Source organism: Gavia stellata, chromosome 6, assembly GCF_030936135.1.
Source record: "Gavia stellata isolate bGavSte3 chromosome 6, bGavSte3.hap2, whole genome shotgun sequence".
Lineage (NCBI taxonomy): Eukaryota > Metazoa > Chordata > Aves > Gaviiformes > Gaviidae > Gavia > Gavia stellata.
The window spans coordinates 18,933,648-19,077,826 of NC_082599.1; the positions used below are offsets into that span (position 1 = coordinate 18,933,648).

General features: G+C 39.6%; 1 protein-coding gene across 2 annotated transcripts; it reads right to left on the reverse strand.

Moving 5' to 3' along the window:
- Positions 1 to 687: 687 nt before the first annotated feature.
- Positions 688 to 119,937, reverse strand: MYO3A (myosin IIIA). 2 transcript variants are annotated; one of them, XM_059818685.1, is made up of 36 exons: positions 119,770 to 119,937; positions 115,906 to 116,040; positions 94,251 to 94,355; positions 93,391 to 93,490; positions 77,459 to 77,535; positions 76,016 to 76,161; positions 74,251 to 74,316; positions 73,681 to 73,836; positions 61,723 to 61,822; positions 59,300 to 59,416; positions 58,058 to 58,162; positions 57,890 to 57,973; positions 56,912 to 57,114; positions 54,495 to 54,593; positions 54,277 to 54,391; positions 49,600 to 49,726; positions 48,392 to 48,602; positions 46,195 to 46,342; positions 36,684 to 36,837; positions 35,533 to 35,621; positions 33,673 to 33,802; positions 30,362 to 30,441; positions 30,185 to 30,226; positions 29,654 to 29,731; positions 27,302 to 27,507; positions 25,099 to 25,210; positions 23,412 to 23,574; positions 22,670 to 22,756; positions 19,510 to 19,633; positions 18,446 to 18,581; positions 17,603 to 18,388; positions 16,772 to 16,910; positions 7,118 to 7,227; positions 4,536 to 4,576; positions 2,661 to 2,801; positions 688 to 802 (listed from the first exon to the last, which is right to left on the reverse strand). In XM_059818685.1, the coding sequence occupies exons 1-36, from the start codon at positions 119,935 to 119,937 to the stop codon at positions 688 to 690; spliced, it is 4,995 nt and encodes a 1,664-aa protein (XP_059674668.1). The 2 variants fall into 2 exon arrangements, with proteins under 2 accessions (XP_059674668.1, XP_059674667.1); XM_059818684.1 differs by lacking the exon at positions 30,185 to 30,226 and adding an exon at positions 33,382 to 33,552 and having other exon boundaries at positions 17,603 to 18,581.
- Positions 119,938 to 144,179: the final 24,242 nt, after the last annotated feature.

Sequence of the window (144,179 nt, forward strand, 5' to 3'; positions counted from 1 at the left end):
ACTTCCCATAAATGGACATCTCCAACATAAAGATTATACACACAGTATTGACCTTTAAAACTGGCTACTAGCTTTACAGTAAAGTCAATAATGAAGTAAACTGCCATAATATGCTGTCCAATTAATCATTTAGATTTGCTTCATTAGAGGGACACTTGCCTTATACAGTTCATCACAAAATTTAGGTATAGTAAACCTAAAATGAGCAGAAATTCCCCTATGGTGTTCTTGTAAATTTTTTTTCCTGTAAAACAATTTATTAGAAACAGTAACTAAGGGTGTCTGAAGGTACGTATGGGAATTTGAAAGCTTAACTAGGGAACTATAAACTAAATGATCTATTTTAATTGGATGAGACTGATAAAATGCAAAAAAGAAAGAAATATGCATTGAGGGAAGTAAACTAGATTTAAGCTGCTTAATGTCTAATAATTTTAAGATGTAGCAGTGGTATCCGAAAGAAAGCTGATTTTTATATTAGTTTTTTTTAAAGTATATGATACTCAACTGACGGCGTCCCTTCGCAACGGTGTTGGGCTGTAAACCACTGCAATTCATATTCACACGAACACACACGTAAACCTGAAACATTGGAGATTTAAAAAAAAAAAAGGAAGCACATGGTATAAAATGATAAAAAAGATTATGCTAATAAAAGCCAAATGGCAGCAGGAACAGCAGCAGCAGCTAGAACTGCTGGATAAGGCGCCGGCGCTGTGAGGTCTTCCGCAGCAGTCGTCTGTAGTCATAGGGATTATCTTCAGTTTTACACTCTTCCAGGGGGCTTTCTGCAACCCTCGACCTAGGGATTAAGTACAGAAGTGTTTTAGAAATTAAAGTCAAAACATTTACCTTGGCAAACGCTCCTAATCGACTGCTTAACCTCCACCCGCGGGTGGGGGGGGGATAAAAGGAGAAAGAAAAAAAATCAGCTGACTGCTAGGCCTCTTCCTGTGCTGCATAAAGCAGGCACCTTGGAACAAGCATGTTATATATTAAGAGCAGGTGAACACAGAAGAACAACATGTTCTTCTACGAAGGGGACATAATAAAAGGACACAAAAACGTTGAGAACATGGGGGTGCTTTGCAGTAGCATTTGCCTGGTGGTTACTGAACCAGATTTTCAGTTGGCGTAAATTTATTTGCTCTGTTTTTAACCTGCCTGTGGAGCTCACTGCAAGTGTCCGTCTCATTTTGTTTTTTTTTTCTTTTTCAGATGGCAAGCTGCCTTTTGGAAGCCACCTCTGACAGGCTGGAATGGTGACCTGGCACCAGGTGTTACCATGGAGCAAGATTAAAAATAAAACTCAGTTATTTAAAAAGTATATTATTCTGAAATAACTACAAAAAATTGTAGTGTTCTACGTTAAGTGTACCCCACCACAGGTCCTACACCCGCGTCAAAGGTAAACTGCCAAATAAAAAATATTCCGTATTCACTTCTGTAGATTGAAATGCCTGTATTGTCCTTAGATCCAAGTGACCCCATTCAAGAGATACTGAAGTGCAGAAGTGTTTATTAATTGCATTCATCTGCCCTCAGAGGTAGCAGTATAAATTTCAAAGTTACACAGATTTTTTTCACTGTAGCTAATTAGGATGCAATCAGAGTAGCACACAGTAAAAGGTAAGAAATCCCTTTTAGTGAGCTCAGTGGCAATATTCTCATTCATCTAAACCAGACTTCAGGGTGAAAGATGTAGTGTAATTAACAACCCTAGAAATACAACATTTTCCAAGGGATGTAAACACTGTGATAATTCCCTGATATTATTTTTAATTCCACGCCTTCACAACACTTTTCTAAAACTATTTTAGATCCCACCTGAAAAATGGAAAAAAAAAAACCCCAAAAACGTAAGGGGCACAAAACTTTCTAAAACATTTTCTCTATTAGTATGGATATCTTTTCAAATTCAGCAATCATCCCAGACTTAGTGTTTTCCTTAAGCCTTTGACCTAGATATTTTCCAAGTTTTTCTTACATATGTGAAGACACAAGAGGATACAAATATATCAAAATATATAAATACGTGTTTGCACGTGCACTGTGTGTGGGTGCATTGGCAGGAGTGAGAACATGAATTTCCTTAGCCCAGCAGAGGCCACCCTCTGTGAAGTCTATGTGGGAAGAGAGGAGGTAGAGCAAACTCTCCCTTTGGGGTTTTCCTCCTGACTGTTCACCTTGGTGGGGTCCACCACAGGCTGTAAACACATACGCTGCTACAGGACAGCAAGAAAAGGAGGCAGTCAGGCTGGTGAAAGTCATCTGCAGAAAGCAGGCAGAAAGTTTGGCGCACATCCACCCTATTTAAAACCTAACTGATCAGAAATACAATTTTTAGGTTCTGCTTTAGTACAATCTGATTTTAGATCAGAGATTTACAGCAGGATGCCTGTCCATCTCATCTGGCACTTGGGAAGCCAAAAACTAGCAGGCAGGCTGAACAGCAATCACACTAGCATTTGTCCCTGGTGCATAAAGATGGGAAATTTTCAGCTATACATTTTACAAGTTAATTTGGCAAGATTCCATGGATAAAAAAAATAGATTTTTGTCTAAGTTGAAGTGTATCTTTCTTTTTATGAATCTTTTTAATATCTCCACACAAGGACATACAACATTAATTTTTCCTATTATTATTTTGTATGAATTACCGCTCAGTAGCTCTTAAAATTGAAGTCCTGCGCTCAGCTGGGTGTCTCTTCTTTCTTGTGGTAGAACTGCTGTCCTTTGAGGTGGAATCAGTAGATGAAATTTCTTGGTAGTAGATATCTAAATCTAGCACTTTGCTCAGACTGTCAATAAATAAGTACACTAAGTTAACAGTTTCACTTTTCAATATTATATTCAACATTCAAAAATAAGGCAACCAAATATCATTATTAGTTGTGTTTATGTGTTGAGGATCTAAGGAAAAATATATATAAGCACAAGAAATCAGTCTCTGAAATGTGACTACTGTACAGTGCAGATATTGAGAATTTTGAAATGCTAAATACTTTCAGATGTTCATAAAGCAGACCTATATGACTGAAATTGTTTGGGTTTGCCATTATACTCAATGGAGAGGCATTTTTATGGTATAATTAATCTATCTGACCTATTTTAGATATCTCTTTGAGGATCATTTTCCTAAAGATGACTATTTTTTTTCTCTGAGTACAAGAATGTCTAAAGCAACTAGTTCAGATATCAGTGTCAATAATGCAGATGTCTCTTATTTTGTTAGATGAATGCTATCCAGGGTATCATAAGTACAGAAAAAATCAATCCCAACATCCAGTTTAGAATGGCTAGGGGAAGAATAATATCCTAAAAGCAACCTGAAAAAAGAAGCTCAGAATTCAATTCTCACATTGGTAGAAACTAGAAATAACTCATTGATTTCAGTTGCTATGTTCTACTAATACTGAGTTGGCACATGAAAGAAGATGCAGTCATAGAACTGGTTAACTAGATTTAAGATTTAAATGAAACCTAACTGAGGCCAAATAAGAGAAAACACTAGATTTGGATTTTTTTTTTTTTTGGCTAAACAGGAGACAACAATAGGTGTGAAATTTTTTCAGGATCCAAATGACAGCAGCAGAAGAGCTGTAACAGACTAGACATGGGGGACATGGACATTAAGTGAATCCTTTAAGCAGTGGCATAATCAAGCGCAATTTAAACTGTGGTTGAATGAAGCTAGATGCTGTGAGCACATATTATGTGCATACAATGTCATGTAACTTCCTTTAAGATACATATTTTAGGTACGGAGTTTGTATTCTGCAACCTCAGCCGAGGATAGTGCTAAGAGCCCGTTCATCTTGCATCTATGACCAGGCTACCATAGCACGTGTGCTATAGTACCATAGCAATGGCACTGGGGAGCAGCTAAAAAGATTAAGTATAGAAACACAAATAAAATAAAGCTATGAAGTATGTCAGGAGCTGTGAACCAGGTCTACAGCACACGTAAGGATCTAAGATACAGAGGGCAGAACATATCTATTGCCTTCTTTATTTCTGCAAAGATCCATCAAAAGAGGTTAGTTACACTGTGAAGAAAAGATTTCTGGTTGAAATTTCAAGAGCTATTCTTCTTTACCTGTTATTAATAATTATTGTTTTATTTTTTATGATCTATTTCCAAACAGTCATATATTTTTATGAGAGAATTTTAACAGTCTTTGTATTTTTGCTGACAAAAAAGAACTGATTGCTCATTTCCTTTGACTGGAATTTTAAGCACCTTCAATTATTTTCTGTGTCAGAACTATCTTTGATGTGGACCTTATCTTAACTTATTATTATGCTTGTGTTGCCATGGTAAAGGGCCATGCTGTAGTAAAACTCAACGACTGAATGCTGTAATGGATTTTTGTTGTTGAGAATTGCGTATTTTAACTTTGTATACAATGCCCTTCCTATGAATCACCAAATTACCATGCTTTTTTTAATGCTTTATTCTTCTGGTTGAAGTACAGCTAAGAACTATTTCTAAAGTACTAAAATGACAATAGTGAGATAATGGAAAAAATTACCTTTCTTTTCTCGGTTTCCGTTTTTCATCTTGTATTGATTTCTAAGAAAATACAAAGTAGTTAAAAAATACTAAAAGGAAAGCTTATGCAAAGATACAATTCATCAATACGTTAGGTAGGAGAGTGTTGCACATTTTTTGTTAAAAGAAAATATAGAGAATCTAATTTGCTAAGCAAGCACCCCACAAAAATCTCTTTTCAGAATCTTTGAGACTGAGAATCGGATTAGCACTGCTACTCCCAAATTTCAGTTGCCATACTGTGAAAAAAAGCTAAAGTAATTGCAAACGGAACAAAAAAGGAGATGTAAAGCTTTCAAATATCTATAGTTGTTTTAATGAAGTTGACAACACTATCTCACTGAGGCAAATTTACTGTGATGCCCTGAGAATTTCCATGAATACAGGCATCGCAGTGGGAGCAGGCGTAATCCTCTTCTCATTAATGTCTATGCAGTGTGTCACAGGTTTTAGTAGAATAAAATGGGCATTTAAAAAGCAGTATACTAGATGGCAAAAGCACCTTTAGGATACAAAACCTCCAGAAATGCAGAAGACAGAGATTTATAGGGAATGTGAAAAATTTCTTGTCTCTTATAGATTTCTGTCCCTACATCCAAAACAATGCTATGTTGCAGCATCTAATGCATCGCACTTCAAAAGCAGTATTTTTAAGTGCAGATGGTCTTAATTTTGGTCTTAATTGTGTTTCTTCCAAATGAGGGAAAACTTACTAGAATTTAGTGAATTGTACCACTGTAAAGTCACTGAGAACGAGAAATCCTGATGGACAGACACTTCTTATGCAGATAAATGCACAAGACACATAATTTCAAAATGATAGGCTTATCTAAAGAAATAAATCCCAAAATAAACTTTTAGTGCCTTGTATGAACAATAGGCTATTGTCAGACTTCATTTATACCTGTGCACCACTTTAGCTCATTTGATATGCAAGGAGATGAATGAGAACGGAAGGTGTCTAATTAATGTCTGTAACATGATGTGAGAGAAATATCTGTTTTTGCGGAGGACAGAGGAAATTTTTCAAAAAATGCACTCATATTGTGTGCCTTTGCTTTCAGGTGATCTGGGCTTGATAATCATCTGTGAATACCTGCAGGTCACAGAGATTTTTAGTAAGGTAGAAAATTCACGATATCTGGAAAAGCTGGCTATCTTCAAGTTAGAGGTCAGTGACTTGCCCAAGGTCTAAGAATTTAAGAACTAGTAGGTCCCCTTTTTAAGCTTCAGTGTAGTAGCTATTTATGGTAAACCTTTCCCTTACCAGTGAACTTAATGTCAGGAAGACAGGCTTCTCTTTTTCACACCTTCTTGAAAAATACAACTAATTGAAAATAATATTGATTGAGACCTTGAAAAACAGCTGCTAAAAATTCATGTAAAAATTCTATGGCTTTACTGCAGTTTTTGTTTGCACTGATGTGATGTCTGTTTTCTGATAGGGAACCGGCCATGTAACAAATCACCTTTCAGAAAAGATTGTATTCCTGACTGTATAGCCTTGGCTTTCTAAATACGTATTTACTTCAGAATTAACCTTCTCCTCAGAAATTTCCTAATACAGAATTCAGTGGCATGTCTTTCATTTCAGTTCTTTATCTCACCAAACTTGCTTTCACAAAGCAAATCTTATTCTTACATGCCAATTTATTTTTAAGAATACAGTTTCTTTTCAGAATATCACTGTTCCAAAGCTGTGTTATTTCAAAGCCGCCATAATAAAACATAACCGTATTTGTCTTTTTTGGTATGCCAGACACAACTCTCCCTAAAGGCCCTGGTGACACCTTCTGTTGAAAGGAGAAGCAATTGCTACGGTTAGTTTATTAGCTGGGCTCTCACCGGCTGTTAAAATAGGTCACTAAGATACAGGCACCTCGAGCAAATGAGTTTAATTGCTTTTTTTGTTGGAACTGCTTTCTGAGCTGCTTTTACATTTTCTCTCTTTCTGCTTACTTTCTTGCCTTTTTTTCTATATTTAAGGGCACTGAAGTCAAGAGTGGAAAGCAGCCCTTGGTGGCTGAACTTGGACCAAAGGCTATATATAGAGACACTCAAATCCATTAGTCTCCTGAGCTGCCTGTATTTGCCAATTCCTTCATAATCACAATCTGACACATTGGTAAAGGAAGTTACAGTGTGCATACTAATACAGCCTATTTTAATATTTGTGCTCTCTGCAAGATCAAGCAGTAATTTAGATGCTCAAAATAGCTCTCTGAACGAACCTGCTTCTCTCCCATAACTTACAAAGAAACTACAGAGACTGGGCATTTAATTTGGGTATTGAAAGTGCAAATGCTGCTTATGCATGTAATGAATGTACATATGTTTAGGTACAAAAGTAAGAATTGGCCTGACCTAGGGCCCCAGTCAGGGTAACTCTGAACCTCAATTTCAAGTCTAGTTTGAAAGTTTGAAGTCTAGTTTGTGCCTCCTTTCAGCAGGGCACAGCTTTTACGCTGCATTAGAAAGGAATATAGGGATTTGGGCAATTAGATAGAAAGTTTAGTGGGAATTATCTGGCAGTTTTAGCCCACAAGAGCTTGCTAAACTCACATGTATTAGAGTGTAGTAGGTGGAGTCTTCTGGATTATTTAATGTCTTGGGCTTCCGCGGTCGCCTTGGGGGTCTCTGCATTGGGCGAGAGTCTTCTACTTTGGCCGCAACTGTGAAAAAGCAGGAGATAGAAATGATTATTTCTTCATGGTATGGGAGGCTTTTACAAAAACAGGAGAGAATTTCACCAAAGAGAGCAAAAAAATCCACATAGCCACTTTTACTGCTTGCCCTAACTCAAGAAAGCAACTGTTTTTGGCATTTCCTCTCCACACTGGAAAGGAGAATGGGTTTATCCATTTGAGTCCTGACTACCCACATGGACACATGCCACGTAATGAATGTCAGGCTGGAACAGCCCAGCGTTCTGCTTGGCACAGGCTTCTCCTTCTGAAAAGGGCCGATGTTCCACATTCAGAAAACGGCTCTGAAGGGTAACGAACACTGGAAGGCTACCATCTTGTAAGAGGGACCTGGGCAGCAGGGATTGTATTTTTCCAGACTTACATCAATCATTAAGGTGCTGAATGAAGGAACTAGTGTTAGACCTGTGATTCAGAGCTTAGTCCTCTATGTTATCATGGTGTAGATTCCCCCCATTTTTAACACAAAATGGAACTACTGTCCCCTGGCAGTCTCCAAACCCAGAGTTAGACACTGACTTGTGGGTTACATTGGCTGGCACATGGGGAAATAGAAAAATGTCTTGGATATTTGCTTGTTAAAAATCTGTATGCAATTCTGACAGTGCTAAGATACAGGGCTGCTAAGGGTTCATAGGCTGTTTGTCATAGAGCCAACATAGAATTCAGAGTTTCTAATGCCTTATTCTCGGAAACCACAGAACTGACTCTGGGGGGCTGAGGGACCACAAATGTACAGCATGGTGAGCATGAACACTTTACATTTGGCTTCAGCTGTAAGAAAAGTAAATGGGGGCTACAGCAATTCCTTCATGATGAAGGAGGAGGGGGTTGCACAGCAGCAGAACACCGACGATAGAGATAGGTCATAGGAATACATTCAGGGTGATGGTCTAGGCATGGTGAACCATGTGTCCAGGTATATTGCATTATCCAGTGAGGTTTTATATTGTCCTTGTCCCATCACAGAAGTATTCAGAGGACAGTCCATGAGAAAAAAATCTCCTTACTCATAAATTAATATAGCATGAGGGTGGAATAAGGATCTAGCTCCCAATGAATTACTGAAGTGTGTTCTGCTGATCTAATCCTCTTTCAAATGAAGCGACTTTAACTCCATAACCCAGAGGTGCTAACTACATGTGATTGAGTCTTAGACGGAAGAATGTATTTTGTTCTCTAATGACCATCAGAAACCCTTTTACGATAAAAATAAAACCTCTCCCATGTACATCAGACATCTTTTTAATTAAGGAGGTAGCACAATCATTTAAAATGAGAAACGATCTGTAATACATCAGTGTTGACTCCTGCAAAATTAGCTGTGTAAGTTTTTTGTTATGTGTGATAAATAAGGCTTGTAAAGGTCATGGATATGCAGAGGAGCCAGAACAAATAATGTTAATTTAAACTGTAGTTGGATAATGATTACATTTATTGTTTTAGTTTCTTATCTGAAATGCAGACTGCTTCTCACGTAATGAATGAACAAGTATCTTTTAACATTTTGCACTTAAGAGAACAATGGTGTTTTTCTAAGCCGGAGTACAGATAATTTATGTTAAACAATGAAATTCAGATGCAATAAATTCATTTCAGTAACTTGTATTAAATATAAATTGCAGTCTTTGATTTGAATAGGTATAGCAGGCCCGACTGTGCTCTTATGTAGGCTGTTGTTACCCTGCTGCATTTCAGATGGGCCACCTGGAGTTATCTGAGTTTCCATTTGTGAGAGAGTTGAGACATATCTTCCCTGTCTTATTTTTAAACACAACAGGAGCCTAAACTGGAAACAATACCTTAAAAAAAACCCCTTAAAATTCATTGTAGTTGAATAGAAACACCTAACCCTTTTGTCTGCAGGACATTTTCAAAAATGGTGTCAAAGATCATGACTGCATGAAAATCTGGAAAAAGAAAATTAAGCCAAATTGAGGGCTTTAGGAAAATCCCAAGGAAAAGGCTCTCATAATACCTAAAGATTTTTTATTGTCCCCTAAGAATTCATCACTATGTATGCTGTTATGTTATTTATCACTGTCAAACACATAAAGCATTATCGTATTCTAGATTACAATTATTCCAACTGAAATTACTTGTATACTTCTTGTGTATGTGCTATGCAAAGAAGACTCCTCTTACATTCAAAACCCATCATTTTGACAATGATAAGGGTTTCAGTAAAAAATAGCATTTCATCTTGGCTAGTGTGTTGTACATATGTATGAGTTATGCAAAAGAATTGAGGGGACAGAAATACCATGTTGGGGCAGGCAGCCTTCTAAGCTTGGACCTCCATTGTTCCTTTTTAAAATTACATAGAAGGCTGAAAATGCGATTCTGAGTTTTGTCTCCAAATTACACAGTAAATAAAAAATAGTTTGATGGGTTTAGCTTTCTTTGTTTCACCAGAAAGTGAACCTGTGATTTCCTTCTGCACTTAGATTTGTGTGTTCATTGCTGCTGAAGTTCAGCTGATGTGGTCATTGCTTGTATTGGTTAATTCACTGCACAAAGTAAAATTTGCTTTTTATTAGTTTCTGATAATTCCAGAAATCATTTACTTAGTAGAGTTAAAGGTGGAAGGCAAATTAAATACCCAAACCTGATAAATGGTGAGTTTGATGCACTTGTTTTCCAGATGGCCTATACCTTTCTGCAGTAGGCAATGAAGCAGAAAGAAGGAGTAAAATCATTCACTTATTAATAGATCAATTATGTTGCTTCTAGAGTCCATTATAAAGAAAGGTTTTTATTGAAGCCCAGTCTCTCCATAGTAAAATATCTTATAGCCTATTTTTCCTTAAGACCAAGTATCTCTAGCAAGACCTGGCCATGTCCTTTATATGAAAAAGGAAAACTGATGCTTTCTATCTAACAAACGTTTAAAGACATACATTACAACATTGATATGAAAACCATTCACAACAGTAGCTGTCAAAGCACTTTGGAAATGTCAGGTTGGTGCTATCATCCCTATCCTACTAGCAAGGTAAATGAGATGCACAAAGCAAGACACACCGAGACTTGCTTAAGGTTATGTCCCAGTTAGTCATTAGCACAGCTAAGGAGCTGGGCTGAAGGACTGTGCTGAGACTGCTGGCTCGGCAGCCAGCCCATCTCCTGCAGTTATATCTACATGAACAGGTGCTGTCAGTGCTGCGACACATTCACATGCCTTAGAAGCAAATGCGTACGAGAAATTAGAAACAAAACCATTTGATGCTACATAGTCGTTCCTTTATAAAGGTTTTACCAACAGGAAGGCAAGCTGAACAAGTTGAAAGGGAGAAGGATTTTCCTCAAACTGCTTAAGTGCACGCAGCCAGTACTCAATTAGTCATAAGAAAGAGGTTTTGCTCTCGTGACATGGATGCTTCTGAACCTCAACAGCTAATGTCAGCCATGCTGCAACCCATGCCCAGGAAGTTAAATCCCTCTCCTGCCCAAACCTAAAGCAGACTGTCAAAGCATACATTTGATCAAGCCATGATGGAAAGTTTAATAAAAGTTAAGCTCACTCGCCAATGAAATTTAGGACCAGCTCATTTAATGTATGTGTATCCTGAACACCACCACAAACTACAGAAACTGTGGAGAGTTGCACATATTTGAAACATTTGAGTATGAGCAAGAAATGCTTGAATAAAGATGAGTCAGTATCAACAGCCCTTTAGGCTGAACTGTGTCTGCACATTCTGACATGCAACGATAAGCTTGGAAGACAACAATCTCAAGGAATCAACATCCATGGATGCTAATGTAAATTAATGTATGACTTACAACAGATCTTATACTGAAGACTGGAGAAATAGTGTGGTTACAGCTGTGATAAGCATCTAAGTGATGAAAGGTCTCTATTTATTAGGCCACCTAGAGAAACAGATAAACCCATCTTCAGGTCATTTAAGAGAAATGTTACATGTTTGATTCAGCGCTGTTCCACATCTTACAGGGACAGGAAATACAAAGCCAGGCTCAGAATAAAGCAGGAATTAAAACAAGACTAAGAGCAGTAATTGTATGGGTTTTGTAGAGGGGCTTGGAAGTAATCAGAAAAATGCAGATATAGCAAGCGGAATTCCAGGACTTGGTAATGAGACGTGAACAGCTATTACTGCTTACAACACTTATGAGCATACCTTTTTACTGTCCTAACTGTAAACAGTATGAGGATGTAATTACTCAAGTTTGGGATTTGCACATAGAAAAACACTGTTCTTTAACATTCTGGTCAGTAATTTTTAGACATTGTTTATTCATGGGATGTTTACCATAGCCCGATTTGGAAATTGTGCTTGATGGGTGCAAATTCTTAGCAATCTGGAAAAGACACAGGGATTATTCTGGCACAGACCTAGAACTAGGAACTGCAAGAGACCAAGAACTTTCCGACTGTATCCAGCAGGAGTTGAGAGTGTTTCATCTCTTGTGCCTAACTCCTGCTAGCCCCACTGAGGGAAGCAGTTTCAGTCTCTGGCTGACACTAATACTCTCATTTCTGAAAGTATGGTGACCTGGACTTATTGCTGTTTAAGAAGGGTTGTTTAAGGCAAATGGCTGTACTCCACTTCCATGACCTCCCAAATCTTATGGTCTGCCATTGATCTAACTCCCAACACAGATCTTGTACATCCTGGCTGCATGGTGTCCAAAGGGCCACTCCAGTAGCTGAGAGTGACCAGACAGCAGAAGCACTTGACTACCCTGCTTTTCTCCAGTCCCACGCCTCAGTGCTCCCTGGCTGGCCACTCACTTGCAAAGAAGAAAGACCAGCCAGCGAATACTGCTCTGCTCACGCACTGCTACACGGGCTCCCTTTTCCTTGCAAAGGCTGCCCATGAAACCTCCGTTAATAGTGCTGCAGCTGCCTACAGCAGGAGGAATCCTGGATGAAAATCCTGCCTGTCTCACTGCTTCATGTACTTGAAAAGGTCCTCCGCTGCACCAGAGTTCCTTGTGCCATGTGAATTTCATTCTAAATATAGAAAATTCTCTTCCTGAGATTTCATACTTGAATGTCATTTAATACTTCCAAGGATGGGTGCCATGATTCATCTGGAGAAAAAAAAATATTGCTCCCATAATGATCAAATTCCCCTCACTTCAGGCTCTGACCTCAAAAAACTTGACAGTGGCCTTTGTGCATCTATTCTGACACCGCAGTAACCCAAGGCTCACTAGGAGTCCAAAGGTGCAGTCCTGGGATGCAGCCATTATGTTTATCTGAAAGCATTTAGCAAGCAAATATAACCTACTCATAAATTTAAGCCACAGGAAATACTGTTTATTCCAGGAACCTTGTGCAGCTTGCTTTATGCATTTTTATAAATACGAAGAAATTCACTTAAGAACAACTTAACCCTGTGGACTTAAGACTCATTTAACCTTTTTGCTCATATGTTCTTTAAACTGCAGGCTTTGCATTTTTATTAAGCAGTTTTGAAAATCTGAACATTTGTAACAGTACACCATCCAGTTGCCCCACAGTTCCTCCCCTTCTGTGGGTAGCAATGTAATAGAATATTTTATCAGAGGGGCCGGTAACTTCTCAAAATGAACAATGGCCACCTACCCACAGATGAAGGCAGACAACTATTCCTATCATAGCATACAGCTATAAAATACAATTCACGTGTTATAACTGTAAAATGACATATAAAACTAGTGAAGCTGAGGAAGATGTGTAAATAAATGTAAATGACCAAAGTAATTACAAATAGGTAAATACTACATGATATAAAGAACATCTAAAGCTCAACAATCATTGCCTTCATAAGGGTAGGACAGCAAAGGTAGCCCTAGAGGGAAACCTGCAGTAAAAGCATATCCTTCTGTGAATGTGTGTATATAATTGTACTGTAACATATAATGTAGGCAAGAAGACAGGAGGACTCCTCCCTGTTTAATAAACAGTGGATCACTCACCACATCTACCTGCGTCACTTTAGCATGACAGTCTGCAGTACATTACCTCAAGTCTTTGTTTTATGTAGTTATCCTACTATATTGCATACAGGAAGAAAGTATGATATCCAGAATGCTGGTAATTCCTGTGTTGTAGACAGTACAACCTAAATGAACTGAACACAGGCATATTTTTACTCAGGTATTCTCTACATCTAGTTAGATCATGCTTAATATAATAAACATCTACTTAAGACAACACAGCTTTGTGATGGAGCTCTGTAATGCTTAGGCTCCAACTGGCTCACAGGCAAGCTGGGGAATTACTGCAGTGTATTCCGTTCCTTCAGTACCCTGTGCATTGATCAGCTGGAAAGGAAACAGTTTTCCTGTCGTGTCATTATGTTTGAATGTAGAAAAAGAAAGTTCACATTCCACACCAAGAAAGGTCTTTCAGTGGACTGGTTAGCAGTTATAAATATGGCTGTGGGGATGTGAGAAATCAGGGCTCGGGTCCCTGCTGCCATCCCTCTGTAACCTAGGTGAGTGGCTGAGCCTGGCGCCCAGTGTTAAACTGTGTTGCAGAGAGTGAAACTTCACATCGTGGCTGGGAAGGGTGGCAGAACACAGTCTTTGACTAGAGCCCAGCTAGCCTCCCTTCTCGCTTTTTTAAAGTTCCACATCTGGCAAAAGTCATCTTCATTTCATGTATCACGAGTAGCCACACAAGTTGTACGAGGTACTTGGGTCAATAACAGAACATATCAAACACAAACTGCGGCAGCCAAACTCAGACCAGCTGGGCAAGAAGGGCCAAGGAGCCAGACCCAGCTCAAAGTGTAAAGCCTGTTGTATCAAGCTGGTTACAGAAAGATTGGGAACAAGAGTTCTAATAAGAACTGGATGAGGACTGGTTTTGGGCTGGTTTGACTTAGTGGAGTGGACCATTCAGTGAGTGACTAGCTGGACAGCAGTAAACAGGGTGGAAGGGTTAGTTTGGTTTGAGATAGAAGGGGCCAACTCATGCTTTACAATGTTTAAGGGCAGATATCAGCAGGTAGGACAACTTCAGCTGGCCTGTGCTTTAGTGGCACATTTCTCTGTAATGAGTTCAGTCATAGCTTCTTAGTCAAATAGCACCCACTATTTCATTTTAAATGCATTCTCCTTTGAAAAAAGTAACTTTCTTCTGAGCTTTGTACTCACCTTGTCTACATGACAACTTCCAGTGATTTAATGAAAACCAAAGCATGTGTCCACCATAGTTATTTTGAAAAAAAAAATTTTGCAAAATTTCTGCATAAGCCATCTTGAAATGAGCATGCTTTGACTACAAAGTATATTTTAATCTATACGAATATGAGCATTCAGGACTGTCTTTTTCATGTTTCCTACTGTTATAAAGTTATGATTGCTATTGCTGACATTTTTGCAAAAGGCAATTTGTCAAAATAGCAAACATTCAATTTTTGCATCCATAGGAGAGAAAAAGGGGGACTTGTAAGTCATCAGAATTTCCCTAAAGAATTTGCCTGGTGCACAAAAGAGCTAAGTGCTGTCATGTCACACATACAGACATTTGTCGGGAGAAAACATAAAGAAAATAAATCCTCCTTTTATTAAGACCACACAACAGTAGCATGTAAAAAAATCTTATTTCCTTCTATTTATTAAAATGAGGTCTCTTGTGCAACTCAACAACTGTTTCAGTGTTGTCTTAAAAAGCATTTTGACTTGGTTCAAAGAAATGTATGACATTTTTCATGTTGCTGTTCAAAAGTATACAACGCAGCACTTTCACACACTTTACCATTGGAAAACTCCTATATTATGACACCACAGAGGTTTAAAGCAGTGGGACATTTTCAGAGATAAAGGGAAGTGAAGTGGCTGACTGGTCACCACTTTAAGCAGGGTTGCATGCAGAGGTGACAAACTGTGGCCTGCTTTTGCCTCCTGTAGAGCTACTTAAATTTATAGCAATGTGAAGGGTAGACTTTGCTCCATTTTGCGCATGGCATGAATGTACTGATACACTTTTACCTGGTCCACTTGTGTAAGTAATGAGAACTTTAACTGATAAAACAGGGATTTGTGTATTCCCTTTCCCTTTATCTACCTCTCTTCTCTAGCTTCTGTAGGAAAATGTGTAGGAACCAAGAGTTATTTTCCAAAGCACGCATTTTTAATTCCGCAGGTTTATCTTGTCAAAAATCAGCAATATTTAATAGAGAACTCACTACAAACCCGTTAATGACAATCACAAACATCGCTCCGTCTTTAATGAAGGATCGTGGCACTTGGTTTTCCATTTCACATTTGTTTTCTTTTGCAGACTTTGGTCTTGGAAACAGCCTGAACTACAGAGATTATCCACCAGCAGCGATTTTACAATTAGAGGTTTAGCTTTTGTAAACACCAAACCCTCATTTTAGCAGCTTGCCCATTTGAGAGGACTGCAAAGTGGGGGTGAAGTACTTTTAGGAGCTCTTCAATGTAGCCGTGGTAACAGAAAGAAGTTTCAGCATACACGACAACTGAATCCACAATGTTATAGTGAAAATAGTACAATTAGCTCTGGGCAGCAAGAGACAGTCCTGGATCTGATCCCAGCTGTGCAGAGGTGAGCAGAGGTCTTCCCCAGAGGCAGTGCAGTGGCACAGGCTGGCACAAGCCCCCCTGCCCACCTAGTCATCTGCTGCATTTGCCTTCATCTTCCTCCATATCTGCGGCCCAAGACACAGGCTGAGGAAATCCCCTGTTACATCTATTCCAACTGAAGAAGTTTGAGCAGCTCAGCCAGCTTTTGTAGACCTCTCCATGGGGCACAGGTCTTAATGATCTGCATGCTCCGAATCCCATGTCTTCCAGCTTTATTTTCACAGTACTCCTCCCCACTGCCCCTAACCTGCTCCAAGTGTGCTTGCATTTTGGGAACCCTCACTGCCCATGTTAACGGAATATAAATAACTTTGGAGTGTATTTTCAGAGGTAATATCCTTTTAAGTGTGTGAGTTAAACAGATGCCAATTATTAATAAAACTTTACTTGTAATTTTCAGGACATACCCACCAACATGGGCAGGAGTTACAAGTTTTGATAGCCTCAGTTGCATTTGTGGATAGCTAAAACTTTACTCAGCATAAATGTGACAAGCTTTGGTAAATTGTTTGACATAGTACCTAAAATAATTTTGTTTTTAAAACATAGTCCCATATCTTACCAGTAGCACACACAGTTGACCAACATATAAGTAAAAAAGAGCCAATGAGGAATTTTTACCAAATAAGAGTATTTCTAGAGATGCTATGTCTAGGTCTTACAATGTTACATTTACCAACCTTAAGCAGCACTGAAACAAAATATCAAGAAAAATGGTAAATACCTAAATCACAACCAAGCTTGGATATTTCTCTGGAAACTATGTTGCAGACATGCACTGATACGGCGCTTAGTACAAAAATGAACAGCCTGAGTTATATAAGAAGCCAGAGCTAACTCATCTACTAGTTCCCTGGCCTTTAAAAACATGACTAGGAGTTGCTTCTTGACAGTCCTGTTTACAAATGAAAATTCTGCTAACAGTAAGGTTCAACATTACCTGACTGACAAACGTGAGAAGAAAGTCGGCCATTAGCTTGCTTATCTTTGGACAGCATCACGGGTCTCAGCTGATGTGACAATATCATTTCATTCAATTTTTGCTGCAATGCTAAGTAGTCTTCAGATAATTTTGATATCTGAAAAATATAACACAGGATTTTACATTATTATATAAATAAGTATATATGTTTCTAGGTAATCAAAGGTAAAATAAGGGACTAGAGAATGAATTTAAAAGGTATTGCTCCACCTACTGCAATGTAGTCCCCTGCCACACTTACCTCCCCGCCCCCCTTAAAAAAAAAGAAAAAAAAATGAAAAAAAAGACACTGTAGCCCAGTCCTGCAGCTACTTCATATTGGTTCACATATGTGAGCAGATGGTGCCTTGCTGATGCAAAATAGCTTCTACAGCTGTAGGCATACTTCTTTGCACATGTGTGAGTCCCTGACATTGACACAGCAACTTTTAGTTTCATTTACATAGACATTTCACAAGTTTACTGAATTAAGGGCCTTGCCTGGTAAGCGCACATTTCAACAAAGGCAAAGCTTCTGCATTTAACCTAAACCGGGTTGAAACTAACATAACTTTTTGCCAGTGCTCCAACTTTGTCTTTCCCTCCTTCCTGAAAATGGTATTTTCTCTTGCGGCCCAAAATACACATTTTTACAGAACACTCATTACAAAATCTCAGTCTCAGTTTAGAGAGTAAAACCTTGGTGCCACTGAAGCCAGTAAAATAACTTTGCCATTCTGTCATTGCTCAGAGTATACTGAGATTGCTCAGAGTATTATGCTCAACATATGAAGCTTATAAGCTTCTTACCTGCCGCGAAAAGGCTGCCAAATCACAAGCCTCTTTCTCTGAGTCTCCCTTCAGTGTCTTAGAGTCTTCAGCCTCCGTACTGGTGCTTTCCCTATCTTTTGCTGTTTGGGGAGCATTATTTTGAACATGTACTGCTTCTGCTGGCTCCTTTATAGTTTTCTCGTGACTTTTGCAAGGTAGTTTCCCTTCTTTTCTGAGTTGTCCCCTCCTTCTGTAACCCCGGTAGCTGCTCTGAATAACCACTGCTGCCTTCTCTTTGTCTTCTGAACTTTGTTTTTCTGCCTCAACTTGCTTCCATGGGCCTCTTAGTGACTCTTTTCTTGTAACTCCTTTACATCCTGTAGGCATCCCTGCTTCATGTTTCAGGTAGTTTCTTTCCACATCCCTGTCAGCCCTGGGCTGGACCACAGCAGATTCTTGATTTTGCCCATATGCACTGAGCATGTCTTGATTATCTTGCTCTTGCTGGGGACCAGGTTCAGCTGTGATCTTGACAGAAGATTTGCTGGACAGCTCTTCCAAAGAGGCCTGTTCTTCACCTTCACCAACATGTTCTACTGCAGAGTTCTGCTTCACAGAAGCTCCCTCTCCTTCAGTAGATGTTTTCTGTTGCTCCTGTAAATTCCTTGTGTCACTGTACCCAGAGCACTTGCTGTCAGTAACAGCATCAGCTTCATCTTGAGTCTCCTCGTTTGCTGCTCCTTCCAGTGTATCATCTTGAGCTGGCTGCAGTTGAGCTTCAAGGTACTCCACAGCAGATAATTCTTCCTCTACTATTTTTTTGTGCTGTTCCTTTATTTTTTCACAGACTGTGTAGCCACTGTAATGGCTCTGAACGATGACAGCTGCTTCTTCTTCCGTTTTAGGAAGGGTACTCTTCACTCCTGTTGGACTTTCCTCATTATCTTGAAGTTCTTTGTTCTTCTCCTTTTCGCTAATGGATGCTGCATTTTCAGTTTGTTTCTTTCTAAGTGATTCCCTGAATGTAATAGAGTTTTGGGCAAAAATTATAGCTGAAGGAGATGAAGGATAGTGACAACTTTAGAACTACCTATGGTGGTGTTTATGTACTAAATGGCAATTTGATACATTGCAACGTGGGAAAGATTTAGTGCATAGAGCTGGAATTAAAGACAGCAAACCGGTCTCTGTCTTTCTGATTATTATAATGTCTTCAAGTGACAAGGGACATCCCTGTTAAACTCTTCACCAAAATTGCTAGGGGGACAATCTGCTGCACGAGGGCTGATAAAACAGTAAAGAATTAATTTAAGTGTTAACAAAAACATAAGGCAGAAACTTTATAGTACCTCAAATATGTATAAATACACACAATCCTAAATGTATTCATGAAAGAAAACTGCCTCAAGTCACACTAGGAATGCAAAAAGAATGATCCTGCGCATAGGTCCAGCTCCACTTCAGAGATTGGGAATATAACCATATTGCAGAGATATTTAGAATGTGATTCACCACACCTAACTTCTAGCTGGTTGATCTGAGCAAGACATCTGGGTTCCCTCTGTCATCGCCTATACTTATCTCAAACAGTGACTTAAGATGAGAAGAACAGTTCCTTGCAGATGCCTATTTCTCGCTCTTGTCTGAGCAATTTTTATGATGAGCTAGTTCCAAAAAGAGACTCATCTACAGATTACATTAACATTACAGGTAAGCACAATATTGTTGATCTTTCCCCTAAAAACGCCTTTATTCCCTGTGCTTAAAAATATGAGAAAATTGGCTACTGACTTTAAAAACCTCCACATAAATGCATATTACCTCTGTATACGTATCTAGAATAATGCTAATTTGTTTGACTTTTAGCTTACATTGCTGTTCTTCAGCAGTGTAGTTACTGAAAAGGGACACATTTGAGTGACATAAGAGACAGAAAATAACACTACCTCCTCCTTTTGAAGATCTTCCTCTCCTTATATCCCCTGTAGTGAGACTGAATTGTTATGGCTGCTTTGTTCCTTGCCTCAGTTAGTTCTTTTCTCTTCTTCCTGAGTAAGTATCCTCTGGCAACTGATACAAATTGTAATATAAAACAACCTTAGGGAACAAGCAATGGGGTGTCCCACACATTTCAGAGAGTCAAATGATAATAGCATTAAACAAAAACCAATAAGGAAATATGGACCGTGGTGGTTATTATGATTATGTTTCATCTGAAATTATTCTGTTTCACAAAACTTTTTTGAGATTTCAGAAAGCTGTACCCAGTCTACACGAGGATACAAACAACCTCTAAAGACTAAAGAAAATACAGGAAGATGCAAAATGAAGCAGAAGCATAGTGCTATAGAAGTGCCCCTAGAACACAGTGCTCTCAGCTTCATGTACCTGCTTTGCCTGTTTGAGGCAATTGATTTGACTCAGTCTTTCATTTCCCTGGGAAATGCCTGATTATTAGGCTATAGAGATTACCAGGCTGTCTTCTGGCACAGGCTTGGAATTAGCTGGACATTCACTAGACCAGAGCGAAACTGAAAATTTTACAGCTCAGCAGTTACAGAAGACTTAGCTCATGCTCCTTTTGCAGCAAATACTCATTATTCAAAATGAAAAAGCTCAGCATGAAAGACGTGCTAAGCTCCACAGTAACCAGATGCACTGTGGCAAGGGTACTTACTCACTACTTGTGCTTTGTGGGAGACCCAAGTTCAAATTTCTGGTCTGAACCAGGATGAATAAAGACTCAAACATGGATCTTCCCTGAGACATGTAGGTGCTGACTAGTCACTAGGGGCTTGATGCAGTTGCCGGCACATAGGTATCTAGCGCCATCTGAAGCGCTCCGGGATAGCCAAGGCATCTACATGGAGCTGGCAGAAAGGACAAGATGGACGGGACTTTCTGGAGGGAGAAAGTTGGGTATACCACATGAAATAAAGCTGGAGGCCAGGCAAGATAACCTAGGGCATCTCAAATGACACTGGATACCAATATGGGGGCAAATGAGCTGAGCATTTGGTGGTTTTGAATAAAATGAATCAAACTCTAGGCTCTGCTGACTATAAGAGGAGTTTAGACACCTAGGTCACTTTTAGACATCTACACTGAAGTGTCTTCATCAGAAACTGAATTGTATTCATAATGTTGCTTCAAAAATTCCTGAACTTGCAAATAATTTCCTAATGGGAATTGGCACCGTCTCCACAGTGCTGTGATTTGGACAAGTCTGCAATTCCAGGGATTCCGCACAAATCCACTAATCCCTGGCAAAATAAAAAGAACATAGTGTTTTGTCAAAATACTTCTTTTGAACTCTAATTCCAAATGCAGTACCAAGACTATGGGGATAGAGGATTCAGGTGATTTAAATACCCTGAGGACCTGGTAGATATGGGAGCTCTTACTCCGACTCTGCTGAGAGTGTTCTGCATCACAGGGAAAGGTCAAGCTCACTTAAGAACGGGGAAGGAGCATAAGCAGTTTATTCCTACACATTCATATAACTTGATGCTAAGTTTTATTTGCTTTAACATTGCCTACTCATAATTTAAACCCACTTGGGCTCTGCTAGACGTAGTGGTTCAGTGTGAGAAGCACTGTATAAAAGGGACATACATTACATCTTGATAATTGGATATAGGGTAAAGGGAGGTGGCACAATTGGTTTTTTTACTGCAGTCTGACAGGGCCTTAGAAAAGTGCAAATTGTAAAGCACTTGGAATTCTTCTAGAGTTTCCTGGACTTCTGAGCCAATCCTCATTCCATTTTCATACAAAAGCTACTCAACAGGAGTTATTTTGAAATAAATCAAGTTACATTGTCGATGGACATGCCAGTATAAGCTAAGTCTGGTCTTTTTAGACTTATACTGGTTCATCTTTGAAGTTTCCTGAGAACTTTGTTATGAGGAAGTAGCTGTCTAAGCTTTGTTTTCAATCTGGAAGAGGTTTGTATTTCTTTCGAGATAAATGGGGGGAAAAAAACCTGAGAGAGCTAAGTAAAAATGGACTTTCATTTTGTTCTTGTTTCTTGTGCACTGAAAAAAGTTTAAATGAAACTGCACGCAGGACAGAGAAGGTGGACAAGAAGAAACATTGGGGAGAACAACAAACAGAGCAAAGTGGTAAATTCATACTTTTGCATTTGCTAAATATCCTAATATAATTGAAAACTTTCAGATGTGTAATTATTTTTGGCACATCACTGGATTTTAATCTGGTTTTAGATTGTTTTCTACACTGATGAAGTTCTACCAACTGCAGTGAAGTGCTCTTCTGTACCAACCGACTTGGTTTAGTGCAATTAACAGATGCATCTGACAGTGATTAAAACCAGCACAGGTGTCAGTATATACTCCTGAAGGCATATCTGAGGTAGTTTAACTCTAGATAGGCTGGGTACCAGCAGCACTAGCTTATATTTGGGGTTGCCGCCTTTGTAATTACTGAAAGTGCTGTGCAGATTTGTGCCAGCTGTTTTTAGACCTGTGCCTCTGTAGTTGTACTGCTGCTGATTTCAGAGCTGCCTTGACTACATCTGGCTCAGGGACATCTCTGCAGGGATGGGGGAGACAGAAATATAGGGAGGAAAAAGGGACGTCACACAGCATACATCTGGGCCCAAGGTGATTATTGCTGCAGAAGAGAAGGAATATTTTGCTAGGTTGGATTGAGCAATGGCAAAAAAGAATCCAAAACATGGGTGAAATTACAGGTTGTAGTCTTCTCAAACATAGCTACTACTGATGTAACAAAAAATATTCCTAATAAAAACCAGCACACACACACACATTATATGCAGATAGTGTTACATGGGGCTTCAACAATACCAGCTGTAATACTTAGACATACCAGACTAGGAGTCAAAAGGCTTGCTATGGCATTTAACCAGCCCACTTCACAGCTGTAGAAAGTGTCTCTAAGCCACTTTGAGGTACAGTTAACAGAATACACTGACCCATTTCAACCACTGTATATACATAATAGATTAATTATATGTGTAAATGAGCACAGTCAACCAGTGTAGCTAAGTAACAGCAAAGAATCTGGATCAACATATTTTGTATAGATAGCACATTAAAAGCCATGAAAGCAAACAATTCTTACTTGCTTGAAGTCTAGTAATATATTCTTCCACTTTTTTATTACGTTTTGCATTTGTGTATTCTTTACGAGCAACAAAACCCCTGTAAGCTGAAAAGAGATGTCAAAAATTAAATAATCCATTAGGTACACCAAAGGCTGTAAGAATTAAAAAAGTTTGGAAGGAATTACAGACCTTCATTAAAATAGTCATAAATATTTTGCAGGCTTTATCTTTCAAAAAAAATGGCAAACAAGCACAGGCAGTAAATCTACATAAAAACTATATTTTCTGGTGAGTAAAGTTATTATGAATGAAATGAATACAAAACACAAGAGAATCAGAACGTAAAATAAGATGATGTTTGAAACGTATTAAAAATTTCAGTTGATGTCTTCATCAACAGTGTAATTGGTCTTATTATCTAGTCGGTTAATACATTTTATTTTCATTATTATATTATACAACCTTGTCAGAACATGCTAGAATATTACTAATAACAGTATCATCTGTGCAATCATGTCCTCCCATTGTTAAAATTGCCTTTTAAATGTAACATTGATAAATGTAACTTCAGTAAAGAGATTGTCATAACCTGGTTAAAAGAAATTTTTCTTCGTAAGAACAGATATCACCAAGTATAAGATATTTTGTCAAATATAACAGCAGGAAAACAGCAAAATCCCTATCCAGCATGCACATTCATCTGTCAGCTGTACACATGCACTAGCTTAAGCAAAATGTTAAATGTTTTAAAGCTATTACCTGACTGTATTTTAATAGCACTTTGTTCCCTTTGTTCCTTTATCTTTTTGTATCTCCTTGAACCCAGCCACCCTCTGACACAAGCTTGAATCAAAATTATCATGTCAACTGTCTCCTTCCGCATTAAATTTAGCTGCTCCACATGATAGTACTTGAGGAATACCTTAAAAAAAGTAGGCAGATAAGCAAAAGTTTTAGTTATCCTCCCAGACCCTGTATTCACTCAATCCATTTAACATCAACAGGAGTTACAATTTGGTTTCAAATGATGAACAGACTCTTTAGCTGTAGTATCTAAAGGATCATTCTTGTTAAAGATAGCATTTTGATTGTTTGGGGTATTAGTTTACCTTACTCTCCCCTTCAATATCTTTTGTCAGTCCCTGCTTATTCATGCTTTCATGGGAAGATGTTTTAAAGTCCCAGTGCAAAACTTCAGTCTGTAATTATAAATCTGTTTTCAAAACTATGAGGCTGACAGTTTTGCTAATCTCACAAATCTGATGTATGTTACATAAACGTGATCCAAATCTGGAACCTTCAATCTCTCTGCTTTCCAATTAAATCTAAGGCATTGTTTATTTACTAAATTGCTTTCATCAAGCACGAAGCTCATATAACCCCTGAAAAACTAGTCCAGCACAAAGGATACACATTCCTGGTGTATATTAGGATGAAATGAAATGTGTAGAAAGAGCTTGTGCAATTAAGACAATAATTATGCTTATTTTGCAGAATTCCCCCGATCTTTGATCACTTGTTGGTACAGATACAGGTTAACCCTAATTGAAGTACACGTAAGCTATAGATTTCACATCTCAAGATATGCTTCCTTTGGCTGCATGTTGTCCATTAGACTCACTAAGACAGTAGAGGGAAATCAAGGTTGAGGATGAGGTAACTTCATGGCTTCTGTCCCACCTATCCAGGAAGATATCTCAGAAGAAGAACAATTGTTTCTTCTACACTGAGGTGATTTCAAATAGTTTAGGATCCACCTCTCTCTCTATCCATATCCTTCCTGGGCACTTCTGTTACATTAGCAAATAGAGAGAATTGGTGCAGTACTTGTCTGATGCTTCTTTTTTCTGGCAGACCTCCTGAGATCTGTCGACTGACGGTGGGTGTGTGTCCCTCTCTGGCACACTGGGAAGACTAGTAAGCTAAAACCAAAAGCAAGAGTATGGGAACAGACATGTGTTTCTCCTATAATAAAGCCTTCTCCTCTCTTCACATATATGGGATCATCCTGCTACCTCTTCCCCCAGTGCTCAGGAAAGTCTGCCACAGAGGCCTCTGGCTGGAAAACCAAAACCTTTTCCTCTCCCTTTGTGAGTCTGATTGCTCCAGGGAAGAAGTATAACTTCTTTTCCTTAAGAACACTTGGACTAAGCTCACTGGGATCCTTAACACCACATTTTTTGAAAGAAAATGCAATCAGTGTTGTTGTCACATACTGCTTTGCACTGTAGCCTCACTAAAGCTGATCAGAATTTTAACACTTTACAGGGTCAGGATTTCAGTCAGATATCAGGGAACGGAAAGGGTGGGCTTTTTAAAAAGGGTGGGCTTTTTAAACCAGTAGAGACCAAGAGCCACCCCAACCAAATGGATGAGAAAACAAATTGCTTAATAAGTTAACAATGACATACTGCAATAATGCAGATACATTATATTAAAAAATTACTTTAGTTTTTCCAAGAACCCAGTTGTCAAGGTGCGCTTTTTCCAAGATGGCAGCACAGGTTTCCGGGCTGACTGGAGGATCATCATTTGTTTTGTAACAGATGAGGTAATACCTAAAGAGAAATATATGAATCTTTATTCCATTAATAGTGAGCAATAGATGCAAATACATTTAAACCATTCCTTTAAATACTAAAAACAATTGCATGAAAGAAAACATAGCACTGAAAAAAACAAAACAGCATATGAAAGAAATCACTGTGATTTATATGCAGTACTGAGAAACTCAATCAAAAGTGGATGAGTGACATATTGCACACCCTGGGGGGTTGCTTAATTCTATGACAACACCCGAAGGCTTTTTAAAAGTGTGCAACCCAAGTAGAGTTGTGCAGCAGTTCTTTGCTGCTCTGTCTCTCTGCATTCTGTAAAAGTGATTTCAGGGGCAAAATAAAAATATTTTTAAAGCTTTTCTGCCTAAAATATCTTATTTCATATCTAGAAATGTCATGAAAATTTCATATCTTATGTGCTAGACCTTTGAGATTGTTAACATGATGTGAGATGCATCCCAGCTCTTGTTACCTCCTTGGATTCAGCTTTGCAGATCCTTTCGGAACATATACGTACCGTTATGACATATCATATGTAAGCATTTAATCTGGCAAACTCATTACTCAGGATTAATTCTGACTAGGAAAAGAGGTTAGGATGCTCACGCATAAAAATTACCTGTAATGTACCAGCTCAGCTGCTGGATAGGAAAGTTCTTTTGTGTTCCAGGACTTTCCAAAATGCTTCATAACAAAATGAACGATACCTATCTCATTTTTTTAATTCAGGAAAATGACATGAATTATGTGTGCTTTCTGACAGTATATTCTGCTTTTTTCTTGTTATTCAGCCTTTATACACAAAGATTGGGTTGTACTTTAAATAACAGTAACAATTTCCTCATGGAATAATAAAAAAAGAGACAATGTTGATTCCTGCATTATCACCAATTCCTACAGCTCCTTTTTTCCCCTCTTTTTACTACACAATGAATTGGCTTATTTTTATTCTAACAAAATAATTTTGCCATTATCCCAGGTCTACCTGTAACTCTTAACTATTGGGAAAAAAAAAGACAAGGAGATAGATACTTAAAAATCCCTTTTTGTTTGAGGGCCATATCCTCAGTGCCAGAGATCTGCACAGCCTCACTGTAATCAGGGGCATGCTCTCTGGAGAGCTACCTTGTTATGTTCACTGCTTTCCTCTATTTTTTTCCTAATTTTTTATAAAAAGCAGTGACCAAAAGCCACAGCACATCTTGGTGGAGTGATAACTACCTTTTCCCATGCTGTACTCTTCCAAAACAGGAACAGTCCCAGGATTATTCTTTCCAGAAACAGTGCTATAAAAACATCACTTTGTCCTTCCTCTCTCTCCTCATGCACCTGCAGCTCTCTGCTGCTAGCTCTCCATTTCTAGTCCACTATTACTTTTAAGTGCATCTGTCTGAATGGGTGTTGCTTGCTCCTTCCCAGTTTCAATTTCCATTCCATAAATCTCAGTTCTGATTGAGGCAAATGCTCAGGGTCTTTATGTGTAAGAAAGAAATATGGATTAAGTGCTCAGGATTAATTTTTTGGGGCAGAGGAAGAAGAGATAGTTAAAGGAATTATGAAATTATAGTGAATTCATTACTCTTTTTCTTAACAAGTGACTAATACTTAGAAATTATATTTTGAACAAAATTATGCACTTGATGAACTTCTCAGCCCTAGACTAGCAATACCAAATTATCATCCACCCTGCACAAGCAGGTGCTGCACAATGCTGAATGTTAGGAGCTAGAGAAACGGTAGTGCTCCTTGGATGCTGTTGCTCCAAATTCTCGGCTTTAATTTGAAGCATTACATTTCTAAACCTCAAGTCTTTAAAGAAAACTTGCAGATTATAAGCAAGACAATTTTTACCTAAATGCACAGGGAGCCTGAAACAACCATCCTAAGATGCATCATCTTCCCCTACCAATCCAAAACAGGTCACTAATCCTGTGCCTGAACTACTCTTTGTCATCCAGCCTGTAATCTTCTTTGTCACAGGAAATGTCTTGTATTTTTTCTTTAAAGACCATACCAAAGACACCGCTGATGCTTAGCAAACACTGGGTAGCAATGATAGGAGAGAAAAAGTCTTCTTCACATCAATGTTACCGTTTTATGAAGTTAGCGAACAGTATACGGTGTGAGTAACCCTGTCTTCGAATTCTTGCTGTCTCCAGAATTCCTGTATAACGCAGCTGAACCAAGACTTTTTCTTTATCAAACTTGTTTGCCTGCCGGTCGTTGTTTGGCTTGATGCACCTGACAAAATGAGGCTGGCCGACGACCATTTTGGATAACAAATCCATCAGAGAATACTGCAAGAAAGTAACAAAATATCTGCCACCAGGATATTTGTAAAACTTGTACACAAGTCTATGTGTAGCTGAGATTTTACTTCATATGATCAGAATCATGTCCAAACCCATTTACATTTCAGTAAGCTGGTACTTTAATCGTAGATGAAGTAAATGACCCAACAACAATTCTAGCTTTGATAAGATCTCTAAGTTACTAGCATATACTACTTGAGAGGAACACTGATTCCAAATGGATGTACCAAATTCCACCCAGAACATTCTCACAAACTTCCATAATGTCTAACACATGATAGAAATTCTCCTTACACTTACTTGCTTCTCTTGGAGCCTTGTTAGGTAATTACAGCCCACTTTTTCTTGTTGTCACCTATTTGAAGATACTTATTCACCCAGAGAGTAAATCATCCATCTACAGATGGGAATTGGAAGAGCAATAAGCCAGTAAATATTGCCGTCCCTTCATTAGACTGGAGGAAACTAAGGCCACCCCAGAAGAGGGGCTGCTTAAACTGCTCTGATCTAGCACGTCCTGTTCATTGTATAGGCTGATGGTGATACTACAGGTGCCCTGACAAGAGAAAACTTTTGACTAGGGCAAAAGTAGTAGTACACCAAATCACAATTCCAAAGTTGCACTTTTCCCACCTCACCAGGGTACCAGGCTAGGGGAGGGGATGCAGTTTGTAGCTCCCCATACCAACAGAGGTGAATCTGGCTGTACACAACCTTGACTGGTGTTTTGTAAAATTGCTTCATGGGAGGATCTTAGTAAAACACAAATGAAGAGGCTCATTTAGGTGTTCAAGGAACGTGTGGATGAGGCATTGTGGGACATGGTTTAATGGGCATGGTGGTGTTAGTTGATGGTTGGACTGGATGATCTTACAGTCCTTCCCAACCTTAGTGATTCTGTGGTTCTGTGATTCCTCCAGATTCAACCTGACTCAACAGAAAGAGGCAGCCAGGAGGTAATGCAGTTCAGCAGTAGGCTAGATACATGAAACTAGTGTAGGTTATCAAGAGCCATATGTTTCCTATTAAAATGTGCAATTCCATTCTGGACAGATGCTGCACCATGCAGCAAAGTGCTTAGTTAGTTTCATCACTAGTGTGCCAATTGAACACAAACAAGTAGGACACACTAATGGATATTTTTTTTTTCCACTCAGTCTGAGGTGGCAGATGCTTTTCTCAGTCACCCATAGATTTCTGCGTATGAGTAAACCAGTGGGGCTGAAGCTGACTCTTTATTTAAGAGCATTAGCTCGCATGATCTGAGCAGGGATTTCCACTACAGAAAATAATAACAGAAAACTGTAAATATAATTAACTCATTTGCAGCCTCTGATGCTCGAATGAGCAGGTTTGAATGAGATTCAATAAATTTTTCCATCTAGAACTTTAAAACACCATGCAGCTTTGGACCACCATGATATCTAGGCTGAAATTATCCTTTGCAGCCCACAAAGCTGTGCAATTGTATTTACTAAACAGAGATCTTGCTCCTTATTGTCCTCGGTCATAGATGTAAATGAACTCTTACGCGTCATGAACATCACCTCAGCCATCTTTATGGTTTTGCTGGGAGAAATGACTAAATAAGAGTTTGAAATTCAGAGCTGAGCCCAAGTGTACCAACTCTGTGCACCACTTTGGAGGAAAGAATGCTCTTCACAGCTATTTTCAACTGCAGGACTAGCAGCACAGCCAGTGCTTGTGGCTGCTGAAGGAGCCACAAGGATGGACTCAGGACAGCTTCTGAGCAGTGACCATCAAGATCTTTCTCTGGAGCTCCTGCTTCAAATTAACTTTGCCCTCTTGCTTCTTAAACTCTTAAATGCTATACCACTAATGTCCAAGCTCCCTTTATCTCCCTTGGTGAAAAAACAAGGAAGTGAAAGGTTAGTATCAATCATCATACATAATCATGACAGAAATGTGGCTGTGTAATCAAGTACAATTAAAGATGAAACATTACTATCTCCTCTAGATATTTGTACTGCACAGGCCGCTGCAACATATGCCATTCACAAACTCTGAATGGATCACTGTTGACTCTAAGTCAACAGGTGTATTTCAAAAGGTGAAAGAATAAACATTCATTCTACTCTAGAAAAAATTATTAAAAGATCTGATATCTTACTCTAAAATAAGAAGCGACTGTCTGTGTTTTCATGCTGGTTGTCTCTCTTGGATGATGTCCGGTATCTCCTGCTTCATTCTATAAAGATGAAGAAAGAAAATGACAGTTTTTATCTCTGTTGAGCCTGTAGTCCCCTTTCCAGTGCCACAACAAAGCACCCCTCAGAGTACAACATTAATTAAAAAAAAGGATTCTAAACAGAAAAAGTGACAGCATGATCACTAGCACAAATCAATTACACCAGTATGTTACATTACTTTGCTACACAATACACAAACGTTCACACACAGAAGACACAGTTTGATAATGGAGCATCTAAATAACTGCCACAAATAACCTGACAATGTCTGAGGTCCTGTCTGTTATTTCATAATCACCTTTATTTTGGTAGTTCTCTAAGGAACATGACTATACTCCACACCAATATTTTAATTTCTTTTTTTGCTACAATACAGCTAGGAAATAATATTTTTTCCCCCTGAAGTTGTTATAAAACTATAACCAGAAAGAAGGGAAATGTTAGGTTTTTACCTCACGGAAGGAATATGAATTGCACAACACAAAGATATCCAGCTAAACAGAAAAGAAAATAGGAGAGGGAGAAAAACCAAGGAAGGGGTTACTTGCTTACTTTTAGTACCAATAACAGTATTGCCTTTTTAGTTTAAATTAGGGTTCAATGAAGAATGATGAAATCAGTTTTCTTACCTTTGTATGACTGATTGATTTCTGGGGGGTCCACATTTGGTAACTGATTGTAGTTTTGCTTTTAGTGTGTGCCAGGTTACCTATGGAAAGATGAAAGAAAGCAACCTACCAAAATGCTTACATCTCAGCTAAACTAGACACAATACTGAACCACCTTATTCGTGCCCCAGCGTAACCATATGACTATAACGCTCGTTGACTTTTTCGGAGTATGTCCTCATTTCCCCTTTCACCCTTGGGATGGAACAAGCTCTGGACAAGTTGCATGAAGATGGAACATGGGCTGAACTTTCCTCCTTCAGCACTTAGGTCACCTACTAGAGCAAAAAAATAAACAAACAGACTGCTGCAGAAGGTATGAAAGATCCATCTTAGAGCATCCATTTGGTTTTACCCTATGGATGTTATTGTACTATTCTAGTTCTAAGGCTACATATATATTAGTTAAAAAAAAAAAATCCTTCTCTGGCCCTGAGGGCAAGTGACATGGCATGACTCAAGTCTATACAGCTAAACTCTATACTTCACTACTTTTTTAACCTCCTGGTAAAAATAAGGTTGTATGTTTCCACCGAGCTTGTTGGAAACCATCGCTGGCCTGTGCTTTCTCTTGAAGTGTGCCTGGGTATTTCTGGGAGACTGATAGCTGACATGGTCCAAAACTGTCCCAGGGAGGCATGCTGACAATTAATCAGAATGGGCAATCCTGTGGGAGTGTTTCAGCTACTATTCACTGGCCCTGTTTGGTTTACTAGCATAGACATAGTCTTAAGACTCTAACCTTGGAATTCTTAATCAAGTGATACCTTTATTATGATGACTTAAAGGACGAGGTGCATTGGAGTGGTTTACACAGACACTGGTCTTCTAAAGGAGTAATGAAAATTCTGCTGAGCTTTCCATCATGTCACTCTATGTTGATAAAGCCCAACCATTGCTGCATGCTGCCATTGCTTCTGCTAGTAACATAACACCTCTGGAATCTCACTCTTCACTGGGAGAGCCTGTAATATCTCTGTGCTCAGCTACTATCAGTAAGAGGGGGAGTAAGAGGTGGATAAACAGCTGCAAATATACGGCATGCCGAGCTAATGTGTCATGCATTATGTGATGATACCAAGTGCGAAACCTCTCTTGGGCTTAGCTGAATATCACAGGGTGGGAAGGAAAGAGAGGATTACTCACACCTAACTTTAGCTATCTGAAAGTGAGGTGTCTACAGGATCACTGCTGTATTCAGTGGAGAGAGGCACCTTCAGAGGAGATTTATCCCATCTTAAGAGAAACATCTGAGATAGGCAAGATGGGTTGGACTCTGGGTAAACCTCTACATTTCCACCAGTTCTAGATGAATAACTTAGATCAGAAATCTAACTTTTAGTTGGCTGGATGGTTTGGGTCAGTTTCAAAAGGCCACATACAGTGTTTCATAATATTTAACAAGATGACTAAAACAACCTTCAGAGTTATCTTGCAAAACATTACATAAGACTTGGGATCAGTTCTTGGGACTATTTGGGCCCTGACTTTGGCTCTACAGAAATTATAGTTCAGTATTATAGCAGATATCAACAAGTCAAAAAGTTCAGGCAAGGACATCGAGCTCAGTGTTTTCCCAGAAACATTGACTTAAAATAGACCTTCAAGACCAAATTTTGCGTTCCACCAGCAAAGCTCCCTTTGTGAAGAATAGGAACCTTGCCAAAACCTCAGTTTCTGTAAGCTATGATAACATTTTAGAGAAATCTCCCTTAGGCTCTTCCAATTTATCTTTTCTGTTCTAGCACAAGTGCATCTCCCATGTAGTTATACACGAAAGTAACGTTATAAGTACTTACTGTATGGCATCAATGCCATCACACAGGGAGTAATACAACACAATAGCAAACTGCTTGTAAGGAGACTTACCCATCATGCTAAAATGGCAGGTAGGACCCTGTGCAAGGACCTGGTTCAACTAAGGTGCAACTTAGGAGTAATTTTTGTAGAGCAAGTTGTACTCCTCCACCCCAACTTATGAACTGTCTGAGGAAGGGCTCACTACTAGGACCCTATCAGTTACCTATTGTAAAGAACTAAAAGATGGGGGAAATAGAGGACTGTCTCCTCATTCTTTGCAGCAGATGTTAGAAGCCCCAGCCTTGGTTCTCTAGTTGGTTCTACTACTTTAGAGAAAAATTGCCGAGGCCAACTGTATGAGGTTCAACAAGGCCAAGTGCCGGGTCCTGCCCTTTGGTCACAACAACCCCATGCAACGCTACAGGCTTGGGGACGAGTGGCTGGAAAGCTGTCCAGCAGAAAAGGACTTGGGGGTGTTGATTGACAGCCGGCTGAAGATGAGCCAGCAGTGTGCCCAGGTGGCCAAGAAGGCCAACGGCATGCTGGCCTGTATCAGAAACAGTGTGGCCAGCAGGAGCAGGGAGGTGATCGTGCCCCTGTACTTGGGGGGGGCACTGTTCAGTCTTGGGCCCCTCACTACAAGAAGGACATTGAGGTGCTGGAGTGTGTCCAGAGAAGGGCGACGAAGCTGGTGAGGGGTCTGGAGCACAAGTCTTATGAGGAGTGGCTGAGGGAACTGGGGTTGTTCAGTCTGGAGAAGAGGAGGCTGAGGGGAGACCTTATCGCTCTCTACAACTACCTGAAAGGAGGTTGCAGAGAGGTGGGTGTTGGCCTCTTCTCCCAAGTGACGAGTGACAGGACAAGAGGCAATGGCCTCAAGTTGCACCAAGGGAGGTTTAGGCTGGATATTAGGAAAAATTTCTTTACTGAGAGAGTGGTGAAACACTGGAACAAGCTGCCCAGGGAGGTGGTGGAGTCACCGTCACTGGAGGTGTTCAAGGAACGTGTGGACGAGGCATTGTGGGACACGGTTTAATGGGCATGGTGGTGTTAGTTGATGGTTGGACTTGATGATCTTACAGGTCTTTTCCAACCTTAACGATTCTATGATTCTGTGATTCTGCACTGAGACAAAACAGGCAATTTATATATGCCCTGTCCAAAAAAGGCCAGTGACTTACCCGATCCTTTCTGTTCAGTCCTCAACTCAAGAGATGCATTCCACTCCCTGTCTTGCTCCCCTACCCTGAAGAGAGGACCCTGAAAGAAGCCTCTACCACTTCCTTGGCACTTGACCAGACCAATCCCTCCCCTGCAGCTTGAGATGGCTGGGGCTCCATTCTGTATAGATTCTAGGGTTGGAAAGTTAAGCCACAAAGTGTATAATGTCATCAACAAATGGTGATATGAAACCTAGCAGTGGTCATCACAAAAGCTAGAGAAGAATAAGAAGATTACCACAATAGCAATACCTGTTTTTGTAAGAGGATGGGTTACCAACTGTCGTGTCAGATTGTTTTCAGATGATCGGAGTAACAGCACAATATCAGCTGGCAGGGTATCTCTATTTTTGGCTAGGAATCCGCTTGCATTATATAGAACCTGTTTAAAAAGTGCATTTATGCATCTTCTGGGCTTTTGAAAATTAATTGTAAATTTAAGCACTCTGGCATGTGTCCAGCCATCAGGTTTTCTCTTGCTTACAGTCTTTCTTTTGATCACTGAAAGTTCTAACTTTTTAATACTGAAAACCATTATGATGCAGATCACTAAAAGCAAATCCATTATTCCGGAGTAGCTTGAGACATTTATTTTCCCTAATGCAGATATGTTAATATAAATTTTACCCAGTGTGGATTTATCCCTAGACAAGTATATTGTAGTCCTCCTTTACACCAGTACATGTGTAAACGGACAATTAACAATGCACTTGATTTCAACCATATCACACAGGATTACCCACATGACTGTACAACGTTTCTGTCCCATTCATATCGTGCTGTACTGGCTGCAGGACTTACCACTCTTCCTAGAGATCTCTGTATTAATTGTAGAGGAAGTTTGCAAAATCACAAACTGCATATTGGCAATTGAAATCTCTCTAAAAATTCCAGGAATGGTGTACCTAACTCAAAATGTACCTCCAGGGCTCTAGCTCAATGATACTGTAAAGGACCCACAAGAAAACCTGGTCTGTGAAGAAGGGAAGAGGATACTGGCATATTTAGTGTAGAAAAACCCTCACAAAACAACCCAGTAACAGTCTTAAATTACAAAAAAGGCTTATAAAGGAAGAGGAAATAAATTGTTCGCCAGTTCCACACTAAACAGGACTAGGAGTAATGAATTTACATCAGAGCAATAGAGATATACGTTAAACAGTAGAATAAAATGAAAAAGCCTAATGAAAAAGCTGGAAAGGGCTGATGGGGCATTGGTGGAATCCCCATCTTCAGTGGCTGGTATCAGGAATGGTACAGGGAGAGCTGGCTCTCTGCTCCTCAGCAGTGAGATATGCTCTGCTGGTAAAGTGTAATTCAGCTGGAGATAAGGTTCAGAGGAGTTACTGCAGGCCTTTTGTGGCTGGCTGTCTTACACAAGGGGCAAGTTATCTTCCATCAGCTGATGGGCAGTATGTTGCCTCTTTCCAGGCCAGCTGCTCCAGCACTGCACAGACCCAACATAGTTTCCTATGTGAGACAGCAGTACCCACTCCACACCCTTTAAAAGAGCTCAAAAGGAGGTGGGAACTCCTGCTTTCACAAGGCAAGGTTCAGGTGACCAGTGGCACCTTGCTGCAGCGCGTCAGCAACTCCTCCTGAGTTTGAAAGGCATGTGCAGCAAGACACCTTGTACAGGAGGGCAAGATGGTGCTCATCAAATGAAGCAGAAAGCAGGGTCTGCACTATCTATCCGGCTGATGACAAGGTACAGAACTAAGTAAGGCTCATGGGGTGTAGGAGGTAGTAGAGAGAAAGAAAATCCAGGAGCTGGATCCTGATTTGAAGCAGTGGGAACAAGCATGGCACAGGACTTGGAGGAACTAAGGGGAAGAGCACTGAGTTGCATTACATAATGGTTATGTTTTGGTTCTTCTATAATACACTCAGTTCATTTACCTGGTGACATTTAAGAAAAATACACTCCTGATATTGCTTTTTTTTAATGAGGGAAAATAACTTTTCAATTTACTTTTGATGTGTAAGGCACTGCCAACATTTCCATATCAGGCCTGAACAGTTGAAGGTTGAGAACCAACCCAGCTGACCTCTTCTATTTCCTTCCAGCTCTACCATCCCACAATCCCCAACTAATACCATTAGGTCTCTTACCTTTCCTGCATAATGATAAATCCCAAAGGTTAGATCTACTCTTTTGGGTCTCCAAAAATATTTTGACTTCAAATTATCTTCAAATTTTTCTGAAAGGAAACATAAAGCTTATCTTACTGGAGTTAGCTTACAGTAATTGTCTTCTGAAGCTGTATCCCTTTAAGGATATTGCCTGACTTCTCGGACAATGCAGAGGCACAAAACAGACTCTGATGTTTTTAAGGACAAAGATACCATCACGGTCTTGTACAAAAGGCACTGGATAGAGAATATGGAAGCTATTGGATCAGTTAGTTACTTTGTACCATTTTTTTTCAGTGTGACCTCAGAAAATTGCTTGCCTTTCTAAGCTTTTGATCTTCCTATATGAAACTATGTAGTAATCCTTCCTAAGGATTCCTTGGGGAATTGTGAGCAAACATTTACCAACTGATTGAGGGCCTCTGTACTGTAGACTAAAAAGTATAAGGATAGAAAGACAACAAGCTCATAGAATTGCTTTAGCATGGGCATTGTTACTGGATGTTACTAGGTTTTGTGATTGGGTGTTGGTTAAAACTCTCATCTGACACTTTGCACATTCAAAAATGAGTAAACCAAGGATTTATCTGCACAGAAACCCCATTGAAAACACTGCAACTACTCAGCAGCACTGAAACATTCAGGATCTGAATTACAACATATTTAGGTTTTTAATTTTAATTTCTGAATGCAAAAAACCAGGAAGCATAATTTGCTGAAAGGCACTGAAGCAGGTTTGCAGCCATTACCCTTAAAAAGTACTAAAATTCTTGTTCAGATACGGCTCATCAAAAATCTCAGAGCTGAACATGACTCAACTTTGAAAACAGTGTTCTTGGCATATGAACCTAGTTTGATCTTTATCTTGCAAGCCCTGCAGCTAAAAATTCCTGAAGGCAGGAGAATTCAAAACCTGGATCAGCAGCTTAGGTTCATTTGTACTCCCGATGTTTCTCTATCAACTTCAAAGACACATCCATCCCTGCATGCATGCCTCCCTCAAACATAGTGTGACACTGGAATGTGGGCTCACTAAAACCATAACTATCATATAGCCTAAACTGGACATGCCAAACAGAAATCTAATGGGGAGAGATCCTGCAAAACTGTGGAATAGACCATATACTTACCTACAAGTGTTTGATCTGTTGCTTGTGGGAATCGACTTTCCTCATCCAGCAGGGACAATAAACCCATTGGTTTCTGCAGGAACATATCTAAGAGGGGCCTGTTGTCCTCATATTCTATAACTCTTGCATCAACACCTTCATATAGGTATTCATTCTGTAACATGCAACAGAAGGTATGTTTTGTCTATGTATAGAGAACCACTTCAGAAAATAATTCACAAACTGTCAATTGTAGCAAATTAGAACTACATTGAAAAAGTATGCTCCGGGGCTGAAGACATCAAGGTTTTGCAGGAACAAATGTCAGTTGGGATATATCACACTGTCAGGCTATAGATTTTAATTTGCCTTTGGATATGTAAGTGCTTCCTATGGCATATTTGGTAAAGTAAGATGCTTTCCAGGAATATGCAAGAATTAAAGAGAGTTGAAGAAGACAAACTATAGTGTTTGCAGATGGAGACCTCAGTGTCTACTTACTTCCCTGGTCTGCAACGTAAAAATTTTTTCTTAATCATTTAGAGCTACATTTACATTCCCAATTCATTGCTCAGATCTATGTGATGCACAGTGGCCAAGATTTACAAAAGTGACTACAGATTACAGAGGCCTCACTTGTTTGATCCCCCTCCTCAAACACCTGGAAAAGTTCTTATGTGGAGAAAAATGGTGCACACACTTTCTAATAATTAAAGAATGGTGTACATACTTTCTAAAAATTAAATAGATTGTCTCAGGTTGGCTTCTACAACATTTTCACGCCTTTTAAAGAACTAGAGAAAGGTATTTAGCAAGATTAAAAACAATAGAAAAGCTGGTGGGTTTTTTTTTTTGTCTGTTTTTTTTTTTCTCCTGAAGACTGCAAATATTTTTGGATTCCTACCAGACTGAGGAAAAACCTGATAACAAATGCTGTGTCCACAGTGTGTTGGAATGGTTTTATCTTGAAAAAAAATTAAATTATAGCTGAAGAATACAAGAATGACTTTCTTTAATCTTTCAGCAAGGCAAAGGACAGACACAGATTTACCAAGAGAAGGATGCTCTAGGTACTGTCACCCCACCATTATTTTCTTCTGCATTACGAAATGCAATAGCAGTTACCCACTACACAGTGCTCCCATATATACCAGGGCTGCCTTCAGTCCTGTGCAGGCTATACTATGAAACACATAATTAAGCCTTTTGATCTACTTTAAAAATCATCCCTCTTCCAAAGGATAGGACTTTATAAAAGTGTTATATTAATGTATGGTGTTAACATCACAGTTGTGCTATCCTGAATTCATTGTAAGAAGAGTGTCATAAACATGAATGATGGCTAATATTAATGAGTTCAAAGACCTGTAACCCTGAAAGACCTCTCCTTATGTGTCATTCACTTGAGTCTGAATGAGTGAAGAAGGCAATATATTGAGCGTTTTGAAAAGGAGTTAACTGCCATATACAACAGAAAACCACATATTATTAGACTTTATACTGTCATGGTTTAAGCCCAGCTGGCAACTAAGCACCACACAGCCGCTCACTCACTCACCCCACAGTGGGATGGGGGAGAGAATCAGCTTTCAGCACAAATCCAAAACATAGACTCATACTAGCTACTATGAAGAAAATTAACTCTATCCTAGCCAGAACCAGCACATTCTCCACCCCTTATTCCATATAATTTATGTCATGCTCAGGTACCACGCTATCCAACACCACCTCATTAACCAGCACCCCCCTTCCTATCCTTTGATATAATACACAGATATCATTCCCTTAATCTATGGACCACCCCTGTAAAATGTCCATAAAATGTCCATAAAATGCCCATAAAATGTCCACAAATGTCCACAAAATGTCCATTGAGTTCATTTAGTCCATGACTTTGGGCTCCATCTGTTATGGTGGTCACTCAGGACAGGAGAGATCGTGTGTTGCGTGGAGTTATTGGGGACCAAAGCCAGCTCAGGTCGGGTCACTGCTGCATTTGCACTGCTTCTTGTGAGACTTGTTCTCCACTGGTTCAGGTGGTTCCTGCTATAGTAATTCCTATAACATGCAACTCAAATCATGGGTTGCAACAATTTAAAGGTATTTCCATTACAATGTCCACCCCTGTCCCCTTTGGACCAGACCATGGGGTTTAACATTGCAATGAACTCCTCCCCTTGCTCCTAGCCTGGCTAGCAACAAGGGGTTCCTGCTATAGTAATTCCCATAACATGCAACTCAAATCCCAGTTTACAACAATTTAAATGTATTTCCATTACAATCTCCACCCCTGTCCCCTTTGGACCAGACCGCAGGGTTTAACATTGCAATGAACTCCTTCCCTTGCCCCGGCTCCGGCTTGGACTTATCCACAGACTGCAGTCCTTAGGGGTGTACCTGCTCTGAGTGCAGCCTTATCTATGAGCCACAGTCTTTTCAGGGGCATACCTGCTGCAGCATAGACTTATCCACAGCCACAGTCGCTTTGAGGTGCACCTGTTCAAGCGTGGCCTTCTCCATGGGCCACAATGCCTTACCCACAGCCATAGTCCCTTCAGAAGTAAACCTGCTCCAACATGGCCTTAACCATGGCTGCAGTCCCTCCAGGGGAGTACCTGCTCTGTCGTGGCCTTATCCGTGGCCACACGCTTTGAGGTGCTCCAGCATGACCTCATGCATAGCCACTGATGCTTCCAGGTGTAGCTGCTGCAGCATGGACTTATCCACAGCCACAGATGCTTCGAGGTGTACCTTCTCCAGCATGGACTTATCCTTGGGCCACAATCTCTTCAGAGGTACACCTGCTGCGGCACAGACTTAACCACAGCCACAGGTGCTTCGAGAGGCACCTGCTCTGGCATAGACATATTCATGGCCACAGACGCTTTGGGGTGTCCTGTTCCCACATGGACTCATCCACAGGTCACAGTCCCTTCAACTCAAGCTCATGCTGGAGTTCCAGCCTGTCCAGTACAGTAGCACAGAAACAGGAGCGATGCCCTGGCTATCTGCCAGCCCAGGCACATGGCCATTGCTGCTACCAAAATGTTCCCAGGCACAGCAGGGTAAGATGATAAGCAGTACAGCAGTACAACAAGCAGCGAAAGCAAAAAGCAGCCACTAGCAAGCACTAGAGTCTAATATACAGTAAGGCAAGCAAGCCCCATGGCAAGCACAGGAGCCTGCCAATTAATTGCTAAACAGCAATAACAGCTATAAATTCGATCTAGCATATTCCAATTAAATCTGTTATCTTGAGCCTTTCAAGCCCCATGAGCCGAACAATGGACTGTTAAAGACTACACTGAGAGCAATGGGTACTGGGACATTCAAACATTGGGATACACATTTAGCAAAAGCCACCTGGTTAGTCAACAGTAGGGGTGGAGAATGTGCTGGTTTTGGCTGGGATAGAGTTAATTTTCTTCATAGTAGCTAGTATGAGGCTATGTTTTGGATTTGTGCTGAAAGCAGTGTTTATAATACAGAGATATTTTCATTATTGCTGAGCAGTGCTTAGACAGAGCCAAGGCCTTTTCTGCTTCTCACCCCACCCCACCAGCCAGTAGGCTGGGGGTGCACAAGAAGTTGGGAGGGGACACAGGTGGGACAGCTGACCCCAACTGACCAAAGGGATATCCCATACCATATGACATCATGCTCAGCATATAAAGCTGCGGGAAGAAGGAAGGCGGGGATGTTTGGAGTTATGGCGTTTGTCTTCCCAAGTAGTCCTTACGTGTGATGGAGCTCTGCTTTCCCGGAGATGGCTGAAGACCTGCTTGCAGATGGGAAGTAATGAATGAACTCCTTGTTTTGCTTTGCTTGTGTGCATGGCTTTTGCTTTACCTATTAAACTGTCTTTATCTCAACCCATGAGTTTTCTCACTTTTACTCTTCTGATTCTCTCCCCCATCCTGCTGTGGGGGGAGTGGGTCAGATGCTGTGTGGTGCTTAGTTGCCGGCTGAGGTTAAACCACGACACACGCTTCTTAATCTCTAAGCCAGCGAGAAACAGCAAAATGAATAAAATCAATAACACTGTCCTGGAAATACATGTCCAAATAAATAAATCTACTGATCCATTTGAAAGAGAACAGAGATTATATACCTAAACCCTTCCAGTATCCAGATTGATCTAATTTCCCAGGACACTCTTCTCTCTAAGGACAGGTTATGGCTCAGTTTATATGCCCATACAAGCATGTAAGGAGTAAGAATCTCTCCTACGGCCCCATGAGGGCTCCTCATCTCAGACACATGACATTAACTTCATTCATGTCTCCCCTGGAGCACTGGACAGGTGCAGTTTTGCTTTTTATTTTAATCAATAAGCTGAATAGCAGGACAAGACAGGAGAGTAATAAATGTATCACTGATATAGGCAAGAAGTTAATTATATACCTATAGGAGCTAGTGTCAGGAAGGGAATGAGTCTGTGTTATCTCCCAAAGATAACACCGGAATAGGGGCAGCTTAACTGAGGGCTATGGCTGTACCGACACACAGATGTTACGTTCATGAAACCAGCTGTTACTACTTAGGATTATCAAGAGTACACTTATCAAGGGGAAAAATGGAAGAGATTGCTCAGGATGACTCTATCAGAGAAGAGTGTTTCTGTGACACTCAGACATCCTCAAACAAGCTCTCACAGACAACTTATCTAATGATTAACTTTTTCCAACTTCAAATGCTTGTGAGAGAGGCTGGTTTAGATAGCTGATAAAAGAGTTCTCCTCAAAACTGAAAGCAGGTCTGTAATAGCTGTGCTACTACACCGTAACAGCAACATCTGCTCCCCTCCCTGCCTGGCCAGTGCGCGGGGCCTGACCTGCAAGCCTGCAGTGTATGTAACCATTTGGTCTTTTGTGTCTGCACCTCGACGACTGAATGAGTGTCAGTGCTGATGGTTTCGGTAACGATGCCGTCTGCCCAGTGGAATATGGAAAGAGTTCACTGCACCACTTCCCATGGGCTCCTGGAGGATGGCTGATAACCAAGTCTTCCAGGCACCAGTGTGACAGATGGCTCAGAAATAAGATACCATATTACATTTTCTAATGCAATGATGGTCTTCAATCATATTATTAGGATACAAGCAGCAAGGATAAAAGCCTTAACAATTCACATCATAAAACTGTAATGAAATAGATCTTATTTGAATTAATAAGCTGAATCAGCTACAGGATTCTGTAATCCCCCGTGATGTTTTATGACAAGAAAGCTCCTTAAAATAGCAGCTGCTCATTGAAATTCTAAAGCATAATCCACTAGAAAGTATTCGTATGGATAGGATGTCAAAAGGAATGACTGGGTTACACTAATACTTGGGCTCCTATCTCATGTCAGTATTGCATGGTATCTCTTCTGTGATCAAAACTAGGTAATATTAGCTTGTGCAACCTGGTTTCACTTAATAACAAAAGAATTATTAAATGCATTAGGAAATGGCATTTTGCTGAGAACATGGTATGATGACACTTTGGTTTAAATGGGAACACTGGAGACTTATTTGGAATGAACATTTTCCAGCTTAAAGTAGAAGCTTAAATTGTCATATGGATGTAAAATAAACATTGCATATAATTAATGCAAAAAGTAGCATCCTTCCAACTGACAGTAAACTTGCCACTTTCCAAAATATTTTAGGTATTTGACATTATGCCTTTTACTTTTTAAAGAAGAATCACAAATGAGAAAGAAATAGGAAGGTTGTCTTGCTGGACAATGATCATGGAGCAGACAGAATTAACTTATATCAGTACCTTACATGTAAGGGAAACACCTTGAAGGACAGGACCGAAGGTGCAAAAGTTGTGCTTTGCTTAATATTAACCTAAAAAAAGCTTGTGCCAGCATTCATTCCACTTAACTATAGACACATAAAAGAAGTGACTACGTTGAGAGCCCACATTTCCTCCCCAGTCAGCGGAGACAGAGATGTACCTATTTGTCTCCCCTAACTATCAAGGAATCTAAACTATCTTGATCTTAAACTATACTCCGCACTTCAGCCTTTCTGTTAAATTAGGGAAAGGAGATTGCATTCAGGCCTAAAAGCCTTTAATCTTAAATGCAAATATTAAGTCAACAATAAAGAACAAATTCCCTTAATTTTGACTTGAGTTCTCCACGTTGTCACGCAGACAGTCTGCTCTAGCAGACACCCTGAGCCTCAAGTGGTGATAGCACGACTGTTCCTTCCTACTATTCCTATCACTTCTGAGGCCATATTTTTATAGGCCACGCTTTCAAGGAAAGCAAAACTGTGAACACTTTTCAGATTCAGATACAGAAAAGAAACCACTGACAATGCTAAAAACATGTCACCTGCAACACTGAAAGCACAATTCAGTCTTATGAGTTCATTTACTATTTGGCTTCATTGCTCAAGCTGCCAAAAAATGATTCACCTTCCCTAGTTATATAATCACTACTTACTAGGTTCACATGGGTTAATTGAGAACTAGACTATAATCAACTGATTTAGGCCTTGACTTCCCAGTATCTATTGGGATAGATATCAAATTTTATCTAATTGCATGTACCTCTAAGTTTATCTAATTGCATGTACCTCTAAGTTTTACTTCTCTTGAGGGAAGTGTGAAAGAAATTAAATTCTGCAGTCTTCCTTGGATAGATCTACAGGGTGCAATGCAGTGTCATGTTAAGAGATTTCTGAGCTAGCACAGAGCAATCTGACATGTCTGGCTGGCTGTGGAGGGATACTAGCCTGGGTCCCCAGCAACAGGATAGCTCCATCAGCATGACAGTCAGCTTGGGCTAATTAAAAGTCAATGCTAAGGTCTCCATGACTGCTGGCATCAGCCTTCTCCTAAACATAACTCCTGTCTTTTAGCATTAAAGACATAAACCCTTACATGTTTGTAAAGTCAGGCAGACACATCAGCGAAGGGCAGGGGTCATCCTATTGTTTGGCTTTTACATAAGTGATACTTTGCATCATTAACAAGAACAATTTCAATCATATGATTTTGAAAATATTTCCTTTCTTTCCATGTATAGAAAATTTAGTAATTATATTTTATATTTTCCTGCAAATAGCTTTCTCTTATTTGTCTGCAGGGAGGGCCTGTTTTACAATTAAAGTACATTACTGGTGTTAACACAGGAGAGTTCTTACAGTGAACAGAAAGGATTCTGAAGCCACCTGCTTTCTCGGAGACTGTTCTTGTGATGTAAAACTGAACAACCATGCTATAAATAAGTGAAAAGTGATGTCTTATAATGACTATGAATCATACTGCAGATCATCCTGTGCCATTGGGTTGTAATGCAGAATAATACATTTGTCATTTCCTGGCTCTGAAACGGGGAGCATTTACACCTACACTTGCACGAACTTAATCTATATAGCTCATTCTGCACTGCCATAGTAATATCTTTGGAGACTGCTACAAGATAATATAATGAAGTTTAATATAATCTGGTGTAGTGGTGTCATGTAAATTAAAGCAGATATTTTACTCTGTTGGTATTACAGGCAGGATGTGGACACTTGTGACAGGAATATTAGAACTGGTATAAATGAAATATGAATGGAAATGTGCATATAAGCACCAGAAGAAAGAGTCTTAGAAGAATGGCCTGTGACTTGAATGAAGAACATTTGTTCACACCAATAAAATTGAGGAAAGTGTTGTTTACATCAAGACCAGAAGGCCTTCACTCACATAAAAACACAGCAAAGACAGCTAGCGAGTGGAACACCCTCTAAATCCGACAACAGGATGACTGCAAGGTTACAGAACATCACATACACCTTTCTTTTTCCTATGAGCCCATCAAGGAAACAGACTGTAGGCATAAAGAAGTATATATTCCAAACACAAACCTCTGCGTTAATATACGTCTGGCTAAAAAGTTCTATATTAGGATATCTAGAAACAAGTAAAGGCAGATTACACTGAACAGGACCCAAACCTAATTAAAAAAGAGAAGGAACATTAAGACAATATTTGGGTGTACAGGGATAGGGTTAGGAAAGCCAAAGCAGGTCCATCAGCAGCAAAAAGGCAACTAGGGAAAATGTGGGCCTGCTGCTGAACAGGCGTGGATGACATGGAAAAAGCTGAGTTACTCAATGCCTTCTTTGCCTTGGTCTTGACTGATAATCCCAGCTCCCTGAGACCAGAAGGAAAGTCTGGAGCAAGGAAGACTTATCGTTGGTGGGGGAGGATCATGTCAGGGAACATTTGAGCAAAGTGGATGTACGCAAGTCCATGGGACCTGGTCAGAGCCCAGGTTTGACAGGAATAAGTAACAGTGCTGCAGGCTGTACTGTTTCTGTCTTCCAGCTGTTAGAAACAGCAGTAGCCCAGTGCTCTTTTTGTGTGAGTTTATGTACTTTGGAAAGAAGATGCCTAAGTAATTATGGTAGTTCAGGTTAATTTCTCTCTGACTTTTAGATGGTATTAAAGACAAGGAAATACTTGTGACTGAGAATCTCCCACATAAATCTATAAAAACAACTACAAGGTCTAAAGGACTGCAGGACAGCTTTTCCTGAAATAACTGGAAACAGGATAAAACATTGATCCATATAAAAAAAAGTCCCTTTTACACATAGATATATACACCTCTAGACTGACACATGTATGCACACACCTGTATACATAGACACATTCCAAACTTGTATCAGTCTCATCCTTAAAACAAGCAGTGATTAACATTGACAAAATACTCTTTTTCTACTCATAATTAAAGTTAGAATTCAGAAGAATTTTAATCTATATATCATAAACCCCAATAATTTCAATAAAACAGAGAAAGTATTATTTCACCTAAAATTTGAATGTTGACTCTTCTGCTCATACAGAATTCTGGAATATTTCTACTTTCAGCAAGATTAATAATTTTTTTCTCCTGGATATGTTATTTCTTCAAATAACAATATTGAATAATGATTTAAAGATGGTTAATTTAATTCTCATTGAACTACTTACAAAGTTGGGATGATCTTTTTTGAGGTTTTTCACTCTCCTTTTCAATGTCATAAACTTTTATAATTATAAATCTATTTCTTTTCTCTGTTTTACATCAAATTATTTAGATTAAATCCACCATTATTTAGCTTAGATGATCTAGTTCCTGAATAAGAACAAAATAATTGTGAGATTTTCAGTTTTTAATAATGGAATTTCAGTGTTCATTAAGCTTATTAGTAAGCTATTATGAACACTGTACTTGAAAAATTATGTTACCACTCATTTATTTTTTCACATTACATCACTCATGTTATTCCTCAAGAAAACAACACTGAATTTGCATCAAACCGATTGTCACTGTGTTATGTTGCTTAGATACAGTAAATTTCAAGTTTAATGAATTTTATGCAGGCATTTTACTTGCAAATAGCAAGCACTGCTTCAGAGAATACATACTCAGAAAACATTTGTTATAACCTGCAATTTACAACCTATTATGGAGAAGGAACAGTGTCGTTTCTTGAAACAAGGTTTTGTATGTTCAGCAATATTACAGCTTTATCAAAATATTCAACACATACCTGTTCCCAGGCAAAGACATGTTGATTGAAGTAGAACTGAATTTGTTCATTGGCAATGTTGATACAGAGTTGTTCAAAAGAATTTTTTTTGAAATTCTCAAAGCCAAAGATATCAAGAATTCCAATGTTCAAACCATCATCGTTTCCACTGCAAAGATTAAATAAACTTTCTGTTGTTGTATCTTTATTTTACACTGACTAGCTTCATTATTATTTCACAAAAGCAAATAATGGGCCAAATCTGTATGCCAGTTAAACAGGATAAGTTTTGCTAAACCAGATATCTCTTAAAATAACAATCAGTTTTTGTTTGAAATACAATAAATGCACATCAATTCAAAGATGACTGTATTTGCAGACCAGATACACTGAATCACATAATGACTGAGTCAATTGATAAGCATATAGAGGATTTACAATTTTTTTTTTTAAACTAATATTTGCTGGTTATTATTCTATTGTAAAAAGCTGACTACAGTACAGAAACAACATGCAGTTCTTTTTGTTTCTCTTGTAATAAAACAGGCTTTACTCACCAGCATCTTGAAATTAAAGATTGCTGTCATTAAATATTATTTCTTCATATTATTTATTCACAACAATTAAAACTGCTTATTTTAACATGAAAGCCAAAAGAATGAATAGCTAGACCTTTTAGGCATCTAAATAACTACTTTAAGTAGTGGAGTGTGGTATGAATTTAAATTACCAATTAAGTTCTAGAGAGGTACTACTAGTAAAAACTTCAGTTTGAAATTTTAGCTAAGGCATTCTGAGAGATATGTGGTCATTTCTGCAACTGGAAAAAAGCTCTAATATTTGTATTTATTTGCTGAAACAAAAATTAAGGGGATATATTTTTATATGAAACTGAAGTTGACATTAGTGTCTTCGTAGGTAAATTAAAAAAATAAATTACATTCTATCTATAAAACCCCTTTGAGGTGCTATCTGTAACCAATTCTATTTTTTTTTTTTTTTATAGAGTTTAGCAAATTGGATATGAAGAACCAGCCTCAAGATACTCATGAACAGCACCTGAACCTCTTTGTGAAGTCCATCTCAAAAATGGAAGCGTTTCATTTTGGAGGGATCAAAGGTATTTGTTGATTTTGACCTGAATTTGGTGACTGTTTTATCTGTCTGGAGATAACATTTTTGGTGAATAGACTGCTGAAATTTGTCTGCCCTGTTCCTTCTCAGAGCTAATTACATAAAAATAGCAAATACAAATCATTTTACTACCACAAAACCAAAGCAGACTTCTGGGGTTTTTTTCATACAATGAACATTTCAGGTCGAACTTTCTCCCTCCTCACCAGCATAGTAAGTATTCAATTTGAAAAGTGCTCTGTAACAGGCATGTCAGACAGGCACACAGGCTAGTAGTGCTGCCCCATCAATCATGAATTTTATCCTATCACTTACTGATTAAAGTTCTGTTTATTGCTGCTGTAACCAAATTTTTGAAAAGTTTAGACAAATTTTGGGATTGCAGCCTTGGCTTTCCTCTGATGTTTCAAAAAAAAAAAAAAAAAAAAAAATCCAGAAAATCCAGATTTGCAAACCAAAGCTATTTATTCTTCATATTCCTCTTCAGGTAGTTATAAGTTTGCCCCTTTTCACTGCTATTATCTGCCATAGAGGGCCCTGACCTATAGGATCTACAATGCAAGCCACATAATTTCTTCTTTGATTAATTTGCAAAATGTGTTAGTCCTCATTGCCAATATCTTTCTTGTTTCTGTGTTTAAAATATCACCTTGTAAGGGTAGGGTGGACATTAACCTCAGTAAATGTGTTTGGAAACTACTCTCATATGAAACCATGCTCCTAACAACAGTGACAGAAGCAACAGCATCAGTGCAAATAAGAACAGAATTTGACCTATGTAACCAACAGATGATTGTCAAAAGTTGACCCTGAAAAAGTGTAAAGGAAAAAGTAGTTAGTATGTAATTTCCAAAGGGTTAAATGAGTAAAGGTCAAACAGGAAAACACCAGACACCTGTGCTATCCATACCTACTGTATTTTCACTACATACTATGAATAGGATAAAACCTTCTTTTTTTAACATGGTGGTGTCATAAATAAAAAGGTAGCAGAGAAAAAGTAGATGAGAACACTAAATGCTCTAGTGTAGATGATATTATTTCCACAGAAAATCTCTCTTTATTCTGGAAAGGCTTCTTTTACCTTAAATGTTTGTCAGGTTTGAGTAAAGTGTTGATGCGATTGACTATCCAGCTAAAGAGGCGCCCGTACAGTGCTTTGGCCATGGCATCTCTGACATCAGTGGCTTTTTCCACAGTGTTGGGACGAATAATTGTTTCTCCTCGAGTCACTACACAGTGAGAGGTGAGGGCCTCTTGCAGTTCATCTGCCTGAATACACAGCAAGGACGCACCTAGGAATGAAGGTCACAGGCATAGCTCAGAGGCAGCTTTTGGAAGGAAAAATACGCATTTTTGCAATCAAAGCTGCAAGTGCAATGTGTTATGAATAAGGGCCAAATCAAAGTCTTGAACTATGACTAATGAGGGTGTTCACGCCAAACAACTGTCAGTATCTAATTTAGTCACCAATCTGCCTAGCTTCCACTGCAGTCAATTAAGTGGTTCAAAGCAGGGGCCTTTAGGTTCTAAACTGCATTACCAAGGAGGCTATTTCTCCAAACTGTCTAGTAGTTTGGAGAAATGGTAGGGAATCTAGGTGACTATGTCAGGAGTATGTAAGTTGTGAGGTGTGAATATCTCTCTCAGTTATAATCCATCCATATAAACCACTGCTGTCCTCCTTTTGCTCCAAAAAAGGGGTGCTTCTTTCCCAGTTCCACAATATTTTTCTATCTATAACAGGAAAATGTGTAAGAAGATAGTGTGAAGACTTCATTATCTCCCCACCTGTAATTACTGAGAAAGAGTAGCAACGTTCTTGAGAATCTTTGCCCCTTTCCCTCCTCTGCCTCCTGGCAGCCTATAATGTAAGGTATCCCTTCCAAAGAATGTGAGCCATATTTCAACAGGCACATGTGGGGAACAAGTAATGAGTACCTAAGAAACAAACTGGGAAAAAACTATTCAATGTGTTAATTAGGTTCTCCATCAAATGTTCAAATAACCCTGGAAAAATTCCAAAGATTTTCTTTTCAGGCATCTGAAGTATTAGTCGTGTTTCCTGAATGCCAGTGAAATGGTTAGTCAAACAAGGTGCATAACATGGAAAATTTTTTCTTCTTGCATTTGAATTCAGGTGGGCTTGGAATTAATCTGTCTTCAGCATTTAATTATTCTGGCAAAATTTCCATGTGAATACAGTTTTCACTGATAACTCTCATGTAATAAAAGAAATACGCTATCAAAACACTAAAGGAAAACAATCTTAAATCAAGAAAAAACACTCACAATTCTCAAGGGCTACTGGATTGGAAATGTTGCTCTTGTCAATCATATGTTCAGATACCACTGCAGAAAATTCAATGTTACCCACATTTAAAATGGCAGCCAGGACACTGTACACACTTCCAAGTTCCTGAAAAGTATATTTAAAAAGATGAAATACTTAACAGTCAGATAGATTTGTCACTTTGGTTTGTGTGATGGGCACGTGTGTGTGTATTTTTTCCTGTTGTCTGCCACATGCCCACTACTTTTAGGAATGCTGTTCTCAGCAGTTATTCCCTGTTCCGTACTCAGCATAGTCTTTCAAGTGTAAGACACCCAGAGAGGGCAAGGCAAACTATAGCCTAATCTCTCTTCCATATTTGTCGACAGGACAGGATTGACATGGAGTAGGGGAAGCACAAAACTGTAGTGATCCTTTTAAACAGAAAGAATTCAGAGGTTATTTATATGCACCCTTCACTGTGTCTGCAGGCACAACCGTGTCTAAAAATGTAGTATCTAGATCAACAAAAAAATAAAATATCTGCACCTGTGTTTCTTGGACCACGGAAACAAAGGTACTCCAAATAATAGGTCTGCAACGGCTCCCACCGACATAATCAGAAAAAATTTCACTGGGAGAAGAGTGAGACCTCACAACTCTGATTTGGCAAAGCACTTCACCCTTCAAAATATCAGTTAGGAACTGTGTACTCACCAACGGACTTTAGTATGGACTTTACTTAAACATGTTTAAATTTCAAATTATTTAGTAGGTTCTGAAGAGGGATTCTGCCTTGAGAAATGCTAATATTAGTCTTGACAGTGAAGTAATATATAAAGTAAATTATTTTAAGTACTTATATATGACAAATAAAATCATATTTGCAATTAATAAAATAATAATTTCATTGCAGGTTTGACTTAGATTTAAACTGTGAATTTTCATCTGAACTGTGAACGTTTATCAGTATACTTGATGATCTCTAGATATTTTCTACGCAGAAATGCTGAGGTGTTCCTGGAAAGCAGACTAGGTTTTAAGCTAGGAATCTGTGATACTATATATTTTGAGGTACGCAGTAATAGTATATTTTATAAATAGCAGGTTTATAAGTTTTATAGTAGTTTTATAAGAAGCAGTTTTGTAAGTTTAGTGGTACTTTAGAACAATAGACTTTTCATAATTGCACAGCATTTTATCCCTAATATTCAATAGTTTGCTGATACCATGTCAGGTATCATTTACTCAGATAAAATCCTTAATTGTTCTAGAATACTTGATCTTGTTTTCAACATTTTCAGAAGTTAATCTAGCAGTTAATAAACTAATTATTCCAGTGACAGCAACACAAACTAGATAAGCTCACTCTAAAAAATTATGCTCAGGATAATTGGCACACGGTTTACCCAGGTTTTAAACAATCATTTTCATTTTAAGCTTAGGGACACAGTTGAAATGCAAAGAAATGGATAGCTTAACTTCTGCCATTATGCTGTACAGTATTTATAGCTGCTGACATTTTTGTGCTCTTTTCCAGTGTGTTTGAAATCTGGCTTGATCTGTCTCATACAGCATGATTATTGCTCACCTCAGGCAGTCCTTTCCTATTAATTCTGCCATGCAGTCTGAAATAAAACAGTGTCATTTTAAGACAGGGAGTACTGACAGTAGTTACTATTAAAGCCTGCCAGTCAGTTAAAAACAAATTTTGAACAAATAAAGCCTTGTTTAGGTCTCAGTTTTAATTGGAGTGGCAAAGATATTCTGTCCAAGGTTTTCTGCTAATAAAACATGGAACATGCTTATACGGAATCTCCTCTGTGCACTGGGATGAATGTCAAAGCTTAAGGCTGCATTACTAAAAAGTGAACTTAGAAAAGGAACTCATTGTCTTACAGTATCTTTTTCGCACTGAAAATAAATTATCTCTGCACATATATCCTATATCAGAATCTCAGTAGGGGAAGAAGAATTCTCTGTTCCTTCACTCTTGCAAACACAGCCTCAGACAGGCTAATTCACCCTGTGGAGAACGTAAGACAGGCTAACGTGGGTGGGGCGCACATGTAACCACAGTTAGATAGCCTATGGTACTCAACCTGCTTCTGAAACTGGGCGGGTTCTACAGGTAGATAATTCTTTACAGATTCAGCTCACGATGGCTTGCTGAGTTAATCAAGTGAAGATCTATGCTAGAACTGCAAAATGCGGTCAGTGACCTAGTTCTAATTGGATCTTCAATATGTAAGGAAGGTCTTCTCTTTTGGATGATCAGGATTATTGTTTCCATCCATCCAAGTGAACAAAAGAACCAGGAACAAAACCAGACTTGCTGCTTTTCATGGTATAAATTAGGACTTATCAAGGTCTCTGGTGCTGTGACAAAACTGCTATCAGTGCTGAACTGTGCATATCCTTCCAAGCTGCTTCTGGAAAGGTGAAAGTACAGGTGTGAAAGGATGTGATAGTACAGATGTGGTATTACTAACTCTATATGTGAATAAGCATGTGGAGGAAAAAGAGACTATGAACTCCACTGCTACTATGACTTAATGCAAAATGAGTACGGAGGAACAGAATAGGTGAATAAATCTGTTCTGCTAGCTATTCAAATATTTACATTGGGGGAAGCCAGAAATATTCAACAGAAGTGAGTAATTTTCTGTGAAAAGCTCCTTACAACATGCAGTTTTGTCAAAGAAATTATAACATACATCCATTCTGCAGCACTAAATTTCACAGATACTATATGGATCGTACTCCTACTATCATTTGTGATAAATAAAGTCAGTGGTAAACTACAGCTGTGATGCACCACTCCTCCTAAGAAGAGAGAACTAGGGTGCAGGATGGGGTTTCCTTCCCTTGCATCCTGTATTGAGATCATCAAAACTCAGATCAACTCAACTATCAAGGGGTGGAATGTATTGGGTTTGTGTGGCAAGGTTTTGGTAGCAGGGCAGGGGGCTACAGGGGTGGCTTCTGTGAGAAGCTGCTAGAAGCTTTCCCTATGTCCAATAGAGCCAATGCCAGCTGGCTCCAAGATGGACCACTGCTGGCCAAGGCTGAGCCCATCAGCGACGGTGGTAGTGCCTCTGGGATAACATATTTAAGAAGGGGGAAAAACAATGGTACAACGCCAGGTGGAGAAGAGAGGGGTGAGAATATGCGAGAGAAAGAACTCTGCAGACACCCAGGCCAGTGAAGAAGGAGGGGAGGAGGTGCTCCAGGCGCCGGAGCAGAAATTCCCCTGCAGCCCGTGGTGAAGACTATGGTGAGGCAGGCTGTCCCCATGCAGCCCATGGAGGTCCATGTGGAGCAGATATCCACCTGCAGCCCGTGGATGACTCCACACCAGAGCAGGTGGATGCCCAAAGGAGGCTGTGACTCCATGGGAAGCCTGCGCTGGAGCAAGCTCCTGGCAGGACCTGTGGACCCGTGGAGAGAGGAGCCCACGCTGGAGCAGGTTTGCTGACAGGACTTGTGACCCCGCGGGGGACCCACACTGGAACAGTCTGTTCCTGAAGGACTGCAACCTGTGGAAAGGACCCACGCTGGAGCAGTTCGTGAAGAACTGCATCCCGTGGGAAGGACCCATATTGGAGAAGTTCGTGGAGAACTGTCTCCCGTGGGAGGGACCCCACGCTGGACCAGGGGAAGAGTGTGAGGAGGAAGGATCGGCAGAAACAATGTGTGATGAACTGACTGCAACCCCCATTCCCCATCCGTCTGTGCCACTCAGGGGCAGGAGTTAGAGAAAGTCGGGAGTGAAGTTGGGCCCGGGAAGAAGGGAGGGGTGAGAGGAAGGTGTTTTTAAGATTTGATTTTATTTCTCATTATCCTACTCTGATTTTGATTAGTAATAAATTAAACTAATTCCCCCAAGTCGAGTCTGTTTTGCCTGTGACGGTAATTGGTGAGTGATCTCTCCCTGTCCTTATCTCGACCCACAAGCCTTTTGTTATATTTTTCTCTCCCCTGTCCAGCTGAGGAAGGGGAGCGATAGAGCAGCTTTGGTGGGCAGCTGTCATCCAGCCAGGGTCAACCGACCACACCTTCCCTTGCATCCTACTTCATAAATCCAGAGGCCTTTTTTTATTTTAATTATACCAAAGACAGCCTGAGGAGAAGGGTTTAATGGCAGCAGAGCAATGATACGAGATCATAAAGGAAGAATGGGTTCAGTTAATGTTTAGTCATGTGATTCACTCCAAAGCGATGTAAAAACTTCATTCAACTTTACCCCTGGAGTTGTGAAAATGTATTGAGTTCATCAAAACTCAGATCAACTCAATGAATTTTTAGAACTCTCACCATGGACTTAATCTTAAAACAGAGATGAAGCTCATATTCACAGGCCTAAAATTATAGGCTAATAAATAGTTACAACATCATTTTTCTATGCATTTAATTTGTAAAAGCCTTTTTTTCTCAATTACTCAGCTGTGCTGTGTTCCCTGATTTCAAAGTCTTGTTGACTAATACCATTTTATTAGTTTATCAATGCCTTGAAACGTTAAAAATTTAAATGTGGTAATATAACAGCAAGTTGACCGTGCAATATCCTAAAACATAAACACACTACTGCTAAAGGAAGAAAATAACAAGGGAGATTATTTGAATGCTTTATGTAAGTTTTTCCTGATTAAGATAGCCATTAAGGTTCACCCAAAAAAACGGTTATCACCACTCACCTCCAGTGTAAAACCTATGACTTTGAAGCACTGTTCAATTAATTCAAACTGAGACTTATAAAAGCTATTGTTCATGAAATCTTGCACTATTCTGAAATGATCGTTTTGCAGATATCTGAAAGAATTGATGGATACAGAGTTAGAATGTAAATGAGGTTGAGAATTCAACAACACCGCATTTCTTAGTAATCAATTTATGTAAAAATAAACTGCATTACCTGGGAGGCCTATATTCTGGCAGTTTATAATGTGCCAGTTTTTTCTTTTCTGCCAGACCAGCATAAATATAATAAAAAATATGGAAATTTTTCTCTCCTCTGAAACAACAGAAACAACAAACTGGTTTAGTAATGTAACTATGTTACATTCACTGACGACATACATGCTATTATTAAATGTTATTTTAGCAACAGCCAAGGCTCGTGCAAACTGGCATAGGAGTCTGAAAGAAGCTTTATTACACAAGTTCCTGTAAGTGAACAGCCTTTCTGTGCCATTGTGTGTTTGTTCTGAAGCTGCCAGGGTGGCTGCTCAGTGCTACAAGTAGCTAAATGCTGCTCTGCCTTTGATGCAACTGGTAGATGCTGGGTGAGATCTTACATGTTGCTCACCCACCTGCATTAAATAGGCTGCTTAACCTCCAGTTATTTTAAAAAATCTTCTGACCATGGGAGAGCTATACATTCCTGATTCACTGAATGTTTGCTGTGTCCTTTAGCCAGCCCTGAACCAAGAAAGCACGTAAGGGACATTCAGCAAAGGGCCTTATGACTTGGCATGCTTTGCCTAAAAGTTAGGTGCCCAAACCCAGGACAGAACATTTGTTGCACATCCAAGGTTCCTGTGCACCTTATGAGGATGAACTGGATGCTTAGGTGGAAGTTTGCAGCCACCAGTGAATGCTGAGATGGCCAAGTCAGTGACTATGAAATGGCAAAAAGGAATTGTGTTAAAACCCCTGGTTTCTGCATGAGCTGAGGTGTGTGTCTCAGAAGCATCACTGTATGCTTCTGTGAAACAGTGTCAGAGCCCAGTGCACTCCTCTCTGCATGGGGGTGCCTAGATCAGAGTCCACTGCCAACTTAGTTTGCATATTTTGCTGTGGACAGTCAGTAGTAGAAAACAACATCAATTTAAGGAGTAGGAGGGGATCCCTTATCTTCCCCCTCAGTGTCTTAACCATTAGGTTGCATAGCTATGCTTTGCACAGTGTCTGAAACCTCACTGTGTTCTGCTGGTGTTTGTATTCTCTTGGAAAGGTAGGGGAACCTGTAGATTCAAAATCTCTCGGATTGAAGTGGGTCTGGAACTTGGGTCTCCCATTTTCTGGGTAATCAGTCACTGCTTTTCTGCAAAAAGTCATTCCTAGCTCTCCATGTGAGTTTGAGAATCATGTTCTCCCAGAAGAGCAGAACAGACTGTCCTTGCAATGCAGGTACCTGAACGCCAGTTCTGTGCCCTGGCATGAACTTATGGACCAGCCACACAGAGACCTCAGTGAAGAGCAGAACATGCTCGACCCAAACAGCTTCAGGCGCCCTTGGAAGTTCATGCCTCAAAATTTAACCTCCTACAGTGGCTCTCACGCTAAACTCTTCTGTGGCATTTTCTTGTGAATTCAGACATCTAAACACCTACCAGTCGTAAATGCTTTGCTGACTTCCTGTCTCAGCATGTGGCTAAATATAAATCCAAACTGACAGCCACAGAACAAACCCATGGAAAGTTATGAAAAAAGTAGTATTTTGAGGAAAAAAGCTGATTTTATTCTGAAAAAGCAGTTTCTGTGCTTACGTTCAACTGGGGGAAAAAACACCATTTCATAAAACTGCCTCTAACTTTAAATTGTTTATTGAAACATTCCGAGTGATACTTAGATATTCTTTATGTCACAAATCTACAACAGACAACAAGGTAATGCAGAACTACAAAAAGAGTAAAAATGAGTAAGAGATCAGCAAGGGGGAAAATTTACATCAGTGACAACATTGCTTGTCTCAAACTCTGCTTTTCCTGTTGTTATTATGGTAGAAATAGAGTTGCGAAAATATTTTTTATCTGGATGTGCTACATATTAGGATAGAAAATACAAGTCAATACTTCAAATTAATTGGAAATGCCATTTAAATTTTCTGTCATTTTATATTATGGGATACACACATGACAGAGATGGATCTGTTCTGCATTTGGTCCATAACCCTTTATAATCAAATCCTACTAGATGCTCCAAAATGGAAAACGAGCATTTCACAAACAAACAAATAAAAATGCTACAATACTAGAGGAAATGTAGAGGAATTAAATCCAAGTGTTATACTTAACACAATACTTCAAACTTCCACAAAGAAATTTATAACTGAACTATTAGAAAGTTTTTAATTTTTTACACATTCTGATACACTTTATATATCACACATGCATTTTATGAGATTTGTTTAAATAACTCAGGAGGCAATGAAAAAGAAAATCAGTAGTTTTCAGCTAGCTTACAGATTTATAAGCTCTTTGCATATAATTTATAAGAAAAAAATCCTAGTACTTTATTCATCTTTGTGTTTTGATCCAAGATAATTTGCTGCATTGTAGACCTACTCTGTAACCCCCAAATTAGGTCAAATATAATTTTTATACTTACACTGCCTGGTGGACAACTCTGGATTTTTCAAGGAGATACTCTGAAATCTGAGCTCCTACTACAGTGCCACTACAAGTGAATTTCATTTCCAAATATTTTCCAAATCTGCTCGAGTTATCATTGATGATAGTGCCTGCATTCCCAAATGCTTCTACAAGGTTATTCACTTGGAGGATCTTCTCCTGTAGAGTCCTGTTATTAGCCTGGGTATTAAAAACATATTGCTTAAAATTATCAGTAATCATTCAAATACATTCACTCTTAAGTGTTTCTTCCCTCTTCTAGTTAGTTTTGTGAAGTGTGACATCATCAGGGCAGCCGTTCCCTTGTGAATCATATGAAAGAAAGGCATGTATATATCATGAAGCCTGTCAGAATATAGCAATCTGTAGCACTAATGGCTGGCTCAAAGAGATAACACAGATAATGATAACGACAACACCAGAACTAATCAATTTATGTGGTCCAGCACTCTGAGATGGCTGGCCTGCTTCTAGGATCCTTGTTAGCATCTCCTTACTGCTGTGCTGCACCATACCAACGGATCAGTTTGCTTGCATCTCACCTGGGACATGCAAAAATGGCATTTTATTTAGACAATTATGGTGGTCACTTCCCAGAATGACCATGTCCCACTGACAGCAATCTGGTTGTGGAAGGAGGTAAAAAGCTAGAAGAGTATTTTATTCAGTACAGTTTGGGTGATCTGAAGACACTCAATTAAACAAAGGACAGACTAAGACAGAGCCCTCACTACAGTGGGTACTTCCTTGCAGAATTCCCAAAATATTTTCAAGTGACCCTAGTTCAGGAGGGAGAAAGGGGTAGATAGATCAGCATCATGTTCCAATCTGACCTTACAGAAGTTCTTTGGAAAATGTATTACAGTCTTACCCCCCTACCAATGCCCTGTCCGTACATTCAGTAAATTAGCCTAAGATAGCAAAGCCTTACAGAGGCATCCCCTTTGAAACATACCTTGCCCAGGACAGTGAGCTGCTGAACCAGAAGATGGGCACTTTGTGTCTTGCCAGCTCCACTTTCTCCAGAAATAACGATACACTGCAGAGAACAAGAGCATGACTCTGAGCTCATTACATATCTCTCAGCTTAGCAAAGGATGTAATTAAGAAACCCCATCTTTACCTGATCGGAGTTGTATGTCACCATGGACTGATAACCTATGTCAGCAACAGCAAAAATATGAGGAGGGTTGGCAGTCCGTTTGGCTCCAATATACAGTTTGGAATGCTAAGTGTAAGAAAAATGAAAACAGTATCAGTGTCCCTTAACAACTTTTTTTAATCAGAGTTTAGTTTTATTTTTAGTTTAGCGTACAGCATGCTGAGGTGATGTTTTCTGTGTGATGTTTTCTGAGTGATCTGTTACTGTACTCACTACACCACGACTCTGTATGTACTCAGTACTATAAGAACTGCTAAAAAAGATGAAGCACAATATTGTATGATGTCAGCCCTGATTACGCTATGAAACTGAAATTATTAGAAGAAAATTTAATGTTGCCAGACATCAAGAACCAACTTACAATTTCATTTTATTTGTACTTCACATCTTCTTAGTATTTCTGCATGATATTGATGTCAAAACTTAAGATCTTTTCTGTACCTGTAGTATCTGATAATTAATAAGGCCAAATTATTGTACGACCAGACTTTCATATCTGACCTTTTTGTATAATGGGGAGGCAAATTCACAAAAGTTAAAATTTTACAGGGTTGCTTTGTGAACTGTCTGATCAATTAAATAGTTATGGCTTCCCCAGCTGTTTTGGGAGGAAATGCCCCCAGCTCCTACCTCCAGCCATTCACAGAAGTTCTCAATGAGAAGTGGAGGAGAAGGAATGCTCCCTCCCACAAAGAGGGGTAAGATTCACCTGAATAAATGCATTTATCTGTACAGATACTACTTCTGAACTAGCTGCTATGGGCAGCTAGCGCCTTTACACTCTGTGGAGTTCTAGTCAACAAATCTCATGAAGTTTAGCACCATTTATTTCATCCTAGAATGAATGTTTAAAGTCACTACAAGAACAATAACCTCAAAAATCCTATCTCTATCCATTGATTAAAATGGGTGACTTGCTCAGATACAGCTGCTTGCACTTTAGACATCATATAGACATGATCTGTGCTATAGACATAAAGATATTGAAAAGTAAATTTTTTTGAGTTTCTAATTTCTGTGCTGAAATTCAGCACATGATAAGGATGTGTGTCAACATGGACTTGAAAGGACAACTGTATTGGTAATTCTGTTTTTCAGAGTGAACTGAAGCAAATCTCAAGAATGGTCTTACTTTAACACAAATATTCACATTTTAATGGAAATCAGTGCTAGTTTAACAGAGCCAAACCTAGATTTTCACACCTCTGAAGAATAAATATCTATGTTCCGAAATGGATTGACAGCGATGAGAATGTCCCCAACATATGTGTAGATCTGATCCTTGGCATAACCCTTCTGCAACTGCTCTGTTACTGTATTCTGATGGAGAAAGAACAGGAACATTGAATCACATGGGGAAAAAAGGAATATTAGGAAAATGTATAAAGTATTTATATAGTTACAATGAGTGAGGATAGAGAGGGAAGGTATTAATAGTCAGGAATACAACTGATCATGATCAAAAGTGAGTAATGCTTTCAAACACACTGGCATTCCTAATTTCTTGTGTCCAAACTCGCTTTGAACAATAGATACACATCCCCAAGTGACTGTAGAAAAATGAGTTAATAAGTACCGCTTTAATTCAATTAATCAAAGGCTTCCATGAGACAGTCCTGTCTTCATTTCTAACACTACAGCTTCATGTAACTCATCAAACAAGAGCCATATGCTTGAATTCATAACTGCCATTACAGCTGCTCTACCATTACTCTCAGTTATGATAAGACACAGATGTTCAGCTGTTTGGATCCTATTAATGTAAACAATCGGGCATCTTTCTATATTAATGACCAGTCTCTGCTGTGATTGTTCTTTGCTGCTGCAGAGCCAGTTCTCCCTGAACCAAGAAAAAAGAAGGGCCCATTGATGGCATGCCCAGTTTCTTGACATAATTTCCCTCAGCTTCTTCTGCATACAGAGCTGGTATGTAAAGTGCCTGGTTAGGTTTCCAATCAAAACAGGACATAGAGCTAGATGAAGAAATTCAAACCAGCCTTGAAACTATTCTGAGGTACATGTGAAAATATTTAGTCCCTATTCCCACTGGAACAGAATGACAGGCAGCAGAGGACTACAGAAAGAATTGCTTTCCCTCCATGTCCATCTGCTCACAGTGTTGTGCACTGTGTTCTGGTTAATGCACTTAAAACCTGAATTCTCGACAGCTAAAGAGGTTACATTTCCTTCACAGGAAAATATAAGGAGAAAACCTTGGTTTTCCATTGCCTTGATAAACTCTTTCTTTTTTGGTTTTGAATGCTACCTTGCTTTTGGCCATAACCAGATTCACATTAATAGAATTTTTTAGGGGAACTTCTGCCCTTTTTGAAATTATTTCTTGCACCAATAGAAGGTCTCCTGTTTTGCTCTTCTGATGGGGCTATCTAAACTGGAATAAAAGTTTGAATGGAAGAAAGGAGACAGTTCTGAGGAGCTGCTATTCATACGTGAAAGAGATTTTAAACTGTATTTGATTTAGTAAAATATCACACAGTCAAATGGTGCCTTTCGATGGAGGCTTCCTGGGGACTTTCCTGAGAACGCTCCACCTCTGAGGAGATGGGATGTACTTCTGGCTTGTCTGTGTTTTTGTGTGTCTTCTCTTTAGCTCAGATTGTTTATATGCTTCATGCAAAAGATAAAAACCAGTCTTGCTAGCATGTGGCTATTCCCAATATTTAAAAAATGCTTAAATCTGGGCTTTGTGCAGTAGATGAAGTCTGGATTAGCTCAATTAGTATTAATTAAACATTAAGCTTCTAAACCAAGCTCTGTGAAGTTCTGTGGGCTGTTAGCATTACGTAGCTTACCAGCTCAAAAGCCACATTGAGTATTCTGGACTGACGAAGATACAATATACCAGAGAAGTTGTAGAGATAAAAGAATGTGAATTATAGTCTATGCACAGCCTGGTAGAGGAAGAATGACAGTTTGTTTACAAGCAGTGATGGCCTCTAAGACCCACAGATAATGTTCTGTGGCCTGATTCTTCTTTCTGGTTTTGAAGCTTAAAGTATAAACACAACAGACTTCCCTCCTCCCTCATGCATGTTCCCCTGCTCCTACTGGACTCATTTTCGAACTTTGACAAACCAATGAGATTTGTATCAGTAATTTTGTCAAAAGTTCACCAGAAGGCATTGACAGGTCAGAGTCTTAGCTGACATAAATTGATCTCAATGCATCTCCACACCAAAGTAAGTCAGTGAGAACCCAGCCTAGGAGAGTATAGTAAGGCAGTTTAAGACAACTCTAGATGTTCAAGCAACAGGGGAGAAGGTGCTCATTCTTGGACCTGGACCAATTTCAAGTTAACACATCATTGCAAACTAGATATTTAGCTGTAATAAAATCCAGCAATACAAATCCTGTTAAGCAAATGGTGCTACAATACTGCTCAGTCTAAGGCTGTAACTGCAGAGGGTGTTTTAGTTTTAAGCTGGAACCATTCCTGACACAGCGAATCTCATCTAAAATATTTGGCATAAACTGGTAAAATGCCACTGTAAACTTACACAATGGAATTGTGACAACATAGTTGAACTTGCAAATCAACAGCACACCGTTGTGTTTTAATACGTGATTACCCCTCTTCAGGAAAACGTGAAAAAGGAGGTTCTTACCTCATCCAGTACCTCCAGAGTTGCTAAATCATCTACCTCTTCCTGGTTTGAAACTAGTGACTTACTGTAGTTCCCTTTCTTTGTATGAATACGTTCAAATCTAGAAAAGAAAAGACACACATGCAATTTCCGGATGTAAGGAAACACAGAGCAGATCTTGCATCTGTAACCATCTCGAAGGCAATTCAGCCAAAATATTCCATCTTTCCATTGTTCTGAATTCAAACACACAAATGCTTGAATAACAGGACAGGATATAACTTCTTAGTGCAGCACACCTGTACTTGACAATTCAAAATCTATGGTATGATCCCACAACTGATACCATGAAGAACCTTTTCACAGTACAGATCCCTGCTTGATCCCACCCCTACATCAGCTGCAAGACTGGAGCTATGCAATACAGGGAAAAAAAGAACGTATTTAGAAAGCATATAGCAGTCAAACTCTGGCACCTACCTGCAAAAAGAAAAATGACCCAGATATAAATTATGGATGGAACAAAACCAGGGGTGTATGATGAAATAGTATGGCAAGGATGATGCAGACAAAGCATTCAGGATGGAAACATTTCTAGCTTAGTAATGACAATGCTCTAAAGCCTGGCTGAGATGGCCACACTGTAGAGCAAAGTGCTACAGAACCACTGGGGTATGTGAAATACATCCTGGCCAAGAAGAATTTTCTTGGGCTCTACAGGAAAAAAACCCATACAAAATAAGGAAACAAAATTTCAAATCTTTTTCTTATCAGGGTTAAACTTCAATTAAGTTTGTCTTAAAGTGAAATTTCTTTTCTCTTTTAATCAAATCAAAGAAAACTTTATGCAGTCTTATAGAAATTAGGAAGAAAACTCCCAGAGACTTGGATCATTCTCTATCCAAGAGTAAAGGTATTGCTAAACAAAGTAAAAGCAGCAGAAAATGCAAGGTTTACAATTCACATTAGCTATACTTGCTTTTTGAGATGGGGGAAAAGGGAAACTGGATAAGTCACAGCAGAGTTCACAAACTAAATCAAGCTCAGATGGGCAATATAGCACAAGCACAGAAAGCCTACCAAGTAAATCCAATGTCCTGATATGACCTCACTCTCCTTCATACTACAGGTAGGAAGACACCTCTCAAAACACAGGGAACCTTGGTAAACTGAGACAGCAGGGAAACTGTTTAGTGTGAAACACACTCACTCTTTACCTTGATTCCAGACAAGACCAGGGAAATGCTATATTTAATTTTGGCATTTGGATATATGGCATGAATAAAAGCAGACAGGTGTTTTCATAGAATCATAGAATTATTTAGGTTGGAAAAGACCTTTAAGATCACTGAGTCCAACTGTAAACCTAGCTGCCAAGTCCACCACTATACCATGTTCCTAAGCACCACATCATCCACACCTCTTTTAAATACCTCCAGGGATGCTGACTCAACCACTTCCCTGGGCAGCCTGTTCCAATGACTGACAACCCTTTTAGTGAAGAAATTTTTCCTAATATCCAATCTAAACCCTGGCACAACTTGAGGCCATTGCCTCTTGTTCTACCACTTGTCAGTTGGGAAAAGATACCAACAACCACCTTGCCACAACCTCCTTTCAGGTAGTTGTAGAGAGCGATAAGGTCTCCCCTCAGCCTCCTCTTCTCCAGGCTAAACAACCCCAGTTCCCTCAGCTGCTCCTCACAAGACTTGTGCTCCAGACCCCTCACCAGCTTCGTCGCCCTTCTCTGGACACACTCCAGCACCTCAATGTCCTTCTTGTAGTGAGGGGCCCAAAACTGAACACAGCATTCGAGGTGCGGCCTCACCAGAGCCGAGTACAGGGGCACGATCACCTCCCTACTCCTGCTGGCCACTGTTTCTGATACAGGCCAGGATGCCATTGGCCTTCTTGGCCACCTGGGCACACTGCTGGCTCATCTTCAGCCGGCTGTCAATCAACATCCCCAGGTCCCTTTCCACCAGGAAGCTTCCCAGCCACTCGTCCCTAAGCCTGTAGTGTTGCATGGGGTTGTTGTGACCAAAGTGCAGGACCGGGCACTTGGCCTTGTTGAACCTCATACAGTTGGCCTCGGCCCATCGATCCAGCCTGTCCAGATCCCTCTGCAGAGCCTTCCGACCCTCCAGCAGATCAACACACCCGCCCAACTTGGTGTCATCTGCAAACTTGCTGAGGGTGCACTCGATCCCCTTGTCCAGATCATTGATACTAAACTAAATTGATACTAAACAAAACTGGCCCCAATTCTGAACCCTGAGGAACACCACTTGTGACTGGCCGCCAACTGGATTTAACTCCATTCCCCACAACCCTTTGGGCTCGGCCGTCCAGCCAGTTTTTTACCCAGCAAAGAGTGCACCAATCCAAGCCCTGAGCAGTTAGTTTCTCCAGTAGAATGCTGTGGGACAGGGTGTCAAAAGCTTTACTAAAGTCTAGTTATACTATATCCACAGCCTTTCCCTCATCCACTAAGCAGGTCACCTTGTCATAGAAGGAGATCAGGTTAGTCAGGCAGGACCTGCCTTTCATAAACCCGTGCTGACTGGGCCTGATCACCTGGTTGTCCTGTATGTGCCATGTGATGGCGCTCAAGATGATCTGCTCCATAATCTTCCCTGGCACCGAGGCCTGACTGACAGGCCTGTAGTTCCCCAGATGCTCCTTCTGGCCCTTCTGGTAGATGGGCGCCTACCCAGGCAAGAAATTTAATATACAGTGAACAGAGGACAGGAAAAAGAGGGCAGCTGCACCAAGATGGAAAGTAAGAATGAATGAACATCACACTCATGGGGCAAGCTAAGAGACTTCTGAACTCTCACAGTAAGATTTACTGCAGAGTTTAATGGGCTGTACCCATTCCGTGAACACCGCCTACTTCATGGGTGCTACTTCAGGTCACGCAGGCTGTGCACTGATGTGGGATGCAGGTGCAGAAAGTCAAGCAGGCACTCACTTGGCATTAGTTACTGATTGCCAGGACCGAAAAGGGGCTGGAAGAAACAGGCAAATGGTGCCCTCCCGAACTGTGAGTGCAATCAAGATCTGAATGATGGAAGTGCAGGCATGACTGCACTTCAGCTAGCACTTCTTTAAATTTCTCTTGTCTCTAATGATCGTTCCCTGAGGGTGACAGATCGGCCTGTCCTCACCCAGGTGCCAGTAATGGAGCAGTTTCTTCCTCCCTTAGGCAGGTGCCAGCTACCACTGGAGTTTTTCCATTGTCCATAGTGCAAAGGCAGGAGTTTCACACCCTCCACAGGTGACTAATTCTGCAAGCTTAATATCAAGACACAAACATGTAAGACTTCATTGCAAGAGCCAGCATAGTTTCATGGTCTCTGTGCCAGTATCACAGCCCAATACCCCGTGTGGAGGCTAAGTGACCAGGAAGCACAATGAACAGTATGGATCAACAGAATCTATGTTGCCCTGATGGAAGAGAGGGACCAAGTCTTGCCAGTTTTACACCTGGATGTTTCGCAGACTACTCTCAAACTGTCATTAGGACTCTGGAGCTGCATGGGAAAGCAACCCGCTTCCAAATGTTTTTTTTCCTTCAGTATTTACTACAGGCCAAAAAAGACTGCTTGTAGATACAGTTGTGCGGATCATTGTGAGGATAAATTACAGAGAGGTGAAAAGCAACACGAATACTACACAGCATAATTAGTACCAGAGACTTATTACTGCCATGCAGCACAGAACATGCAACACGTGGTCCTATTCCAACATGAGCAGTGCAAATACACAAAAAGAGATGCAGGTGGAGTGTGTCTCTGTGTGGGGGAAGAAAGGCAGCTTTTGCTGCAATAAATCTGTAACTGGGCTGTATTTGGCATTTATTTAAATATGTTGAAGCAGAAAACACACAGGAACACAAGCAGGCACATCAAAAGGGATGGGTCTGGTATAAAGCAATCACACCTCTCCTAGGTCCAACCTCTTCTTCCCTTTCCTTTGGAACCCATTTGTACTGCAAGAGTTGTCCTGGTAGTACTATCCTTGCAATAAATAACACTGTAAGACAATTTTTGGTTGTATGTACCCCCCCCAAGTTGAATTAAAAAGGTTGTGGTAATATTAACATTTAAATTAACTCTTCAGCCTTGCATGGTCTGCTGCTGCTTGATTTGCATTTACCAGCTAAAGGATATTACTGCATTCAAAGCCAGAGGTGCAAGCAAAATCCTACCCCCTCAGTAGGAATCTCTCCCCTCTATAACCTACACTCCTATCTATGCCTCTTTGTAACAGTTTCAGCTGAAAATTTAAATTTGGACAGTTGAAACAATTTCTCCTTTGTTCCTGCATGAAGGTCATTTTGTGTCCAGAGGATGCATCTAATATCAGTATGACTTTGAGAAAGACCTATCAACATGTACATGAGGGAAAGATGCAGGAACTGCAGGACTATGTCAGGCTCTGCTGTTCTATTTTTCCCATTGCCGAAGGAAGACCCAAAACAAGACATCTGTCAAGTTATGCTTTCCATTTCTGGTGGAATTGTTACACATTGAACACACTTTTTTTTTTTTTAAATTTTACTGCATATCAGTGAGAGAGTGATATTTCCCAAGATTTGTTTCCATTACCATGTTTCATGTAATGTAGGAAGTTAACAACTGCCTTGCCGGGAGGGATGGGAATGCTCCAGTCATGGAGACTTTTCTTTTTCTACTTTTTTTTTCTTTTAAGGAACCAATATCTATGCCAGAGAAGTTTGATTACATAAAATTGATTCTCCTGTAATCCTCTTCAGCTGACATTATGAGAACACCAGTGCTTGTTAAAACAGATTATATTCTCCATTCTCGAGTACAGCAGAGCAGCAGATTCACAGAACACGATATTTTTCTGCTTTGCTGTCAACGGGCACAGACCCCTCAAGGGCAGTTATACTGCTTCACATGCTAAAACTCCAACCACTTAAAAAAACCCGCATCAGTGCTGTTGACATCTATGTTGAAATTTCATTATCGTCATGCACATAGACATTGTGAACTGAAATAACTATGTTTCTCTGTTCTGTTCAGATATTATTTGTTGGGGGCATTAGATCTTACAGCCATGCTCGACAAGCAATTCAAGCAGCTAAAGGCGAGAAACATCAACCTAGTATAGACAAGAAAATGAGTCAAGGCAGCATTGTTTCTGTGCATCCTCCTTCACACCCCCCTGCTTATCTTTCAAGATTCAGTTAAATCAAAAGGAGGCAACTGCAGCTTTTTCTTCTTCAAATTGTCAGAATGTATTTAAAGGATTTCTGATAGTTCCAAAAATACTTTGAAAAGGGAAGTGTGACTCATGATGCCCTGTTGAACTCTCTGCCTAAACTGGTTGGAGAATCATCTACAGACTAAGAAGTGACAGGAAAAGGGCTGGCCTTAGTCTGGGTGTAAAGAAGAAACTAAAAATAATCAAGTTTTCTGTAAGGTGAAGGTGGTAACAGCTGTACACCTCCCAGCGGTTACAAATAGCATTAAAAGTGACAAACGGAAAAGAAGCAACACAGAGAAACCTGTACAGGATCTGTCATTGCTGGTGATTCTATTTCTCTGGAGGCTGCACAGAGCAATATTAATTCACACTTAAAATCAAAATTTTGTCTTCAACAGATGTATCTGGTGAAATGTGCTTAAATAAAACAATAGGCTTCTATCTATGCAAAATCTGTACCTGAATTTAGAAAAGCATATTGATAGACTCCAGCTGCGTCTGCACAATGCTTTGCAGACAAACCTGTGCTCCCTCTGTGTTTAAATGATTGCACAGCACCGGCTGCAGTCTCAGGAAGCTGTGCTCAAGCTTATGCAATGTTGCTGAGAGCAGAGTGCTGCCCAGCAGAGCTACAGGGCTTTTGATTCAGAGGTGGTCCATGTCCAGCCAGCTGGGTCATGTCCTGGTCTGCAAAATCTGTTTGCCAAAATCTGTGCTGGTTTACCATGCCCTGCAAAAAACTGCATGCCCTGCAGGGCCCTGCAGGTTATTTGTCCTTCATAATAGGCTCACAAGATGGCTGTATCCTCTGACAAATTTCAAGGAAAAATATGTGTTCTCAGCTGAGCAAATAAGAGATCTCTAAACGGACTCTTTGGGATTAGTTCTTTATTGCCCTCATGCATCAGGCCCATGCTCTATGATAAGAACCATACTGAGAAGATGAACGGGAAGCTCCAAAAGTAAGTGATGCCTGGTGAGGTATCCCACCTTCAGGAGAAATGAGTTGCTGAGCAAGTGGACTGACACAACAGTGAAGTAGCAGTTGTACAGCATTACTCCCAGGGAGTCCTGAATGCAGGAGGAACTTCTTTCTCCTGTTTTGCTTCAGGAGGTAAACTATTGTCCATTCAGGCATTGCTGCTGTCCCTTGTATTGTATGGAAGGATATTCTTATTCTGCTGTAGAGATGTGTATTAACTAGAAGCATATGGGACTGGAGATCTGCTTATTCTAAAGCCTGTGTTGCCAGAAACTCTTTATTGCTTCTACAGCCTGAGAGCAGTTTGCAGCATAGCCATCCTACATAAGAGTGTCCTCAATGCAGGAATACACACTCCTTGTTGGTAGAACAAAGCCCACACTGGGTTACAGAAGAGGAAGAAGTGGCTTGAAGTGCTCAAGGATTAGTCTGGATCTCCAAAGCCTCAGGTTTAAGACCCTACCTACTCTGATACAGATTTCATCTGGAGACCTTGATCAAGTCAGCACTGGACCCTGTGTGAGCTATCTCACTCTGCTCCTCATACTGCCTTTGTCAAGCTAGTGTGGTGATCTACCCTCCGCTACAGCCTGCCCTGCAGAGTTGAGCTTGAAGGATTGCTGTCAGCTGCTTTCCACTGGCAGGATGAGTCAGAGAGACAGAGAGAGAGAACACCCAGAAAATAAGTGACACAAGTCTGCGCAATCAGGGAAAGTCATGGAAGGGAACTATATGGTAATCCCTGCTTTTAATAGGGGTGAATAAATTAATGACCACTTTTGCGCATGTTGTACATGGACTTCTATGCACTTAGCCCCCTGACCTTTCCAAATAGTTAAACAGAGCAACTGTTTAGCACTCTGTCGCTGGATTTCAGTGCTATCCCTACATGGCCGGTACAGAAGGACAAAATCTTAGGAGAGTAATCCAAAAGCCCTTTCTCTGAATCACTTTGTAGTAGAATGGGTCTCTTTCCCATATTTATTTAGAGGGCATATAAAGATGAGGCTCTTAACCTGGAGACCAGAGTCAGTTGCTGAAATCTAGGTGCAGTGAATATCCCTTGCATACGCAGCTCAATTTGGAATGAATCATATTTCTCAGGAAATACACATTGTACTAATCATTGCATATTTCTGCAGAGATTATTGTAAAAGCAGTCAAGATTAAGACAGCCAGCCAACTCAAGATAAAAGGCTTACAAGACTGACTGTCAGGTGTAGATGCGACAGTTCTGAAGGCCGTTTCAAAGACAGCTATTTCTGTTGCAAAGTAAAACTCTTTACAATGCAGTTTTTTCCCCTCATTTGGCCTAGCTAGAAGTGTATTTTTAGAACAGTTTTGGGGTATATGCTGCAGCACTCATTTCTAATAATTATTTTCATCACTAATTATAAATTTTAAGAGCTATAATGTGACTTACAAGAATGTAAGTATGTGATTGAAGGATTCCCTAAAAATGAGGGGAAACTTAAGCAGTGTCCCAAGGTGAATGATCAGGCTCAAATGAGGTTATTGTTTCTTCGTTAGAGAATTTGTCTTATTTTCATTAAAGATTGTGCAATAAATTCCATTATCACGCTTTTTGTGTCACGATCAACACAGAAAAGAATAGGAATACAGTATTTAAAGAGCTAGGTGGTCCTGAGGACTGGAGTAACTGATACGGGATGAAGTTTATTTGTATAAAACCTCAAGATCATACTACTAAGATGTAACAGAATTTTTTCTGTTAATTGGAAGTTCATTAATTTGAAAAGACTGAGGGAAATGAAGTATCAAGATGATTATGAGTCATGAACCCCTCTGAAAAGAGGCAAATACCACCTTATGAAGTTGCACAATGAAACAGGCTTTTCTTGCTACAGCCATGACAAAGGCAACTCTTGCAGAAGCCCAAGGCCCTTGTCCTGAAAGTGACTCTCCTCACCAGGAATCTGCAGTTCAGTGAGAACCCAAATTATAAAAAAACCCCCAAAATTAATTGCACTAAGTATGCAACTTTGCCTGCTTCACCTCCTCCCTAATATGAATTTACCTCCTATAGCTTACTATACCTCCTATAGTTACTTATTCCAAACACCAGATATTAGAGACGTTTCAGTCGAGAGGCTACGGGAAAATGTTAATGTATCAAGGGATATTTTCTCATGTTCTTCCCATTGTAATTTCAGCCTAAGATCTGAGCTAGGAAAGGTTAAGTTGCAAACAGATTTTTTTAGCATAAAGATGTTATGACTTTAAAGAAAAATGTATTGCATTTGCTCAAAGTAAAAAAGTGGAATTTGTAATGAATCTCATTGCTAGTGTTAATGCTTTTTTAAGCCTCGAGTAGCACAAGATATGCTAGTGCTATAAGACTGTTCAGAGGCTACTGAAAAAACAGTACTATCTTCCATTACCTTCATTAAGTCTGGAGCAGGTCTATGGCATACTGCCGTTTAAATTTTTATCAGCGTAAGTTGAGATTTCTCTGGTTACTCAGGACGTTGGTGGGCTCTGTTCCTCTTGCTAGGTGTTTAGAAAGGATGCAGTACAATGCAGAACCTAAAGCTAGGTTCCTCTTCACTAGAATAACAATAATGGGAAGGTTCAGAGGTCCCAGTGCAATGCCCTAATGACTCAGTGACTGTCAATGTTCCTCAGGAACAATGGTGCTAATGGGAGTGACTGTAGGGTGACTCTACTCTATGCCTAGAGGTCACACACCCTTCCTGAGCAGAAATAGCGCACAAAGATTGGATCTGAGGATCTGGCCTTCTGCAAAAACCTCTGAAATGTGACATAACGTAACATGATATCTTCTTTTTGAACTATATCAACTGCACATTCAGCAAACAACAAGATAAGATCACAAGCACATCAACAGACTACCACTGCAGAAGGCAGTCAGAACCAAATTACAGCTCAGCACGCTGGGCAAAGTGGGTGATTTGATTTTGAGTGAAAACAGGAATAGTGCACACAGGAAAACCCAGTGGCTGGACCTCAGCTATTAACTTCCAGACATTTCTCTGTTCTCTTTTGAAATACAAAATTTCTATTAATAAAATCTAATTTGAAGAGGAGAGGAAACACATACTGAGAAAATAACTGGATTCCTTACTTCCAGCTTTAAGGCAACATTACCAAATTTCTTGAGTTTATATGCCATGCCCATATACACGACACAGGTAGGAGGATTTCTTCCCTTGGTGGAAGGAAGAGTTCTTTAATCCCTTAAACTACCTGCCTCCCAGTGCCAAGAAGCAGGAGAGCTATGCCTTCAAATTATGGACCAAGAAAGCGTGAGCTGGAGATCAGGAGGGAGATTTACAACGAAAGTTGCCAGCAACTGGTGAAAGTTCAGGAATGCCACAGCAGAGCCCTAACACACCAGTGTAAAAACAGTCACAGAACAGGATAATCAAGAAAAGAAAGCCAGGAGATTTAAGATGAGACTCTTCCAGGTGACTTGTCACTACATAGCCTAAGTCTTGACTCTGAATCAGATTTACATGGTACTTCTGTACAGACACTGCTTTTGACACCATTCCGCTGTGCAGATTGAAGGTCAGAAGATACATATGATTAATATTTAAAGACTTTTTAAAAAGTATCACTACTGAATTCAAAGTTCTTTGTATAATATTTTCATCATTCAACAGAAGAAAAACCAAATGCTATTCTGTAGTAACGTCCTTTACAGGCCTGGAATTCTAATTTCTTCTGAAGTGAAATGATGGACATACTTTACCACAGTTACAGCTACTGGAAAAAAATGTCTGCTTTTCTTGCTTGTACAGAGATAGCAATAGATATTAAGATGGGTATTGTTACTGTTTCTAGGAGAAGGCTAATCTTTTTATGCATGCACTCTTATGAAAGACAATCTTCCAGCGAGTGTAGTCAATAAACATGTTAAAGCTGAAGTGATTATATGTATAGTGACTGTAAAATGTGATTTTTACTTGCAGTCTTTCGTACTACCTTCACTGATCTCAGGTATGAAAAGATTTGGTTAAATCAATGCAATGAGATTTAAACTAATATCAGCCTACTTGTTAGTATTTTAAACTGCTAAACTGAAATATAGACCAAGCTATTAGTTAAACCATGCCACTGAAATTACACTCTTAGTTAAATAAGTAAATTTTTTGCACAGTTTCAGATAATAAATTATTATTATTTACAGAGAGAAAATTCCATCTTTCTTTGGGAGAATTTATGTAGAAATTACACTCGATCACTGTAAAAGCATAAGTAACTTCACTACATAGTAATACATTCCCTTAATCTCTGGTCCATGTGAAGAGTGATCAGTTAATAAACCTGTTCCTGTGCCATTTGACTGCTCTATGTACATGCAAACTGGGCCACTTTCTTTATGTTTGCATTGCATAGGAAAAGAAAGTTCATGTAATTTGCTTTATGCAACATTTACATGAAAAAACAAAAATATTTTGAAAAAAAGAATGAGTTCAAAGAAAACAAACATATGAGTTCTATAAAATGGGTAAAAAAGCTCATGATACTTAATTGACTTAGAAGCTTGATTTTCAAAAATTATTTAGGCTTTGACAGGACCAGTGTCACAAGTGTTATCAGGATTTCAATTCATATAATTTAGTGTTTCGGATTTATTTTACCACATATCATTTCCCTGTGTTTTATAAATAAATACTTTTTAAAGTCTGGAGTATGTTACTGTTTTAATGCTTAGCACTGACATCCAATAAGTTTATTTCAGTTCCAGAGTCTTTCTGGATTAAGCAAATGTCAAGTCTGCACCACATAGAACATACAAATCCAGTCTGAGACTTAAATTTAAGCCAACTGCATAGTTTTTTACTGAAATGCCAGAAAAGAGAAACTAATATTCATCCGACATCCACTTAAAGTCCAAGAAAACTTGAAAATCATAAATTATTTAGAAATATTTTTTTAATTACTATTTTCAATGGATAGAGTAAAAAGAAAATTCTCCAAAATCAAAACTGAAGACTGCTGTATATATTGTTGCTATAAATATGTGTGGAAGGAAATGTGGCAGATTTTAGTAAGCGTTTTCCATACAGATGCTAAAATGTCTTTTAAATTTTATGTTCCATTTTAAAAAAAAAGAAAAATTGTCATCCTTTACCTTGAAGCACAGCAGCAGTCACACCAGTAGTACATCAACACTAATCTACTACATTCCACATCTGACACATTACTTCAGTGTATTGGGTGGGGTTTTTTTTAAATTGTAAAATTGAGCCAAGCCATTTTCAGTTGTTTTAAATAAAAGCCATCAGGTGCTAAGTGATTTATGCAGAATTACTAAATACTAGTAGAAGAAAGAAAGTATCTTTTCAATAAGACATAAGATTTGAAGTTTGCAAAACAAGGTCTGGTACCACTATCACTTCTTTCAGTCGGTAGCATCCAATTCTTGCAGGAACCTGACTAGTTACTTTTAGCATACTTGCTTAAACTAAACATTAGCTGATGATGCATATGTAAGAAAATGCCAAACATTAATTTCACCTAACCTTATCCTAATTTGCACCTTGAGTCACAGAAGAAAGGGGAGGCACTTCTAAAGATTGATTCATCCCACATGTGAATCATGATGCCCCTCTCTTTCCATTGGCTCCATAGGGTACCCCAAAGATTAAGCTCCCTATTTTTTGGCCAGCTAAAGTTATGAGAGGTGAATCTTTCTCTGAGAGCTAGCCATCTGAAAACGGGAAAGTATCAAAATTGTTCCAATTGGTCTACTTTTCAGCTACTTTTACCTTGCCTTTTCAGTGACTCCCATTTGTTGATGGACATCAATAAATTCCATGAGTTGCCTTTGTAGTACGTTTTCTTTTCCTTCAATTTGCTTAATAAAATCATGCTGCAGAAGACTAGATACTGTCGGTCGCTTCTCATAATCTTTAGTCAAGCACCTGTGCTGGCAGAAAACGCGTATGATCATTGAGGGTTCTCTGTTAAGTTTTGAAATGCTTGTCTGTAGTTCATTCATACCTCCATAATAAATACATCCACCTTAATCACAACAGCTCTGTACTGAAAACTGCAAGATTTTGCAGAATTGATGAGGCCAAGAAGCTAAATTACTGCATTTAAAAACTAATTATTCTTTCAATTTAGAAAAACAGAAATATCAAGGGTGTTAAAATGTTGTTATTTCATATTTTACATCTGGAGCCTCAACTTGAAGTCAAATTGGATTTACAAACTAGGTTTTTAAGGAAAAATATTAGTAGCAACAGATTTCAACAGAGAATACAGAGATATTTTAAACATAACATTTTACACATGTTCCATATTCAGCTACAGTGGTCTCAGTTGTTACTCACTTGTTAATGAAGTCATTGAATTCAGGTGACCACAGTTCAGGCTGCTGTAGTGTTGGAGGAGGATTCCTGCAAAGGTCAGTGGGATGATAAGTTAATAAGCTACTCACTTGACAAAAACAATGTGTGAAGGCAGGCTGAGTAATGAGTTTTAGATGGCTACTGAAAAAAGATATTGATTTCCACTGGTAAAAGAAGCATGAGTAGATGATACAATGCTTCACTGGTTCTCCTACTTTACATAACTAACAAGTAGAAATAGCATGGATATGATCTGCCAAGTGTGGCTAAGAATCACTATAATTTTTTCGATCAAATCAATAAACGGAAATGAAACTAACAATCCATTAATCACTATTCACTTGTAATGGCAAGTTTCTCTTTTCAAGCCTGAAACAATGTACTTTCTTAAGAGTATTTTTAAAAAGAAATTCTATTTTAAGTTTTCTCAGAAGGACTGAATTAATCAACATCCTGAGCAGTGTCAGAAGGAACTAGCTCTGTATTAACTATTTCCCATTCATCAGAAGATAATCAGAAGTCAACTGAAGGTATAAATACAGATCTATTGTAAATTCTTTTTTTCTTTCTTTTCTGTTGAGTTAGAGCTGTTTATTCTAGGTGTTAATTTGGTTCAAATTGTTTTAACAGTCTTCTTCCATTCAAACAGAGGTGCCATTTTCACCGAATGTAATCACGAAGACAAAAGGAATCACCTATAGATGAGGTGACTCCTGTGTCTATTTTTGATTAATCATCATAACTGCTTTTGTTTAAGTGTTGCATAATGTTTACTCTACTACTTTCAGGTTTCACTTAGTGAAATGAAAGGGTATTGATCTTATATTTACTCCAGGGCAGAAAGGGTAGGTGCCCAATGTTTGTAAGGGTATGAACCAGATTTTTTTTTTTGAAGGCTTAGCTGAAATTACTGACCACAGCAGTTTGCAACTGCTTTTCCCATCGCAAGTAAAGGTGAGAAGAGCATTCATGCTTTGCTTCAGTGCCAAGTCAACCAAGATTTCTTAAACCTGAAGGTAATGTAATGTAATTTGGGTGACTTGGCTGAAAAGGATTTGAAGCACTCAGGTATACTATGTGGTCTCAACTATTGTGGTCCTACTTCATCCGTTAGAGTGAAATCCACAAACTGCTTTATGATCATCCCCTACAGACATATTGAGATATTGATGTTCTTTGAAACACTGTAAGTGGCACTTTGGGTACTTTTATCTCCAGCTTCAAAGAAAATGTGAAAGAAGTTGCTATTTGCACTGCCCAAGGACAGCAGCACTGGAACTGCCAGGACCAGCACAAGCTAATGGAAGGTAGCAGCCTAAATGTATGTGAGTGGTGGAACAATACTTTACTTCAAAGGACATGGGATAACTCTTGAGGACAGGTATGGGGCCTGTTCACCACAGTGGCATACTCAGACTCTGTATTTCTATCATAAGTCATTCTCTGTAACAGAATATACGGGACTCAGCTGAGTCTTGCACTCATGTATATTGGGCAGCAGTCCACTCAGGAGAAGGCTTTATGGCTTTTTCTCAAATGTAGCCTCAATCAGCTCTGAACTTCCCAATGTGCACACATGGCTGAAGCACAGTGGGCAGAAAACACAGCTGCACAATTTCTAACCTCCTCCAAGTATAACTAATATGAAGAAACTGCACATACTTAAACAGTCTAAGTTTGAAGAAAGTAACAGTTAAGGAAAAAGTTCAGTCTAACCTGGCAAGAAAAAAACACATCAAGATATTACCTTGGTATTTTGAAGAGTGCCCTCATAGGGTGCAAATCAGCAAGGGGTGGATCTCCATCTCCCAACTCTATTGCAGTAATACCTAGTGACCATGCATCACATCTGGCATCATAGGAGCTATCTAGCTGCTGCTCACAGGCAATCACCTGTTGGAGTAAAAGACTGGGATGGTCATTGGATGGTCAAATGTTTGAATTTAAGAGTACTCCCACAGCTGGGGGAATCTCTTACAGGATGGAGATACTGGGTGAAATAAACAGACTTGCATGCCTTTAGCAAGCTAAAGCATCTTGTTGCTGAAAATAAGCAATGCTTAAACCAGAGAAAGCAGGTGTCTGTGAACACCAGGTTCTTTGACCAGATGTTCCCTGATCTGAGAAAAGGGTTCAAATCCTTGGCTTTTTCAGCTGAAGGTGGTAAACTGCATCCCATGGCTGAGGGAAGTAGAAGGAAACTCAGCAACCCTAAATCTCTTTTCTATAGATTATTCCTGCAAAATAGCTAATGGAGCTATATTGCTCTCTCTATGAATCGAAACAAGCAGTAAAGCTGAAGTTGAATTCAGTGTCTCCTGCTAGGTCCTTATTCAGCCAAATCAAGATCAAGCTAATTTCTCAACAATGTGTTTGCCACTGGATTACAGCAAATGTATTTAATTTCATATACATTTCAGCTCATCCACAATGCCGGATGAATCTAGAATTTTTCAACCCATTAGCTACAGGTCTAAACTAATGTGTATCCCGTTAGCTACATGGCTAGATCAATGTGTATAAACAGAGTATGTTTATAAAAATATGTGTGTATAAACAGAGTAGTTTCATGTGGTACAAATAGATGTATATGCATGTGTTTGTGTGTGCACAAATAGTGTAAGTATATAGGCTTATTTATAATGAAATACTTTTCCTGTCTCAGCTTAAAATGTATCTTTATATGCTTCAATTTCAGGCCGGAAAAATCTCCAAAGATACATAGTACTTCTTATTTATTCATAATAACCTCTTCCATTTCTTGCTGTCAGCTATGGATATATAGCATTAAAAACTTGCAGGTGTAGAAATCCAAAAATAAAAGTTATAATGTATCACAGTACCAACCACCCTGGGCTCCTTCCATCCATGGGGAGATGAGATACCTATAGTTTCAGAGCTTGGAAGGCTGGAAAGGATTAATGGTAGTACTCTCTCCTCTTAACATTTTCGTAAGCAATTCAAAGTCTTCATCTCTGGCTCTAACCTTGTAATTTCAAAAATAAACCCCATTGTAACTTAATCCTTGCAAACATGTAAGAAAAAAGGTTTAAAAGGCTTTTTTAAAGAACATTGCTATTTCATGTGGTGAAAGGTCCAGTGGTGAGGAAGAAAGAAAAAGAGCGAGCAGAAATGCAGAATGTGGCAGCTCGAATACAAGTGACAAAATGTTTTGAAACATGAATCTAACCTCTGGAGCCATCCAGAACGGGGTGCCCACGGAGGTGTTCCGACGGAGACGAGTGCTGGTCAGCTGAGCAGACACACCTGGAAGAATGAAGGGACGCTATAATCAGAGCAACTGCTATTTCCATCCAAGATAGCCCTTCTGAATGGTGCCATCCTCATTTTGTCATGCTACGACTTCCTCTGCAGGTGAATCTCAAATAGATCTTTCCAGTTCTCTGGGAAGAGAGGCCCAGTCCTCAAAGGTACTCAGCACTTCAGCTGAGGTTCTCTGCATCCTTTGTTTCCAGTGACTTCAGTAGGACCGGGATTTCATCCCAAATGAGCATTTCATTAGTAATCTGATTCCATATATTTTGACTGGCTAATTACAGTTTTTCTATATCCTGTTTTAGAGGAGCGGTAAAGCACTTTAGGGAGAAAAAAAAGAACCATACCGTCCACGGATTCTTCTTTTCTTTTAATGCTCAGTACTGACACTAGACCTCTATTTCATTATTTATATATTTCAGGTTGAACACTAGAAAAGATACTTATCCTCATCTCTTAGCTGCTCTGCCATGAAAAAGAAACAACAAAACAGTGAAACCTCAAAAATTCTTACAAAACCAGAAGTCTCTCCATGCTCAAAGCACCTTCTCAAAGCAACATCAAATGCCTGCAAATCAGCTTTGTAACATGAGCTGTAGTTTAAGGAATTAACTATTTCAGGCGAAGAGCTGGAAAGTGAACTCTGAAGTCTAAAGATTCCTTATGGTTTTTAATTAAAATACACAGGTATTAGGAAACTGAGTGGGCTGCAGCACAATTCTGACAAGCCTGCCACCAATTTCCTTCCTTACAGAACAATGGTTTATTGGTTGGAAATATCTCTAGTGTGTGCAAAGGGGAGAGTACTACACATGGAGAAAAACAGTCCCTCAGCAAGCATGTCCTGAACTATATGGATTTATGAGTCATAATTAACTGTGAGGTCCACATGTGGAGAAAAACAGCCCCTCCACTAGCAAGTCCTGTACTATTATGGATTTATGAGTCATAGCCAACTGTGAGGTCCACCAGAGGCATATTCTGAAGTGCCAATATCATGGATGGCAAGAAAGCTGCTGTGTTCTACTCTTGTTCCAACCTAATTGGAATTGACAACCCAATTGTCTAATTGACACTGAAGCTCACTTATTTTGCCTTCATACATACATCTGCTTTCTCTTTAAAAGAGTAAAAAGACTCATTTTCACTCTGTGAGTGCCATTTCATTATTCTGAAATACATGAAGCTCCGGCGAGCACCACTGGCCAGTTTCAACTCTGTACTGTCTGGTTTGAACACGCTTGACCTTATCTTCTTGAAAACCCTGCAGACGGTTCATAACAGAGGCAACTCACATTAACTGCCCAGTGGAAATACTAACTAAACCTCTGTCTAAATAGAATTTGATTATTTTGGTTTTTTTCAGTGGTGGTCAAGAAACCATAGAGAGCTTGATCTGTTTTTTCACTCTAAAGCTATGTGTTCAGCTCTGATTCACAAAATATCTGCATTTGGCTATCACAGATATGTATACAACTGCTGAAAATAAGACAGCGAGAAAGATTCCGCCTGTTCCTTTGAGACAAACACAACCATTGCTTTTGTGGCTGTCCCCCTCTGGTCTACTCCAGGCTTGAGAAAGTTGCATCTCTTTCCCTCTCCGCGCCTGCATAAAGTCCAATACACAGTGTTTGCACCATGGAAAGCAAAGGACAATGTGAGTCTTAGTACAAAGTCCATCAATCCTGCTTCAGCTCAGCTAAGCAGGGGCTTTGTTTCTGCTACCTCAAGGAGTTGTCTGAGGTCCAGCTTCCGGCTCACGGAGTCTGTGGCTGTTCTGAGCCCTCAGCAAAACACGTCATTCAGAAAGCAAAGAGTAAGCACACATCACCATGGATCTGTCACTGTTGTAGTGATGCAAACGGACATCATTATGTGATCCTTGGTTTTGGAGGGAGAGGAGGCTACTCTCCCCTCTCCCTTTCTACGGGTTGTGGGAGTCCCCTGTGCTAAGCACTTTTTTGTAGTCTTGGAAGAGGAACCAAGATTCAGATCCGCAGGCAAAGGAAGGCACTAACTGAATTTTTATTATTCCAGTGTCAGATTTTAAAAATAATCATAACTTTCTGTGGAGATAAGGAGCAAAATATAAAAGGAACATTATTGTGCACAATCTTCTGTGTCTATGCACTGGTTTTTCCTTCTCTTTGAACTGTAATTATTAAATAAACTGAAGGACTTTTTCCTCCTCCCTTTTTTTTTACTTCAGTAAAAAGATGATTTAATTTGAATTGGTCACCGCTACTTTCTTTAGGCTCTCTTTTTTTGTGTGTGCTTTTTGTTTGTTTGTTTTTTTTTTTTATCCTTTTGCTCTTAGCAGTAAAGTGGCATTTCAGATTATGGAGCGTAGGTCTTATGACAAATGATATTTCCTGGGGCTTTTTCTGTGTATAGAAGAAAGATGATGTAATTCCACACTTCGTAACATTTCTTCCGGCATTTCAGTAACCAGTCAAGCATAGAGCTGACCAGCTTTTTTTAACTTGTATATTTTCTAATAAAAACATCTTGCTCCTCCCTCTTCCCCTTTACTACTGCCTGCTGCAAAATGAGTTTATTCTCCTAAGAAAATCTAAAAATGTCACAAAATCGTGTTTCATTACATACAAATTGTAAGTCTTATGAAAGTGAAGAGCTTAATAAATAAGTGCATTAATAGTACCAATGCACACCATACCCAAAAGAAAATATTGTGCATATAGTTGGAAAAAGGCTTTTTTTTTTTTTTCCTTTTTCAGGCATTAGTTTACTAATAAAAACTGGAAATTAGCAGACTTACACCGTGAGTATTATTCAAGCTTTTCATTGCAAACCCTGGCATATTGGAATAACATTTAAAGTAAAGCCACCTACTTATGACCTTAGCACTCAATAAAAATAAAAAAAAAAACCACAGCTCAGAAATGAGCTCCCTATTATTAGGAAAGATTTGTCTCATAGTAGCACCCAATCTGAGCAGACACTATTCTGATCTAAATTAGGAGGCTGTACAACATCATTTTATGATTATGTCCTGTGACAGAAGTATACACATTTTACTGGTTGATGCTAATGGGGGAATGGTGAGTCCTAGCAAATTCTACTAAATTCACATTTGGCACGCAGCAGGGAAACTGCATTCCCAACACGCTAGCCACTGTATTCATACATAAAAACACAGACCCTACCCCAAAGGGCTTACACTCTAGCTATGACGCTGCCTCTGGCTACCTTTTCCATAACCCTTCTTCATTTGTGCCTTCAGTGTCCACTTCCCTACCAAAGCATCCTCTTTGTGACCTTCTTTTGACTATGAACTGGCAACTCAATCATTCCTCAAGATAGTCTCTGCACCAAAAACTACTCACACTGTTAACCTTGCAGATCTAAACAGGCTGCAATGCTTTGAATTGTTTCCTAACCTTTTTTTAATCTCCTAGAGAAACAGATGTAAAACAGCAGCAGCATCTTATACTGCATTCCCCTTAAGCCTACTGGCAGATATGTTTTGGCATTCCTGTTCCATGCTGTTTGCTGCAAAAAGTGGCCTCTCCTTCCTTGCCTCTCTGACGAATGGTGTGAAGGCAGTCCCTCATAAATCACTCAGCTCCACCTTTTTACTAGATCTGGAGGCAACAGGTCCTAATGGTTTAAGGTTTTCCTTTAGCACCTTAAGCTTCACTTTGAGAAGAAGCTGCCATTCTTGCCAAGATGCAGACAGAGAAGTAGCTACTTCCCATGCAACAATGGTGGGGTCATAACTCAAGTCCTCTCTATTGCTGTTGTCTTTGACACTCTCATTTCTTTGTTTCCTTCTTTCAGTTTGTATTTGTGTAATGGTACATATACAGGCAGGATAATTTCAGACAGATCAGTCAAAATGCATACAAAATGCTAAAAAAAAAAATACACATAATTCCTTCATACATAATGACAAAAGACAACAGGGAAAGAACAAGATTAAAACAAAGTCATCCTGATAGTTCAAATGGCAAACGTCACAACACACCAGGTGCGTAACCACATGCAACTGCATTGCAAGTATGGTGGCATCCCCACTAAGACTGTAAAGGGAGATCAGAGAGCTTCTCACAGGTTTAATTACTTAGCATGAATAGAAAACATAAAGATATTTAACAGAAAATGTTACTAACAGGCCATAAGGACACAAGTGGTTGGGTTGATGATGTCACAAGAGCTGTTTCAGAACCTTTTGAAAAAATGTCAATATTCAGAATTCCTCATAGACTATCAACTGACCTCAAAACCAGACTTTTAAATGAAAAGAGCACAGAGGCAACATTGTTTTCTTGGGTGAGCTGTTGACAGAAAAGCACACTTGGGAAATTCTGCTCAGTGATGAGTGCTCAAATTAAATATAGAACTAAAAACACGTTCTGATCAATATGATGGAAATAAATAGGAAACAAAGGTGAAATGAGGAGCCAAAAAATTACAATTTTCAGCAGCATTTTATGTTACTTTTCATAAATCCATGCTACCTACTCCCAATCACCTTCTTGTCCTTCATATGTTTGGAAATGATTTCCAGGATTATTTGCTCCATCACCTTCCTAGGTTTCAAAGTGTGGCTGACCAGCCTGTAGTTCACTGAATCCTCATTCTTGCCCTTCTTGAAGATAGGAGTGACAATTGCTTTCTTACAGTCCTCAGGAACCTCCCCCAATCTCCAAGAACTTTTGAAGATTATCAAAAGTGGACTTGCAATGGCATTGGCAAGCACCCTCAGCACTCCGGGGTGTATCCCATCAGGTCTCATGGACATGTGTAAGCCCAGTTTGTTTAAACGCTCCCTAAACGGATCTTCCTCTACCGAGGGTAAGTTTTCTTTTCTCCAGACATCTCCACTGGTCTCAGCATCCTGGGATTCCTGAAGGCGAGTCTTACAAGTAAAGATCGTGGCAAAGAAGACATTGAGTGCTTCAGCCTTTTCCACGTCTTTTGTCACCACATCCCCTGTCTTAATGCACATAGTGATTTAATGATGAAACAGACAGTCAAGACAATGGCCACTGGAAAACTAGAGTTTCCCAACCATTTAGGAAAACACACTCTGCAGATGCAAATCTTTAACTGAAATAGGGCATATCCAAAAGCTAACCAAATGGCCCTTTACAATTCCAGAAAAATAAAAAACTTAGTATCCAGAAGACCATGAAAAATCCATCATGTTTAATATAAAACTAAGAGGCATGGAGTAAAGGGGGGATAAAAACCAGTGAATCTACACTGTAAAATAAACAACAGAGGCAATATAAATGGAAAACTAAAGGAATCAAAGTCCAGTGGCTTTCACAGTAAAGCCACCACGAGGATTAAAGACAAAGAAAAGGCATTTTTAAGCATGTAAAGAACAAAATGAAAATCCTAAACCAGATACTGAATCACTACAAGGTACATACTGATAATAAAACAGCAAACAGCAACCTAAAAAAAGCAGAACATTCACTACATCTGTGAGATATATAATCTTTTTTAAACAAAAAGTTTTAATACAGCTTCTTTCTTTAAGAAATCAGAGAACTTTCAATTACAGGAGATTGGGCAAGATGGTGTGGCAGTGTACTCTAGCTTCCTTTAGTCTACAATTCTGATTGCACCCTTTCTCCATGGCCCGCAGTACAGCAGGTGACCATGGGCTGCCCTCCACATGCTCCCGACAGTTCAGTGCAGCACAAGGCCAATGATTCTAATGAAATCTCATGCTTTGGGGCTTCAGCTGGTTTCCTGAAAGGGATGCACAGGAACATTTGTTTTCCTGATGCACAACTGGCCAGATGTATTTAGATAGGGGAACTAGTCTTCTCTGGAGCCTCAGGGATTTGTGCAGCTATATACAATCTGGTGCAGTATGCTGGTGAGGAAAGTCCTCCATAGATGCCACCTTCCTTACATATTAGATTTCAAACTGACTGCCACTTTTGAGACCCAAAAAGGATTTTTTTCCCTGTATGACTGGGAAAACCCTGGAGATTTTTCTCCTGGTTATATGACATGCTTTTCCTGTTAAGATTATCTGGTTACTGGCAACAACTATGCTGATGGGACAGAATATTTAAAATACCTAAGGACCAGAATACTTCAGTACAAATAAGTCATTGGGTTCAACTTTCAGGTAAAAATAAATGGGGTTTAGTATACACAGGTGATACCAGAGGGTTTCTAATAACCTCAAGAGATTACTATTTTGTGATCCATGGGAAAACCAAAAGGAAGTCCTTGCTGGCCAGAAAGGGCTATTTTCTTGCTTCATGTGTCTCTGGCATATGACACCAGCTTTCTGTGTCAAGCTTCTTTAATGTTTAAGCCACCAGTGACATCTTTATGTGAATTAGTAGAAGAAAATATTTGAAAGACCAAGTGAACAGCTTATCCTGGATACAGCATTTGGCCACATGATTTCTTTTTGTTGTTACTGGACAGCACAAAGGTTTTCATTCACACATGGCCCATAAAATAAGTTTTTAAGGACTAAGCCTTCAACAAAGAATTAAACATTCAACAATGAAAATGCTCCACAGCTCAAGTCAATGCAATCCATCTTATCCCTGCTAACCCGGGTTTGAAAAATTTGGAATTATTACTTTGATTGGGTTCAAAGCAGTTTGACAAGCTGCTCACGAAGAAGGCTTTCTTCAAAGTCTTTTACTTTTATTGGATTCTGCCATAGTCCACGAGTAAATGCTTTTTAGAAACAACGTATGAATGTCATGCTATATGGTATGCAGAAATGACAACACAATAATAATCTGGTTTTGATCTGAATCAGTGAAGCAGACAGCTTTATTATGGATGCATGCTAGAATGACTAAGACAAATACAAGTCTTGCTATGATTCATTGCTTAAAGTAAGCTAAGGGCAGAAAGAAAATTATTTTATTTTTGAATACTTTCAAATTCAATTATTTTAATTAATTGTTTCATTTTGCAGAGTGATTCAGACAGCATTTATAGCTAATGCAGGGCAAGAAGAAAGAGACATAATAGGATATTCTGACTACTCCAGAATAAGTAATCTACAAAAGTTTGGAAAACTACTCAAGGTCATGCTGAGCTCCTTTTCAATGTCAGCAGGACATGTGAGGCTGGGAACTGTGATATATATTAAAAGGAATGGAGATTAAAATGTCCTTTCCCAAAATGCCCCAATCACAGAATCACAGAATCACTAAGGTTGGAAAAGACCTGTAAGATCATCAAGTCCAACCATCAACCCAACACCACCATGCCCACTAAACCATGTCCCATAATGCCACGTCCACACGTTCCTTGAACACCGCCAGGGATGGTGACTCCACCACCTCCCTGGGAAGCCTGTTCCAATGCTTCACCGCTCTCTCAGTAAAGAAATTTTTCCTAATATCCAGTCTAAACCTCGCCTGGTGCAACTTGAGGCCATTTCCTCTTGTCCTATCACTTGTCACTTGGGAGAAGAGACCAACACCCACCTCTCTGCAACCCCCTTTCAGGTAACTGTAGAGAGTGATGAGGTCTCCCCTCAGCCTCCTCTTCTCCAGACTGAACAACCCCAGTTCCCTCAGCTGCTCCTCATAAGACTTGTGCTCCAGACCCTTCACCAGGGATTCACCTGCCGCGCCGAGCAGGGACCTGTTTCCATTCCCCTTCGTCTCTTAGGTCCCCTCCTTCTCGCTGGCGGCAAGAGGGTGAGGGATCCTCTGTTTCTTGTGGAGCCTCCATCTGCTGCCTTTGCCTCAGGGATGGTAGGGTGTGGCTCCACCAGTCTATCTTCCTCTTGCACTCCCTGATACTCCTCAGCCTCTCCACTTCCTCATTCAGCTCTGCCACCAGGCTGAGCAGATCGTTCACCTGGTTGCGCTGCACCCAGGTGTGGTCTCCCCTGGCCTCCAGCACAAGTGACAGGCTCAGGCACTCCCTGCAGCCAGAGACCTGGACAGCCGTGTGCTTATGTGGGAGCTCCATCTGGCATTGGCTTTCATCCCAGTGGAGACTATAGCTGGGCCTCTTCTGGGGGGGCGATGACCACTCGTCGAGAGAGCCTCTAGAGCCAGGAGGGAGGACTGCGCCCTGCGTGCACGCCTTCCCTCCACACCCTGCCTATGCGAACTGCCACGCAAACTGACGCACCACAGCCTTCTGACGCACCATGTCGTGTTTGCCTGCCCTGTTTGCTGCTTGTTGTGTCAATTTGGATCAACTCAAACTTGGATCACTCACAACTGAGTTCTCAACCTATTCACTGAGCACAAGGTCACTCTAGACTCATAATCCATTGCAGCCCGACCTGTGCTGTGTGCATTTGCAGCACAGTGCTGTGAGCCTTCTCGCCCTCTGCAATGCGTGCAACAATGTGCCATACAAGGCTTGCTAGACTGATCTGTGATCAGTCAACAAACTGCATCTGTCAAGCCTGTTCATAGTAGGGAGAGGCCATAGCACTGTGTCACAACAAGGGAACATGAGAGTTGGTGAGGTATCACAATGAAAGGATGAAGCTCAGTGATGTAGTTCCCTCCCCAACCTCTGACCAAGATTTCAGATGCCTTCCCCACAAGACCAGCAGAAAGCTCCTTCATCCATCAGAAAACCAGGAGAGGTGAGCAACTAAGCAGATGGAACTATTAAAATGGAGTCTTACCATGGACTCATTAATTACTTTGAGATTGTCCCTACTATTTTGGACATACTGTCCAGTGTAACTGATTTTACTACTCTCACTTTGTCATTATAGCAGCTGCTGGCTCATCTACGCTTCAAAAATTCAACCTGTTTAGTACAGTTACAGAATTTTTAATATTCTGGTCTGCATTTCTGTATCGGAATAGACAAGAATATAATGCAATAAAACATAACAAAAATACCTATGCAGGCTAACTTACCTTGATCAATTGTTACCGATCACTAATAGTCATAAAGCATTACTAACATTCCATAATTTGTAAGGAAGAAGTAGTGCACCACTATTGAGTCACAACAGAGAATGTTGTCAGAATTACTACACACTCTTTCTAGGGAAAAAACTCCAAGAAATTTAATTTATAACTCAACTGAATTATGAAATGAACTTAATACATTAATTTAGCATTATCTAAATGAAATTATGTATGCATTTTAAAGTAAAAACAGAGTTGATATAAAAATACACCACCGAAAAGAGTGTCTCAAAATTGGCTTCCTTCACCAAATTGCAACTGTGAAAGAATGCATTCCAGAAATGCCAGCATTAAGATTTCCATGGTTCTTAACTTTGGATGACTTCAAATATCTTTAAAAAAAGAATGGTCATTCTCTCCATAACAAAATAATAACCCTATTACATTCCAAACACAAAAGCTGACCTCGGACTACCTGCAGTTTCCAAACTACAGGGAAGAAATAGGTCAAGTAAGTATTAAACAAAGTAATGTCAGTTTTCAGTAAGTCTAAATAAAGCAATACAGTATTTCCTTCCCCAATCTGTTTTTTCCCCAATGATTCATGCTCAGGTTAAATCTCTAGTTGAGTCAGGCTACTATTCATCCATGATAAAACTGTGCTAGCTACATGCAAAGTATGATATCTGAAACTGCATTTGGAATGCAAAGACAATATTCACATGCAACTTTTAAATACAACACTTCTAACATTTGAAACAAAAGCAGAAAAATGCAAACTAATCATGTTTGAAGTACAAAAATCATCTTACCTTCACTATATATTCCATGAATGGTACAATACATGTTTTAATTATGCAATCTCTTTATTCACAGTACTAAAGGAACCCTTGAAGTCATTATTCTATTAACTGCATGCAGAACAGCTTGTAATTTTCCACCATCTGCCAGCAGCAGTGAGATTGCATTACCTTCTTTCATAGAATCATAGAATTGTTTAGGTTGGAAAAGACCTTTAGGATCATCCAACCGTTAACCTAACCCTGCTAAGTCCACCACTAAACCATGTCCCTAAGTGCTACATCTACACGTCTTTTAAACACCTCCAGGGATGGTCACTCAACCACTTCTCTGGGCAGCCTGTTCCAATGCCTGAAAACCCTTCCAGTGAAGAAATTTTTCCTGATATCCAATCTAAACCTCCCCTGGTGCAACTTGAGGCCATTGCCTCTTGTCCTATCACTTGTTACTTGGGAGAAGAGACCAACACCCACCTCTCTGCAACCCCCTTTCAGGTAGTTGTAGAGAGCGATAAGGTCTTCCCTCAGCCTCCTTTTGTCCAGGCTAAACAACCCCAGTTCCCTCAGCCACCTCTCATAAGACTTGTGCTCCAGACCTTTCACCAGCTTCGTTGCCCTTCTCTGGACATGCTCCAGCACCTCAATGTCTTTCCTGTAGTGAAAATCCCAAAACTGAACACAGCATTCAAGATATGGCCTCACCAGTGCTGAGTAGAAAGGTACAATCACTTCCCTAGTCCTGCTGGCCACACCATTTCTGATACAAGCCATGTCTTCCACTGGAACTTGCTTTACCTACAAAAAAACCTTAGATCTTTCCTATGTATTGCTTATCCAGAGACTCTAATGATGGGGAGTTTTAGATACCATTAATTAAATGCCTAAGAAGGAACTGAAAATGGACAGTGCCAATCCTTTTCAATATCCCCAGTGACAGTACTAGGCAAACTGGGGGGAATCATGGCATGTCTTTAGTTAGAAATAGGCTTGAATTCCAAAGATTTAATGAGTCCTCCAATATTTTATTTTCATTATGAGAACATGAATATTTCTAATATCCATCTAGATGTCTGACTTTTTTCTTTTCCAATGACCTTTCAAGGTAATAACATCAACAGTCTAATTACATGTGGTATGAAAGCATGTTTTCATCTGATGCATAGAAAGACATGGCCTTCAGCAAGAAGCAGTGCTGCTGAAAAACTATGCATTTGCCTAAGTGGTAGAGTACAATTTATAATTACATTTTTTCTGGACATTTCCAAGGCAACAGCTGCTCATCCTGAGATATTTCTAATCTGTGACAGCAGGCTTTGGCAGTCCGAGAAGTATGAGCTACCTGTGCTCTTGTTCAAGACTATCAGCCTACAAGGTCAACCCTCAAAAACATAGCTGAAGAGGAATTTTCCATCAGCTTTACACTCTCATCTTTTTAGCTAAAAGAATCACTGGCCACATGACTGTAGATGTTTCAAAACTTTTAGTGCAAAAATGGTTCTTTTCTCCATGACTCTCCACACATCAGAAACCTGTCTAGTTTGCTGATAGGGGGTTGTGTCCTCTAGGATCCTCTTCTTTCAATAACATGTAAGTGTGAAAAGCTCTGGCTTTCAAGCTCCCAGACTCACTGCAATGGCAGGGGATTTCAGAAACACGTCAAATCTTTCAAAATGAAATGTCACTTGGACTTTTTCAGACCAAAGTTAAAATAACAACAATAATAATACAGCTAAGTTTCTTTTCTCCCATTTTGGAACAGCACATTATTTGACATCTCAGAATTTCCAAACAGGAATTGTGTCTTAGACTAACATTATTCAATACATTAAAGGCCCTGTGCAGCATTCTGATTTCAAGAAAAGAAACTGAATTGAGAGCGACTATTCAAAGAAGCAAGTATTTGTCAGCATAAGCAGATGTTATACACTCAGCTCCCTATGAAATGGGTTACACATTGTAAGATGCAGATGAATATATGAATTTTTATTACAGATGAGGTGTGCTATGTATGCAAGTGACTTCAGGCCAGTTTTTAACTGATGAAACAAGGTCAGACATTGAAAGAGATTCAGGCAGTAAAAACTGCAGATAAGTTTGTCACAAGACTTTCAAAAAGTATCTAGAATTAAATTAATTTGATTTACATGCCAGAAGTTATTGAAAATTTTATTAGGTGCTTTTCTGCACCTTTAGTGGCTAAAATTTATTTTGAAATCTGGCTCTTACACATCAATCCACTGCATACAACCAGAAATCTGAGAAATGGATACAAAAGATTTCCTTCCCATAATACTAATAAGCAACTGTGAATATAATTAAGAATATTTATAAAAAGCGAATTTGGTTCACACCTTGCTTGCCTCCAACTCTTTTTATACAACACATTACACAGCTGTCACCCTTTAAAGTGCTGCAGGGAGTTTATTTTAATGTTGATGTATATTTTTCTATCAAATCTCTATCCTATACTGAAAACATAGTAGCAACATTTGAATATAGTGCAGCTATTTATTATTTGTATTGATGCGGTAGAGGATGCTCCTTGCTTGGAGTGTAACTGCTGCAATTCTCAGGCGTAACATCGCTCCCCAAAGGTTTTCCACCAGAACAGCTTAACAGCTAATTCCCACAAATGTTCAGGTAGCAAAACTGCCTTCAGTCAACCTTCTTCTCTTACAAGGAATATATGGACTTTGTAATGTATCTAGAAGTTTAATGAATTCAGGGACTGAATCTGTGATCATGGGATGTGCTTAGAGTAAGAGCCCCTTGGCTGCTACTCATTATCTGTAGTAAAAAAGAATGATTTTGTTTCTCTCTGCTGATCTAAATTATCATACTGGACGGATGTGAGGAGAGAGGATGCTTCCCTGGTAACAGTATTTCAAACTTCTTGTGGCTTGGACAGTTTAATCTAAAACTTCTCTCTGGCAGCTCCTTGATAAGCAATTGAGCTCCAGAAGCATTGGTGTGGAGATGCTATAAACTCATTTACTTGATTTGATCATTAACCTATCAACTGGGATTGGGTGTTTGTAGATATGAGAATATTACTGGGGTGATTAAGCAATATTACAGCAAAATTTTAAGGGAAAGCAAAAATTTCACTCTTCAAAACAATCTGGGTGAGGCTCTGCCATGGTACTCTTTCAAAGTCTTTCTCATCTCTTTAACTATCAATACCTCTATGAAAGACGAACAGTTCAGACTGTTAGCCTGGATTTTGGAGGAGCTTTTCCACAGACTTTCTGTGTCACCTCAAGCAACTCAGTCTCTCAAAGTTTCAGATTCCCAGCTGTTAACTGGGAATTATAGTAATTTATTTCCTCATAAGAGTGTTATGAAGTTCATCCATTACAGACTGCGCAGTGTTCAGAAACCATGGTCACAGCATACATAAATGCCCCTGACACAAAAACCATAACGCAATGTGTATAAATTGTGTCACAAAATGAAGTTTCTGGGAAGTCAATACTGCTGTGCAAGAAAGAACTCACAGTGGTGGTACACTATACACCAAGTTTAGGGTACAGAAAGAACAAAGGAAAGAAAAGCCATTATCAAAGGTGATTTAATTCACTGAATGTTAACTGTTTTCTCACTTATGATTCTTAAAAAGTTCCTAACTGTACTTTAAAAAAAAAAGACAAAAAAAGAAAAAAAAAGACACAAGTTCAAGTTGTATGACCACACAACACATACAGACTGACAATAGTTCCTTTTCTAGTATTGTCCTCCATACGACACTTCACAGGTCCATCTTTCAGATACAAGTTTTATGCACCTGTTTAAATGAAAACCACCATAAAGAGTATCAGGGGAGGAGAGCAAAGGGTTCTTCAGGAACACCTTATCATCAGCCAGCATGCAGGAGAATGGTGCAGACAAAATTGTCTTGGGAAGGGCTCACTTCCTCTGTCAACTGTGTTCGGTGGTTGAAGGTGTCCTTGATCCACTGTGTCTGCTCCCCTCTCCAGAAGGGAAAAGCTGTGTGCATGCTAGAAAGGGCTGTGTGATTATTTGAGTTGGTTTTGTATGTTCGTTTGTCCCCATGCAATAATTGGTTCAACCTAAACCAAAAATTTTGCTTCCACTGAATAGTTAACTGGGAGAAAAAGAGATTGTGCCTGCATGTCTATCTCATTCTGTAGCCTGCAGATTCACAGGCTTATATAGTAAAAAGATGGCTACGAGTTTCAGTCCCTGATCCAACAAATATTTATGTACAACAGTCTGTAGCAGTGTCAACATGAGAGCTTTTGATCAACTCACATTCCTGGCTAAAAAATACTCTTGGAGCTGATTAACGTGGGTTTAAATCCTCTGAAGTAGAAGACACAAATCTCCCAAATCACAGCCAAATACCTTAAACATCAGCCTGAAGGGTGAATGGTATGTCTTCCATAATGATTTTGTGCATATGTATAAATTTTTCCCATTTGAAACTACTCATTATTGGCTTTGGATTGGTTTTGGGGGAAAAAAGGAAAAAAAAAAAAAAAAAAACAGAAGAGAAAATTTCTATCTATTCCTAAGTTAAAGTGTTGTTCCTATATTTCTTTGAGAGGAAGGACTGTAGATATTACTGCAGGCCCCTCTTCAACCCACATAAAAGTGTGTGTATGTATGTTTGTTTCTTGTGCACATTCTCAGTTGTGCTTTGGCATCACAATTTTTCCCACAAGATTTTAAGACTATTTTTCAATTACAGCCTTAGCAGTAGATTGCAGTAACCAGGGAATAAAGAATTCAGGTCCTCATCCCCACAGCTTGTATGTTTTGACATTTGCATAAGTGAATTAATTTTCAGAAGCATCGATCCTCCACAGCTCTAATTGCCTTCAGCACCTTAAAAAAAAATAGTATCCGCAACACATTAAAAACCTGTGGGCAAAAATATTGATTTTGCCTCACATTAGACTTCCAGACTATCAAAAAATACTAGTAAGTGTATGGCAGATAATTTAGGAAGTCTGAAGGCTTTTCAATGGAAGATTTTATCTGAGGAATAAAATAATGAACATAAATACATGAATTTCCAGAAGAATTAGTAACCCTAATAGTTGTGGGGTTTTGTGTGTGAAGTAATGAGAGTTGCATAAACACAATCTACTGGCAGGAAGACACTACACTAATGGGAGTTAAAATCCCATGATTAGTTTAAACAATTGTTATGTATCGATTGAATAAATTTCATTAACAAAATAGGAGGGTAAAGGAAAAATGAAGATTTTCCAACTGCTGAATGGAATCATGATATTTACAATTGGCTGCTATGCTGTAAAGTACTGACCAATAAATTCAATTCAAACATTAGAAGACGGTGTGGTGCCAGAGGATAATAGTTCATAATAACAAGCATTGCAAATTTTTATACCCCCCTTATATAAAACAAGAGTCAATACACTTTTAAGAAAAATCACTGTGGTATGGCTGATAAATAACAGGTTGCATCCACTTATCTGTGTCTCCGCTTTTGCCTTCTAGTGTAAAACCAAATGACAGCATTCAAGAATCACTTTAGGTCTAACAGACTTGAACAGACCCTTTTTATTTAATGGCAAGTCTTAGGTTTAGACTTGCCGAAAGTAATCTGTTAGTCTTCCCAGACTTCACAAAATGGGGATTACGTATATAATATATCTCACTCTACTGCCTTCAGGTAGTACCTCTTGTTTTGTTTCAAATCAAACTAATGAAGTATAAGTGACTGAGGTGGAGCTCTCCCATTCTTCACAATATCTAGTAAATTCTAAGTCCTCTCATATACAACATGAAGCTTTTGCCTATCAGCTCCCAACTTCACTGAACCAGTGCGTGGTCCTGGAGGAACTAAACACCAACCTTATTTTGAACTCTATTAACTTGCTTTGCCACTTCACTTCCTGTGTCTGCCCCAAAGCATTTGGCACTTACTACCACCGTATTATAACTTCTATTCTTTAGCCATGCTATCTAAACAGCATTAGCAAAATGGCTGGAAAACGCAAAGCTGGAAAAACACCAAGTCTGTGAATATTTTATGTCTATCAAGTTAAAAAGTAACTTAGGTTATCCAAGTGATTTTTAATGAAGAACTCAAAAACTTAATAAAAATACAATATAATTAATCTTTTCTGATTTATTTACTCTATTTTATTTTCCATACTTCAGATGTACAACATTGGTTGTATATATAAGTAAACATAACATACCAAAATCCACAAGCTTGACTCCTCCTTCAGTGGTCAAAAGGATATTATTTCCCTTAATATCACGGTGGATAGTTTTGTTTTCATGCAAATGCTGAAGTCCCTGGAAGGTGAGACGTAAACATGAACTTTTTACTAACAGCAGCTCTGTTCTCTGTATTACATTTGCAGAAACAAAAAGATAGCAGAAAAGTATGACAAAACTTAAAACAGTTTGTTTTCTTTTTAATCCAAAGCTACAGAGATGTCCTTCTTAATGGAAAAAACACTTGGCACACCATGAGGAATAGATATTTTTTAATTGCCTCACTTTATGTCAAATAGAAATTTTAAGATAAAAGCAGAAAAAAAGCACTATAAATCTACATTATATATTACACCATTAGAGTATAAACTCAAAGAAAACTTCTAAGGCCTAAATTCCACTACAGAAAGTCAAATTCTGGTTAAAAGAAAATGAAAAATAAAGACTCTTGATCCTGATCAGCTGAAAAGAATTTTCTTGTAGCAGTGTTTGAATTCACTAGATTTGTTGATCATTTTGCTATAAAAACATTTTGGATCCAGACATAAGAAGGTATATTTCTGCTATTTCTGAAAAGAAAAGTGGTTTTGATGCAGAACTGTATTTACTAAGGAAAGGAATCGATTTTCATTCTCATAATAGTGAAACAAACAGATGAATTGTTCTTTACCTTGCCTGTTCGAAAAGAATCATCTGAATTACACACTACCTTGATTTCATTAAACACTGCTATAATATAAGATAGTGTGCTGTGTTAGTGGGGACATGATCTTCATTCATTCAAAGAAAAAAATATGAGCTGAATATTGACTGTCCTTTCACTGAGAGCTTATCTTACCATCAGAGCTTCACGTAAAATGTAAGCAATTATAAGTTCATTCATCCTTTCGCCTCTCTTCAGAAATCCTTTCACAAGATCAGTCACAGATCCACCATTGCACAGCTGCAAAACATCAGGGGAATATAAAAAGGAAATAAGAAGTGTTGGAGTAGCCACCTGGTTTTAGTTTTCAATAGTTTTTGGTTTTGTAGCCAAATGAACTCCTATTAAACTGGCAAACCACAGATTTTTCCTTATGTCTACCATTTAAACAAACCACATACACAGCAACTTTTGCCAATTTTTTTCACTACTTTCTGCATTGAATTTTTCTTGCCCAAACACAAGTACAGCAGTCTATCTCTTTGCTTTCCTATATACATGATTGCTTTTCACTGAAACAGAAGTAGCTTATTGTGCAATAAATTTGCTGTGAAGGGATGTTCTGTGGGGCATGCTAATTGCTTCTTATATTCATCACGTGCAACTCACCAGCAATGCAGATTATTACTGCATCAATTCTCAGGTACAAAAGCTACATACAACATAAAATGGATTTAAGGCATCAGAAGACAGGTGGCAGAGAAATTCCCCCAACAAGAAAATCTTCCAAGGGGAAAGGGAAAAGCTGCTCTCTTTGCCAAGCAGCACTTAATTCCTAGTGTAGAAGGATGTTATACACAAGGGGTGGGCATCATGGTAGATGATGAAAGCACTGTGGAAAGAAAGGTCTCATCTCCCACTGAAACAAGGTGGGCCATGGGTGTAAGACTAATTATAGCCCTTGTAGCATCAACCTTGTCAGCTTCTTGTTCGAGATGCAGAGCCACAATCTACTGTGGACAATCCTTTCTCCTGTCTAAGGTCCAGTCCCACAAACCCCTGTCCTGTCCCATATACATGGGAAGCAGAGGTTTGGCCTTGCTATCTAAAAAGATTAGAAAGCACACATTACCAGCAGATTAGTTTAGACCTGCAATATTTCATATGTTCATTTTTATCACTTACAATTTTTCCGCAGGAGGAAGCAACAACGTAACTTTAGTGACTAACTCTGTAGCAGTTACATACCCGCAAAGATGAAATTGGTACTTAAGCCCTTAAACTATCCATAATGCACCTAACAATACTCAATGATTGAAGAGCCATTGCCTTTGTAAAGGAGTAGCTGCTTCCAATAAAACAGTGAAACAAATTATAAGTTTTATACTGTATCATCCAGCAGCTTTTCATATGAAAATAAATACACACATAAGATATTTTACCAATGTAGCACAAAACGGTAAGTCCTTTCGACTACAGATTTTGAAGTCTATTCAAATTGAGGGCATAATTTATCAATAAAACCTTTCAACTGCAGAATTCCAGACATCAGATGCTTTTGTATATGATTTTTTTAATCTGTTCTTCTATATCTCTACATTTCCTAATCTGTTCTTCTATATCTCTACATTTCCTCTGTGCTGCAATTACAAAAGGACTTGCACTTCACAGTATAAAACATTTTATAGCCCTTTGTACCCAAACATAACAATACTTTTCTGACTACCTTTGGAACCCATGGATTGCATTGAACTTGCACCACATGAACACCTGCACAAATACCATTCAATACATAAATCTTGTTGCAAGATGTGTCCCCCACCAGGTCAATGAACGCTCTGGTCTGACAGATGCTGAGCTTTACAGCAACAACCTTGGAACTCACTTAATCTCACCTTTACTTCAGTGGGACAATACGCATGCTTAGAGAGGGAAGAACTCATATGCTTAAATTACAAGATTAAGCGCTTTGCTGGATGAGGGTCAGATTCCCAAGCAGGATTAAATCTACTGTCTTTAGCCATGCTGGTCTGCCTTCTCCATTGACTTTCTAGTTACTTCCCCCCCCCCCCCCCCATGACATTATCTTTCCAGGGTCTCTATTGTTTTAACTTTGCCACGTCACCAACCTGTTTAATCAAACCGAATGGATGATGACAATTCTGGTTAATTTAATGCACTTGCATTTCAGGGCACTGAAACTGTCTGACAAGTGACAAACCAACTGTGAAATAAATTACACATATGATATTCTTCAAACTATTTTTCTTCATTATCTAGTATTAAAATTTTGCTTCTTAAAGGTGGATCTTCTGTTTTTTTACAGAGCTGAATATCTGTTAGTCTTTCTGTTCAAGGTAAAGAAAACTAACCCAGAAAGGAATATGTTCTTTTTGTAGATGGGAGAAGGAAGAAAGTATACCTCAGAAATCACCTCCTTCAATGTTTAGGCAGTAAAGCCAAGACTGAATTTATTTGCCTGGGTCAGCAATGTTAATTTTTACTTTCTTAAACATGTCACTTTAACTAATTTTTCTACCTCTCTCATAAGATATAAATCCCTATTATGAGATAAATATTTGTATTATAAGATAAAGCTTATCTAAAATGTCAGATAAAGTAAGATACTAAAACTGTCATTATTTTAGACCAAACCAAAAGTGAGCGTGGGTATGTAAAAGGTCAGCTGAGCAGGTCTTGAAGAAAAAAACAGAAGTCACCCGTACCACCATGGAAATCCTCCACCAACTCCCAAGGCAGGGCGGCTGCTTAGGCAGAGATCAGCTGAGGATCTCATAGACACAGGTTCTTGCATGTATAGGGCAACTTTTCTTTTGCTACTTCTGTCTCAGAGAGTTGTACTTTTACTTATATCAAGACAATTTGTATTTTTCTGAGACCACCAGCATATGAGGAAGAGGAAAAAAAAGGCTAGGTATTAGAATGCAAGCAGCTATAAGGAGGAAAAGGGGATTATTGGAATACAACTACAATTAGAAAAGGAGATTATAGCAGACGCTGTATGTGTGTGCTCTGAGCTGCGTGGGGCAGCAGGTGGGTGACGATGATGACAACAATGACACAGGTTAGTATTAACCTTGTTCTATTTTTCTACAGGCCAAACAAGTCCTCACAGGTAAAACGTAGCATCCGGTCTAATTTCCTATTTCTACTGTCTATTTTTTGCAGGTGAAGCTGCCACATGTCTCTATAACCATGCACACAACTGAAGTTCAAATGGCGGTTCTTTCTCCTGACTCAGGTTATCAAATTGCATGTGTGTGCAATGCAAGCTTATCATAAACACATCAAAATTCCCTCTCGTAACGAGTCAGGCTCTTCTCTTCCCTCTCAAAAGAAGCAGCTACAGAAAACTACGATACTCCTGCCCGATGCAGTGCTGGACCATGCTTGCTTGGGTATCTGAGTAAACAGAGAGATAAATTATCCTTGGGGATGTTGACCAGGATCTAGTTCATGACATAAAAACTTAATGGGGAAAAAATCCCTAAACCATAAAAGAAAGTAAATCACATTTCCTTAACTCATACAGTCCTTCAATGAGAGATTATGGGATAAGCATTATTTAGCAGTACTGCCGGACTGGAAGTTTCCTGGGGTGTTGCTAAATATTGCAGCTTATAATGATGATCTCTGCTGTTTCTTAGTAGCATGCTGTCCACAGTAAAACCTGTGTAGCCTTCTACCAAATTACTGTGTTTGAGTTAAGCTAAGTCTAATGCTTGGATGACAAGAAATCATGAAGGCAACAGAGATAATTTTTAAAAATATCCTTCTATTTTCCAGTGAAGCATCTAGAGAAGAGAGGTGCTGGCAGCTATAATTTTGTTGCAAGCATTGTGAACCCACATGGCCAAATAGCTTATCAGTCTGTGTTGCCTCCACATCATTTGGTAAAATATCCTCAGAATACTTTGATGAAGGGCACTATAAGCAGAAAGCAAGAAACGCATGGAGAACTTGGGAAACAGACATACTGTAGAAGCTACATATCTATCTGAGCTGTGCCACAGGGCTGCTTCCTACCCTAAAGGTCAAAGTAACTCACCAAATGCAAATGTCCTTCAACGTGTCATGAGACATGGGCTCTTCTGGGAGGAAAGAGTAATAATTCTCTCCCACACTCCCAAAACCACACACACACTCACACATTCTCATTTGCATGCACAGACGCATTTCTTGTGGTTCATATCAGTTTTAATACCTATTTTAAGCAACTAGTAATGCCAGGAGGAAAATTGGTGGCATCTGTTAGCTCAGGTTTGACAGTACAAGTAGTAGAAGATATAAACTGAATGGATTTTCTCAGTTTGGTTCTCAGATACCACATACTCTCGTAAGTGAAGTGCATGCAAAACCAAAGCCCTTCAGTCTGAACTGTTTTTAGGAAGTCTCCAAAGGGTGCATTTTCCCAAGGAAGGATAGAAATCCTCTCTTAAGCTTTGAATAAACTTAATTTAAAGAGAGAGACTCTTATAAACATCCATCCTATGAGACACAGTAAGGGAAGATATTAGTGAGACTCCCACAAGGATGTTATTTAGAAATGTCATCTTGATAACTTTGTACATGAGCAATTTTCATCAATTTAATGTTAGTCACTTCTTCTATTATTCCCTTGTGATTTACAGGTGTTTTCTTTACCAACAGTATATTCAGGGCCTGCACTGATAGAAAGCAATTACCTGCAAACACAAGCAACTACAAAGGGGGTGAACTGAACCCTTCGAGCTACCTAAAAAGAGATGGAGAAGACAAAGACACACGCTTCCCAGAGGCACATAGCAAAGGATGAGAGGCAACAATCCCCAGCAAGATAGTAGATTCCTACTGGACGTAAAGGAAAAATGTTCCTACCAAGAGTAGTCAAGCACTGGAACAGATTACCCAGCTAGTCTCTGTTTTCTCCATCCTTGGAGATATTCAAAACTTGAATAGAAAAGACCCTGCACAAACCTGTAACATTGAAGTTAACCATCTTTGAGGCAGAGGCTGGACTGAACAATCTCCAAAGATCCCTTCCAATCTATAACTTTCTATGATTCATAATATCTGGATTTTAAAATATTCAGTCCCTAGTTTGGATATTTAGACAGCAGAAACAGGGGAAAAGGACTAAGGAAATCTTACATACTTAGACCCAGGGAAAGAATAATTTAATAGAAGGCTTGATCCATGTGAAAACCTGCCTGAAAGGGCTGTAGCTCTGATGGTCATACATAGCTGTACCAGAAGAGGTGCTTATGACTCTTTTACAGTGGTAGTGAAGGGCTCCTCCCTTACGATTTTCTGGCACTCAAAAGGCACTCATACTAGGATGACATACAGTCCTCCACCCACCCATCTGCCACATCTCTGTGCTACTGTAATTGAGCTATTAGTATGCAAAGCTATCTTCAGCAACAGATTTATAAAATACAATGATCCTAACACATGAAATGTCAGTTAAAATTGCCATCACATCACAGTCATGCAGGTGTCCTTTGTAGGTCTTACTCACTCTTCACCTGACCCAGCTGATACATTTCTCTCTGTTCAGCTCTTCTCAATTCTGATGCCCATTGAATAAGGATTCAGTATCAGCTTCGCTTTTAAGAAAACTATCAGTTGCACTTTTGTTAGGGCTATTACAGCCTTTAGTCATCCAACTGCTCCTGATTTCTGCATCTGTACTAAGCTGTCAGGTAACATTTGCTTGCATCCTGCTGTTGTCCAGGTGCTTTCATCTTATTTCAGTAGCTTGGATGCAAATAGTGGGGCAACTATAATTACTACCCTCCCTATCTTTACAGGCTGCACAGACATAAATGACTGGATAGCACATCACATATGCACAACTTATGGCATGCATGAATGATAGTTATGAAAAAGTTGCATTGTCCATTCTTAATGTTATCACATGTAAGAATGCTAAAAGCATCTCAGGCACTAATCATTTTTTTCTGTTCTTAGAATAGATCAATAATCTGACCTGTTCCACTGAGCATCCAGTATAGCAGTGCTGCCAGCCTCTGAGCTGACTGTACCTTTCTTTTAGTACTGACTGCTGTAAGAACAAAAGATTCTGATTTGTTGCTGTTTTGTTGTCATAAAACTACAGAAACATAGGAGGTAAAAGGGACCTCAAGAAATAATTTAGTCCACTGCATTTGCACTGTGTAGAGATCTGGTACTTTCAGGTGGTCCTTGACAGATACTTGTCTAACCTGCTCCTAAAAATCTCCCACTGAGGGAGACTCCAATCTAAAAGTAGCTTGTTTCTGTGTTTCACTAGCCTGATAGTTAGAGCATTTTTCCTACTATCCAACCAGAATCTTTTTTTCTTCCAGTAAAACAGATTTATTTTTGCCCTTTCCTCCAGTAGTCTTTGATAATAAATTATGATTATTCTCTATTTAACATCATCTCTGTCAGACTACTGTCACGGTATGTCATTTTTCTCTTTTTTAGGCTGTACAAAGTTAGTCACTGTACCCTTTTGAAATCATGCATGTTTTCTAAATTTAGACTGCCTGCAATTTGCCACTGATGTTTGCGACACTTTTGCCCCAAACTGCACACAGAATTCCTTTGGAAGTCTTGTCTTAGCTGGGAAAAGCTGAACAGAACAGAACAATCTCCATTTTATAGAGAATCTCTTTCTGCAGTCCCATTGCCTAGTCAAGTATATCCCATTTCTTCTTCCTACAGACAGCATTACTTTGCATGTGTCTACTGAATTTCTTTCCTGTGATTCAAAAAAGTGTCTCCAGTATTTACAACTGTGAGTCTGATGCCATTCTCCAACGTGCCTGTAATTAAACTAGGTCTCCACTCCTGACCTTTTATGTGGACTTTGTTTCATCACCTAAGTTATTAATGAAGATAAAGAGAGCAAAAGCAGATGCCCACTTGAGGTTCTCCCAACCCAAAAGTGAACTACTGATCACTATTCTTTGAGTCCAGTTTTATGAAAACCAGGTTATCTGCTTTATTGTTTATGTGAAGTTTCTGTATTTCCACATTTTTCTCACAAGACTGTCACATGGACCATACCAAACACTTACAAAGGACACAACCACATCTATTGCTTTCCCCTTACTACACCAGTTATCCTGTTAAAAGAAGAGTTTTTATTAATACGATTTTTGTTCTGGCCCAACCAAGTCAACCACTTTTATCACGTTACTGGGTTCTGGGTATTTCTACACCACTTTCTATTAATTTGTTCTAGAATCTTTGTGGGTATCAAAGTTAAACAGATCAGTCTGTATTTCCCTAGGTCATTATTTTTCCTCATTTTGTAAAGTCTTATATTAAACATTCTTGTATCTCATTTCTCTCTCTTCTTAGTAACATAATCTTGTCTTTACCATGCCACATCATTAGCCTTGCTGAGCTTATCCTTAAATGCCTGTACCTTAGCTGTTCATTTTTGTTTCTCCTATTTGAAGGCATTCTGAAACATTAAAAGAAGCAAACCCTGATGCATTCTTACTCGTATCTTACTGTGCTTTTATCTTTGCTCTGCATCAGCTAATTTGCGATTGTGTGTTTAATGTCTTTCAATAATTGCCAGCTATCCTGCTTTCCTTAATTTTTACACTGTTTTTCCTAAGCACAGCTATCTACCAGTTCCCCAAGCTAGGTGAAGCATACTTTGCTAAAGCCCATTATCCTTACCCTGCTGCTCCACCATCCTTCCTTTCCTCAGGAAAGTGAACATAATTATTTTGGGGCCTTTTTCACTCAAATTTCCTTCCACCTTCAACTTTTCAAAACAGATCTTTTCTATTAGAACAGAATCAACCTGATATAGCCATTTCCAGAGTCCCTTTCTTTGCCTTCTGTCTCCAAGACAGAACTTGATGGACTGTCTGTCTCACAATACTGGCTGTCACACAGGGTCAGCTGTGACTGATTCATTCCTATTCCCTGCCTGTGGTGTGACATGTCTTCGCAACTATTACCGCCAAAGAGACGTTCCACTGACAGCACCTAATACCAACCACAAATACTTGAAGGTCCTCGTGAAGACTTACAGGGAACTAAATCCGTTTCTTCAATGGGCCAAGTGGTTCAATATGCAGCTCCTGTCTGTACAGCATAGTTTTAATTTCACCTCAAACGGAAGAAAGATGTGCAGTGTGGATCCTATTTTTACTAATAACAGTACAAGATCACCCATAACCAAAAGAAGCCATAGCAATGCTTTATGCTTTTAGATAAGTTGATTGCTTTCAATTCAGTGTGAATGAAATGTATCACTGAAACAGACATTTCCTGAGTTATTTAGCTTCAGTGATCACAAACCATGTGGTATTTATAATTTTGCTCTCTTACATCATCTAGCACCTCCAGGGCTGTATTAGTCACAGCCTCACAGGTGTTTGTTGCTTCTGATTTCTTCACTTTCAGTTTGGCTTTTAACTTCTTATTTTCTTTGTCAGGGGCATGCACTGACAAGACAGCCAGCCACAGGAAAAGTTTGCCTATTCCATCTTATGCGATGCTGGCCTTCACAGCCTCTTATCTTTCTCAGTCATGACACAGATACCTCTACCTCACACAGTGGCCAAAACGGAAAAGGCCACATCTATGCCAATACTGTATTTTTCTAAATTTCTTCTTTCAAATTCAGCATAATTAAATTAAGCCACCAGGCTTTACATACACAAGAAGAAAAAGAAGTCATCCCTTCAAAGGAGGATTTTTTCTGTTCTAAAACATTTGTAATATTGTTTTGTCTCTAACAGAATGAAAAAAAGCAAGTAGGTGGCAGTGCTGTACAAAAGGTTTACCAGGCACAGTTGAATGCTCCTGCTAGCTCTTCCTGATGCAAACTTCATATTGCACAATCCCATAATTCACATTCTTTATGTTATAATACATTTACATCCCCATGAAGTTGCTAATGAAGACATTAATGTGCCACCTGTCCCCATCTCCTCCCCAAAGGAGTATACAGCTGAAGTGGTACCAAGCTATGATTTGGAATAGTGCTGTGTAAAGCAACTGAGGTCTAAATTACCGGATAATATATTTACATTAGAAATTCTGAAGGAGTGTCAACTATACCTTCACAGCCTGGCAACAGCATAACATAGCTATAATTTTTTTTAAAAATCAAATAAATGGAAGGACCATTTTGCAAAATCAGAGCTAACCTAACTATGGAACTGAAAGGCACTGGTCAGTAAAGAGTCCAGGGCTTTTTGAGCAAATGCAAGAGGCAGCTTACCAAGACAGAACGTTTTGATACAGAAAACTTAGTGCAATTCATCATTTTATTACACACAAGGAGCAGTGGTAAAAATAACATTTAGAGTGCACAACCATTCACTTGGTTAGGGAGAAAAAGCAGGGCCTAAATTTGGTATCAATAACGTCAACAGAAGTATTTCTACTGACTGCTGCAAACTTAGCTGAAGCTCTGGAAAACACACAGAATCTTGTAAGCAAATAGGGCAGTCTGGGGTAACAGTGAGCACTTCACAGCTTTTATTGCCTGCTCAGAACCATGCTGCTTTTGTTCGCTCTTCACCAATTAGGAAACGTTTCAAAGCACCTTCCTCTTTTGTAGCATCATTTCTATATGATTCAGGGTTCAGGCAGTAGTTCCAAGTACTACTATGTCCACACTACATATAATTCATTTTATGTCTGTGTTCCTCCATGAAGACAATAATTTAGTACAATTCAGTGTAATTTAAATGACTGCAGTAGAAATCTTCCCTATTGAGTTTGAAAGCATGGCTGGGGAAGCACAGACCCAAACAATGGGGCTTGTCTAAAGGCTCCTTTTACAAAAGGAGTGAAGCTGAAACAGATTCAGCTGGAAGGTAATTCCTCTGCTCCCAGGAGTGCGCAGGACAGGTCAGCTTAACTGCTCTAGGAGTTGCCCGCTCTCCCTGGTGACTACAAAAGGAGCTATGGTGACTCTGTAACTGTCACAGAACCCTAATGCAGCAAGAACATCCCGAAGGACATTCCAAGACATTCTTAAAAATAATTTTGTAAGAACCAAAAGGATGCTAAACTCAAAAGACTCTTTTTTTTTTTTTCTTTTTTCTTCTTTAAATAAACTACTGGAATGATTAACTCAGAGAGACTAGATCAGACACAATTGAAATTAAAATGCTCTGTAAACCAATCTCTCCCTGCTCACTGTGTCTGTTCAAGGCAGTTCCTTGCTTCCAAGGTTTGGTTTCAGCAAAGTCAGTAGCTTTCTGAACTGTAAAAAACGCTGACATCCTTTCTGGAGCCCAGGAGACTCTTCTTTTTGTCACCACTGACACCTGGCTGTCTGCTTTCTGCATGTCCCTGCTCCTTGTTCCTTGCTATAGTACTCTTATCCTATAGTCTGCAGCCTCCAGCCCTCTCTGCCCAACAAAGAACAAGGATGAGGAGACCTCTCTCCCTACAGACAAGTCCATTTGCTCCATTCACTCCCTTTATAAAGGGACCCAACATATAAACTGAGAACAAACACAGCAAAATTATATTGTCTATCACACTTGAATGTAAGTGTTTAACCATCAGGTGTCTGAAGCAAAAGGAGACAAGCCTTAGCCCAAGCATTCTTACAATGATTACAATTACATTCTTACAATCCCCCACTAAAGCTAAAGGAGGTTCATTAATCTGGGATTTAACCAAAAGCTACGCAAATGTAGATTTTGGTTTTGATGTTTTGTTGTGTTTTTTTAAATAACCTCACGTCTTTAGTAAAGATGTGATAAAAAAAATATGTACAGAAAGCAAAGTGATGTTAAATATTAGAATGTGAGAGGCATAGTATTCACATGCTATTTAATTACCTAGTGGAATGGTAAAACTGAGGGGTTCTCTTTCTGGGCTTTTGCTTTACTCCATGGTGGCAAAAATTGTTAGAGATTACTCAGAACCAGATTTTTGTATGTGCAGTAATCTCCAGCAAGGTTGGCCATAACATGCTCACCAGTTGTTTAAAAGATGCAGACTGTGCAAACCACAATGTATTATGAAATAGTCATTACACAGAGAAATTACGAGTATTTACTAAGACTTCAAAGCATCAAATTATAGTTGTATCCACACATCTTTGATCTTGAGAAAACAGGATATAATTCAAGAGTGAAAATTTGCTGTAATTGGGAAGCAAAGAGGGACACATTAGAAATGGAGAAATCAAGGTTGATTCAGATGTGTAATGCATCAAAATAGTCAGTGTTGGTCTGAATGGAGCAATTATAACCAAAGACATTACTGAAAAATTACCCATGTTGAGAAATATGAAAAACCAATTTTCAATTGTTTAATTTTTCTTCCATATATATAATTTGGAAATACCTGATAATATTTAGACAAATGACAACTCCCTTCCGCCCACCCCATCCCTCATAAAACCCAAATGGACTAGTTATTTTCCACTATGATAATTTCCTGAAAGATTATTGTTTTATAGTAAATCTCCCATATCAAAAAAAGGTGCATATCTGCTTTCTTATTATAACTCTTATTATATATTCTATTATACAGTAAAACTTCCATCCAAAGGTTTTTTAAACTCCACAAACTTGCCTTTATTCCCTTAGATGGAAACATATCTGCATATAGTAACTGCTGTATCTAGCAAAAGCATACTGTAAACATGCCAAAGAAAAATCTTAAGTAAATTATTCATCTGTACATACCACAAGATCCTCTATTTCAAGTAAAAGAGAAGTAACCGATATAGCTATGTCTCTAGTTTATCTCAGGTAGGCTTGTCTCTTTGAAAGCCAAAATGAGACCGTTGGGTCCTGCTTCTAGGTGTTCCCACAAATTCCTGTGGAACTCACTCCAGCCAGCGCTTGTTACTCAGAGATGCCTCGCAGAAAAATGCATGTCACTGAATTTGGATTTTCCCACTCTTGCCAAAACTATGACAGCAGTACGAACAACTCCAGTTTCCATACTCCTACCCATTCCTTACAATTGTATTATTTTTTTAAGACAAAATCTTCATTCGAATGGAGTTCAACAGTTGAAGTCCCAACAGCTTCAATGACATGAAATTGCCCACAAAACTTTAGATACACTAGCCTAAGTCACTCCCACCATGCAACGTCCCAAAAGGAGATCGCATGATCAGCGTCTGCCCAGGCTCTGAGCCTTCCTGCAGGCTGCAGACACAGAGGCTGCAGATTTTTTCAGCCAAACATCTTTCCACATCAAGAACAAGCATTATAATCATAGAATCGTAGAATCATTTAGGTTGGAAAAGACCTTTAGGATCATCAAGTCCAACCACTAACCTAACACTGCTAAGTCCACCACTAAATCATGTCCCTAAGCGCCTCATCCACATCTTTTAAATACCTCCCAGGGATGGTCACTCAACCACCTCCCTGGGCAGCCTGTTCCAATGTCTGAAAATCCTTTCAGTGAAGAAATTTTTCCTAATATCCAGCCTAAACCTCCCCTGGTGGGGAGGTACCTAGACCTTACTTTGGGTGGTAGTTGCTCCTCTTTTGTAGCAAACCACACTGCAACCTAGAATTACACTGTTAGTATCTCAGCTCCCCAGCTGAAAAAAGAAAATCTCCCTTCCCCAATCCAACTGGACCTGCTGAGACTGATAGTTCTTTCGATGCAGAACTATACTTCACAGATAGGACATTACATAACAGAGCAGAGGATTTCTTCTTATATATAAAAAAAAACCGCATACACTTCAGTGAGTTTCACTATATATTAGAATTACATGTGATGTCGAAAAGGCAACATGATCAGAAACTCTTCCATGTATAGTAGGTCAGTGAAGGATCCAAAACTATTAGCCACACAATATTTGGGCATTAATTATACTCATTTTTCTCTATTATCTGACACATATGTAAATTGTGCTGTCACTGTTCATTTATGAATTTGTGAGGAAAATTTATACATATTTCATGAATTCTAGGGCTCTCTTTGTGACCACAATTAGCATTTGCAAACATCTGGAAGCATCTGCTTTGCTAAACTTCTCTCTCCAATCAGCAGATACAACAGTGCAACAGCACAGCAGACTCACTCCAGGCCAGATGCAGCAAGTGCAGATGTATTGTTCAGCATTCTTCATTTCACCCAGGAGTTACTGCAACACCTTCTTCTCTTGGCCTTAATGAGTTCTTATCCCTAACCAGCCACCTCTGACCATGCCATTCTTCCCTTGAACCCTCATGCAGGCTGTCCCTCCTCAATCACATCAAACATGAGCTAGTTGCTTTTACTGTCAGGAACCTTGGGCAGCAACAGATCTACTTCCATCCTTGATAAACTCACAGTGCTGGCATTCATCACTGGGTAACTGTAGGCATGACATGTTTTCCTTTCTGCTTTGAAGGAGCAGCTAAAACAAACAGAAAACCACAGCACTATCCTCCTTCAAATCCTCCTTAATAACTCTTCTGTGCTGCAATGCTAACAAATGCTTGCAGCTGCTTGAGATCACAACTGACTTCTGTTATCCCCTTGGTTCTCCATTTCCAAATCCATTTGTTCTATTTGGCTTAAAGCTTTGACGTAAGCTCCCTGCTATGAAGATTCACTTTTAGGATTGGAAAGGAGTGAGTAATTGATAGTCTACACATTGTGCTGGGCTCTCCATCTCTGGGCAAATTCAAGAACGGTAATTCTTCTAAAGGATCTGCACAAAACCAGAAAGGAGTTATATCAGAGGATCTCACCTGTTATATACTCATTATGTGTAAGTGACTCACTAGACAATTGCAACTGCCCTTATAATTGGTAATTGAGTTGGAACTACACTGGCTTGCTACGCTGTGCTCATCACACAGGAATAGTCTTTGTTAGACAGCTTCTCTCACAGTTCTTAGCCTGTTAAAAGCATTTTGGCTAGATGTGCAAGCTTTCTCAGGCCAGGCAAGCCGCTAGAAGTAATCTAGTAGCAATGGACTGCCATTACCCTGGTACAACAGGTTGGTAGTTTGGTATACTGACACATTATTCCTTTTTTCCATATGGAGCTACCTATACAATTGTTACAGTGTCCTCACTCAGTTTAAATGGAATCCACACCACGGGTTTGTACTTCATCTATGCTTGCAAACAGAGTACCAGGTGAACTGATGCACTACAATTTTCTGTGTTCTAGTTTAATTCAAACTCCTGAGAGCTTCTATTTACTGGGTTTAATGGTTTTGTTCTTTCTGAAGCAACACAAATAGAAGTGTCCCAAGGATTTAAAAAGAAAATTTAGATATTTGTACATTTAAAATTTTCCCGCTTGATGTTAACTTTAAAAGATCAAAGATAAGTAACAAATTTGAACCACTTCAGGCAAATAATACATTAGCAAACATAGCTGCCAACTGGATCGCAATAATCCTTCATGATAATCTTTTTGTAATTCTTTTGAGTTATCAGTGTCTGGTTAGCAGGTTCAATTAACATCAAGAAACATCCAGAAGATCAAACTCAAAGTATGCCACTTTGCCTGCAACAATGTAGAATGATACAAGTTACCAATTTATTTTATGCACTTATTTTCCCACGTTAAAAGGCTGAGGGATTGGAAAAGGCTAACATGCCACTTCTTCAGAAAAGCAGGTTCTAAGCACAAGCTATTTTACACTTTCACGTGATTTCTCTGATGAAGATTACACTAGAACAAGAAAAGGTTCTACATGAAAGTGAAGATGAATCAGGTTCATTTCAATCTGGACTGTGCATAATCAGCACCTGTACAGATTGCACTAGCTACTGAAATACTGTTTGTGAAGGTAATTTTTAATACTAGAGCTGGTCAGAAAACAGAGCTTGCCATCCACTAGAAATTGTAACAAATTCCTCCTTCTCAGATGAACAGGATTCTAAATTTCTTACCACACTTTGAAAAATATTTTGATTTGGAAATGTTTTCATAATGTTGAAACATTACATTCTACTATGTGGAATATTATATCTAGAAATTAAACTTGCATGCTCTAAGAGGAGACTGTATAACATGACAGTATCATCATCAGGTTTAGTGTGTCCATAAATGGATACTAAACAGAATAGTCTGGGACAACCTTAATACAACAATCATCATCGTTGCTGGAAAGCATGAGGGAAATGGGCTGCAAAAATTAGACAGACTCTTCCTAAATAGTATTTTCTAGTGCCACCACAGGAGACAGAATGCTGTGCTACATGGACCATTGGCCTAACTCAGCAGGGCATTGCAAATGTTCTTGAAATGTTCACATACACACTAGGAGAACAAAAACACCTAAAAAGAATGTTTTGTCAGTCTTCTAGACATTCAGCACAGTCAAAGGGATGTATTTCTATAACCTCTTGGCAGTTCCTTCCACCTCAGAATCGCAGAATCACTAAGGTTGGAAAAGACCTTTAAGATCATCAAATCCATCCATCAACTAACACCACCATGCCCACTAAACCATGTCCCACAATGCCTCGTCCACACGCTCCTTAAACACCTCCAGTGACGGTGACTCCACCACTTCCCTGGGCAGCTTATTCCAGTGTTTCACCACTCTCTCAGTAAAGAAATTTTTCCTAATATCCAGCCTGAACCTCCCCTGGTGCAACTTGAGGCCACTTCCTCTCATTCTATCACTAGTCACTTGGGAGAAGACACCAACACCCACCTCTCTACAACCCCCTTTCAGGTAGTTGTAGAGAGTGATAAGGTCTCCCCTCAGCCTCCTCTTCTCCAGACTAAACAACCCCAGCTCCCTCAGCCGCTCCTCATAAGACTTGTGCTCCAGACCCCTCACCAGCTTCGTCGCCCTTCTCTGGACACACTCCAGCACCTCAATGTCCTTCTTGTAGTGAGGGGCCCAAAACTGAACACAGGATTCAAGGTGTGGCCTCACCAGCGCCGAGTACAGGGGCACGATCACCTCCCTGCTCCTGCTGGCCACACTATTTCTGATGCAGGCCAGGATGCCGTTGGCCTTCTTGGCCACCTGGGCACACTGCTGGCTCATATTCAGCCGGCTGTCAGTCAACACCCCCAGGTCCCTTTCCGCCAGGCAGCTTTCCAGCCACTCTTCCCCCAAGCCTGTAGCGTTGCCTGGGGTTGTTGTGACCCAAGTGCAGGACCCGGCACTTGGCCTTGTTGAACTTCATCCGGTTGGCCTCAGCCCATCGATCCAGCCTGTCCAGATCCCTCTGCGGAGCCTTCCGACCCTCGAGCAGATCAACACTCCCACCCAACTTGGTGTCATCTGCAAACTTGCTGAGGGTGCACTCAATCCCCTCTTCCAGATCATCGATAAAGATATTAAACAAGACCGGCCCTAAAACTGACCCCTGGGGGACTCCGCTTGTGACCGGCTGCCAACCAGATTTTGCTCTGTTCACCACGACTCTCTGGGCTCGGCCATCCAGCCAGTTTTTTACCCAGCGAAGACTGCACCTGTGTAAGCCACGAGTCGCCAGTTTCTCCAGGAGAAGCTGTGGGAGACAGTGTCAAAGGCTTTACTAAAGTCCAGGTAGACAACATCCACAGCCTTTCCCTCATCCACCAGGCGGGTCACCTGGTCAGAGAAGGAGATCAGGTTGGTCAAGCAGGACTTGCCCTTCATGAACCCGTGCTGGCTGGGCCTGATCCCTTGGTTATCCTGCACGTGCCCTGTGAGTGCCCTCAAGATGAATCCTTCCATAGTCTTCCCTGGCACTGAGGTCAGGCTGACAGGCCTGGAGTTCCCCGGATCCTCCTTCCAGTCCTTCTTGTAGACGGGCATCACATTGGCAAGCCTCTAGTCATCCGGGACCTCCCCTGTTAACCAAGACTGTTGATAAATGATGGAGAGCGGCTGGGCAAGCTCTTCCACCAGCTCCCTCAGTACCCTTGGGTGGATGCCATCAGGCCCCATGGACTTGTGAGTGTCCAGGTGGCATAGCAGGTCGTTAACTGCTTCCTCCTGGATCATGGGGAGTTTATTTTGCTCTCCATCCTTGTCTTCCAGCTCAGGGAGCTGAATACCCTGAGGATACCTGGTCTGGCTATTAAAGGCTGAGGCAAAGAAGGCATTAAGTACCTCAGCCTTTTCCTCATCCTTCGTGACAGAAGGATGTCCTCTCCAGAAATGAGAGGTTTCTACAAAATGCTTTGAAATTACAAAACTGTATTTTTGGGTGGGAAGTCGCTCCATCCAAACTTTTTCCCCCTACCAAGCTAAGTTTTAACTCATTAAAACAAAGTCTTTTTTTTACTATAAAAATAATGTATGTTCCCTCTATTTCCTATAAAAATATATTGAGAATGATAAAATATACTAGCTCACTTATGAGACTCACAAATCCAAATCCATCTCAAATGTGGCATGCATAATTATGTGTCTTTTGAAAATGGACTGAGATGCTCCTTAAAATTCTACCTGATCTGTGTAGGAAATGAACTATAGAAATATGTTGCATTATGATTCTTGGCCTCTGGCTTACAGTAGCAAGTAAAAGCTGTGTAACACCTACCATTTACCTTGCTGTGCTACTTTCAGCCTTCACTCAGTCTTGACTCGGTTACTCTTTGCAGCAGATCTCAAGCAAGGGCTGTGCCCCTTGTTCTCCCCACCTGCCCTTGACCTGCATGCTCACTTGTAGGGACTGACATGATTTACCTCTCTGCTCTATCTTTCATCAGCTGATTTCCAACTACCTCAGATCTATTGCCTTCTGAACTAACATCCAGAGCAGAAAGAAATAGGCTATAGCACACTCTGCCTTAGCTGTGTCATCATGCTGATGTCTGCTGACATGAAACTGCTAAGCTGATTCATCCCAACTATAACACTCAAGTGGTTTCTTTTCAACACAGACTCAATAGGCCAATTTCTTCTGCCTGCATCTCTGGACACACGTGACAAGGCTTAGTACACCTGGCAAGAGTCCTCCCTCCAGCAGTATTCTTTATTACAAACATGTTTAGAACAGCATCCACATAGGAGCAGATGTTCAGCCTATCTGAGTGTAGCCTACAGAGAGAAGGGCATTTCTGAACTGAGAGTCAAGAGTACTGTACTCCTGTTTCACTTCCATTCCCGTAGGTGTTTTCCTTAAAAATGCTGAACTGAGAAAGTTAGGTTACTTTATTATCAAAAAATGCTAATCACAGCAGAACCTCTCACATTACTAGTTTTCCTCCAGTTTTTAATTATTTGTTAAAATTTGTATTCTATACTAGTTTCAGATTTAGGTCCTCATGTGTTAAGATGAACACAACAGTAACTTTACACTTCTCCTATAAATACTGTACTAGAGTGTCACACGCAGAAGTAGTGTGTTATGCAAAAAGGTTGTTTACTTTTCCAAGTAATAATTATGCATGTTTTTAACTGATTAGATCTACACTGAAAGGTTAAATCAAAGTATGAGATTGACTATGTATGTCTTGATACTTTACTATATCAAAAAAGTATTTGTTTCTTTTAACAGAAAAAAAAAAAAAAAAGAACAATAGCTCCTACTCTCTCAGAAGCATATTTCCAGCTCACAGCACTGCAGCTTCAAGATGCTTTACATGACGTTAGGTAATCTGCACATTAGCACAGAGAAATACAACAAACAAAATGACATCCAAATGTTCAGTAGAAAATGAGGAATTTTACTTCAAATTGGAAAAAAGATTTTCTATGAAGGCACATGCTATTAGGCAATTATTAAGTGAGAAGACTCAGAAGAAATATCATGTTTACCCAGGATTATTCTGTAACAGATCATTTCCATCATTCTGAAGCAACTGGTTTTGGCTTCTATAGACACAGAAACTGTCAGATGACCCACACCAATAGGTCAGCTCCAAATTCCACTCAGTTTTAGATAAATATTTCTTGACAGTCATCTGGTTTAATGATTTCTAGTCAGAGGACAACACCTTCAACCTGGATTGTGAATATCCAGTGCCTCACTGTTGACATATGCCTTAGAGTGAGCAGAAAATGAAAGTGTCAATTTTAGTTAAAAATGGAATGTCCAACTATCTTACCATAGAATTTGAGAGTACAGGTTCAACAGGTACCAAATCACATAAGAATAGATCTATTTTGGAAAACAGAGATGGAAGGTGGGGTGGAATATTTCACACCAAGATTGCAATAATCTCATCATAAACCCATCCAAGGTCTTTTTCAATATTTAGAACGAGTGGTAACTTATAAGGTCTGACGATTTTGTGATAATTCAAGTACTCGGGACTAAAATCTCTCAAGCACCCTTTACAATATTGTAGCACAGTCTTTTTAGCCACTTGGTCAGTTTTGGCCTCAAAACTGTACCTCAGGCACTTATCTTAGCCTAGTTCAAACCTGATTAGCCTCTTTTCCCCAAAACCCCAACATGATCAAGTGCAATACAAAACAGCTACCAAAAACTATGGGAATACGTCAAAAATCATCACACCGTACATTCTAAAAAAGGTGTAAGAATTGAACAGTACAGTTCATATAACCAGTGCTGAAGACTGAAGGAAACCTCGCAACAATTCCAGACTGGCTTGCTGTTGATACCTTGCATGGGACATGTCTTAAAGAGCTGAGGATTTTTTTCCTTTACAAAAAATTACTTAATAACATGTACATATATGGAAGTAACTTTGTTGGTAAACTACAGCGGTGGCTCTAAGCTCACTACTAAATGCTGAGTTTTGCCATCTATCACAACCCATTCCTAGTGGAATTTGAGAAACTTTCCCTCCAAAACCTCCTGCCCGCAGACCCCATCACAGAACACAAAAGCTGAGCAGAGCAACAAGCTCTGCTTTCAATGCCCCACTGCTCATGTAAGCTCATCCTGGCAGCTGAAGCTTTGCAGGAATACTGCAAATGCTACAGTGCACAATAACTTGTATTCGATTCTCTGCTTTTCCTGCTTGACATTATTTTGCATTCACATACTATGGAAGCTGCTTCAGATTATGCAAACTGCAGTGGTCTACACTGTTTGTCATTCCAGTCTTTGGGAATGTATCTACAGGCTAGGTGCTGACTGCAAAAGGCCCATCTTCATTTCAGAGGATCACACAGAATTTTCAGGGATTAGTTGATAGGTTTTTTGAGAGAAGGAGATGAGAAAGATCTCCTCCTTGGTATCAAACTCTGCAAATGTAAATTTCAAGACTGGATTCCCCCCTTCGGGGGAAGCAACAGTTCTGAAGTGAAAATGCTCTTTTATGATAAAATAAATTAAAAAAAAACAAATCCCAAAGCAATGGAAACAGAGGTGTCTGTAAGCTAAATTAAAGACTAATCACCATCTTCATGAATTTACACACAAATATATTGTTAAAAAAACCCCAACAAAACAGAGCAGAGATGATGAAGACATCTTCATTCTTATAAAATGTAGGACACCTAAATAGCTACTATGAAAAACAAACTGCAACAGCCTTGTAAAGCTGCATACAAGCTGAAAGGATGGTGACACTTCAACAGAGGAATCTGTTTTGCAACAGTTTTCTTTCACAGATACATTTCTTAAAAGGAAAGCTTCACCAAAGTCACTACTGGAATTTATTTTTCTACTTATGCATACCTACGCACACACACACCAACTGAAATCCATTGCATTGATGGAGCTACATGTCCAGTGACAGAAAGCATCCAAGACTTCCACACACTCCATACTGGCACTTGCGCATGTACAGCTTGGCATGCAAAGAGTAAATATAAAACTTACACTCCCGATGTAGGCTTGTGTTTTTCACATTAAGAAAATAAATCCATGCAAAATATAAAAGTTTATATTTTAACACTTGACTGTTTCCTCACAGTCTGTTCTACCTTGGCTGTTTGGCATCCATCCTTTACAGCCCAGAAGTTTCACAGATGGAGTTTCAAATGCCCAGCAGACACAACAGAAGCTAGATTTTCAAAGATGCTCAATGCACAAAGAGCTGGCATCTTCTGATGTCAGTCTAACCTAATAATTTATTATGAGTTCCAATGCAAACTATTCTTAAAAGTATCTTCTCAATGCAGGTCAGAAGAATTTGGAAAAGCTTTTAGAACTTAAGCATTTTTCAGAGCTTGCTTCCAGGATTAGGTACCATTGTTATCCAAGATATTCGGCAGGAGATTTGTATTCACTTAGCTGACAAATCATAAAATACAACCAATTCTTCAATCTCAACCTTATCAAACATCAGCAAGAGCCTTGATTGTTATGAAAGGCACACTATTCCTGTTAGAGACATTCTTGTTCATTTTCCTCTGGGGAGAGGAGGAAATTTTTGCAGAATAGGTTATAGTGAATCTACAAAACAGTAACGATCAAGCTCTTTGCTCCTAGACTACTCAAAACTAAAGACTGAAACACACAAATTACAGGCCTTACCTTGCTCTGACTCCATTTGAGGAAATCCTGCTGCTGTCAACAGTATTTGGCAAATGAAAAAGGGCAGTAGCCTCTTTTTCTTGGCTTATTTGTCTATTTGTGCATTTACTTGCACAAAAAAAAAGCAATTCAATTAATTCATTTCTATAATTTCAGAAAAAAAGATCATCATAGTGATTTCTTTAACTTTTATGTCATATCTTAGTCATATTTAAAGAAATGCTATTGCAGGAAGATTCCCATGACAAGCCTTTCACCAAAGAAAGATTTTAGGTAGCAAATCCTATGAAGTCCTGTTAGAATTTATATCCTAATTCTGAAGGCATAGCACTAACAGTATACTATCAAAATAAGAATGCTGAACTCAGAGCAGATCAATAATTCAGAACACTGAAAAGACTGAACAACAGCATTTATCATTTCACATGCAACCACTCTAAAGAAAAACATAGAACAAATGACTTGCATCTCATTCATTGAGTTTATACTCAACATAGGAATGCCAATCGGGAGAAAACTCTTATTTTTCTGCATTATTTACCTCAAGAACTAGCCAAAGCTGGTCTCCATTTTTCACATCTTTCTTATAGTACATGCCGTAGAATTTGACTACATTGGGATGATCAGAGAGAGCTTTCAAAATGTTGTACTCAGCTTCAATTTCTTCGTCAATATCCTAGAGTCACAAATAAGAAATATATAGCGGTTAATAAACAAATAATGATAGCCATTAAAAAAAATCCCAACACATAGAATTTTCTGGCTATTCAAATGTAGTTTGAAATAGTGCAAAGAAAAAAAAAAATCAAATAGAACATGCTATGAAGCTTTGTTCTGTTTTCTCAATACAAAACAGTCATTTGTTTTTTTACTTGGTCTTCAACAATTTCAACTAATGAACACACTGAGTATAACAGAGCAGCCGTCAAAAGAATGGGAAAGGAGCCTTTCAAGGCAAAGCCAATGCAATCCACAAGTGGGTAGGTACAGACTGTAGAGTTTTTGGGTGAGCATGCAGGTGCCTTGGGAAGTCACAAGTCACTGTTCTAGGCTCAAGGGCATCCCCAGCCAGAGATGGTGCAGCTGGAATTACCTCTCTACCCCTCTGTGCACAACTAAGTATGACTGCAGCCACATCTTACTCTTTATCATCCCACTGTCTAGAATCATTTGGGATTTTTTCTTGTTTTCTACTGTCACAGAAACTGGTGACATCCATAATCTCTGCGGCTTCTCACACTGAGCTGCAGAGTTGTGGCTTTCTGTCAGTCTTTCATTACAGACCTTGGGTTTCTTACACAGCAAGCAAGGGAAGTCCATTTGGAAGCGAGAGATCATGACAAGGTTTGTCAACACATGCACCAGGAGCTGTGCAAGCCCTTTCAGACCAAACATGGATGTTAGCAATGGTAGGCACTGGATGGCTCGGGTAATGCCTTCCACCTATGCACTGGAAGAGCCCACTGAGGGACACTATCAGACTGTGTTTCAGTCATGCTGAGAAAATATTCAATCCATCCTGGCCACAGGTAGAGGCAGAATAGCTGCAGTTATTTGCCCCCATTGTTTAGATCTCAAAAAAATGTTAACATACTTGTTTTCAGATTTAAAACATTTAATACAATGTGCTATTTACACCCACTGAAAAAGAAATAGAAATGAAAAATCAGTTCTAGAGGAAGGCTACCTATGAACTCCACTATCCATATGAATGGATTTCATATCATCTGCTCAGTGCTGAAAACCTGTCTCACCACTGCCAAACAGAAGTGACCATGCTAGAGAAAAGGCATGCTTTGTATTCCCAACAAATGACACTCCTCGTCTTGTTCACCACCAAAGGCATCTGCCCCTAAGAGGACTTAGCACACTTCTTTCTTATATAGGTCTCTCCAATGCTAAATCCAACTCAAGTTCCTCATAGCAGCCTTTTGTCTTGATACCAGCTTGACTAGTCTCAAAGAACTTTGCCTGCCACCAGTATCTTCAGGAATTGGGCTGTTAAACCTTCATATTGAGATTACAAGAATAAGACTTCTTACAAAGATAGATTTTAGATATTTTTTTTATTGGAGTAGCCAAAAAACAGTAGAAATTTTCCTCTTTCAAAAAAAGGAGGAACTCACTGTAGGTTAATTTTCCCATAAGCACAACAAAGAATACAGCCAATAAAAAAAGAGATGCAAGGAAGAAAGGAAGAACTAAGGCACTGAAGGTGGCAGAGGAAGGAAATGGAAAGAGTGGAAGATAAGAAGGGATGAAGAGAGAAAATGCATCTGACAAAAACAACAGCACAGATCATAAAGAAAAAAAACCCACAAAAAAACCCCAAGAGTCAAAAGCCAGAAAACTACACACAAAACATACAATAGCCCTGGCTGCCTTGGGGAAATTGCAAGAGAATTAGCCCACTGTCCGTAGTTTCCGTCTCCTGAGGGGTACTCAGATTTTGTGAGATTTTCACTATTATAAGGAGAAATGAAAAGAGAGAGAATGAAATGAATAGAATATTCATTTTGTGCATACTAAAAAGAAAAATCTTCCTCTGTATTTTATGAAGGAAGAAAACTTGAAATAGTTGGTTGAATTTAACATATTTACCTGCATAAGAGTACCTCTTTTAGAAACAGTAGAGAAAATATTTTCATGTGAACTTAATTTGGGTAAGAGCCCTAAAGTACAATGGAATTTACATAGAGCCCTAAGGACAAGACTAAGAGCATTCTCAGTTCAGTTTTCATATATTCTCATTTCAACACCTTCATTTTCCTGTTTCAGTTTCAAAAAGCTGAGCTGTTATTCAACACAAAAAATCTGAGATCTCTAAAGGATTAAAAATGAAATGCTTATTTCAGTCTCACATCACCCATGATAATGTAGTTTCCCAGTTTAATTTGGAAATATCAGTTAAACCAAGTGATATAAAACCACATTTCTTCTGCTTGTTTTTTTCAGTCTACCTCTCAAATGGCACAATTCTGAAACCATCTTCCAAGAAAAAAAATTGTAAAATTTAAAGAAGAAAATACAGAAAGTACCTTTTTCTTCATTGCAATGGCTCCCTCTGCAGCCGTTAATAATACTTTCAGTTTAAACAAAAAGAACTAGTTTATTGCTTTCACCCTATTTCTAATATAGGATTACCATTTTAACAGTAACATGGAGGTACAGCAGCTACTGCAGACATCCTGTAAATAGGAGAGGGAAAAGAAGAATAGTGTTCTTAGAAAAAAGGAGAATATATTCAGTTAAAAGATTCAAGTCCTGGAGTGTGATATTGACTGCATTACTGACTTCCATTTTTTCATTAAAATAAGGAATCTTTTAAAAATCAGTTATACCTTTTTGTTTCTTCAATTTCTTGTATTGCATCTTTACCCATTGTATTTCTTCTGTCCTCTTTACATTCTACTCCCTTATCTCCTACTTAATCTATTTATCTCTCCTCTAGCACCAGCTTTACTACCTCTTCTTTCTTCCTGTCAGCATCCTTTACCCTTTTCCTACAACCTCCAAAGTTTCCCCCATGCCTTCAGTAATCCCTGCCATAGCCAGCTGCCACTTAATCATTCCTGAACATTTGTGAAATGGATGAAAGTAGAAGCATTTCCTGCCATACAGGCATTTAGACAAACACCAACTGCAAGAGAAGTCCTGCCTATTCATTGTAAGCACGAGAACCTTGTTTACAGAAAGCAACAGAGTCAAAAATAGAGTTTCCAATGCATCTGAATTCATCAAGTTCATTATCGCTTGGCTGCAAATCATGTTTACTTTGGGAGAGGTACGTTATATTGAATTGAGATGAGCCTCCTTTTGTTGCTTTGAAAGCATGCTGAAATAAAAAGCAGACCAACAAGAAACACAGCAAAGATAATGCAAGATGCTATGTTTTCACAAACACTTTTCATGGACTTACGGGCCACGGGATCATAATTTGACACTGTGTGATGTGCAGGGGTAGACAGAGCCTATGTAACTCAGCTAAAAGCATGTACTCAAAATAGATGCTTGAAGGTACTTCTAAAGCACTTAAAAGTACATAACTTTCTTACTGGCTAGTATGTAAAAAAGGGAAAGGAAACAACAGTATAAATAGAAGAAGCTAGGACTCCTGGTACTGAAAAGGAAAATAATCAGCTCTGCTTCTGAAAGTAAGAGATAAACAAGGGGGAACCAAAAATAAAAGTAACAAAGTTCAGGTATACTTCTGACTTCTACCATATGCAACCACTTCCAAGATAGGAAAAACACATTGATAGCTAGCCTGATACTTAGCAGGTTGAAGCAGTTTATTTCCCTACCACTTCTAATGCAAATGATCTACCAAGATTAAAAGAAAGACAGACTACATAAATTCACTTACAATTAAATAAGCACAAACCAAGTAATTTAAGTAGCTTACGTGAACAGGATCCAAAATTTTGACTGCTGCTTTGCTGCCATTTTTCTTATTTAACACCTTGAAAACTTTTCCATATGTTCCTTTGCCAATAGTCTCAATTATTTCCCAGGTATCTGAAGGATCAGGAAAGCTATCAAATATTATTGTTTTCCCAGTCAACGGAAGCATCTCAAATGATGGCTCCTAGAAAAAAGAGATTTCAATGTTCACTCAACAAATGGTTAATAGCATTTGGTTTCCTACAAATGCGAAGAGAAATATACATTCTAGTCTCAAACACCAGAAATGTTTTTGCAGGTACTGTGCATGCACTGAAAGCATAATGAATAAGAAATGCTGCACTTAATACAGGTAAGTGCAGTCAATACAATATCAAATAAAGGGAAATTCAAATAAAAATTTGAAGTAATTTCAGGCTTGAGTGAAGTCAGTAGAAGCTTTCCCATGCACTTCAATGAAACTATAATGTCACTCTGGGATTTTTTGAGGGGCAGGGAAATGGGAGTCAAGTTCATAAAATCCAAAAGAATTTGGCTCCATTACCAAGAATCAGGCAAGAAGGGGAAACAACCCCACAAAACAAAACATGTTAAATAAGTAGTATTAGGTTCATTCAAACTTTTACAGCAAACAGTCAGTTTTATAATTGTACTCATACCATTTGAATTTTTATGCAAAACTGATAAGGCCAAGCAGATCAAAGTGGCAGATCTTTTCACAATGTTATGGTCTTCTGACAGCCAAGCATTCACAGTCATGGAAAACATGTTTGCTGACGTACATTCATTAACAACTGTTTTACATACTGTAAAGGAAACACCTTTTACAATGATGGTATTGTATCCATCACTGACCAGGTTACACCTATGCCCTGGTCAATGATGGATACAATTCACTTATACATGCCTTCATAGTGACTAACTATCCAGAAGCTACAGTGGTAAAAACAAAGCACACATCCCCCAGATAAACAACAACAAAACAAAAACCCCACCTTTACGCGTTGTTGAGAACAGCCGAAAACTCAGTAGAAATGTGTTAAAAATTACATTCTCATATTCTTAATTGTAGAGCCAAGACTGAAAAAGAGAAGGGGCAAGGAAGAGGACAGACTCAAGCCCTTACTAAGTAGGCAAGCAGTAAATAAGTGAGCCAGCACTGAGTGCTTAAGTCCTTCCTGAGCACAATATGCAGTAAACGAGCCAGGTTTGGAGAGTCATTTTCATATACCCATTTTTAAAGTTTTTATATAATACTTTATAAACAGACTACAGTGTAATTATTCTCAGATTTTATGTCAACAGCACAAATCTACACACATAAAGCATTTTATATGATATTACTCCAGTGACAGAAATTGCACTGTAATACCATACTGTTTTTTCTGATAATGAAGAGAATGGCTTCAATTTCGGTTTCATCCGTGGCTTCCAGCGTACTAGCCACACTTTCTTTATTCAGCTGCTTATTCATATAACCATGTATATCCACTATACATACAGTATGCATACCAACTAGAAGCAACTGAAATGGACTGCTATACAAACATAGGTTGTACCAGCTCTTTCAATTATCTGATACGTATACTAGCACATCACATGTATTCAGACTAATTTTCTACTGGATAATACAAGCTCGCCTGGGGAACACAGGGCTCAGGATTCTTCCCATTATTCTGCTCTTGGTTGATTAGCTCACTGATGAGTGAGAAGACAGGGTTTTCTTCTCTCTCTCTCTTCCTCCCACCCCCTTTTTTTAAATATATACATGACTATAACCAACTTCCATACCTGCTCATGCAGCAAAGTGGTGAAATATCCTCCTAACACCGGGAAACCTGCAGCAGTCTGTTGTGTACCAAGGACTGCAAACAGTACTGGCCCAGCACCTTGATTTTAAGGGCTGTGCGAACAAAATGACCCAATTTTACCTGCTACAATGAAATCTCCCTTAACACAAATCCAGGTTAAGGTCAAAGTAAAGATAGAGGATCAAGATCCGGAGACATATAGCTGTAACACGTAAATCCTCAAATTTCCATTCCAGATTCAGAATTTGCTTTTTCCTGCTGTCTAACCCTCCCCCTGGGATTCATATAGACACAACTCAGCCAGGACATTGACTGCAGTCTCTTCTTACGGCATTACCTTTCCATCTCAGGCCTAGTATTTATCCATGCCTTGGGAGCTTCACCACTTGCAGGCAAAGCCATCTCTTCCCCAGAAAATGAACACAAATGAGTTAGAACATTTTTTTGGAACTTTCTTTTTCTTTTGCCTACAAAATAGTGCTCAAATACAATAATTCTGGGGGTTTTTAAATCACTTTATACATATATATAAATGCTTTGTAATTAGCTCATAACTGTGACTACAGAAAATAATAACCAAATTGGGGATGATAAAGGGATTAGGATTCATAATCCCAAACCCTTGCTTTGAGGGATTCAACAATGATGGAATTTCAAAATTTCTCTGAGTTTTAGTTTTTAGAACTGAGGTTAACTATTTATTTAAAGTTTTACTGGATACTCAAACCATAACTAGTGATTTTTTTGGAGGAAAAAAAAGCAGAGAGCTATCAAGGGGCTATCAAGAACTGAGATGTCTAAATTTTATTGGAGCCTGTCTACATACAAATTATTTTCTACAGAATACGTAGTTTTCCATCAAAATCTAGGGCCTGCTATGTCACACATTACAAGAATACACAGCAAGAGCTTCTGAAATTAATTGACTCCCAGCATCAATTGCTTATTTGTCTGCGGAGACTGGTACAAGGACAACTATGAAAGGGCTGAGGAAACATGATCCTGCAGGTGCTATTTGGCTACCAGAGAAGAGTGCTAGAGACACTGTCATATGCTTGCATTTTCCTCCGCAAATCACACCAGTTGCACATCATCTTGTCCTAAGAAAAGTCACCACACACTTAACAATAATGCATTCAACAGCTGTCATACTTAGTTCCATAATTTAAGAGTGCTATTCCAGAAAGAATTATTCACTCTAATCCTTTGTCTTTTGATTTACAGCTTCAAAATCATAACTTGAATAAGTTATATTGAACATCATATTTCCTCACTTCCACCATGTTTAAAAACAAGCCCCCGCAGAAAAATTGTTTAGCTTCCACTACTAATATTAAAAATATATTCAATAGAACGATTTCAAGTGTTCTGTTCTGGGTGATGAATAATGTTTTATTACATCTCAGTGAAGCTGAGAAAGCTGATAATGATTTAACCTCATATTTCAGCAATAAATTGGACTGTCTCTGGAATACGTCTGGATGCCCAAACAACTGGGCAATTTATCATACCACTCACCATTAAAAAATTACTTTGAAAAACACAATTTACAACTTGATCCAAGCTTCTGAGATAGGAACGTACCCTTGAACCTCTATAAAAACCCTTTAAAATACTTCTGGTGTGCTCAGCGTGACAGTTCACTCAACTCCTGCTTAGATTTTAGCTAACACTTCTCATGCTAAGGCCTGATGTATGCTGGGAGCAGCACCAGTAGGTCAAAGCGAGAGCACCAGGTAGGCAAGACAGATGGCTAGAAAGAGCTGGAGGGCCATTATGCACCATTATCACCTGCTGATCCCTGTCTCCTGCAGCCAGTATCTTTTGCCTGGCAGTTTTCTCAGAATCTGATAATTTAGGGAAATGGTATAGACCAAACCTCCAAGCTGGAAGGTATAAAACATCAGCTTATCCAAAAAGCTTTTGAAATGGATCCAACAGCAGCTGGACTGCTGAGGCTTTCCTGCTGTGATACATGGGATGCCTGCACTGTGATGGAGGAGGAACGATAAGCATTCTCCCCTTCAGTTAGGTTACTGTGTCTTCTTCTTTTCCTCATAGGTGCATGATATTAAGAGTTACGGGTTGTAAGTTATGAAACCTTATGATTTGAATGGTGAATAAGTGAATTCACATGATAGACTGGTCTGGGCAAAAGGGGATTGAGCCCCTGTTAGTTTGTTGTGTTTCTTAATGAGCTTATAAAATAAAGTTTATATCACAGAGTATGTTGTCCTGTAAATTTGAAAAATCCAAATGGACTGTGACACTTAAAGGGATTGAATTCAGGGTATTTGGGGTGGGAAAAATAGTTTGGGAGTTCCAAGACAACAAGCCAATGAGGTGGGGTTTTTTGGTTTGTTTGTGGTTTGGTGGTTTTGGTTTTTTTTTTGAACTCTAAGAGGGGCATCTGGTGTCAGTGATCTGGCTGCCACAGAACAGAATTGGGTGAGAATTCTTATAAGCCAGCCCTATGTGATTTTAAGCTTCCTAGGCCACATCAAACATACACCCTAGGCAGCAGACCTCAGGTTGCATACTAGAGATATCCAGAGATGCTCTGTTAAGCGTCAACACTGGCAGATGACTGCATTCTCCATAATTTTCAGTATCTAGCTAGTTTGGAGAGGGAAGGGAAGGGGCAGCCTCATGAAGAATATAGTATATCTCCTGTGAACTATCTGATTGCTGCAAAGGCAATTCAAGAAAGCAATTTTGTCACACCCAAAAAATTAAGACATACCAATTGCACTGTTGAGGGCTTTATGGTCAAGGCCACAGAGCATTACAGACAATAGAGTCAAGTGGGAATAAGCACCAGGTTTTATTTCTGCAGGCTGGGTTGCAAGCACAATGGAGCCTGAATTTCACATAGAATATTACATGTTAATCCAATATTTTTACTACGGTTTCATACCACCTAAGTTTGCAACTTCTTTCTAAACCTCTCCCCCAATAGTTTCTGAATGGACCTCCATCTCACTTGGATGAAAGCATATCCATTTCCTCCATAAGGAGCTGATAAAATAAGAGATGCACCTTGCCTTACGTCATTCATCCTTCCCCAAAAAGGGAGCCTACATGATTAGCAAAGCAAATACCTATTCAGATATGATTAAAATGAAACCAGCCTTTAGGTTCCCACCAACATCTTGTCTCCTGGCTACCACAATCTTTTGGTCTTGAAAAGAGGAACCAGGACCTCATTGATTCAGTTCAAAACACACCTACTGAGGTCTTTGATCTCTTTTATTTGTCCACATCACTCCCCCTTCCCATTCCACACACTACTTGTGTTTAACCAGAGAGCTCCTACACATATCCTACCCTGTAATTTGCCAGACACAAATGTGTCTTCACATGTGTCACAGGAGGTGGATGTCAGGAGCCAGCAGCACTAGCTTAGATTACCTATTGGGTCTGTTACCTCTATGGAGGTGACACTTGCAGATTCTGAAACGTAAGCCTCTTGCCTAATGGATGCCAGAAAAATAATAACCCTTAAAAAAAAAAGGAAAGAAAAAGAAATTGGAGGCAATGTTCACGCAGAGACTGCTGAGGCTTGTTACAACAAAGAAAAAAAACCCCTTCTCACCTCACTTTTTTGCCACCTGATGCCTTTATCCAGTATCTAGTTTATAAGCTCTTTGGTCTGGTACTGATCACAAGGCACAGTGTGGCCTTGAAATACTTAATGCAATAGCACAATAAAAACCCACAACACACTTCCTCGTATATCATGAGTTTATGCCACACTGACAAGTACTTAATAAGAAAGTTAAAGGTTGCTGCATGGCATTGTTAAGACAAGTCAAGAGCATGAGGCTGCCATATGCAATTCATCATACTAACACCTAGCACTTTCTGGATAAATGTCAAAAAAATTTGATTGTTTAACCATGAACACGGATGGCAGCTCAGATCCTAAGCTAGTATAAATGTAGCTGCAATGAGCCATTTATGCGGCATACTATCTCATCCATCTTTCAAAGAATAAGTTTCACTCTGGAAATTCCAGTACTAACCCCACTTAATTCTGGGTGATATTTGACCTCTGATTTTGATGATGATACAACCTGTATCTGAATGGGAACTATAGTCAAATCTAAGATCAGTGTCAGCAGATTGTCTAGTTCAGCAATTAGTTAAAAACAAGTGTTTAGAACACAATTGGTTTTTTTACTTCTTTGTCAAAAGCTGAATACACTTAACATTATAATTTCATTCTAAAACAACAATAAAAAATATAATTTTGCATGATTACATTATTTTTCTACTACCCATGTGTCCATCTGAATTATCCTCTTTGATTGTACATCAGTTTGCTTACTACTTTCCACTCTATACATCCCCCAGTGTTTTCCCAGAACTGAACAATTATCTTTCCCATCTGCAAGAAACTTTCCAGAGGAAAAAAAACTCTTTAGCCCCAGCTATGGTAGATGAAGAATAAAAATCAACACTCTTCTCTAGCAGTCAGTCCACTTCTTTCACTGTTGTGTGCTTACACGAGTAAAAAAGACCCAAGAGCTGGGATTCACCTAACGTGATATGTCTATAACATACCTATTGGAACCTAAGCTAGATACTATAATCCCATTTTAGTCAGTCAAAGCAATCAAAAAATCGATTTACCTGACCTGGTTAGCATCCATCTTAGCATAAGAAGACTTGCTCTCCAGACTCTATTGATTATACTGGCTAAGTCTCCATTGACTACAACAGGAAACCAGTTATACAGCTTCAGAGGTAGACGTGTTAGGTGAAATGAATCCTATCCAACTTAACTGCTGGAAACAAAGAGTTATAGCTTGACAACTGACAAAATGAGTAGCAGCTTCATGCTACAGTCAGGGAAACTGCAAGCCAGCCACATCTCATCACCTGAAAGTTGCCAGGCAACGTAGAAATTGTCTGATGATGCACAGAAAAGGCAAGAACCATGCAATGACATTGCCAAGCAAACTTTGAACCCACAACCAAATCCTAAATTAATGTAAATGCAGAAATAAATGGTTACTTTAAAGGATATGGAGGCAAGGAATGGTGATATATTTAGCTTAATCTCAGACAATGTATTTCCTGCGCACAATTCAAAGTATAAATGTTAACCTTAGGGTTGCTCAAGGAAAAAATTGTTCCATTTCTGAGGGCACTTTTTAGCGTTCACTCTCTGAAGGGCTGGGTAACTGCTTCTTCTGTTTCTAAAATCCCTTTCCCTCTTTGCTGACTGTTATCCAGAGACAACTTTCCCAACAAAGCAAGACAGTTTTCAGAGAAACTTGATGCCTCTGGACTCTTTGACCTTTGTAAAACTTCTACATGCAGTAGCGAAACAGTACTGTGTGGTATCAGTACCTGATCTCCTTCTATTGATAAATGCATATTGGGTGTCCACACTGACATTTCATCTGCTGATTATTATTCAGCTGATCTTGACATTTCAACTTGCTGCAGACTGAACTGGCCAGCCGCACTCATGGGAGGCTCCAGTTCTTCACTCTCTGCATGTTCTCAGGGGGCGCTGCTGGAAAAGATCTACATCAGTGTTAGGTTCCACCTCGGTTTTCTTCCATTCCTCCCCATGCCCTGCAACAGTAAAAGTCCTACTGCATGCTGAGGATTACAGTTCTCCGGAAACTCCATCAGAGGAGGGGTTTTTTTAAGCAATAGGTTAAAGAATCAGCAAGGGCTGTAAGCATTCAGTCTAATCTCATGCATAGGGGCTTCCCACTGGATGACAATTCTTCAGAGCTCAAACATGACATCAGTACAGGATCCCAATTTTTTGAAGCCAACCTTTAGTTATAGGAAGAGGGTATGAAAGGAACATGGAAACAAAATGCTAAATTTAATTACTGTAGTAAATTCTAAAAGCTCTGGTATTTTGAAAACAAATGAGACCTAAAGATTTTTGTGGCAATTGTCATCCAACAGACAATACTTATGCAGGGGCATTACAATCATGAAAACAAGATTAATAATGGAAGGAGGAATGGTGTCATTATCAGATTGTATTTGGACCTTGTGCCACCAGAAGTAATGAACTGACATTAGCAATCCATGAACTGAATCTTATCCAGCTCATTTTGTGACTCCTGGAAGAGAGGCACTGCAAGTGATGAGAACAATTTTTCAATGACTACAGACTAGATCAATATATTAGCAAAGAACTTAGTTTTCCTATTTTAACACAGTAAAACTTTATAAGGCCATAAAATCAATACGGTGTGATCTCACTCACTCCCTACTTCTCAGAACTTCTAACAGCAGCGAAGTGGCAACTCAAAATTAATTTAGCAGCTGTTATCAACGAGCTTTGGCAGGGCTTGAAATTAAGGTGATACAGTCATTTGATAACAAGATAAGGAAGGCATTGCAGACAACATGTAAATTCGCTAGCCCTTAACATAAGTAAGAAGTTATGGGCTATGAGTGTATATTGGGACGGTGTGGACACGGTGAGATTTCACACCGTCTTGCCGAGGCCCACGGTCACGCTACAGGCCTGCGTGTCACCCCGGTGGGCAGCGCCTGCCCTGCTCTGCCAGCGCCCGCAGCCAGCCTCGGCACCCTGACTGGCTTCACCACAAGCACCAAGCCGTCGAGACACCTCTCCTGAATACTCCACACGCTTTCCTGACGCAGAAACTCACTCACACACACAAAAAAGGTAGAAACAAGCAGGATTCACCCAGGGGCCTGACGGAGAGAGCCCAGGGGACAGTGCCAGAGCCAGCCCGCACTCTCCACACGCCCCCCGGAGCCGAGATCTCCGCGGCCCCGAGCAGCCCCGCTCGCAGGCCGCGCACCCCGGCCGTGCCTGCCCGCCCCGCAGCTGCCTGGAGTGCCCGTCCCGACACTGCTCTGCTGGCGGGGGCGGGAGGCACCGGCCCGGCCCGTCCTGCCTGCCGCCCTCCGGGGTCCGGTCCGCCATGTCCGGGGGGGGGGGAGCGGGCCGCCCCGAAGCCCCTTGGCGGGGCGGGGCGGGGCCGCCGGGCAGCGCGGCTCCCGCCGCGGCGGCTGCCTGGGGAGCGGGTTTACACAGTGGCGGCGGAGCCGCCAGTCAGGCACCGGCTGCGGGACCCCCCCTCCTACCCTGCCCGCCGCTCCCGGGCCGGGGATTACCCGCAGCGAAACCTCCGGTCTCCGCAGAGCCAGCCCCGCCGAGGGGGCTGGGGCCGCGCCACCTCCGGTGAATGTGCCTCGGATTCGCCCTCCTCCTCCGGGTGGCCCCGGCCCGGCCGCAGTCCCGCCTCGGGGTCAGCGGCGGATGAGCGGTCTGCCCCGCTAATCCCCCGCAAGCGCGGGCAAAGCCGGCAGGGCTCGGCCCGCCCCGGGCAGAGCGCGCCGGGGGGCGCCGGGGCAGCGCGGCCTCCCCGACCGGCGGGGAAACGGGCGGCTGCTGAGCGTACAGAGAGCCGCCCCGGCCCGGGTGGGCCAAACCAACCTGGGATCGCGGGCCGGCCGCGTCCAGAGCGGTGCCTCAGCCTCCGGGGCCTGATCCACCCAACGGGGGATTATGCTGCACCTGTCGGCCACGGAGCTTCCAGGGAGGCCGCGGACTTACTACGGGAGGGCTGCGAATCGTGGCCCTGGGGCTGCCGATGGCCTCGCTGCCCTGCGTAAACCTAATGGACTTACCTGGTCTGCTAAAAATAATTGAGGTGTGGCGCGCACACAGAGCTCACGTTATTACCCATTGCAGAGAGGTCACTCGCTACACAGCAGCAGCACAACAGAAGTATAGTACATGATAGCAGGGTGAAGTTGCAAGACAAAGTACTCAAAAGTTGGAAATGGATGAACTTTATCAGTAGAGCTCCTATGTTATACATAAGCCATCCTTTAATTAAGCTTCTTAGGTTTTCTTCAGAGGACCTGTGCCACATCCACTACAAAAGAGCAGCCAAACTTAATCAGCACCAGGGAACGTGCACCTTCATCGGGGACTTCTGCTGTCACATTGAGTTTGCCTCCTCCATTTTTCTGATAATATTTGAACCTGGTTTTTGTTTTCAGACAGGTCTGTCAGTAGGGGAGTTGTTTCACAGCTATCTACGTTCTGTGTCTTTCACAAAAGCACAGCAGAGACCAGGTAGTTCATGGATGGCCCTTCCATGTGAATATATCTGTGATGGGAAAGGCTGCTAATCCCATCCCAGACATCAAAGAAATCGCATGGACAGGAAGCCTTATAAAATTCCTCACTGTGGGAAAATCATCAATAGAAACTTCCAGATTCTTAAACCCCAAAGCTAAACAGCCATGAGCCAGATATTTGTAAGGACAAGAGGCCTCCTTAATTCCCTTCATCAAAGCACTACCTTCTTTACTGTACAAAAACTGTTAACATTTTTAGACTGTGTGCAGCATTATGCACATAGGAATTTATGAGAGAAAGTTTAAGGTGCCATATAGTCTTTATTAACTCCTTTCACTGCTGGCTGCTCTGTCCATTCATAACCTTTCCTCCTCCCCTGGTTGAGACCCTATAAAAATACAAAATGAGCTTCCTACTTTTATAATCCCATTTTACTAATTGGGGTTGGAAGCGGTAGCAGAATCACAGAATTACTAAGGTTGGAAAAGACCTGTAAGATCATCAAGTCCAACCATCAACTAACACCACCATGCCCACTAAACCATGTCCCACAATGCCTCGTCCACACGTTCCTTGAACACCTCCAGTGATGGTGACTCCACCACTTCCCTGGGCAGCTTATTCCAGTGTTTCACCACTCTCTCAGTAAAGAAATTTTTCCTAATACCCAGCCTGAACCTCCCCTGGCACAACTTGAGGCCATTTCCTCTTGTCCTGTCACTAGTCACTTGGAGAAGAGAGAGAATAGGGCCTCAGCTGTAAAAACATTTGTATCTTTTATGCTTGAATCACAGCATGAGTGGCATTTATGAAAGCTTCCCCAGCCCAGAGTAAAGCTCTCATTGATTTTAGTTGTGCCTATGAGTACCTAGCAGCCACTGCCTTCAGGCTGTTCGTCTCTCTGAATGGCAGGTCACATGCAGAAGCATGACAGTCTAATCCTCCGATCATGCAGAATCTTGACCAGCATGCACCATGAAAAAAGGCTAAAAGCCTCTCAGCGGAAAGCTAGGTACAAAAAGGGGATGGTGCACACTCACACCTCTCCTCTCAGACAGAGCTGGTGTGCATCTGAGGCCTGGAGCAAGAAGCTGAGAAGTGCTTAGACACAATCTTAGGAGCCAGAAAAAAGAACAGCTTCAGCGATCGGTTTAGATGTCCCCTTCCACTTCCAGCAGTGTTGTCTGAAACAAAACCACTGCTGCCCACCTTGTCTGCTTCTCGGTATCAGTGTGCCGGTCACTGTCCCTTAGCTCTGAAGGCCTGAAATTCCCTGTGAGCACTCCTTTTTCTGTCAAAGGGGCCTCAAAGGCAAAAATCCGTTATGTCACTCAGGAGTCTATTTGGAGTGAAGTATTGTACACACCTTGGTCTTCTGCATTAATGAGTTATTCAGGTGAACTGGTCTGTGAAACTCCCAAAACCTAGTATCTGTTTCATTTAGATGATCCTGAATGATGCGTAAGTCATGACAGCCTGTTCCTGCAGAAAGGATCCTAGTTTAAACCAGTAAAAGTCACAACCAACCTCTGAGGCCTGTAAAGGTAGGTACTGTTCAAACAAACAAAGAGTTTCGGCCCTTAGTGAATGACAATCTATGTATCAAAACTGATTGTGCTGGAAAACTTAGGCATGAGGTGATTAAGTGACATTCAGTGTCATGCAGCCTAGCCGCACTTCTCCATTCCCTTTATTTCACTCCTTCATGTTCTTCTTCTTTCTCCATCTCAGCATGCCTTGGCTTTTGCCCCTCTTTCTCCCAAACATTTATGGCTTTGCTTTTCTCTAGACAGCCTTCCAGATGAGATTTCAAAGTTCCTGAATGAATGTGGGTATATGCTCCCTCTCCTCCAAAATAAATTTGACATGATTAAGGGCAAGTGTTATGTGTTGACAATATCTAGATATATATAAAAAGATAAATTAAGTGTGATAATCTCCAGCTGTACCTGGTACGAGGTTAAGTTGTGCTTAATGCCACGAGACAGCATCTATACTACACTATCTTTTTAACAGATTGTGGTTAGATTAGTTTCAGACTCTCTCCTTGCCTTTCAACATAGTTTTTAACATCATTAGAAATATTGTGGGTGTAAGTCTGAAAACTATTTTTAAATTACTATGTGAGAAGTATGAAAGCAGTGTGAACAGACACCCTTTCAGAGCACCTTCAACATTAGATCACACTAGAAAATTGCTTATAGAATAAGCCTTATTCTTCATTGTAATATAATGGACCAGAAGCATACATAAGTAGAATAGACCTCTTTTACTTCAGAACTGATAAACTCAGACTTTTACTTTCCTAGAAGCTTCTAATGACAAAAAGAAAAAATTATGCTCTTGTGATTAAGGCATCAGATTAAGACTATAATTTATTTAATAAATTATTTCCTGCATTGTGAAACTCCTTACCACATCCAAATAAAGTCAGGATCCTGCTGTGCTAGACACTGTGGACCCCCCTACAAAAGGGGGTCCTCCTGCTGTTGAGGAAGAGCTCAGCAATGGAGGGCTTGTGGGACCTAAAGCACATGTTCCCTCTTTTCATCTATTGTCTTTTCTTTATAATTGAGCTTTTAATACTATTCTAGCCATGATGAGGTCTTTTGATGGCTAATTATGTACATATGCAAATAACAAGTGATTCACAAAAAGATCAGCAAATAGGTAAAAGATAACTTCAGAAAATAAACAAGCACATTTAACTAGCAGAAGAGATACCACCACTATAAGAATTAAAGAACTTACCTCTCTGGGGAACTGCTTTTTGACCTCTCTGGCTGCTTAACTGAGCACAGCCTGGAGCAAATATGAGGAACTCCTCCCCTTTTGGTGTTTATTACAGAGAAAGAATACTTCCTGTGACACCTGAGTAAATATCCTCCAGGAAAACCACCACTTAGTTTATCTACAGCTAGCTTATTATTCCTTTGATGATAAATACCATCCACCATAATGAATTACCAAGCATGCCCAAAAGCATGAGTTCTTTATTGAATGCATAGATTTCTCTGAAGCAACCCCAAGCTTTGCCAGATATTTTCTTTAGTTGATCAAAAGAGCTCCGTAACCCCTTTTGAAGGTCTTAGATGTGTGATCCTTGTAATCACATTTAAGGGGCTGGTTAGCTCAGGAGATTGTTAATAGGATACAAAACCTTTCACATCCAACCCAGATCAGTGCAGATGAAAAGTTGTGACTATTTAACAGCTCTTTTATGTCCTATGACCGAACCCAACTCCTAAAGGAGAAATGTTTGTATTACCTTAAATTTACAGAATGTGGTTTTCAGGCTTGTTTAACTGCACACATAATACAGAACATTTGACAAACAAGAAAATAATTAAAAAGCTCTGTGGTAATTAATGAATCGAAACTGCAATCAAAAGAATTTTCAAAATTCCCACTCCAAAACTATCTCCACAGTCTCAACAAGCCCATAAGCACAGGTGAGGGTTACAGTAATTGAAAAGCAGAAGTTGCCGGAAAGTGATTTAGAAAACTGGCAGTTCTTCACCGAAATTTCATGGTATCAGCCCCTGTCATTAGACGCAGGAGCTGCACATCTAGCATTGAAGTATTGCCTTTGAATGGTGATAGCCTAACCCACACTTAATAATTCATATCCAGTAGGGAAAAAAAAAATCAAGCAAACATATGCAAGGCATTGTGTTGAAAATTCACAGCTGTTTCTACTTCACAGGGTTTAAGTAGCAAACTTTTAGGGTTTTGCAGGTATTGTTATCCATCTAAGAAAGTTCTAAGTCAGACACAATTCAAACTCATGTCTCAAACTCAATTTTTAAAAAATGCTCTTAATTTTCTTATTTTAAATACAGTATCAGGAAAAGAGATACTGGAAAATTTGGAATATAATTTGTTCTAAAAAGTCACAGGAGAGAAGGTTAGGGGCCAAATGATAACTGCAGAGAAGATCTATGCTACAAAATGGCTTCTAGTGTCAGCAGTTATTTAGAGAGTACACTTATCCCTTCCTTGGAACGGACTGATCACCAAAATAACCTTAAGGATTTTGCTTACGTATAGTGATGTGAACTAGTAAGAAGGCAGCAGGACATCTAAGGATTGCTGCTTTCTGCACACCTGGGTGTAACGTGAAGTGCCAATCTTGAAAACATGCAGGTAAAGATTTGGGGTTGTAGTACTGCCATTTCCAAGCATGCACAACAGATCCCTCAGGGTCATGAAGCTGGCTTGAAAACTGTGAAATTAAAGAACTAAACTAACCGATAAACACCAGTCATGTGGTAATACTGGTCATGTGGGTCATGTTGTTAATACAGCAATTCCCCCTACTAACTGCTTAGAAATTTTAGGCTTGGCACTTCATATTTTTCTTCAAAATATTTTTTGAATCAGTTGTACAGAGGGTCTCATTTATATCCTGGAGTAGCAACGCCTATGTTATGCACAATCCAAGTGAATAAAAATATATAATACATAAACTGTGTATTTCTTTACAGCGTTATTTCTCCATAGCCCCTGAAGGCTTAGGAATCAGCACTCTGGCATTAAGAAAAATACCCATTAAACAAATATCACCATTAACATTACTAAACACAAATGTACTTTGTCATGTAAATAGGACTGTGAACTAATGAAGTGTAAGCAGCATCAATGTGTTGATAATTCAAGCAGTTAAATTGATGTTTGGTATATACCTCTAGTTATCATCTGTGATGTTCTGGTATGTACTTACAGGAGAGTTGAAAAGACCTTTAACTAAAAAAAACAACCCAGCAGAATCTTTCTGTAAGATTATTTATACTTTTTTCCCCACCCTGAATTAAAATAAGACCTAAAACCCAGAAGCTATTCAGTGTAGAGGCTCCTACATAATATATACCTCTACAGCATCCAGTCTCTGAGTTCATTGCATTCCAGGTGCTTCCATTTAACCATGTTTATCAATGGGGCAAATAGAGGTCTTTTCATATCAGGTGATAAAAGAAGGCTCAGTGTTGTGCAAGTGTGTCTTTTCTTCTGCCTCTGAAGGGGTCACAGTGCACGAATGGAAGTGTCAGCCAGGAATGATAGATGGCATTTTGTATGAGTGAAAAGGAGAGGGAATTAGTTTTGTTCAGTAGCCAGAGCACATACAGAAAGAGGCGCCTGGGATCTGCCTGACCAGTAGGTCTCCAAATCACTTGTGCACTTTTCTTCTGCCTAACAAGATTTTTTCAATCAGCCTTGGCTCGTGACAAAGATTCTCCATGTTCACAGTTCCCAAAAACATCCATCACAATTCTTCAAAGTTAAATTTCAGGCTCTAAAGACATTATGGTTTACATAAGACCAACTTCTCTCAAGACTGAATCAGTTCCAGTAGCCTTGGCAAGAGTCACAGGGCACCAGCTCCCTAATCTGTGGATTAACTGGATGTTGAGGTTACTGTTGGGAAAAATTAAACTTCTAATCCTTGTAATGTGTAAGGAACTGTAAAATTTAATCTAAATATTCGGGAACGATATGCCTTCTTTTTTGACACCATATTTTTTAAAGCCAATAGCATGGTTTTGAAGGGATATGTGAAGTTTGCAAATTTGAGGCTGGAAGTACTCCAATTACTATTCTTGGACAATTTCAAGTTTGAAATATCACATAATACGCAGAATACTTCCAATGGATACACAGAATATCTCAAGCGTTCTTTGGTCTGCTCATTTTTTTCCTACTTTACACTGTTTCAGACATACCAGGAGCTTGCTGTCAGGCTAGATCTTCCTCCCCTTGGAGCCAGAGGTAGCAAGCACATTTCCAGACTTCACACACTTCACAAATCCACACTTCATTAATCCCAAACAGTTGCAAAATAACAAACAAATAAATAAACCATGGAAAATTCTCCTTTTCTTTCAGGCACAATAAAAAAGAGACAGGTTGTTCATATCACACTAGCCCCAAATGAAGAATGACAGCATAATCTGAGCATAACCTGAAAAGTTTGTTTTCAAGTTTTTCTCCATTATTCTGCCGGTACTATTACGAATTCCTCAGCCTCCTAATCCAGAGGCACACCAGAAATGAGTCTTATAAACAGTTTCCTATTTGTGAGCCCGTCATTAATCTCTGAGGATGTTCCAAAGATAGCCCTTGGAGGATTTGGATTTGTCTTCTTCTTTTTCTTTTTAATCCAGTTAGGGAGTGTAGCAAACAGTGACACAAACAGGATTACATTTTGAAGGGGCCCATGCCTGGTTATGCGAGCAGCACACAGACATGCTCAGCTCCGGTTTCCTGCTCTGCAGTTTGCTCTCTGCCTGACTGCTCCTCCTCCTCCTTTCTGGTTGACTGTAAACACATTTGAAAAAACTTATTTATTTTGGAAAAATTGCAGATTTAAAAAAAGAAAAAAAAAGAAAGAAAAGGAGGGAAGCTGTGTGCCATCCTGATTTTTAGCCTCTTCTCTATTACCATACTTTTGTCCCAGTGCTCTACCAGTTAACCATATGTAGCATTTCCAACACTTCATTCTTCTGAACAACAGGACAACCTAGTCATCTCGGCTGCTAGCATGAATGGAGGCAATTCTCCTCCGCTCCTGCAGAGTACTTCCAGCATTTCTGTGGTGAGTTTCTTTAGAGCCAAATTGTCATCAAGACTTTTCCAGGTAACAAGCACTCTTTGAAATAAAAGCACTGATTTTTAAACACTGAGGGTAATTTAAAGACTGAAGTGGAGCATGAAAGGTACCAGTATGTTATCCATCTCAGAATACATTCAAATCAAGGCAAAGACTTTAAAACAATGGAAGGCTGTTAAAACGTGAAGAATTCTGTGTTCCTGGAAGTATTAATTGCGTATTGATTATGACAGCTGGTATGCTAAATGGTCGCAATTGCTCTATCCATCTTTCTCTGTTATTTGTAACTCCTCCAATTTCTCCCATTAGCTGCAAACTTTATCAGAAAATATTTTTGCTTTCCAGCTATTGTCAGGAAAAAATTCTTTAGGCCCAAGACTGATTGATGCAGACTTCCATTAGAAACACACCTGGTTTAGAATGGTTTTAATTTCATGTTAGATTTTGAGACCTACGTGTAGCCAGTTTCCAATCTGTCCAATGGTGATGGACTGATTTTATAGATTCCTAGGACTAATATAACCTGTCTAGAATGACTGGCTTTGGTATTTCATATAAGCTGCTATAGTTACCAAGGGTCCACATTTAAGAAGATACCTGATAATATATTCTGTCAAAAACATTCATAAGGCAAACAAGATAAACTTAATAGCCCCCCCCATGTTTTTCCGACTAGAGTCCCAGCTCTCCAAATGCATCTTATCTGTGGTATGTTATGGTTGGCATTACAAAAAAAAAAAAAAAAAACACATCACAGAATGCATTTTATAAGTTTATATATAAATTTCTACATCAGGTAGTACTGTTTTTGTTGCTTATATACACTTATGCATCAGATGGTGTCTGACATGGTTGGTTCAATATGATCTGTAAGTCACAACAACATGGCAATGTAAATTGTCTGGAGTAAAGAAAATTATGGAATAAGCTCTGAAGATTTTAATAAACAACATCTAAATAAAATCAAAAAGCCAACATTCAAAACCCCAAAGCCAACAGTCAAAAAAAGCTTGTTTTCTCCTTTATATTATCTGGATGGCAAAGACGACTGTACTATGTATGTTTGTTAAATAATATACCTTTGCAAAGCTGAGGTAAACTTATCTGGCTGTTCTTTAAAACATTTAAGTTGCAATTAGTGTAATGGTCCAGCAGTTATTGTGTCTAGCAGCTCTTCAGTGCCAGAATTAGATCTTTAGTTTGCCTCTTAAAATTGCTTTTTAGAAAGGATTGCTAAGCAAAACTGCAGAGGAGCCATCATGGATCTAACCATCTGGAAGTTTTCAGTCCTAGAGATGAAAACGGTCTTATGAAGATTCTCTGAAGTACAGGATGAGTGTTATAAACTTTGCTTCTCAAACTCAGCAGCCTTTGCAGCTGCTAATGCTGACCTGTCTCTGAGGCATGTATCATGCGAAGTGAAATTTAATTTCAGTCCACCCTAAATTATAAGCATCATGTAAGTGACAGGTTTTCCCTTACAGAATCCTGTGTGAACTGGACTTTGAACTAGTTTTCACACCAGAGCACAATGTCTCAAGGGATAAGAGAATGGGGGTGGAATGTTGCTGGAAGTAGAGGTAGGACTGTTTCACCCACTGCTACAAGGCTAGGCGCTGGGAAGAACGGCTTTTCCCAAGAGTGATCTGGCCTCACTCCCGGGCAGTCTTGAGCACAGACTGTCCTAATGACTGTTCTTGACTTTGCAACCATAATAAAGATCTCTTCATCTAAGCTGTATCTACTACATATAATAATTTATAATAACTAACGCTATTTCCACCTCCGTCACCCATCCTTACACAATTGTGAACCCACAAACACACTATTTGGAAAGACCAGACGAATTCTCATTTCAGATGTCAGGTCAGTCCGAAATTAAGAATTAGGATGAGGTATTTTATATGGCCTATTGCACCCTTGCCTGTTACAGCGCTTCCCGTACCTTTCTTTGATGGAGCTGAAATTGCTCACTGCTGGAGACCCGATGCTGGACTGGGTAGCCCACAGGTTTGGTTCACAGCTATGGAAATTTGGTGTTCCAACTGCAGCCACTTGGCCTCAGGATTAGGGTGTTTTCCTATCCTGTCGTTGTTGCCTGCCACGATCTCCTGTGGAGAACATCCTCAGCACAAGCCAAGACTGTGTCCCTTTTCCCTTTTTGCTAAAACACGCTAGTTAATCATTGCTTTCACACACAATTGAGGCAACAATGCAATTTTTGATTGTTTTGCTAAGCCGTGCGGCGGTCAGGGCTGCTGCTGCTATCCTGTCTGCGCTGCCATCCTCAGTCAGCCGTCTAATACAGAAGAGGTTGTTTTTTTCCCCCAGATGGTTTTGTGTCCTGAGGTTCTAGCTTTGATTGTGGCAACTGCCTTACTTAGCAGGCACCACAGGACAAAGAGGGAGAGAGAAGTCAGAACGGCGGGGGGGAGACTAGCACTCAGCAGACAGCAGGGCCACCCACCGCCTCCCCTGCTTGCATCTGACAATTGAGCTTGGATTTCTACCTTCAGTTCTGCATGAATCCAAAGAAAGGAGTTCTGTGTAGCAAGCAGAAAATTCTCTACAAATTTTCTGCCAATACAAACAATTTTTTTTTTTTTTAAAAGGGACTACAGCTTAGGAGGGATTCAAAATCTTGTCCCTGTATCTTGCCACGCAATGCAAACCTTCTGACTGCTCCATCTGTAAGTGCTCAAAGGAGAGTGAGCCTAATTCTCTGGTACCAGTACCCGTCTAACTCAAGAAGGAACTACCAAATTCGTTATGTGAAAGCTACCTCATTTGCTTAATGTTCAGAACACTACTGCATATAAGTAACAAACAGCTAATTACTATATTTGTGTGAGGGAGTTCAATATGGCACTATTTTCTAGTTGGGGAGCAGATGTGGGTTTCTGATTATCAGCTGCAACTATTAAGATTTACATTCCTATCATCCCAACCTCATTCAAGGTAACAGTAAAACTTGCGTTGGTTTGGAATGGGCTAGGGACTGACCCTTGACAAGCAATATTTTTAAATGAAATTCAGTTATTTCCCTTACTGCCTGTTTAGATACATGACAACAATAAGGAGCAATACTTTACATTTTTTGGCACTTTTTATTCCTAGGATTTCTGAATGTGCCACAGTCTACACACACATCATCAGCCCATTGCCAAACGTGTTGCAGTAGGCAGTAGAGATCTCCATGCTCACAGACATCAGGCAAGTTTTCAATTTTGAAATCTGATACAGAAGACCCGCTGTACAGAAAGCAACAGGGCACCTCAGATGGCTGTCTCAGAAGGAGCAAGGCGTGGGATATGATGTGTTTTGCACCTGTTATGCAACAGAGAACAATTTGCCAATTAATTCAGGTAGTGTTAGAGAGAAAAGATAACATGTCTTGGATTTCCTGCTCTTAATTTATTGAACAGCTGGGCCCTTGAGACTAATAAAAAGTATTTCATCAGCCTGCAGGAGGTCTACAGTTTCTGATATAATAGAAAAATACCACCTTTCAGAATGGCAAAGTATCATTAACTGATGCAGACCTTGCATAAAGAGCATCTCTGATGGACTATTCAAATAAATGTTCTGTCTTACCTTTAAACTGTACTCCCTGATGGGCAACATGATAAACAACAAGGGACATGGTGTGAGTACTTACTCATTTCTTTCCCCTCTGTTTCTTTACAGTGACCAACTATGAGAAAACAGGTAAGAAATAACCTTTCCATCACTTTCTCCTGGCACATAGGTGACAGGAGACTTTCATCTCCTAGGCACTGCTTACATGGGACCTAGGTGACAACCTGAAGTGACTTAGGTCCTAAACCACTACTGAGGGAATATGAATATAGAGGACTCCATTACTTTGTGTGTTTACTTAGGAAATAACTGAGGAAATAACTCATAAAAGACTAACTCAGTTGTTAGTTTCTAACTCTCTGCAGCTTCATTAATATAAATTGGAAGAACAGGTAATACAGTAGAAAGTCTTTTGGCTTGACAACAAATTCCCAGAATCTTCTCACTTTCAAACTAATAAATAAATCAAATGTTCCTTATTCATGAAGATGGCAGTACCATCTTACAATGCTTGTTCTGATGCCAGGTGCAGTTTAACTAAGACAGAGGCTCTTATTTTTTTTGTTCTGTTAGAGGCAGAGGGCTCCTTGAAGTACCAGCTGCTCTAAAACTGATAATGTTTTTCTGCAAAAGGGCATTTAAAAATGAATCAATGCTGAGTTAATATTCTTCAAAGAACTGGTTTTTTAACTGGTTCTAGTTTATACCATATTTATCGAGCCTGTCAGTTGAAAGACCTGTATCTGAGCTTGGATGGTTATGCATCTCCTGATTTGTAGTATTCTTGTGCAGGTAAGCTAAGATGGATTTATCAAGGAACCAGTGGAGTTATGATCTGTTAGAACAATAAACCACTGTTCTGCCTCTTCTTAGTAGATGCATTATCTCTTTTCCTCTGTTTTCAAAATAAGCAGTTGTGTCTTCACTAGTTTAGGGACACATCCCCGGTCTGTAAATATTGTTTCACAATGTGCTGAGGTTCAATCTCAATTTTATCATGAGGTTCAGGACTGAAAGCTTCAAATCAAACTGCAGACACGTTGTCTATTTTCTAGTTGAAATAGTCATGCTTTCTTCCACAGAGAGGAGGCTGTATCCTCTGAGATGAGAGATGTGTAATTCCTCCTACAGAAAACTGAGAACTAAACAAAACTTGTTTAGTTTGCAAAGTGGATGATGTGGCAGTCTGTAAAAACCTTCAGTGCCGAAGCACCTGGTGGTGAAATCCCCCGACACAGGCTGAAGTGCTTACAGTTAAAGACGCAGTGACAAATTAGAATTATGTCCAACCTCCAGCCTTCAAACAGCTTCTGGGAAGTCAACGTGATTCATGTGGCTTCCAGGCAAACCTCTCTGGCAGCAGCTTTCTTAAGATTCTGGCTGGAGCTGCTCAAAAAATTCATTTCAGCTTCTGTCAGTTTTCTCTGAGTCTCCTTCACGTTTGTCACCCTGGGTCAGAGTCTCAGGTTTGTTGTAATCCAGGTCGGTTGCTTTGGATTTCCTTGCCAGCACCTCACAGACTGCTAACAGGATTGGGCCTGCGCTTTTGTTCTCCAGATAGTTCAAAATACTTTTTCTTCTCATGTATCATATGTTCTGCAGTTTCTAAATCCAGCTAGGTAAATTGGGATGATCAATGACACTGATTATAGTTTATAACTTTGTCTCTGCAATTTACCTTGAGTATCTTCTTATTCAAGAAGAGAAACAAGAAAGTTACGTTAGATAGGCAGCAGAAACCTTTGTCCAGTTACATATAACACTGAGATGTTTTTTTAAATTTTGCTGTCTTTTTATGTTCCATAAAATCTTTGTCAAAGGACAAAGTTTCACTAAAGTGGTAATGGAACATTTTTATGTACTATTTTCTCCATGTTTACTATTTACTATTCTCTGGATTTACTATTTTTCCATATCTGTGGGTTGGGGTTTTTTTTTTGTTTTAGAACATGTAGAATGAAGACAAAAATGTGGAAGACAAAATTCAAGGCTCATTTTAGGGAACGCTCGTCAATGCCAAGACAGCTTTGCTCTCATTTCTTCAAGAGGGTGACTTGCAAAGAATGCAGCACAGCACACTGAGTCCACAACACCATTTTTATTCATTTCACACAGGTCTGTAGGCAGAGTACAGCTTCCTCTGGAGCAGAATTAGGCCTGCATTGCTATTGAATGACCTGGCTCGGAATCATCAAGAGATTTTTGCAAGTAATTCCTATTAATGCTAATGGGAATGCGACAAATAATTAATCTTTCATGTACAGGTGAGAGGGCAAATCCATTCAGTTGCAGAATAAAAATACTGTCAATGTTTGAGGAACTACAGAAACCTGAACCATATAACAACAGCAGCAACAACCAAGAGAATAATACTTTTGGCTTGTTAATACCATGCAGTCTAAAATCAGTACAGGTACAAAGATAATGCAGTGTGTCCCTCCACTCTTCCACCTCTGCTGGGATTTTTCTTTGTTGTATCATATTGGTAAATTATAACAGCATTATTCCAGCTTCTAAGAAAACCTGGGAATGAGTAACATAAATATTTAGCCTGAAATCCACATTGTAAGGGCAGAGCTGAAAAGAAGGCAATATAAAAACAAACAGAAAAAAATTCAAGGGAAAAAAAAAAGCATTGATTACATTTGCTTTGGTAAAACAAGTAAATTTTATATTCACTTGTTTACACTTTATTTAAAGTATAAGCAGATATTTCCATCATAAATGCATTCATGCTTATTTGTAGTACTCAACGAGTTACTCTTCAGCTATTATCTGTTTTTGTAGTGTGATTTCATAGCTCCTTCCCAAAAAATATTATTTCTTTACAGTTGCACTCCTTCAGTCCGAATAAATCAAAGTTTCTTCTGAAATCCTGCATATTTACTGTTATCTGGGAACCAGTCCTACCAGTATGTCTTTCAAATTTCTTGCTCCACTGTTTAAAAATGGTAACACTAAAAGGGAACATCATAGGGACAACTTTGAGAAAGATTCGCATCTCTTAACTGGTTAGTACAGGACACATATAGGTATCTAAACCAGGAAAAAGACAGTGAAATCAAATGGTGGGAGACATGCTGCAAGGATAGATGAGATTCTGGGTCATGGATGTTTAGATGTTTCATATCTGCCCTTAAGAGACAAAAGATTTATTGTCCTGTTCTGCCACTTGTATATTCATGAGTAAATGACCATATTATGAGAATACGTCTGGTGCACCATGTGAGCCAACACAAACCTCTCTGAGATGGAGCATGCGCAGTGGTGCCGGAGGCATTTGAAATGGGGAGTTAACCAACTCGGGTAATTTTGCTGCATACATTTAAATGTCAAAAATAGTGCTGGTGCAACAGCATTTGCTAAATATATTGGCTTTATATAAATAAAGCCAATCAAAATGAAACTACAAAAGACACCAGCTAAGAAAAAGCCTCCTGTGGTGCACTGAAATAAAAGTCACCCCTGTGGAAATCAGTGGGTGCCTTGGTGGTCTGCTTTGATGCTGGCGTGGTGTTAAGTCATGAAGTGCGTCTGAAGAGTTCTGTCCTGCTGTCTGAACTGAGAATGAATCCAATAGGGGTGAAGCTCAGAGTGGCTCTTCAATATTTGAGGACCTACCTCACGCAGCCTGTGGATGCCTTGGAGGTCTTTCAAAATGCTGAGGGTCCCAGACAGTAAAATCAAGGCATTTCTTGAGAAAAAGCAGAGACAGCACAGAAAGGAAGAGCTGGCCAACCACGCTTGAAGAAGCTCTTCAGGCACTAGAATAAGCTAGCAATCACCCATTTCTTGTCACTGCTACAGCTTAATGAAATTTATTTCTGTTTAAACATTTTAACATAGAAACCCCAAAAAGTCCAGTCTGGCCCCATTGAAGGAACTAGAAACACTTGTGAACTGTTTCAAAAAAATAGTTTCAAATTGATAGTTCATCTGTCAGCTTACCTACATCCAGTTCATTTGCTATAGTTTTCAAACCTGTAAAATATATTTTTCTTGTGATTTATACCGAACTTTTTGTTTGGCTCCAGTTTGACTCCTCCAATTTGTCTTCCAGCCAGCAATTCAAGCAGCATCCATCATGCAGTTCTTTTGCTAGACCATAATCTTTCTCCTTCTGGCAAGGTAAAATCTCAGGACCCTGTGAGTTTTGTGGTTTACCATAATCCTGCCCTGCTTGCCCATTCTAGAGCCAAGAGCAGGGCAGCTTCTGGGGCTAAATTCATAGACTACCTTCTTGGTCTGAAAGATCCAAAATGGGATTTCTAGATCTTGGCTACATAAAGCTACCCATGAACTACCACCTG

Coding starts and splice junctions, on each gene's coding strand:
- MYO3A (XM_059818684.1), bottom strand. CDS start 119,937: ATGCTTCCGTTGACTGGGAAAACAATAATATTTGATAGCTTTCCTGAT. Junction 73,837..74,250: donor TTCAATGACTTCATTAACAA/GTGAGTAACAAC, acceptor CTGCCAGCACAG/GTGCTTGACTAAAGATTATG. Junction 4,577..7,117: donor CCTACTACACTCTAATACAT/GTGAGTTTAGCA, acceptor GTATTTTCTTAG/AAATCAATACAAGATGAAAA.